The 144,179-nt window shown below is 42.4% G+C and overlaps 2 protein-coding genes and 1 pseudogene across 3 annotated transcripts; 1 reads left to right on the top strand and 2 right to left on the bottom strand.

Annotated features, from left to right (window-relative positions):
- Window positions 1-65,420: 65,420 nt before the first annotated feature.
- On the bottom strand, window positions 65,421-65,495 carry LOC142435278 (U7 small nuclear RNA; annotated as a pseudogene).
- An 11,781-nt stretch (window positions 65,496-77,276) lies between these two features.
- Window positions 77,277-79,173, bottom strand: LOC142433387 (sperm acrosome-associated protein 5-like). Its single transcript, XM_075538368.1, has 4 exons — window positions 79,029-79,173; window positions 78,559-78,717; window positions 77,502-77,580; window positions 77,277-77,397 (listed from the first exon to the last, which is right to left on the bottom strand). The coding sequence occupies exons 1-4, from the start codon at window positions 79,171-79,173 to the stop codon at window positions 77,277-77,279; spliced, it is 504 nt and encodes a 167-aa protein (XP_075394483.1).
- Window positions 79,174-85,085: 5,912 nt separating this feature from the next.
- On the top strand, window positions 85,086-127,509 carry ZNF182 (zinc finger protein 182). Of its 2 annotated transcripts, XM_075538766.1 has the most exons (7): window positions 85,086-85,222; window positions 85,447-85,616; window positions 86,452-86,509; window positions 108,935-109,061; window positions 109,310-109,402; window positions 120,919-120,998; window positions 123,624-127,509. In XM_075538766.1, the coding sequence occupies exons 4-7, from the start codon at window positions 108,982-108,984 to the stop codon at window positions 125,252-125,254; spliced, it is 1,884 nt and encodes a 627-aa protein (XP_075394881.1). In that variant the 5' UTR covers window positions 85,086-85,222; window positions 85,447-85,616; window positions 86,452-86,509; window positions 108,935-108,981; the 3' UTR covers window positions 125,255-127,509. The 2 variants fall into 2 exon arrangements, with proteins under 2 accessions (XP_075394881.1, XP_075394882.1); XM_075538767.1 differs by lacking the exon at window positions 120,919-120,998.
- Window positions 127,510-144,179: the final 16,670 nt, after the last annotated feature.

Raw genomic sequence — 144,179 nt, 5'->3', positions numbered from 1 at the left:
GGTCGCTAGGAGTCGGAACCAATCTCTCCCAGGGAGACTTTTTTGAGGTATATCTATGGAAGAAAGGAAACAAATTTATCATTGTTTTCAGAGTCTGTAACTGTCCATTAGAAAAATCCAACAGAATTAAATGGAAAAACTATCAGAAATGATATGACAGTTGTCACATGTAAAATGTTTATATGTTGGATGCTAACAAAATCACTGCCCAATCCTTGGCCATTCTCGCAGTTGGTTTTATTTTTGAGTCCATTGTTACAGTCACTGTGTCAATCCATCTCATTGAGAGTCTGCTTATTTTTATTGGACCCTCTTATTTAGCAAGCATGATGTCCAAAGTACTTGAGACACAGTCTAACCATCTTTGTTTCTAAGGAGCCTTCTGGCTACAATTGGTCCAGGACAGATTTGTTTGTTCTTTACAATGAAAAAACATTTTTAAGTCATGTTGGCATATAATTCATATATTGTATAATTTAATAGTTCAACCATCACGAGTGTGCAATCATCACCGTAATAAATTTTAGAACAATTACTTCTGTCTTGTGATCATTGTTGTTAGCTCTCTATTTTCCCCAACCGCTCCTGCCATGCCCCTAGGTAATTATTAATCCAGTTACTGTCTCTATAGACTTACCTATCCTAGGATTCATGTACAGAAAAACATACAAAACAAAAAACAACAACCCAAGAACGACAAAATAAAACAAAAGTCTCTATCAAAAGGATATCTGAAAATATTAAAAACTGCAACAAATTTAAAATGGTTCAAAAAGGAGATAAGCTGTTAAGGTGTTATATTTTAGCCAAATTGCATCTTCCAGAATTGATTTTACAATGCTCTCTGTCTGACAGAAAGGCTGTTCACATCCCTGGAATATTGTCAGAGGGGATTCACTGGTGGCTTAATCTGCATGGGGACCCTGAAAAATAGACTTTGGGCTTCCACTGACATGAATAGACTTCTATAAACCAGCGTGTTCAGAATTTAAGCTCTGGTACTGTTCCCTCTTTCAGATACGGATTTTATTATTTACAATCCTTGGATCGCATGGGTTGGCATGCCCCTTCCATGTGAACTTAGTCAACACTTAACTTAGATGGCTACTTGTTTGAACACAAACCTTTATAACTTCAGATGCCATTATTTCTGATAGCTCACTACCGTCTGGTTTCTTCACCACACTTTGCTATAGGACTTATCTCTTCAATGATCTCTTCATGAAGGCCATTATAGAGTAAGACTGTCATAAGAACTAATTGTTCTTAATTAAAGCTACAATTAAGTGTGAATTCAACATTCATCCACATATCTCTGATTTACATATATATGGTTAATTTTAAAGACATTTTTATCATTTTATTGGAGAACATTATAAATCATCCCCATAGGGCATACGGTAATTGTATTAATAGTGCCATTAATTTAGCCAATGATATAGAATTTAAAACACTGTTGAAAAAAGGAGTTATATATATATATATATAGGTCAGTTTTTTAGACCACAATATATGAATTGTTGACTTGCACAGATTAAAACGTAGGTAACTGAACACTATTTACACAAATGATGAGGTTTGGAGATAGGGTAAAACTTTCAATAACAGATATTCACACAAAACCCCTGAAACTATTGCACTGAGGTAATTAAAAAAAATCATTTTATTAGGGGCTCATACAACTCTTATCACAACCCATACATACATCAATTATGTAAAGCACATTTGTACATTCATTGCCCCCATCATTCTCAAAACATTTGTTCTCCACTTAAGCCCCTGGCATCAGGTCCTCATTTCCCCCCTCCCTCCCTGCTCCCCTCTCCTTCATGAACCCTTGATAATTCATAAATTATTATTTTGTCATATCTTGCCCTGTGTGATGTCTCCCTTCACCCACGTTTCTGTTGTCCACCCCCCAGGGAGGAGGTCACATGTAGATCCTTGTCATCGGTTCCCTCTTTCCAACCCACTTACCCTCTACCCTCCCAGTATCGCACATCACACCACTGGTCTTGAAGGGATCATCTGCCCTGGATTCCCTGTGTTTCCAGTTCCTATCTGTACCAGTGTACATCCTCTGGTCTAGCCAGACTTGCAAGGTAGAATTCGGATCATGATAGTGGGAGGGGGCGGAGGAGGAAGCATTTAGGAACTAGAGGAAAGTTGTATTTTTCATCGTTGCTACATCGCACCCTGTCTGGCTTGTCTCCTTCCTGAGACCCCTCTGCAAGGGGATCTCCAGTGTCCTACAAATGGGCTTTGGGTCTCCACTCTGCACTCCCCCCCTCATTCACTATAGTAAGAAATTTTGTTCTGATGATGCCTGATATGTGATCCCTTCAACACCTTGTGATCGCACAGGCTGGTGTGATTGTTCCATGTAGGCTTTGTTGCTTCTGAGCTAGATGCCTGCTTGTTTACCTTCAAGTCTTTAAGACCCCAGACACTGTATCTTTTGATCACCTGGCACCATCAGGTTTCTTCACCACATTTGCTTATATGCACCTGCTTTGTCTTCAGCGGTTGTGTCAGGAAGGTGAGCATCATAGAATGCCAACTTAATAGAAGAAAGTATTCTTGCACCGAGGGAGTACTTGAGTGAAGGCCCAATGTCTTTCTGCTACCTTAATACTAAACCTATAAATATATCCACATAGATCTATTTCCCCATCCCCATAAATATATTTGCATATATACATGTCTTTATCTAGACCCTTTGCCTCCCAGCTCTTTCCTCTATTTCCCTTGACTTTCCTCCTGTCCCACTATCATGCTCAGTTACCCTTGATCATACCCAACCAGGTCTCCCACACCCTCCTCACCACCAATTTGCATCATTTGTTGTTCCCTTGTCCCTGGTTTTGTTACACCACTTCCTTTCCTCCCACCTCCCCCTCTCCCATGTCCCCCCTGAATTGTCTGTCCCATTGTTTTCTCCTCCAGATTGTTAATAAGATTGTTGATCTTATTTAGACAGACTTGTGGAGATAATAACATGCACAAAAACAAGACAGAGCAAAACCAAGCAACAATATACAACAAAACAACAACAACTAACCAATGACAACAAAACAAAACAAGAAAGAAAAGCCTGCAGTTAGTTCAAGGATTGTTTGTTGGCCTTTCGGAGTGTTTTCCAGTCCCGTCTCTTGGGGCACCACACCCTGGCACCAAAGTTCACCGTCAGCATTCCCTGGGGACCTCACTGCCCCACTTCCTTGTTGTTCTGTTGCACCCCCTTAGTGTTTTGCCTTGGTGTGGCGAGATCAGATTGGGTGCAATTCCCATACTATATCTCTGGTGCTGTCCTCTGTAGAGCTATGGGTCAGTGAGGGACGTCATGTCTTATAGTAGGGCTGGCCATGTGGTCCTCTCTGTGGACTGGCTGCTCTAATTGGGGTCATTGTCTTCAAGGCCTGGTGGGCCAGGATGTGCTCCACTCTCTCCTCCTCCCCTTTTATCAGCACTAGTGTGCTCTGATCAGATATGTCCCTCTCCTGGAGCTGCAGATTCAATGCCGTTTTTTGAAATAAATTCTTCTGGGGGGAGGGGCAGGTATTCACTTAGTAGTTGGGATTGGGGCCGGCCCCCCAGACCTCTCCACTGGTTCCCTACTCCACGCCGGCATGCTGCATTCACCTCTTGTAGCACTGGGTTGAAGCCTGGTCCCTCTTTCCCTGTGGAGATATAAACAATACCCTCCCCTTTGGTGGGTTAGTGCCCTGTGCCCCTGCTACTCATTTCTCTTTTATTATCTCTTTTTTTGCTTTGCCCACCTCCTTTTTAGTTGTCTACCATGTGTAACCCTGTATTTGATCTGGTCCCTGCCATATTACCTGGTCCTCCACTGAGGTAATTTTTAAATTGAAAAATATCCCCTTGAGGTCTTCTTAGAACAAACAATAGTTTAGCTTAACTAGTAGAGAATGTCTGCTTTGAGTATTGTTCTCCTTTAATATCTAGCGGGGGCAGCGGTTCTCCACCTTCCTAATGTCGTGACCCTATAATACTGTTCCTCACGTTGTGGTGCCCCCAACCATAAAATGTTTTTTGTTGCTACCTCATAACTGTAATTTTTGCTACTGTTATGATTCGGGTGACCCCTGTGAAAGGCTTGTTCGACACCCAAAGGGTCGAGAACCGCTGATCTATGTTATCAAAATAACAATAGCAACTCAAAAGAATAGAAACCTTGGGGAACAGTGAGTTTATGTAAATACAGGGGGGGCAGCTCAGAAACAATGGGTGAGAATGGTTGTACAAATGGAATAATGCAGGCAATGCCATTGAATTGCACATGTAAGAATGGGTCACCTGGTATATGTTCTGCTCTGTATATTATCGACAACACGTTTCTCGGCATAGATCACGGAATGCTTCCAGTGTTGCAATCATTTGGGGAAACAGCTCAGTCGGTACTCTCAATTTATGGGATCTTGTTTTGCACCAGAGTCTTCTGTGCAACTTGGACTGCTTCCTTCAATACCTCTGATTCTTGAGCATATGCTACTTCCTGAGCTAGTTGAAGTTTACCCGACCCTTTTTGCTGCACCGACTGTACATTTTGTCCATCGACGCTTCCGGCGTCATTTTTTGACTCCTAGAATCCTTTAATATTTCAACACAAGACTCGAATTTATGCCTGCAGTTCCTTTATCTTAAGAAATGCTGTGCATGCTCTCTTTTAGCGTTCTTACTCCAAGTTTGTGCACATCTCATTGGAATATTTTACTGTGTCTTCCAGAGCTGCCTTTCGCTAGCTCTGTTCAGTTCTTCTAGTTAATAATTTTTCCATTCCAATAAATGATATTTAGTAAATGATACCTTTGGTAGATATCAACAATAACCTTTTAGAAAATAAAACGGAGAGAACTTACATCCATATAGTAGCATAAATGTAGAAACTATCTAAAAACAGATTGGAGCAAGATGACAGACATTTCATTTCTCTTATCCCACTTAACATCCAATTGAAGTGAGGGAAAAATTTTTTTTGAGGTGAAATTCTTATTAGTATGGGAAAAGATGAAAAGGTGCTGATAGATCACCAGATATATTGAGGCACTCTAAGAAGGTAGAAAGCATATGGAATAATACTGTTGGAGAAATTAAGTTGTTGCTCAAATCACCAAACTCAAGAACTTGAAGCAAACAAGGAAAGCCCCTGAGAAACCCCAAACTCCGAGCCAAAGAATACAAAGAGCAAGGCAATGAATTACCAGGTCAATTTACTTTAGGTGCTCACTGGTAACATCTGAATCTGCCAACATCATAGGCACTTTTGCCACCAAGATTGTTATTTAAAGAACGTAAACAATGTGCATGTGAACATTGACCATATAGTAAGCCTAAAAGCATTTTTTGATAAGTTTGTTTGAAAACATAGGGGAAATTACATTATCTGAACACACGGCAATAAAACTCTTAACAACTTCATTGACTAGGAACATCAAAAAATTACCCTTAAAAGTGACCACATTTGTTTATCTGCACCCTGATGTACTGAAATGACTGGGGGGAAAATCATGAAGTATTGGGCAGGAGGAAAGGGAAGGGAAAGCAGCTCACATGATATTTACCAGGATGAAGGGAAGTACAAGCCAAAATACCAGCAGGATAACCAGGAAGGTCATCTGTCCCGAGAAATGTCAAGCGGAGGGTAAGGGAAGGGAATGAGCAAGAGCCACGCTTAGAATGGCACGGCCAATTAGACCCTCCACACCCTCATCTTCAGGTTGAGCAGATGCTTTAAAGAGAGAGTGTTATCCACTTCCTACAAGAGAAAGGCCTCTAATAGAGGTGTGTGAATGCTGAGAAGGACGCTGAATTGATAACTTGAGAGATAAGAATTCGCAAACAGGTAGTCACTATGAAGCAGAGGTCAAGTATAAACCCTCTTCCCCACATCTTACTTCTGACACCAGCTGCTCCCCCTCCTTGGTGCATACACTCTCTCTGCTGGGTTCAGCAATTCATTGAAAGGTGCACAAAATTCACCACACCCACAAGAATAACTTTAATATAATTTAGAAAGATATTAAAATGATATATATACATACATCTTATTGAGGGGTCTTACAACTCTTTTAACATCAATTGTATCAGGCACTTTTGTAATACTGTTAGATCTCTCTGTAGCTAGAGTTGTACCTCGGTCCTTGGCCCAGCGCAAGGAAGAATTCACGCTGAAGCCTGCTTTGTGATCCAAGTGAGTTTTATGAGAGTCAGAAGAAGTTTCAGGTTTACACGGCACCCATAGGACTCCTCCTGACCATGCAGCTTGGTGGAAGCTGCTCAGCATCACGCAGAAAAGTCTGTCTCTTGGCTCTGGGCTCCTGCCTTTTAAGGATTCCACGGGGAGGTGTGGTGGACGACCTCTGATCAACCCCATTGGCTGAATTGAATTCACCTGTCCTAGGTGGGCCAATCCAGGTGACCTAGGTGGGCCAATCCAGGTGGCCTAGGTGGGCCAATCCAGGTGGCCTAGGTGGACCAATCCAGGTTTAGCGCCCACCCATGCCTACCCGCGGGAAACCTGAACCTCTGAGCATGTGCAGTGCGCCACTCCTTGTTCCCGTGCTTGGCTCTCTGGGCATGCGTTAACAGACATTTTTTAAGCCTGTGCTAGCCTGCCTAACAATACATTGCCATGATTATTTTCTAGACATTTATTTTCTATTGAGCCCTTGGTGTCAGCTCCTCTCCCTCCCTGCCCCCCTCCCTCACCATTGTGGCCCCTTGATAAATTATAAATTATTATTATTTTCATATCTTACACTGACCGCTGTCTCCCTTCACTGATGGGTTCTGTTGTTTGTCCCCCTTGAGGGGGGTGGTGCGGTTATGTTTTGATCATGGCAATCGGTTCCCTCATCCATCCCTCTGTCCCCACCTTCCCCCTGCCCTCCTGGAATCGCTACTCCCATTCCTGTTCCTGGATTCCATGTATCATGAGCTCTTTTGTCTCATATGTACCTGTGCACATGCTTTGGTCTAGCATGCAGTGAAAGGCAGTACTAGGGTCATGCTAGTTGGGGGGTGAGAAAGCCTCAAGGAATCAGCGGAGTATTGTGTGTTTCATCAGTGCTTTACTACACCCTGATTGAGACCCCTATGTGAGGGATGTCTCATTGTCTACAGATGGCTTTGGCTCTCTGCTCTGACCACCCCCCCCCATTCTCAACAATATGATTTCTTTGTTTGTTTGTTTGTTTTAGGTTTTCTGATGCTTGTTACCTGGTCCTGGCAACACCTCATGGTCGCACAGGCTGGTGTGCTTCTTCCATGTGGACTTGTTGCTTCACTGCTAGACAGTAATTTCAAGCCGTTAAGACCCCAGATACTCTATCTTTTGATAGCTGGGTACCATCTGCATTCTTCACCACATTTGCTTATGCACTCATTTTGTCTTCAGCAATTGTGCTGGAGGGTGAACATCACAGAATACCTGGCTGTTAGAACAAAGTGCTCTTGCATTGAGGGATGGTATGAGCAGAGGCCCAAAGTCTGTCCACAACCTCAGTGTATTGCCATATAAATATTTGTACATAGGCAAATACCTCTATTTTTATGAATTGATGAATTAACATATGTATTCACCTATGCTTATACCTCTATCGATATATTTGCTTCCTAGATCGTTCCTCTGTTTCCTTTCACCTACCTCTAGCCCAACCAACATGCTTGCCCTATTTCTGCTTCTTAGTAATTCCTCTCAGCTAGATTGCTGTTGATCCAACACCCCCAGATCTCTGTCCTTGCTGATTTTCATTCCCTAGTTGTTCTCCTGTCAATAGCATTGTTTGTTCACCGCTCCCTTCCCCCACCTCCTTCTCTCTTCAGTCCCTCCAGGACCATCAGTCCAGTTGCTTTCTCCACGAGCTTGCTTCCCATGCCTATCTTATATAAGTAGGCAACCCAATAATAACAGAGACCAAACAAAAAAAGAGAAAAAAGATCAAAAAAAGAAAAAGGAACACAATGATATAAACATAAATGAAGATATGCATAGGGAGAGGTCTGGGAGGGATTCCAGTACTGAATTCCAATGTCTCAAAGCTTATGCACATATCTTCACCCAAACAAACGTTCATTCCCAGCCATCAGGGAACTTTTCAACCCTGAAAATGCTCTGGTCAGAACCTGGATAGCTCTCTGTGGACTGAACGGTCACTCATGTCTTTCCACTTCTTTCCTGTGGGCCCCTTGATTGCTGAGGCTGGGGTACCCCACTGTGCTCCTTTCATGCATTGCTTGCTGTACAGGTGCCTTCTGCTTTGTGGGGATTCACGTTTGGGCAGCCTACAGCACTCCAGGTGGTCTTCTATCTGCAGCTGGTCTTTGAAACCATATCATCTCTGTGGTTCTGGGCTGCACTTGCCACTGTGCCCCGCGGGCAGTGTGCTACCTGTTGCTGCATCTCAGGACCAGTACTACTCCAGTTGTGCTGTGGGCTGGTGGGGGTGCAGGCTTGCTTCTCATTTTGTAGCTTAATGCTTTGTGGGGGTTGAATTTTGTACTAAACTGCCAGCCACGGTTTCTTGGCTATGCCTCTTTCTCGAGCCTGCCTCCTGATCACTGTCATGGCCACTTCCTCCTAGCTGCTGCTGATTGCTCTATCAGCTCTTTTTACTCAGACTCAGGTCTCTCTCACTGTTAAAGTTCTTTATCAGTGTTACATACAGCCCACTTGTTGGGTCTTATAGGGTCCTCAGCCTCTATGTCCCTAATGTTCCTGTACTCCTGGTTCTCCCATCCAAGAGGCTCACCCTCCAAACCTGAGTATTTCTAACCTATATATAATCCAAAGCTGGGCTTTCTGCCAGCCATCGGGCAAGCGTATGGAACTCAAATAATCCTCAGTTTTGCAGTATTAGGGATTGAGTTGTGTATCCTAAAAATATGCATCAACTTGGCTGGTCCATGATTTTCTGTATTATGTAATGATCCTCCATTTAATGATCTGATGCAATTGTCTTACACGTGGCAAATCCTCACCTCTGTGATGCGAGTGAGGAAGTTATGGGTTACTTGGGAGGCTACTGCAAGGGGATTTCTGCTCCCATGAAGATGTACAACAATGGAGACGCACCGTACAAGGTCGCTAGGAGTCAGCATTTACTAGACAACAGTGGGTTTGTTTCTGGTAGGGCACGAACACCTCTCTAGCACAGTAAACTCTAGTCGTATAATTTGCAGAGTCCACAGTCACTTCATTGGTATGGGTATATTGATCAATCCTCGAAAGGTGCGTGCCAATCACAGGGCAGACTTGGGGACATGCTCTCAAGCTGTTGTTCCAGAGGAGCAAGACAAACAAATCACACAAAACTTCTCATTTCAGTACAGAAATTTCAGTCCTCCAGCAGCTTCATAAATGGATTGTTGGTATGCTCGAGCCCATCTCTGCCAGCACTGTAGTGGACATTGTTTGGTTGTGAGCCATAGGATTTTAATAATTTCTGCAAGTGGATAGCCAGGCCTTTCTTCCTAATCTTAATCTGAAAGTAGCTCTGAGACCAATTCATCATGGTTGACCCTGCTGGCATTTGAATGACCAGTGACATAGCTTCCAGTATCACAGTTACATGCAAGCCACCACAGTTCAGCAATCTGAGAGATGGGTGGTGGTTACGTATTTTATGACTGTAATCTTTAAATAAAACTGTAAAGTATGTGAAATATTGTCCAAAGTATCATTGGCCTATCTCACTGGATCAAAAATTGTTCCTACAAGCACATGTGTCTCCCTAAGGAAAGCTAAATGTTAATAGAATCAATAAAATAAAGTGAACTGGGCTGAGTCGAGGCAATGTTTTGGAAACAATGCTGTTTCCTGTCTTTCAGGCTTCCATTTTTGCTTCTTTCTCTCACCCAACACTTTTCTTATTTCTAAAGTCAAGATTTCATCAAATGTGGAAATATTATGATGACCGTGGTTGCCACATGATCATTTATTCTACAGTGTGATTGGTTGCCTTTCAGTGTGTTGCTGTCAGTCCTCAGAAGTATCCCTCAAATCTTCTGTCTTTAACGGTGGGGTAGAAGCATCGCCTCCTTTTCCAACAACTTCAGGAATGAACAGGAGAGGAGCAAGAACTCCATGTTTCTATGAGCCTTGAGTCCCCACTGCCCTCATAGGTCCGAGACGGAGATAGTAACAGCTGAACCCAAAAGTCCGCTGCCATTAACTCTGACTCATGGAGACTCCATGGATTGCAGAGTAAAACTGCAGTCTAAAAGGTTTCCAAGACTGTGAACTTTGGAGAACAGACTGGCAGGCCTTTCTTCCGAGGCATATCTCAGTGGGTTTGAAAAACCAACCTTTCATTTAGTAGTCGAGTACTAAACTGCAGTGACCAGCGATTCCTACATGATCAACAGGCACTGAGAAATAAATCTAAAACATGAAAACTATGTATGCAGCAAATTAAACAATGCACAGGAAGATGTAAATAATACTTTAAAATGAAAAATATTTTTATATAGGAAGATGCCAGAGTAAAGGTGCCATTTCTCCCAAACTTATCTATGAATATAATAGAATTCCAGATAGAACTCTAGTAAGGCACCTTAAAAATACATGGAAATTCAGCAGTAGATTCTAAATTTTACATAGGTATGCAAAGAGCATAATAAAGGATAAAGTGAGAGGACTTGCTTTCAGGACAAACCATCATATTTTGGTGCCACAGTCACTGACATCAGGTGACGCAGGCACAAGGTTGGACAGATTGACTACAAGGCAAGATGCAAAGCTGAGAAACAGACCTCCACGTTGGAGCTGAGGTGGCCCTAACAGTAGTGGGGACAAGAGAACCCAGGCACTGTCAACTTTCTCCCCTGAGATGACGACAGGAACCCAGTTTTCTCTGCAGCCTTCCTCACAGAGCTTTCAACACAGTCAGAACTTACCAGGTGTGCAGAACCACAGGTGGTAAGTTGCCTAACTTGGAAATGGTATCATTCTCCTGCTTGTCTACCTTCACCCAGATAGTGCCTCTGACTGGTGCCTAAAATCTCTACTTACATACCATTCCTTTAGCCAGGGTTTTTCACAAACTTTCCCACTGTTGACGTTTGGGGCAGGCTCATTCCTTGTTTCGGGGGTTATCCTTGCATTCTAGGGTGCCTAGAGGCATCCCTGGCCTGTACCCACTCGATGCCATTAACCCCTTCCTCCTCCCCAGTTCTAACAACCAAAAAAATTTCTCCTGGCATTGCCAAATGTCCCCCTGCTCCCCAAACAAAACCAAACGCACTACCATTGAGTTCATTCTGACTCATGGTGGTCCTATAGGGGCCACCTGTAGTTTTCTGAGACTTTCCATTTGTATAGGAGCACACAGCCTCATCTTTCTCCCATGGAGCAGCTGGTGGATTCAAACTGCTGACATCATGCTTAGCAGTTCAATGGGTAACCCACTATGCTATCCAAGCTCCAAGAAGGATAGGGTAGAACTGCCCTTGTGAGTTCCCAAGACTGTAACTCTTTTAAAAAAGTAAATTAAGGGGCAGGCTGACAAGGCTTGCTCAATGTAACTGCCGAGGCCACTATATCCCACAAAGAGAGGGGGAGCTTTATTTCTTGGTCTCTTCCTCATTGGACAGGATTTCCTCTTTGTTGGCCTGGAGTCACTTCTCATGGTGCTTGCGTGCTTCCTTGGTCTTAGACCTGCGGGCTTAGCCTGGTCAACCAGGAGCTTCTTGCAGGTCTTATCTGTATTCTCAGCTTGGGGATGTGTTTCATGAGAATTCACATGTTCTTAAGAACGCTCCCCTTCACAGGTACAGGCTGTGATACATGTGGCAGTCAATCTTCCTAGATTCCTGGTATCTTCTGAGAAGCTGGCACAGAATCTGCATCCTCCTCACCTTCTAGGGCATTCAGCATTGGCAGTGCCCTGTATCTTACCTATGTCCGTATGTCTGGCTTTCCTAAGTCAAAGGTGTTTTTTCCAGCATCAGCCTGAGAATGGACGGTCACAGGTAGCTAGAATGTTTCTGAACATTATATAAAGGCAGCCACAAGTGGGCATGACCATCTTTGATCAGTTTCTAGATTTGCGGATGGGACTTGGCATTGGTGGCTTCATTAGTCTCATTGAGGTCCAGCCAGACCGTTTTGTTGCCACAGCAGAGGATGCTGGAGGCAAGTCTCTTCTGAAGCCGATTCATGCCCGCAGCCACAGAGTCAAGGGAGACTGTATCTCTTCAGAGGAGTAGAAAACACCATCCTTCTCCCAGGGATGGCTATTGGTTTCTAAGTGCTGGCTTTGAGGTTAGTGGCCCAACATGTAATTGCTCTGCCAGCAGAGCTCCCTTTAGGGAAAAGAAAATCCCCCAAATTCACTGCCATCGAATTGATGCTGACTCATACCAGCCCCACAGGACTGAGTAGAACTGTCCTCTGAGTTTCTGAGACTGTAACTCTTTAGTGGAGTAGAAAGCCCCGTCTTTCTCCTGAGGAATGTGGAGTGATTCTGCTGTCTCCCATTGGTCCCAAATTTTAGCATTTTTTAAAGCAATAAAAACTTAGAATGTTAAAAATGCTAGTCTTAAACACCCACAGGGGCCAGTTTTACCCTGTCTTTTGGATCATTATGAGTCAAATTAACTCGATAACAGTGAGTTTGAAGGGGAGCAGGCAGATCCAGGGAAGCAAACAAGCTTCCCTTAATTCCTGTGGATGTTGTTCCTGGCCTGTAGATGGTCAGGTGATAGTGAGTGACAAGACATTCTTCTTCACAGAGGAGCAGGTAAGGACGCAGGTAAATGAGGATGCCCTTGCTATGCAGCTCCCCAGAGTTGACTGTTGGGTGGGGAGACACATGCGAAGCAAGCTGTGCCACGAGAACATGGCTAGAGGGATCACGTGGCTGCTCGCACCATGCCAACCAGGCTTTCTCCTCCACCGCCCAGGGCTGCAGTCCTGCAGCTGTCACAGAGGATGTGTGTGTGTGTGTGTGTGTGTGTTTGTACATCACCGAGAGAGAGAGAGAGAGAGAGAGAGAGAGAGAGAGAGAGAGAGAGAGAGAGAGAGAGAGAGAGAGAATACAATCAATTCCAGCCTAGCAATCCTCCTGGCCCCAGCCTGGAATCAGTGACCAATCAGATACCAATGAGAGACTTGAATTTCCATACTTCGTCTTCTGGAGCTAACAATTCCCCCTTTCATAGTTCTTTCTACCTTTGGAGGATGCCAAGCATAGGCCTAGAGGTAGGATGAAGACAGTTGCAAGGAAGATTGAGGCCTCAGTAGGAGAATGGGGACCTTCTATGTCTGGCTGGGAGCTGAAGACCTAGGTGATGGTTCTGCCTCCTGGGACCGGGAGTTGCGCTAGTGCAAAGTGGGGCAGTCTTTGTGTCGCCAACGCACATAATGGTTTGTGTTCAAATACCCACATCTTTCCTTCCCAAGAGCTGTCTCATTTCCATGTGAGAAAACTGGTCCATCCCTGACTCTACAGCTCCACTCCAGGCTCCAACTTTTTAAACTTGTGAAATACTCACTGGGCAGTTTTATACTTTTGCCTAATGGATTATTCCATCTGTTGTGCTTTTTCCTTGCCGCTAAGTGGACTCTTCTCCTCCACCTCATGCCCCAGAGCAGACCTCTCCTTCCTAGTTCCCTGATACCCCACAGGTTTCATCCCTCTCTTCTCCCATACACTCTCAAAAGGACCAGCCCAGCATCTGACATTGAATATCTTTCCAAGAGCAAACCCGATTGGGTGTACAGGATTTGTCTAAATAAAATCTGGGAAAATCTTCCATTAGAACAACAACTCAGTGCGGTTGGGGACATCTGTCTGCCTTGTTCCTTGATGCCTCTCCAGCACCTGGGACAGCGCTACATGCTCATTAGGTCTTTGTTGAACGAATGGCCCCTTGGATGCAGGAATTCGACTTCCTGGAATCTAAGACGGTCCCTTCATACATGTACCCAGAGCCATCTGCACGAGAAAGAGAGGAGTGAAACGAGCTCTCAAAAGCACGTCAATGTTTATTGTCAGTAACTGTGACAAAATGAGAGAGGCCTCTCCAGGACACATTGGTACCGAGGAAAGGTTGCTGTGAGATGCTTAGAGGGCTATCTCGCGTGTGTATTTAAGTGCAGAGGAAAACATCTGGAATCAGATGCCCAGACGTCCCTTAGTAATCACATATGTGAAGAAAGAAGTAGTGCTATTCCTGTTTTCTAAGGCAGGCACTTAAAGACATCCAAAAACTATGCTTTATGTTTTGTACATCAATGAAACATTAATATCTAGCAAAGTGCTTGCAACACAGAAAGAAGACTTATGCTTAGCTTTTAAGTGCTATGAACTTTCCTCCCACTACTATACATTCAATGGTCAGGCTACTGGATGACACAGCGAATATAGAGGGGAATATGCTGATATGCTTGAAAGGCCACCAATTTCTGCTCCTCATCATGAGGCCATGTCATATATCTGAGGGTGAGAAAAGGGAAGGAAAATAATTGACAGTGAGTTATTGTTATTCGATCCATAATGAACTCTTCAACCTGACTTGCAAGGTCCTGCATATTTTGATTCTGTCTTAACTCATGACCTACACACACCTCCCTCTCTTCCTCAAAGCAAATCTGCTAATGCCACACTCTCTATCTTATCTGTCATTTGAATCCCTAGGCCTATGCATCAGGATTTGCCCTGGGGTGTGCAGGCCCACAGCATCCTGAGGAGGAAAGATACCAGGATATATAGATCATGAAGTAAAAATAACAGGGAAAATCTCATCATTTAGCCTCAGTTCTGCACCCTTAGGGCCTAGGAAAAAGGGGTGATTTAGGGAACAAGTGACATGATGGGACAGCCGTACCCTGATATTAAAAAATAATAATATGGTGAAAATATATACAAGACTTTCATCAGTGTAACAATTCCCCCTTGCATAATTTGGTGATGTTGATTATATCCTTCGTGTTATGTAACTATTTCCAAATCATATAACCACCATTCAGATAAATTCGATGTCCCTTAAGCCCCAAACTCCCCCATTTGCATTCCCTCCTATTCCTAGAAACCACTAATTGATTTCTAACCTATTTGTTTACTTCACATAAATTAGGTCATATAGTATTTGTCCTCTTGAGAGTGACTTATTTCACTGAGGATAGTGTTTTCTAGGTTCATCCAAGCAGTGACATGTACTGCGCCTATATTTCTCTGTATGGCTGCATAACCTTCCACTGTATGTACAGACCACTTGTGAAAACAATCTCATCATCCGGTGATGGGTTAGAACAGTGCATTTTCCAAGGGTGTGGGGAACAGACTGAAGGGTCACTTACAGAGCTCGTCGTCTTCCTCCTCAGTGTCGCTGGGCTCTTCATAAATCACATGGCCCTTTCTTTCACGAAGCGCGTAGGTCTGGATGTTAGTCGCCTTTTCCTTGAGTACTGTGGTGAGTAAGAATCGGCAGATGGGGGGAAAAGTGTTAATCCCTGTTTTGTCAGAAAAAGATGCCTCCTCCTTTCCAAGTGCTCACAGGCCCTGTATGTTGATAGCTTCCCATGTATTCTATCCCAGAGAGGCTTAGATGCTAGGACAACACTAATTGAAACTAAATGGTAATTAAAAACTTTAGCTTCTGGCTCCTTCCATTTTTAGGTTTAGACCTCCAATCTCTCTACTTACCAGCGCATGCTCCCATATATTCTTCCACTTGGCAGAGATTTCCTTGTTAAGGGCATATTGTGCAACAAGCATTGGGTGTCTACTAGAGAATCTTTCATGTGGCCAGGCATTCTTCATTTAATTTAATGCTTTCAAATAACTAACGAATGATGATTTTTAAAATTTCCCTTTTATGGGTTAGGAATCTGGAGCTGAGAGAATTCAGAAGGCTTTCCCAAAGTTACATAATTTTTATGATTAATCATTCCAAGTCTGTGAATCTGGAAGTCATGTTCTAATGTTTCTGCATGACCTGGAAGAGCTCCTAAGTCCAACTTGGGGCTGAGTCTTTCCAAGGTCCATTCCACACACCCAGACACACATTTGAACATAGCTATGGAAGGCCGAGGGACTTGTTCCCTAAGGTCTTTTTCTTACCTTGTTTATTCTGCTGACGAGAGGCCCTTGTTGGGTAACGTGAGCCAGTTGCTTCCATCAAGACTGTTGTTTGGGACACTGCATTTTCATCCTTTGATGCCTCCTCAACATGAGGGTCACATATAAATAGTGTCAATGGCATTTCTCTAATACTGTAGGGCTTGGAAGTGTCTTTAACTAATGTTCTCAACAACGCTAGCAGACATTAACGAAACCTAACTCATAAGGACACTGACAACTCACAAGGAATAGAATTGCCTAAGTGAACTGTGTTTTCAGGCCTAGAACCCTTACATTCATGATCTGTCTAGATGGATAACACTCTCAAAAAACCAATCGTCTCCATGTAAGCAAGACAGAATGGCATTATAAGAATCCACAAGGCCTGTGAAAGAAAGATCTACGGGTTTCTAGAAGATGTAGGGAGCCATAGACAAGCCGGAAGTCGACATCAGCTGGGAGTAAATGTAAAAATGTACAGGAGAAATGCTTATGAAAAATGCTGTGCCATTCAAACCCATCAGCCACTTGGTGTGAGCAAGATGAGACTGTCTGCTCCTGTAAAGAGCTAGGAGTTGCAACCAACTCTATGGCAAAGGGTGTTATTTTATTTTGGGGGTCAGGGAGGTGATTCCAGTACCAATTCTGTGACTAATGGTCTTAAACTTCCTTTCCATTCAGCTTTCTCTTTTATGAAACGTTGTGCATTAACAGTAAAAAAAAAAAAAGTACTTTGGGAGCTTGTAAACACCAGTTAAATACAGAAAGAATAAAAAGGACTATGTTTGATCCTTCTTTCACTCACTCCTCATACCTGCAATCCAGCTCACTGCTATCTTCTCAGCTCCTTTTGCCCTCATAAAGCGAGCTCAATCTGCAATTGCAGAGCAACTTATTCACTAAACCCTGAAGTGCCCTGGGTCTCCGGGAGCTGAAGTTTCCAAGGGGCATCGGGTACAGACAAGGCTCCCAAAGTGCTTCTAATAAGGAAGGGACCGTCATCCCAGCAATAACTTGCCAGCCACCTGAGAGAGTCTGCAGCCGAGCAGAGGGGAGCTGCTCCTTCCTGCTGTGAGTAGGGATCTAAGAAGCTGCATCAGCAGGGCCTTCTAATCTTTCAATAAAAACAGATAATTAAAGCTGTGTGGGTGGGCAAGGTCAGACCTTGATGACCTTGAAAAGTATAATGAGCTTTGAAATAGTTTGGGCTTTTTGGATCAGGCCACTGGCCTTGACACTGTGATTTTACTTGTTGAACACCTCTGCCCTTACACGGAACAAATGATTTGCACGTGACTAGTAATTGAAAAATTGGTGGTTTGCACCTACCCAGTAGTTCTCACCATAAGGCAAGTTCTTTTTAAAATTGTTTTATTAGGGGCTCATACAACTCTTATCACATCAATTGTGTAAAGCACATTTGTACATTCATTGCCCTCATCATTCTCAAAACATTTGCTCTCCACCTAAGCCCCTGGCATCAGGCCCTCGTTTTTTCCCCTCCCTCCCCACTCCCCCCTCCCTAATGAGCCTTTGATAATTTATAAATAATTTTTTGTCATATCATTCCCTGTCCGATGTCTCCCTTCACCCACTTTTCTGCTGTCCATCCCCCAGGGAGGAGGTTATATGTAGATCCTTGTAATCGGTTCCCCCTTTCTACCCCACATTCCCTCCACCCTCCAGGCATTGCCACTCACCACTAGTCCTAAAGGGGTCATCTGTCCTTGATTCCCTGTGTTTCCAGTTCCTATCTGTACCAGTGTACATCCTCTGGTCTAGCCAGACTTGCAAGGTAGAATTCGGATCATGATAGTGGGGGGGGGGGGAGGAAGCATTTAGGAACTAGAGGAAAGTTGTATTTTTCATTGTTGCTACATCGCACCTTGACTGGCTTGTCTCTTCCCCTAGACCCTTCTGCAAGGGGATCTCCAGTGGCCGACAAATAGGCCACTCTGCACCCCCCCCCCATTCACTATGGTAAGATTTTTTGTTCTGATGATGCCTTATACCTGATCCCTTCGACACCTCATGATTGCACAGGCTGGTGTGCTTCTTCCATGTGGACTTTGTTGCTTCTGAGCTAGATGGCCACTTGTTTACCTTTAAGCCTTTAAGACCTCAGACACCATACCTTTTGCTAGCCGGGCACCATCAGCTTTCTTCGCACATGGTAAGTTCTCACCATAAAGATTACCGCCAAGAAACCTTTATGGGGGCAATTTTATTCTGTAGCACACATGTGACAGCCAGGAGTTGGAATCAATTCAATGACAATGGATTGGGCAGGATAAAAAAAAGTCCTCCTCCTAATTATTTATAACAATAACATCCTCTGACAGCCCTGCAAGTAGCTGCTAAGGCACAGAGAGGTCTGGAGAGCCTACAACAGCTTAAGGCATGTTGTCCCCTCACTGGAGCCTACCGCGACAGAGGACAATACTGGGGACACCTGGCGGGAAGTGAGTCCGATCAGACCACTCCACAGTTGAGCGAACCAAGAAGGGAACAGATCAGCAACTGGAGCAAAGCCAAGCCACAAAACCCCGAGGAGTCCCCAAAATAGACTTCAGGCTAGGAGGGGCAGTTCCCAGAACCCCCCCAGGACCAGTGGGGAGATAGTCATAAAGGTCAACAGACAGACATGTGCTTTTTTTGTCCCCCACCCCAAGCCATCAGCTTTCTTCACCACATTAGCTTATGCACCCATTTTGTCTTCAGCGATTGTGTCTGAAAGGTGAGCATCACAGAATGCCAGGTTATTAGAATAAAGTGTTCTTGCGTTGAGGCAGGACTTGAGTAGAGACACAATGCCCGCTTGCTAGCTTGGTAGTTAACCTATACATATATGTACATAGAACTATACCTATCTTTATATATGAATGTTTACATATGCACATGCCTATGTTTAGACTTCTATAAAAGTATTTTGCCTCCTAATTCTTTCAGACCTGATCAGAAAACATCCATAAGGATCTGCAGGCAGACCTGGAACTATTCATGGGTATTTTTTCTCTTTTTTCCCCTCCCATGTCTATTTATATAAAATAGACAGGATAAACAATCCCAAGGAGAAAACAACAGGACCGATGGGTCTGGAGGTACAGGAGAGAGGAGGAGGTGAGGGAAAAGGATGGGGGAGCCAACAAACCCAGGGACAAGGGAACAAGAAGAAATCTATAATTGATGGCAAGGAGGGCATAGAATGCCTGGTGGATTCGATCAAGTGCAAAGTGGCCGAGAGGAAGGAAAGAGGGCAGAATGAAGCTCAACCATGGTAGTGAGACAGGAGGAACGTCAAAGGAAATAAGAGTATTTTATACATTCCCCCCTCTTACCAATATTCTATCCACGGAGGGAGAAAGGTTCTCTGGCCCTCTAGAACAAGGAGAAAGATACTCACCTTCAGCTTTTTGCTCGGTTGGACATTGAAACCCATCTTAGAATGCGCGTCTAAAAAGGAATGTTGAAACAGAATTGTTCTTGGTCGGTAAATATTTTCAAACTCGAGAGAGATTCATGTACCACCGGGCAACTGTGAAGCAGGGGGTTTTGAGTCCACTCATTGTCATGGAGTTAATTTGAGACTGGCCTCTGCGTTATCTTTAGTAGTGCTTTACGTATTTGGGACATTAATTGATAATTTTATGATGGGTTCTAAAGTCTAAGCACTGCATTATTGCCTCATAGCACTGTACTGTAAGCATTGGGCAGTGCTAACTGAAAGGCTGGCGGTTCAAACTTACCAGTGGCTCTGTGGGAGAAAGACGAGCCTATCTGCTCCTATAAAGATTCACAGCCTCCGAAAGTCTATGAGGGTGGCTATGAATCTGAGTCAACCTGATGGCAGGGGCAGCTTATTCCATTATGTATTTCTTAGTATTTTCTGAAGAATTAAATTGATTGCAAATTTGAACTGTGTCCACTTAAGGATGTGTGACATCTGAAATTAACAGAACATTAAAATGGGTGAATTGTATGGTATGCATATTATATCTCAATAACCCGAACTCGCTGCCTTGAAGTTGATTTCTGACTCATAGCGACCCTGTATCTTAATAAAGCTGTTGAATGCGTGATGACTCATGGATTTTGTAGCTACTCAAACACTGGATCTTCAGACCTCTTACAATAATTTTGGGAGACTATGGACTCTGGCATGTAGAGTCAGGGAATCATGGGTTGTCTGGAGACAGTTTGGGCATTTGGAGCTTAAAAGGGTGTTGCTGGAGCAGCAGAAGTCAGCACATCATGCCTTCTTTATAATTCTTATACATGTAATTAAATATATAAATACTTCTTGTCTACCATCTGTTACCTTTTTCACCCTCTACTGTCTCTGCTCCATGCCAAGTGAGAAAGCGGTTTGTGTGTGAAAACCACTCTCTCAAACTCTTCCCGTTTAACCAGACACTCGGGCTGATCAGGGCGGAGGAGAATAGTCTGGTGTTTTTATTTTCAAATACAGGGAAACAGCTATCACACATAGCACAAATCAATTTCTTTCTTCAAATGTTTATTCAACACCTCTCAGGTGTTAGGCCATTGACTTGAGAAGTTTTGGGTGGATTTACACTTTAATTAAAATTTTAATTGTTCTTTTATTTATTAGCAAAGCCTTGGTGGGTTCCAGTTTGGACTGCAGTTTGAAACCACCAGGGTAAAAAGATGAGGCTTTCTAGTCTCATAAAGATAGACAGAGGTAGTTCAGTTCTCCGTTGTCTTATAGAGTCACTATGAATCAGAATCGACTAGGTAGCAGTGAGTTTTTTTTTTTAGCAAAAACTATACATCCTATAAAAGTAAATAGTTTAAGCACACAGAAAACTATGGGGAAAATATCAGAAACATGTGAGCAACTAATATTGAGTCCAGTAGAATGTCAACCTTAGCCCACAAGGGCTACATATCTCTTTATTAAAAATGTATATATTGAAAAAAATAAACAAGTCACAGATGAATCTGCATGCCCTTCCTCTCTCTCCACTTAAAGTTACTCTCTAGAATGTGATGGGTTTTCATCATTATTTAAGTTTTTAAATATTTATTATCACTCAGTTCTTATAAAATAGATGTTCTTGTTTCGCATGCTTTAGAATTTCATAGAAATGACTTTTTACTGGTCTTAAAAATCTGGGTCTAACTTTTTTGTCACCATGGCACGATGTTGTTGACGGAACGGAGTCCCAAGAATCTTTCTGAAGCAGCCGGACATGAAAGCTCTTAGGTTTCTGGAGATCTTTCCCACGTCCTTCTCCCCACTCACCTTTAGTGTCCACATAGTCATCGTCGTCGTCGTCGTCAGAATTATCCTTTCTCACCTGCCGCATGAAAGGCGGGCGCACAGTCTTGAGACCTAGAAAGAAGCAAAATCTTTGCGAGAGAAGCAATAAAGGGTGAGATGATGGGAAGGCTCATCAGCCAAGTGGAGCCAAAGGAGAGATATGTGTTGGATCAAGGTCGGAGCATCCTTGGCCATCTGTGTCCTCGGAGCTTGAAAGTGTATGAAAGAGCAGAACACCCTTAAATTGCGTTGGGATTTCTCCCAGCACAAAAGGACCAGTATGGAGGCACTTTCTTCAGCCCAAGAAGAAGTCATAGCATGTAAAAGGACCGAAGGATGTTCACGTGTTCTGTACCCGAAGCTTCATGTTACCTAGCTTAGTCATGGTATCATAGTTTCTCTTCATATACACATAGGTGGTTTTCTTGCTGTATGTCATGCCTGCCCATTCTTCCTTGGTGAAGTATTTGGAAATATCATTGAAGGCCTAGAGAAGAAAGAAAAGGTGAACTTGGGTAAACACCTCAGACCTTCAGCCCAAACCTCGTTCTCTCCTGCAGGGCTTTCGCTGGATCTGTGAACTGCAGGGAATAATTCCCCCCCCCCCCCCGCCGCCCCCCAGCTCTCCTGGCTGCTGAGAGAACACAGGGGACATTTCCTGGCATCCACTAAGTGCTTAAAGCACTGACTTGCTCTCCTCCTGTTTCCCAGAATGGAACGAGAGTCGTCAAATGTGCAAATAGTCCCAAGGAACGCAGGAAAGGCTTCTCTATTCCTTCAGGAGAGAACAGAGGGAGGGAAACTCCTAAGATTCACCCCTGCTTCTTATCCTCAATAACTTGGACCTCACCTCAGACATTCAGTCGTTCTGCCAACACAGCAAGGTTGGCAGTTCCTAGTCATCACCCAAAAGATGAGGCTTTCCACTCACATGAAGAGTTAAGTCTCTGAAAGCCCCAGGGGCAATTTGATCCTGTCCTATTGGGTCATGGAGAGTCTGAATGGACTCAATGGCCGTGAGTTTGGGATTTGGGTTTGTCCCTGTCCCCTGTGCCACGCTTCCAGATCACCTCACCTTGCCTTCCTTCTCTCTCTTCTGTCTGCCTTCATTCATGGTGCTAGTACTGTGTCTGGTCTTGAAAACAAATTGCTCCCGCCACGAGGCCAACGTTTCTGTGGAGAAAGAGTGCATCGCGGCAAAGTCAGACTTCGGTGAGCCACTGGCAATTAAGGTCGCACTTTTCTTCATGCAGGCCTCACCTCTCCCAAAGTCAGATAATAATCCTAACACATGATAAATTATTATTAGTACACCCATGAATTACTTATTATTCAAAAAACGAAATTTCTTTTTTGGAATGTTTTAGAATTTTCTCAGGGGGCTGTGGTGTGGAGGAGAGTGGGCATAGAGGTGGGGAGGTGTGGGGGGTGTGGGAGGCACAAGGATGCTCAGTGTGTGTGTGCGCAGGTGTGTAGGTGTGTGTGTGGCACAGGGCGGGGGGCGGGAGGTAGTTGTTAGTAAATTCCCCTGGAATTTAGCTTATCATACAAAAAGCCCAGAATATAAAATCCCTTTGGGGAGAAGCTGCAAGGGAAGTAAAGAGCACTAGCATCGCTGATACCTCAGACGTAGCCACATTTGGAGTCAAAGAATTCAGGGAAGGTTTTCTCGGCACAGCCATGGGGAGTGCCTCACAGTGAAGACAGAGAGGGGTCTTTTTGAAGGCGTTAGGAGCCCTGGTGACATTGTGGAGGTGCGTTGGCGGGACTGATCTGTAAGGGCCACGGTTCCAAACCACCAGCCACTTTGTGGGATAAAAATTGGGCTTTCTGCTCCGAAACAGAATGGCGGTGTCTACAAACTCATTGGGTGGGGTGGGGGGGGGAGATCTATCCAGCCCCACAGGGGGACTAAGAGTGAGTTTGGGGAGAGTTTTTTGAGCGCTAGGATTATTGGAAGAACGATTCTCGGCCAAGAAGACTGTCGCTTCATCCCCAGAGGTAGTAAAGTGGTCTCTTCAGAAGAGATCACAGATTAGGCTGAACAGCCTCTTCCTGAGACCCCTCATACCCTCGGGAAGAGTCATTAGTGGGGTCTGTTGGAGCCAGGATGGAGCCCGTTGGGCTACAATTTTGCTTGAAAGTCAGCCTCAGATCCCACCCCTCCAGCTCCCCAGAAATTCTTCCCTGGCCTATTTAGTTATGGCGAGAATCCACTTGAGGACAACGTGGTTTGGGGCTTTCAACCACACACACACACACACACACACACACACACACACACACACACACACACACACACACACACACACACACACACACACAATGTAGGCGTCTCGCCACTCTAGGGCCTGGAAAACGCCAGGAACATCGAGGAAAACTATGCCTGGCTCTCAGAGCGAACTTACCTCCAATTTACCACAGCGTCAAAGCTGCTGAGAAGAGATGCTCCAGGCCCACGAGGGTTGATGAAGCCAGCCAATCAGGACAGTGGGAGAACGTGAGCTGGCCAATCAGAAGCCAGGAGATGGGGCGGGGGATGGGCTCAGTCAAAAGTGGGGCCTATGAGTCCACGCTTCAGGGAAGTGGAAGCCTAGTTGGGGTGGGGTGGAAATGAGCTTTCTGGCCTTTCAGTTTGGGCTCTCCCTCTACTGGATTGGCTGCTCCACATTCACGAGGCTATTCTGCACGCATGCCCAGTTTCCCCTGCTGTTCAGCCTGTATCTTCTTGTATGTCCATTGTATGTGTTGTTCAATTTTAGTAGATGGTATATGCACGTCTAGCCGCCATCTTAAATTCTTTCCATCCATCTCCAATGTCCCAGACCTCTATCTATAGTAACCTTAACATTTTAAGCTTATGAATTTGGCTTTTAACTTCTCCATGCCTTTTGGTGTGTGTATGTTTTTACTGTAAGAGGGTGTACTCCCCCCAAACCCCGATTTTCTCAGAGCTTTGTACTTAAATTACACAAACAAGCAAACAACCGTAGCACCTTCAAAGTACTCTCCATTACACTGAATACATTTGTCAAATCTGCAATTCCATTCTTTTTATTACTCATTCTTAATAACTTATCATATTTATTTCATCGATTCCATTCTTGGAAACATTGTTCAAACTCATCTGTTTGGATGGTTGACAGCACCTCCCTTAGGTTTTTTTCTTCACCTCTTCTATGTCTTCAAATCACTGCCTTTCATGTCCCTCTTCATTCGAGGAAACAAAAATAAGTGCATGGAGCAAGGTCAGGTGAGTCAGGTGCATGGGGCAAGACTAGAGAGTCGTGCTGGGGTTTTTGCCAAAAACTGGTGTGCTGCAATGGCTGAATGAGCGAGTGCACGGTCATGGTGGCAAACCCAGTTCCCTGTCTGCCACAAATCTGGCCTTTTTTGTTGCACACAATCTTTTCAGAACCTCAAAGTAAAAAGCTTGATTAGCTCCAAATGCACTACAGGTCGACATTTTCGTCTGTTTGGGAAGTTGACGGACATCCAGAACGAGGTTTGTCATCAATCGACATTTCACCTTTTTTGAAATTAGAAAACCACTTGGACATTTGAGTTTTTCCTATAGCGCTGTGCTTGTAGGCTGTGTTCAACATCACAACAGTTTTTGAAGCATTTTTTTCTGAGCAGGAAACAAAATTTCACAGTCACACACTTTTCTCTAAAATTGGCCATCACAAAAAACCAGTTTGAGTGAAACTGCTTTCATGAAAAATTCACTGTGACCAGAGAGAACCTTCCCAGGCGACGCCACTGGTGTGCTAAATCAGAGTGAGTTGCTCCATGCTCACTTAGTGGGGATAATGCATACTATGAAAGCTCCACTCTGCCCAGCACAACTCCAGGGGTTTTTTTTGGGGGGGGGTACCTACCCCCTTGTACATCCGTCTTCTTGTCTTCTTTTTCAGAGTATACTATACTCATTCGTTATACTAATGAGATTACTAGACTAGCTGGTCTAGGATTCATGACTCCCGTGTGACAAGGGTTTCAGTACCCGTAAAGTAAGGTCCTTCATGCTTCCAGAATCACTCGTGGAAAGTAATTCTATACCTTGACAATCCTGGAGGGTTTTTTCCCCTTCTTTAGTCCAAAACTCACTGCCATTAAGTCGATTCTGACTCATAGTGACACGATAGGACAGAGTACAATGGCAACTGTGGGTTTCTGAGATTAACTTTTTTCCCCCTTCTATGGATAAAAAAGAGGTTTATATCAAGAAGTAATCAATATATCAAGAAGGTATCTCAGCCCAGACTAATCCAGTTCATAAATCCAATGCTAGTCCATAAGTCCACCTTCAGCTGGGAAGCAGAAAGATCACTGACCAGTGGGTGCAAGTCCTGTGGATCCAAGGTCAGTGGACATTTTGAAGGACACCGACAGCTCTCAGGTTTGGGTACTCCACATGGGGCCACTGAGACTATTTATGGGAGTAGAAAGCCTTCTCTTTCTCCCTTGTCTTTAGTATGCCCTTCAAATTCAAGAGAAGCTTTGGTGGCTTAATGTGTTATGCTTTGGGCTGCTACCAGCAAGGTCAATAGTTTAAAACCCCAGCTGCTCCATGGGAGAAAGATGGAAACCCACAGTGGCAGTTCTATTCTGGTTATAGGGTCACTATGAGTCAAATGGACTCAATGGCAGTCTTTAGTTTCAGTGTTCACAAATCCTAACTATATTATCAAACTTGTGAGAGGAATGAGGGAACCCAGGAAGTGAAATGTGATGTTATTTCCCTCAAGTTAAACCACTACAATTGAGATCAGAAAAATACATCTACCTGTTTTACGGTTCAATAACGTATTCTTCCTTTCATGGATTTCCAGCATGATCAACCATCACTTGAGAAACAGTCACTACCTCTCACATTGTTTAAAGTTGCTTCGCTGCAGTATAAAGTGGCACATACAAGAAATCGTTGTTCTTGTTAGCTGCCATCGAGTCGGTTCTCACACATCGTGACCCTGTACACAGCAGAATGAGACACTGCCCAGTTCTGCCCCATCCTTGCAACCGTTCTTATGCTTGAGCCCATTGTTGCCGATACTGAGTCCATATCTCTTGTCAAAGGTCTTCCTCTTTTTCACTGCCCCTCTACCAAGTATGATGTCCTTCTTCAAGGACTGGACTCACCTGACATCACACCTGAATATGTGAGATTAAGTCTCGCCATGCTTGCTTCTATGGAGCATTCTGGCTATACTTTTTCTGGATTGAGCATATTAAAATCAAATACAAAACCAATTAATGTAAGTTAATTCTGACTCATAGCAACCCCATGTATTGCAGAACAGAACTGTACTTTATTGTGCTTTTAATTAAGTGTGATCTTTCTGAAGCAGATTGCCAGGCCTTTCTTCCGAGGCACCTCTTGGTAGATTCGAAAGATCAATTGATGATTAGTGGTACAGTTTGGTAAGTTTAACATACTGCGTACACCTGCATACATCTAGAGGAAACCTGGTGATGCCGTGGTTAAGTACATAGCGGGAAACTAAAAGTGGCTGGCTCAAATCTAACTATGCTCTGCATGGCAGGAAAGACCTGGCAAATGACTTGACTAAGGATTGCAATTTAGGAAACCCTAGGAGACACTTCTACATTCACATTGACTTCACAGGAATGGGAACCGACTCGGCGGCTCCACCACTGGACCAGTATTTAAAGAACAATTTTAATTCAGCCTTTGAGTTAGATAACGGATTTCTTGTAACCATTTATTAAAAAAAACTTACTGTCATTGTAGCAATAACTGTAGACATAGTTTATTGTTGTTGTTGGTAGCTGCCATTCTGTCACCCCCAACTCATAGCAGCCCTGTACACAATAGAATGTTGCTTGATCATGTGCTATCTTCACAATTAATGCTAGGCTCATCTTCCAGCATGACACTGGACATGATTCCGATGTGATCCACAGGATTTCACTGGCTAATTGTCAGCAGTAGACTGCCAAGGCATTCTTCCTCATTTGTTTTCATCTGGAAGCTCCACTGAAACCTGTCCACCATGGATGGTCCAGATGGTATTTGAAATACTGGTGGCGTGGCTTCTAGCCTCACTGTCACATGGAAGATACCACAGTATTACAATCTTGACAGATTGGTGGTGGACTCTAGGGGTAATGAGTACATTGGCCACATTGAGGTATAGGACAAAATTTACCATTTTGAAATTTAAACTACACAAATTCAAGAAATCCCTCCTTTTCTGGATCACTACACCAAGTGATATCATAGCCAAGAGCTGAGTAAAATCCCAGACACATGCCAGAGCCAGGGAATCCAGAAATCAGGGACATTTTAGTCAGGATTTCAGAGACATTCACTGAAGAAGGGAACTATAGCACAGAATCATAGGAACCCAGAATCTATGCCTACCCCCACAGGCCAACATTTTCACCCTGAGCCTGTACATGCAATATTAATAAGTGAGATGTATTACCTAATGGCGGGAATGTTGAAAGAAAGAAGGAGTGGGAATTTGGTGGTAAGGATGAATAGGGAGCAGTACTTTTCTGAATATACCTTTTTGTAAAGCTGTAGATGTTATAACCTTAGTAAAAAAACAACAAAAACCAACTGACTGCCATCCAGTCCTTCTGACTAGTAGCGATCCTGTACCAAGGGATACCCTCCAATCCAGATCTGCACTGGGCAGAGTGGAGATTTCATGGTAAACATTTTTCTCACTAGGTGAATATCAAGCAACTCACTCTGAGTTAGTGCACCTAGTGGTATCACCTGGGAAGGTCCTCTCTGGTCACAGTCAATTTTTTCATAAAAGCAGTTTCATTCAAACCTTTTTTTTTTTTTTTGTGATGGCTGATTTAAGAGGACAGAGTGCAGCAGTGAAATTTCGTTTCCTGCTCAGGAAAAATGCCCTAGAAACGGTCGTGATGTTGAACACAGCTGACAAGGACAGTCCTATCGGAAAAACTCAAGTGTACAACTGATTTTCTTTGTTTCAAAAACAGTGAAATGTCGATTGATAACAAACCTCATTCTGAATATCTGTCAACTTCCCAAACGGATGAAAATGTCAACTTGTGCATTTGGAGTGCATTCCACCAGGTCAGACTGGTAACCAAGCTTTTTATTTAGAGGTTCTGAAAAGATATTGTTAAAAGTGTGTGACCAAAAAAGGCCCGATTTGTGGCAGACAGGGAACTTGTTTTTCCACCTTGACAATGCACCTGCTCACGCAGCCATCTCAGTGAGCCAGTTTTTTGAAAACCAAAAACCCAGCATGCCTCTCTTGCCCCATGTACCTCACTCACCCGATCTTGGCCTATGCGGCTTCTTTTTGTTTCCGCAAATGCAGAGGGACATGAAAGGGCTATTTGACAACGTAGAAGAGGCAAAGAAAAAAGTGAGGAGGTGCTGTCAGTCATCCAAACAGATGAGTTTGAAAAATGTTTCCAAGAACGGAATCACAAATTTGACAAATGTATTAAGTGTAATGGAGAATACTTTGATAGTGATTAGGTTGTTTTGTAAAATAAATAAATAAATCCATAGCTTTGAAAAATAAAGATAAATTCCAGGTTTGGGGGGAGGGGTGTTTATACCTCATAAGACAGGGTAGAACTGCCCCTATGAGTTTCTAAGACTGCAACTCTTTATGGAAGTAGAAAGCCTCATCTTTCTCCTGAGGTGCAGCTGGTGGTTTCAAACTACCAAGCTTAAGGTTAGCAGCCCAATGCCTAACCTTTATGCTACCAAGGTTCCTGCAGAACCGTAGTAATACTTCCCATATTCAAAGAAAACCCCTCCCCCAAAAAACCAAAGGAAGTAAAGAAGTGGGCAAAACCTCAATAACTTACAATAAAATAGAATGAGAGGGAACCAAAAAGAAAACACAAACAGTAAGAGGCAGCCTGATGGTGTTACAAATGAATAGCATGACCACATGAAAGGATATGGGAAAGCAAAAACCCAACCAAGGTAGCTTTTGAAAACAATAGTATTTAGCCAGATACTTCAGCATAAAAACTGAGACAAACAGTACAAAAATATTTAAACAGAAGTTCTGAAATTAAGTGTAAGTCTGAGTATTCAGCAAATACTCAGATAAGTAAGTAAGTAGATCTATGGTAGATAGTGAGAGGCAATGTTTCTCACTGCCATAAGAAAGCATTTTAAATAGGGAATGGAGTAAAATGAGGTCTCAGGTTGGAATCGGCGGTATTGAAAAACACAATTCCTGAGTGATAAACCTATGCATGAACTTTCAGGGTCAACTAGAGTCAATTACAAAGTCTTTACCTGGCTCATCTCAGGAAAGCTGCCCTCCTCAACCAGAGGAGGTGTGTAAGTAGTGCCATACAGTTTCTGAGGGAAGTCAGCTAAAGACTGAGCCACACACCCACCGTGCTCAAGCTTTTTTACATGTGTGTGTTCCTAGTTCATACAGAGGCCTCTTTTGTGGGCCTTTAGCAGTGGCCTCCTAGACGTGACAGTTACCTAATCTCCTGTCAACTTGCAAAGTGGTGCAGTCTAGTCTGTCAATCAGCCAATGAGGCCTCTGTGTGGGCAAGGCGTTCTCCTGAGGAGTCTGGGAATTCCTGTCTTCCTCCTTGAAGGTGGGAGGCACTCTGCTTCATCTTTCTGCTGACAAGCCACATGGAGCTACGCTGATGGAACCAGAGCCTTGGATCTGGAGGAGCCACGTGGAGACCCCTGCCAGCACTGAGATGCTTCCACTGCCACTGGATCCACAAGACTTTCCACCCACTGGCCTGTGGTCTTCCTGCATTCAGCATCATTGCATGTGTTGGGTGAGTCTGCAGAATTTATAGACTGGTATTGGACATATAGGCTAATATTGGACTATGGACTTGATTGTACAGGGCTTAGATGTTTTCTCAATATACAGTTGCTCTTTTATATAAAGCTCTTTCTTATACACATATGAGTGTCTATCAAGATCAGGAAATTAACATTGAAACAGCACTGTTATCGAATATATTCACTGTTTACAAAATGCACTGGGTATCCAAAAAATGTCTTTAATAGCAAAATGAAATATTTTTCTCTTCCAAGAGCCAGTCCAGGATTGTGTTGCCTTTATTTGTCATATTTCTTCAGTCTCCTTTATCTGGCTTTTCTTTGTCTTTTGTAACATTGAAATTTATGCCAAGCATAGGCCTTCCCCCCCCCCCCCTTTGCCTTTTTGTAGAATGACTCAGTATGTTCAAACTAATATTGTCAGGGAACTGGGCTAAGAAAATAAAGATGAACTGCCAGGTGACCCAGTACCCAATTAAGACAGCTAACCCAAATCAAAATAACAGTCAACCCTTTTATCACTTGCTGAATAATATTGGGAAACCTGGTAGTGGAGGGGTTACCCGTTGCACTGCTACCTGCAGGCTCAACAGTTTGAAAGAGCTTCACAGTCTCCAAAGCTCTCATGAGCATGTCCTACAGGGTTGCTATGAGTTGTCATCAATTTAATTGGCAGTGAGTTTGGTTTTTAATTTGCCATAGTATAAGCAAGAGATATCTGGAGGAGGGGCTTCAAATCCCACTTGCTCCATGTTTTCCTAGGAACAGCGCCTAGATAAAACGGAACATAGCTTGAGTGGGATCCATGCAGACTTGGGGTTCATCTCACTGCTGAAGCAGCCCTGAACAAAAGGCTCTTGAAGTCACTTTATTTCCCCCCAACAGTTTTATTGGCATATAATCCACATACCATGCAATACAGATAGTTCAGTCACATCAAGAAGAGGTGTACAATCATCAGTACAATTAGTTTTACAACATTTTCTTCATTTTTGTACTAATCATTATTAGCTTCCCATTTCCCCCTGACATATAAGCATTGTATTTGAAGATCTTTCCTTCTGCATAATATTCCTTCCAAATTTTAGCTAACCTTTGTTTTGCATCGGGCAGTAATTTCTTACTTATTTTTATATATAATAATTTTATTGACATATTTTACTCATTCCAACATACCCCTTCCCTTCCCATGCATCTCTGTTGCTCAATCTCATCAGGTGGGGTTATACTTCTCACTTCTCTTACTCTCAGGGAGCCATTACTCCTGTCACTGTCTCTGAGGGGTCATCTATCTTGTCTACCATGTACCGAGAGATCTTAAATGTACAAATGAACGTATGCAAATCTAACATGATTAATGACGTATATCACCTTGATAGTAAGGGAAGGAAATCTTAAATAACTACAGGATAGTTATGTGGTTCATCATTGCCACATTGCACCCTGGATTTACCCTCTGTTCCAGGCGTCCTCAAATTATGGCCCATGGGCCACATGTGGCCCAATGAGGACATTTATCCGGCCCGCCGGGTGTTTTTGCCTGTTTTGTTTTTTTACTTCACAATAAGATATGTGCAGTGTGCATAGGAATTTGTTCATAGTTTTTTTTTTTCAAAACTATAGTCCGGCCCTCCAACGGGTCTGAGGGACAGCGAACTGGCCCCCTGTTTAAAAAGTTTGAGGAGCCCTGCTCTGTTCTATATAGCTTTATTGTCTTGCTGGTGGAGTTTGGGTTTCCACTATATCCACTCCCCGACATATACATTTGATTGTGTGTTTTTTGAACTTCTGCTATCGATTCCCTCATGATTTCACAGGCTGGTGTGCTTTTTCCAGGTGGGCTTTGTTGCTTCCCTGCTAGATGGCTGCTTGTTGAACTACAAACCTTTAAGCCCCCAAGCGCTATATAGCTGGGCACCATCAGCTTTCTTCACATTTGCTTATGCACCCATTTTGTCTTCAGCAATCACGGCAGGAAGGTGGATATCATACAGTGCCACAGGATTAGAACAAACTGTTCTTGTGCTGAGGTAAGATTTCAGTAAAGGCCCAATGTCCATCTGCTTCCTTGTTGCATATATATATATATATATATATATATATACATATATATACACAAATAGTCACATATGTTTGTGTATCTGTATATATATGGATTTTAAAAATTAGTTTTCCTCCTACCCAATTATTATGTTTGCCTATCATCCTCCTATCAGTAATTCCTCTCAGATACAATTTGATTGATCAAACATGAACAGAAAAGCTGCACACACCTTGTGGTCCTTTTTAGAACACTTACTATTTCCCTGTACCCGTCATTATTGTCTCCCTGCTCACCTTCTTCCCCTCCCCCCCCATGAATCCCCCAGGAACCATTAGTCCTGTCACTATCTCCATAGGATTGCCTATCCTGCCTATCTTGTATAGATAAATATCAATAATAATAATAAATGATTTTTAAAAATCCTACAGATAGTCACAGATTATCCTACAGATAATCTAACAGGGATCATTACACAGAGAAGCATTCTTGACTAAGCAGTCAGGGATGGAACAGCGATGTAGTGCCCCCCCACCCCTGCCACTGCTCCAGTTACACCTTAGACTTTCAATGTGGCCCCCTTGTGAGTAACTACCAACCAGTTCAGATGGGGTGCCAAGTGCTTCCCCCCAAATAAGAAGTCTACGATTGGGATTCCTTAGGGACTTCATGGCTTCACGTCCATTACTGTATCCCTTTCCCCTCAGTTTCTGTTGTTTGTCCCCCTGGGCAGGGTGTGGTTATGTGTCGATCACTGTGATTGGTTCCCCCTTCCTTCTCTCCTCTCCTCACTTTCCCCCTACTGTGGTAGTCCTCTAATCTGGTGTCAATTTGAGGATTAAGAGTGTAGGGGTGGAATCTAGCCTGTCAATCTGGTGACAGTCAATGCGACTTCTGTGTGGGCATGGCCTTCTCCTGAGAATTCTGGGAAATCTGGTACTTCCTCCTTGGAGGTAGAAGACACTGTCTCTCTCTGCCACTCCTTGGGAGACATTGCAGCTGACAGGACACATGGAACTACTCTAGTGCCCTGAGCCAGACAAGTCACATGATGCAACCAGGCCTCTGAAGCCGGAGAAGCCACAGAGAAGGCCTGCCAGCACTGAGATGCTTACAACGCCACTGGACCCAAAGACTTTCTACCCACTGGCTTGTGATAGTCCTGCATTTGGCTTCACTGCATGTGTTTCATGAGTTTGAAGAAGACTTTATAGATTGGTATCAGACATATGGGCTAATATCAGATTTATGGCCTTGGACTAGACTGGGTTGGAATGTTTTCTTAATGCACAATTGCTCTTGTATATAAACCTCTTTCTTATACACATATGTATGTCCATGAATTTATTTCTCTAGCCTCCCCAGACTAACACACCCTGTTCTCCTGGTTTCGCTACTCCCATTCCTTTCCTGGATTCTGTTTGTTGTGAGCTTTTATCTCTATCTGTATCTGTGTACATGCTCCAGTCTAGCCCCCAATGAAAGGCAGCACTGGCGTTATGCTGGTGGGGGTGAGGAAGCCTCAAGGAACCAGAGGAATATTGTGTGTTTCATCGGTGCTATACTGCTCCCTGGTTGATGCAGTCCTTCTCTGTGACCCCCCCCCCCTTTCTCATTAAAAAAGTATTCTAAAAAATAGTACATTTACAGTATAAAAGTCACCGAGGGACTTTTGACTACATGTGACAATTTGTTTAGCTTTTCATTTGGAGGATTTTCTATCAGTGACTGAAATGATAAACTCCAGTATGCTTCTGAATCTAGCCCTGCCTGATTGCCGTGCCTGAGGTACGCTCAGTGTCCACGGCCAACATCTCTGAATGTAAACCAAGCCCTCAGGGAAGGACTCGATTATTTATAGTCCCACACACAAAAGAGTGACATTCAAATTTTAATGAGATATCACTTATTTCATTCAAAAATGGAAATGTGCCCTTATAAGACGTCAGTGTGTACATATGCTTTAAAAATCATTTTATTAGGGGCTCATACAACTCTTATCACAATCCATGCATACATCAATTGTGTAAAGCACATTTGTACATTCATTGCACTCATCATTCTCAAAACATTTGCTCTCCACTTAAGCCCCTAACATCAGGTCCTCATTTCTCCCCTCCATCCCCACTCCCAGGTCCCTCACGAATCCTTGATAATTTATAAATTATTATTTTGTCATATCTTTCACTGTCTGACGTTTCCCTTCACCCACTTTTCTGTTGTCCGTCCCCCAGGGAGGAGGTTATATGTAGATCCTTGAAATTGGTTCCTCCTTTCCATCCCACCCTTCCTCCACCCTCCCAGTATCGCCCCTCACACCACTGGTCCTGAAGGGATCATCCGCCCTGGATTCCCTGTGTTTCTATCTGTACCAGTGTACATCCTCTGGTCTAGCCAGATTTGTAAGGTAGAATTGGGATCATGATAGTGGGGTGGGGTGGAAGCATTTAGGAACTAGAGGAAAGTTGTATGTTTCATCGTTGCTACACTGCACCTTGACTGGCTCGTACATATGCTTTTTGATCACCAGCAGGGCCTCTCAAAGTCCTCTGGCTTGAGGGTTCCTCTTGTCATCATCAAAGACTGCACAGATTCAACACCCCTTTGTAGACAAACACGTTCACTACCACCCTTCTCACTCCCCACTGTGGAAAATCATAGATGCGACATGCTGTCAGCCTACTGGTGTCTGTGCATAGCTTTACCACAGCACTCTTGCTAATCTACTTCAATGGTCAGATATTTTCAGTGAAATGAGTCTACATTCTAAAAACATCTTCAATAAATATCAGCGTGGCATTTTAGAGAGCACATTCTAATGGCTCTGACAATTGTTCTCATCCAAGAGTAAACGTGAAGTTCAATAGGAGCCCGAATAAGGTGGGGTTAACCCTTTCATAGCTTGTGTGGTCATGGCACAAGAGAAGACCACATGTCTCATTGGTTTGGGTCTCCTAACGTCTGCTATTGAGCCCGTCGACACATCATGATTGCACAGGCTGGTGCGCTTCTTCTATGTGGGCTTTTTACTTCTCTGTTAGATGGCCACTTGTTTAGCTTCAAGCTTTTAAGACCCCAGACACTATATCTTTTGATAGCCAGGCACCATCAGCTTTCTTCACCACATTTGCTTATGCACCTGCGTTGTCTTCAGTAATTGTGTCGGGAAGGTGAGCACCACAGAATGCCAGATTGTTAGAACAAAGTGTTCTTGAATTGAGGCAGGGCTTGAGCAGAGGCCCAAAGTCTGTCCACTATCTCAGTGTATTGCCATATAAATATTTGTACATAGGCCAATACCTCTATTTTTATGAATGAATATATTTACATATGTACACACCTATATTTATACCTCTATCCATAGCATTGCTTCCCAGATCTTTCCTCTCTTTCCTTTTACCTCCTGCCTGCCCCACCATCATGCTCACCCTTCTGCCTCTTAATAATTCATCTCAGCTAGATTGCTGTTGCTTCAACACCCCCAGGGTGTCTTCATCCTCTTTATTGTTTTTAATTCCCTAGTTCTTCCCATCTATGGCGTAGTTTGCTCATCGCTCCTTCCCCCGTCTGCTCCCCACTCCAAGTCCCATTGCTTTCTCCTTGAGCTTGTTTCTCATGTCTATCTTATATTGGTAGGCAAAACCAACAATAATGGAGACAAAACAAAAAGAAAACAAAAGATTGAATTAAAAGAGAAAAAAAGAAAGAAAAGATAATAATAACTAGGGGAAAAACCACATAATTCCAGGTCTGCCTGCTGACCTTTATGACTGTCTCCCCACTGAATTTCAGGAACTACATCCTCCTAGCCTAAAGTTTATTTTGGGGGGATCCTCGGGGATTTGTGGCTTTGCTTTGCTCCATGGCTGATATGTTATATTCCCTTCTTGGTTCGCCCTGCTGTAAGGGATTCACACCGGAATAACTCCCTGCCGTGTGTCCCCAATGTTGTTCTCTGTCTCGGTATGCTCCAGTGAGGGGACATCATGTCTCAAACTGTTGTTGGTCCCACAGTCCTCTCTGTGTCTTAGCAGCTCCGTGCAGGGACATCGTCCCCTGGGCTCGGTGTGCTGATATGGAGTTTAGCCCGTCACTCTCTCTTTTTTCCTTCTTGGTTTGCTTCGTGTGGACTTGGCATGCTAGCTCCTCTCCCCAACCTGTAGGTTTAGTGTTGTCCTCTGTAGCACATACTTCTAGGGAGGGGGTCAGGTTGGCTCTGATTGGGACCAACATGAGTTGCTCCACCCTTAAGGTGTGGTGCGCTGTGGTGGGGTCTGCATGCACACTCCCAATTCTCCCTGTGGGTGTGCTAGTGCTCTGCTCCCCCAGTGCCATCGTCTCCTCCCCCCTGCCTCCGCTCTTTTCTCCCTCCACCTCCCCACCTTTACATTATTTGTGTTGGAATAATATTTACATCCTTGGGTTTGGTCTGTCTCCAACCTGAGTACCTGTACCTCAAACCATATAGTGTCAGATAAGTGGCTTTTCTTCTATACCTACTGTGCTGATTATACTTAACTCCGGGGAGGTAAGTTGCTTTGTCTTTTTGTGATTGGCTAACTTCCCTTAGCATAATTTCATCCAACTCTTCCCATGAGACAATGTGCTTCATGTGATCATCAGGGCTTTTTAGGGATGCATAGGACTCCATTGTGTGTCTTTGCCAGAGTTTCTTTTCTTTTTAAAAAATCACTTTATTGGGGGCTCTTACAGCTCTTATCACAATCCATCCATCCATCCATCCATCCATCCATCCATCCATCCATCCATCCATTGTGTCAAGCACATTTGTACACATGTTGCCATCATCATTTCAAAACATTTTCTTTCTACTTGAGCCCTTGGTATCAGCTCATTTTCCCTCCTCCACTCCCCTCCCTCATGAACCCTTGATAATTTATAAAATTTTTTCATGTGTTATACCAAGCCCTGTCTTCCTTCACCCACTTTTCTGTTGTCCAATCCCCTGGGAGGGGGCCATACGTTGATCATTATGATCGACTCCCCCTTCCCCCCCCCACCATCTTCCCCTTCCCCTCCTGGTATCAATACTCTCATTATTGGTCCTGAGGTGCTTATTTGTCCTGGATTCCCTGTGTTTCAATCTCTTATCTGTACCAGTGTACATCCTCTGGTCTAGATGGATTTGCAAGGTAAAATTGGGGTCATGATAGATAGTGGGGGTGGGGGAGGAAGCATTAAAGAGATAGAGGAAAGTTGTATGCTTCCTTGGTGGTGTATTGCACCCTGACTGGTTTGTCTCTTCCTTGTGACCCTTCTGTAAGGGGATGTCCAGTTGTCTATAAGATGGGCTTTGGGTCTCCACTCTGCACTCCCCCTCGTTCACATTGTTCTGGGTCTTTGATGCCTGATAGCTGATCCCATTGCCACCTCATGATCACACAGGCTGGTGTGCTTCTCCATGTGGGCTTTGTTGCTTCTCAGCTAGATGGCCGCTTGTTTACCTGCAAGTCTTTAAGACCCCAGATGCTATATCTTTTGATAGCCGGGCACCATCAGCTTTCTTCACCACATTTGCTTGTACACCATTTTGTCTTCAGTTGTCGGGAAGGTGAGCATCACAGAATGCCGGGTTTTTAGAACAAAGTGTTCTTGCTTTGAGGGAGTACTTGTGACCGAGTTTTCTAATCCACTGTCTATCGATGGGACTTTAGGTTGTTTCCAATTATTTGTGATTGTGAATTGCACTGCAATAAACATTGGGGCACAGATGACTGGTTGTGATCTATTTTTTACCTTTTCTGGGTATATACCCAGTAGAGAGATAACTGGGTATAGGGTAGCTCAATTTCCATTTCTTTTAAATATCACTGGATCACTTTCCACAGAGGCTCTACCTATCTACATCACCACCAGCAGTGGAGGAGAGTTCCTATCTCACTACATCCCCTCTAACATTTGTTGCTCTCTGATTTGCTGATTTGGGCTAGCCTCAAGGGTGTTAGGTGGTATCTCATGGTTGTTGTAATTTGCATTTCTCTGAGGGCCCATGATCGGGAGCATTTTCTCAAATGTTTATGGGCCGCTCAGGTCTCATCCCTAGTGAAATTTCTTTTCAGGTTTTTAGCCCACTTCCTCAGGGAGTTAATTGTTTTCCTATTTTTTGCAGGAAAGGAATGTATTGTAGAGTTTAGTAATAAGTCCTTTGTGTGTTGTGTCATTGCTGAAAATCATCTCCCAGTCTGTGGGTTTTCTTGTTACTCTCTTTCAACACATAGTGGCATTTTATCCTTAGTATATCCCACTTGTTGATTTCAGGTTCACCTGTGTGTGTACCCTTCCCTATTGAATCTAGCCTATGTATTTCCTGAGCCAAGGTTCTAAGGTTTGTCCTGATTCCTTTGTTGATGGTCCTGATAGTTTGGGGTTGTACTTCTAGGTCTGTGATCGACCTTGAGTTTGTCCTTGTGCATGGGGTTAGGTAAGCATCTTCTTTCATTTTTCTACAAGTGCATATCCACTGTTTCCAGCACCACTTGTTAAAGAGGGCATCCACCTCCTATTTGATACTTTTGGGGCTCTTGTCAAGGATCAGTTGTTTATATACTGATGGTTTTATTTCTGTTCTTTTCCATTGATCTGAGGTATTCCAGTACCACCCTGTTTTGACCACTGTGGCTGTGTAGTAGGTATTAAAGTCAGGTAACGCAAGCCCTCTAACTTTGTCCTTCTTCTTAAGGAGTTCTCTGCTAATTCTGTGCTTCTTCCCTCTCCATATGAAATTGGTGCTCAGTTTTTCCAATTCTTTGAAGAAGGTTGTTATTATTTGAATACAGATAGCGTTAAACTTATATAGTGCCTTTGGCAAGATTGACATCTTTACTATATTGAGTCTTCTTATCCACGAGTATGGGATTTTCTTCCATTTGTGAAGGTCACTTTTGGTTTCCTGTAGTAGGGTCCTGTAGTTTCCCTTGCATAAGTCTTTTTTTAAAATTAACTAGCCCTATATATTTCAATTTATCCTTGGATATTGTGAAGGGTACTGCCTTCTTGATCTCCTCTTCCATGGTCTTGTCCGAAATATACATATAAAATACATATATATATATATATTATATATATAGCAAACCAATAGACTTCTGCTTGTTGATCTTGTGTCCTACCACTCTTCCATATTCCTCTATCGCTGTCAGTACTCTTTCTGTGGACTTTTGAGATTTTCAGTATATAGAATCATGTCATCAACAAGTAGCGATAGTTTCACCTCCTCCTCTCCCAGTCAGATACCTTTAATGTCCTTACACTGCCTTATGTTGTTAGCTAGGGCCTCCAGTAGGGTGCTGTGCTAGTCCGGTTAGACTAGAGAAACAAATCCATAGACACTCATAGGTGTATAAGAGAGAGCTTTATATAAAGGGTATATTATATTATATATAATTGTACATTAAGAAAGCATCCCAACATGTTCCAGTCGAAGTCCATATGTCCGATATTAGCCCATATGTCCAATAACAATCAATGAAGTCCTCTTCATACTCAAGGAACGCATGCAATGATACAGGAAGATCACAAGACAGTAGGTGCAAAGTCAGTGGCTGTAGAAGCATCTCAGCACTGGCAAGGACCTCCATGTGGCTCATCCAGTTCCCAGGGCTGCATCATGGAATGTACACGTGGCTTATCCACAGGAATGCCTTGCAGGAAGTGAGCAGAGAGAGCAAAGTGTATTCTACCTCCAAGGAGGAAATACAGGAGTTCCCAGAATTCTAAGGGGAAGGCCATGCTCACACAGCAGTCACATAGGCTATGATCTGATTGACAGATTAGACTCCACCCCTTCACTCTTAATCCTCTCAAGTCCCAAATTGATACCAGATTATGTAACTATCACAGATGTTGACTAGAAGTGTGGAGAAGTCACATCCTTGTCTGCTGACCTTTTCCAGTAGCATTGTTCTCATCTTTTCTCTATTGACTATGATGTTGACTGTTGTTGCCTTTTCATAGATAGCTTGTATTAACTTGAGGAATTTCCCTACCATTCCTATCTTCTTGAGTGTCTTAATTAAGAATGGGTGTTGGCCTTTCTGACATGATCGTTGAAGACATATGTGTGGATAAGCAAATGTGGTGAAGAAAGCTGATGGTGCCTAGCTATCAAAAGAGATAGTGTCTGGGGTCTTAAAGGCTTGAAGGTGAACAAGCGGCCATCTAGCTCAGAAGCAAAAAAGCCCACATGAAGAAGCACACCAGCCTGTGTGACCACGAGGTGTTGAAGGGTTCAGGAATCAGACATCAAAGAACAAAAAATCATATAATTGTAAATGAGGGTGAGTACAGAGTGGAGACCAAAGCCCATCTCTAGGCAACTGAACACCCCCTTACAGAAGGGTCATGGGGAGGTGATGAACCAGTCAGGGTGCATTGTAGCAATGATGAAACATACAACTTTCCTCTAGTTCTTAAATGTTTCCTCCCCACCCTATCATGATCCCAATTCTACTTTACAAATCTGGCCAGATCAGAGGCTATACAGTGATAAAGACAGGAACTGGAAACACAGGGAATCCATGACAGATGATCCTTTCGGGACCAGTGGTGAGAGTGGTGATACCTGGAGGGTTGAAGGAAGGTGGGGTGGAAAGGGAGAACTGATTACGAGGATCTACATATAACCTCCTCCCTGGGGGATGGACCACAGAAAAGTGGGTGAAAGGAGGCATCAGACAGAGTAAGATATGACAAAATAATAATTTATGAATTATCAAGGGTTCATGAGGGAGGGGGAAAATGAGGAGCTGATATCAAGGGCTCAAGTAGAAAGAAAACATTTTGAGAATGCTGATGGCAACAAATGTACAAATGTGCTTGACACAATGGATGGATGTATGGATTGTGATAAGAATTGTACAAGTCCCAAAGGGATCAGTTACCAGGCATCAAAGAACAAAAAATCATATCATTGACTGCACACCTCCATGATAGGATCGCTGAAGACAAATGGGTGCATAAGCAAATGTGGTGAAGAAAGCTGATGGTGCCCGGCTTTCAAAAGAGATAGTGTCTGGGGTCTTAAAGGCTTGAAGGTGAACAAGCGGCCATCTAGCTCAGAAGCAAAAAAGCCCACATGGAAGAAGCACACCGGCCAGTGCGATCACGAGGTGCCAAGGGACCAGGTATAAGGCATCATGCAAAAAAAAAAACAACAACGATATAAGTGTGTATATGTATACATATATATATATATATATATATATATATATATATATATATATATATACCATATTAAATGAAGGGGGAAAGTGCAGAGTGGAGACCCAAGGCCCAAGTGTCGGCCAATGGAGATCCCCTCATAGAGGCGTTTAGGAGAGGAGATGGGTTAATTAGAGTGCGAGGTAGTACCGATGAAGAACACAGCTTTCCCCCAGATCCTGGATGCTTCCTCCCCCCAACTACCATGATCCGAATTCTACCTTGCAGGCCTGGATAGGACAGAGGCTGTACACTGGTACATATGAGGGCTGGAGGTACAGGGCATCCAGGGTGGATGATACCTTCAGGACCAAGGGTGTGAGGGACGATGCTGGGAGAGTGGAGGGTGAGTGGGTTGGAAAGGAGGAACTAATTACAAGGATCCACATGTGACCACTTCCCTGGGAGAGGGACAGCAGAGAAGGGGGGAAGGGAGATTCCGGATAGGGCAAGATAAGACAAAATAACGAGGTATAAATTACCAAGGGCATATGAGGGAGGGGGGAAAGGGGAGGGAGGGGAAAAAAGAGGACCTGATGCAAGGCGCTTAAGTGGAGAGCAAATGCCTTGAGAATGATTGGGGCAGGGAATGTATGGATGTGCTTTATACAATTGATGTATGTATATGTATGGATGGTGATAAGAGTTGTATGAGTCCCTAATAAAATGTAAAAAAAGAAAAGAGGAGAAAAAAATGATTAGGGCAAAGACAGTACAGATGTGCTTTATACAATTGATGTATGTATATGTATGGATTGTGATAAGAGTTGTATGAGCCCCTAATAAAATGTTTAAAAAAGTGATCATACTGAAGAAAATATGATTCTGAATAATATCACTTCTAGCTTTAGTACTGAGTGAGAAATAAAATTTCAGCTTCCTAAAAAAAAAAGAATGGGTGTCGGATATTGTCAAATGCTTTTTCTGCATTTATTAATATTTTCATGTGATTAATATCCTTTTTTCTTATCAATGTGGTGAATAATATTGATGGATTTTCAGATGATAAACCATCCCTTCATCCCTGGAATGCATCCCACTTGATGTTTAACATACTTTTGTATTCTATTGTCCAAAATTTTGTTAAGAATTTTTGCATCTATTTTCATTAGAGCTATCAGTCTGTAGTTCTCTATTTCTGTGGGATCCTTGCCCTGTTTGGGTATCAAAGTTATACTGGCTTCCTAGAATTAGTTTGGGAATTTGCCGTCTCTTTCTATGCTCTGAAATAATTCATGGAGGATCACTGTCACCTTTTCCATGAATGCTTGGTAGAATTCTCCTGTGAAGTCATCTGGTCCGGGAGCTTTTAACATTGGTAGTTTCTTGATAACCGTATATATTTCTTCTTTTGCTATGGGTCTGTTGAGGTTCTTGACCTCTATCTGGGATAATCTAGGGAGGGATTATTTTTCCAATTTGTCCATGTCTTTCACATTGTTGAATTCATTGGATTATAGACTTTCATAGTACTTTGTGATTATCCTTTTAATCTCATTGAGGTCTATAGTGATTTTCCCTGTTTCTTCTCTCATCCTGGCTATTGATGCTTGCTCCCCCCTTTCCGTTTGTAGGCTTTCCAGTGGTCTGTCGATTCTGTTGATCCTTTCAAAGAACCAGCATTTAAAAATATCATTTTATTGGGGGCTCATACAACTCTTATCACAATCCATACATCCATCTATTGTGTCAAGCACATTTGTACATTTGTTTCCCTCATCATTCTCAAAACATTTGCTTTCTACTTGAGCCCTTGTTGTCAGCTTCTCATTTTTCTCTTCTTTCCCTGGCCCCGCCTTCATGAACCCTTGATAATTTATCAATTATTATTATTTTGTCATGGCTTACACTGTCCGACGTCTCCCTTCACCCACTTTACTGTTGTCTGCCCCCCAGGGCGGGGTTTATATGTAGATCCTTGTAATTGGTTCCCCCTTTTGGTATTGCCACTCTCACCCCAGGTCCTGAGGGGATCATCTGTCCTGGATTCCCTGTGTTTTCAGTTACTATCTGTACCAGTGTACATCATCTGGTCTAGCTGGATTTTTAAGGTAGAATTGGGATCATATATTGCAGGGTGCGGGGAACATTAAAGAACTAGAGGAAAGTTGTATGTTTCATTGTTGCTACACTGCACCCTGACTGGCTTGTCTCCTCCCCATGACCCTTCTGTAAGGGGATGTCACGTTGCCTACAGATAGGCTTTGAGACCCCAATATGCATTCCTCCTCATTCACACTGATATGATTTTTTGTTCTTTGATGTCTGATACCTGATCCCTTCAACACCTTGTGATCACCCAGGCTGGTGTGCTTCTTCTATGTGGGCTTTGTTGCTTCTCAGCTAGAAGGCCACTTGTTTGTCGTCAAGCCTTTAAGACCCAAGAACCAGCTTTTTTGCTGCATTGATTTTATTGCATTGTTCTCTTGTCTTCCTGCTCATTTAACTCTGCTCTGATTTTTATTATTTATTTTCATTTGCTATTGGATGGATTGTTCTATTGACTCTGTTTTAGTTACTAGAGGTTTTGTGATAGTCTATCAGTGATAAGTCTCTATTCCTTTTTCAAATATGCATTTATTGCTATCAAGCTTCCTATGATAACAGGGTTTGCTGTATCCCATATGTTTTGGTACATTGTATTCTCATTCTCATTACTATCTGTAAACTTCCAGTGGTAGGTACATAATCTGTTGTCAATTTGAGAATTATGAGTGAAGGGATGGAGTTTAGCCCATCAATCAGGTTGCAGCTTGATGATCTCATTTGGAAGCTCTAAAGCTTGCTGGGCTGGGCCACATGCTCACTCCCTGGGATACATTACTTAGGATGAGCCTGATGGAACTACACTGATGTAGCCAGAGGCCTGGGAGTTGAAGGAGCCACGTGGAGACCCCTGCCAGCACTGAGATGCTTCCATCACCAGTGGATTCACAAGACTTTTCCCCCCTCCCACTGATTTGTGATCTCCTGCATTTGGCATCATTGCATGTGTTGCCTGAGTCTGAAGAGGATTTTATAGATTGGTATCAGACATATGGGCTAATATCAGACTTGTGGACTTGTTCTGGACTGGGCTGGGATTTTTCTCATTATTCAATTGCTCTTGTACGTAAAGCTCTGTTATTCTGGTCATCCTTTTACTGGTCCCCAGCTTTATGGCGTGGTAATCTGAGAGAGACGTCTGAGTAATTTGTATGTGTTTGAATTTACTCAGGCTCAACTTGTGTCTTAGTATGTGCACTCTCTCCCCCTCTTCATGATATTTGCTTGTAGGTCTGAGACTATTCTTACCTGAGCACCATTGTATGTGACCGCCTTTTTTTTTTTTGCTTTCGCTGCTCTTACAACTTTCTCTTTTTCCTAGAAGTTGGATAACTTAACTATTAAGTGCTTTGGTGAGTTCTTCCTGGGGTTTAGTCTAATTGGTGTCCTTTCTGCTTCCTGTATGTGCCTGATTGTCATTCATTAAGGTGGGGAGTTTTGCGTCCACAAATTCCCTCACTAATTTAGCTGTTGACTTCTTCATTGTGTCTTGTTCTGGTAGACCAAATATTTGGATATTGTTTCTCTTCATAGCATCTGTCATTTATCTCAGGTTGTTTTCTGTTTCTTTGATTACATTGTTTGACTGTCTGTCCCGTTTGTTGAAGTCTGCCTGGCTGTCCTCAAGATCACTGGTTCGATTATCCACCTTTTATAATATGTTGGTGAGGTCCATGATCCCATGTTTTGCATCTATTCCATTATCTATTAGTTCTTGTATTTTCCCTTGGTGCATGGACTTCATCCCCTCTATTGTGGACTGCATCCCTTCTATTGCAAACTTCATCTCCTCTATCACTGAGTTCTTATTCTGCATTGTTTCCTTCATATCCTGTATTACTCCAAGAAGCATTATGAAGATTTTTTTGAGTGTGGCAGATCGACATTTGATTTTTCTATGAGCATCATTAAGTTTATAACTTTCGCTGTTGTGTTTTGCTTTTATTGTTGAGGGTGTTGAGGTATGTTGCTGTTTATGTGTCATTTTTAAGAAATGGGTTTCATGTTTCTGGGAGACCAAAGGTACCTGAGCTCTTTCTCTGTGTGATTAGTATGAGTATTTTTGAGGACCAACTGTGGCCTACTAACATTGTGGGTTGCACTGCTATATATAGGTTGCTGTGGCAACTCAGTGGCCAGAGGCAGTGGGGGGGCCTCAGAGTCTGGGCTGAAGCAGGTAACTGTAGGTATGTCACTGGTTGGTTGGGGCAGGGTTGCAGTGTGGGCATGGGCCTGGTCTGGACTGTAAGGCCACAATTTAGAGCCTTTTAAAGACACTCTGTGGAGCCCAAACGTGATAGAGCCAGTTTTTGCCTTGTGCTGTGGTTATCAGCATCTGTTGGCTTTTCCGTGTTTTTTTTTTTTTAATGTTAAAATCCTAGGCTGTGCTCTGGAAAGTATTGTCTGGCTACCTTGTTATGTTAATATTATGGTCATGGACAGAGTTCTGCGTGCTTACATTCAAAGTTACACAAAGGACCATAGCCTGGAATTGAAAGCTTTTTTAAAAGGTGCTTTTTTTTTCCTTTTTATAATGGGCTTGTGGGGTACTCTGGTATTGGGAAAGGGGACCAGCTTAGTGGCGTGGGTTTGGGAATGATTGGATCTGAATTTTCCCCTGGCTGCACTCCTGTGTCAATCTGGTTCTATCTGGTTGTGCATTGGGGAACTGTGTTTTGTCACAGGTAAATATCCCAGCAGTTCTCCAATTGTTACAAATTATTGTCTAATATCTATTGTTATCCACACTGGCAGGCATGGAGATGGAGAGAGGTGGAAAGGGGATGGCCGTTGTAGTCCCTCTGTTCCTGGCTAGGGAAGGGAGTTGCAAAGCCCTAGACTGCAGGTTCAGGGCAGATGGCAGCAGGGGAACTCCAGTGTAAGGTCTTGTGGCTAGCTCTTGGAGACTCTCATTGAGTCTGGGATTATGACCACTTTTAGACAGCAGCCTGGGGAAATTAATGCTCACTGCGGGTGGAGGGCATAGGAAGGGGTGGCAGACGCCATCCTTCTGGACCTGGCAAAGGGGTTAGTGGAGCCCACAGGCAGATGCATGGCATGAGCTTAGAGCATTTCAGTGTATTATAAAATCGCTTTGTGGGTGAGGCTAGGGGGAAGACTTACCCAGACCATAGTACACTAAATCTATTTTTAGCATCCAGCTTTCCAGTATTGGCCTCTTTACCTCTTAATTATCTAATTTAAATGCAGGTGCACCAGTTGGGTGATTCTACCTGGACCAATATCCTGTTTTATAGGAAAAATACATTAGTATTTAGAGTTACTAATTTTTAGGGGTATTTATTTTCAAATGGCTCAGAAAAATAAATATGTATATATACATATATAGAGATAAAGAAATGGTGTAAAGTATTTACATTTTTGAAATCTAGATGAAGGGAATATGAAGGTTTGTACTGTATACATCATTGTAACTTTTCTCTAAGTTTAAGATAATTTCCAATAAAAACTAACTAGAAAAGATCGGACCTCATCCTTGATCAGACAGAAACTCTGGATATGAAATCCAGAGATATACAGGCAGAGCATTACTCACTGTGTCAGAAAGTTCTAGAAGAGGATTTTGGTCTTAAATTAAGGAAAATTCTTCATTTCAGGGAATCATTTTATTCTTACTTTCCCACCCATTTCAAGGAAATATTAAAGGATACCCAGTAGTATAGTTGTTACAAATTGGGCTGCAATATGCATGGTTGGCAATTTGAAACCACCAGCAATTCTGTGGGAGAAAGACTGGGCTTTATATTCCTGTAAACAGTTACAGTTTTAGAAACCCACAATGGGGTCACTATGACTCAGCACTGACTTGGGGTAGTGAGATTGGTTTTTTGGTTTATTAAAGATGAACAGAGTTACAATACTAACAAAGCCTAGACAGAACCAGACGGAAAATTATGTCCTCTGTTCTCCACATTGAATCTAGACCTTGGGTCTTTTTCCCACCATCTATGACCCTGAGATCTGACCTTGATCCTGGTCTTCTGTTAACTCTTATGTTGTCATTGGCACGTAGGCCTGAGACCTGAGACTTGGCTCCCTATTCAGTTTTTTCTCAACCCAGGCTTCTATGAATGCTTTCACCATTAATGCCCCACTTATTGGGGTATCTCATTTAGGTCTTGGTTAACTATTCCATCTTTAGTTCACTGACATGAAAACAAAACTTGTAACTTAAAAATAAAACATTTTGTTGTGTGTTTAGTGAAGGCTTACAGAGCAGATCAATTTTCCATTCATTCAACAATACACATTTTGTTTCATCTAATTGACTATAATCTCCACAATGTAATATCACCCTTTCTACTTCTTCCTTGTTTTCTTTTTCTACTCTTCTTTCTTCCTAGCCCTTTTGAACTTTTACTATGGGTAAATACTTCCCCTTTAACCTGTTAAGCATTTCATTGTCAGTGCCCCCAAACTCAGAATGCTCCTTTGGAGGTTAGTATGGCAAGACTTTATCTAACAGGTTTGGACACATTATCAGGAGAGACCAAACCCCGGAGAAGGAGGAGGAGCAACAACCAAAAGGATGGCCCTTGACAAGATGAATTGATGCAGTGGCTGCGACAATGGGCTCAAACCTAAGAACAATTGTGAGAATGACATGGGACTGGACGATGCTTCTTCTCTTATACATGGGGATGCTATGAATAAGAACTGACTTGGATACACCAACCAACCACCACCACCACCACCACCACCACATGTTTTAGATCTTAAACATAGACATCTGTTAACATTTATACCATCAACACTCACATAACCTTGATCCAGGATCCAGGGTATCCGTTGTGATTTCTAGCATCAATTTTGCTCATTAGGATACTTAACACAGGCCTTTGAAACAATTCTGACATCACAGTCTAGGGAACTCATCAATTCCTGTTTGATATGAATTCGACCTTATCTTTTATATTAATGTCTCTGAACCTCAATGAAATCTTCATAAACCCTGTGGTCTGACCTGAAAAATGGTCATTATGGCAGACAGAAAATTGGGCAATATGGCAGACAGCATTCATGTCCTACTCTCTGAAATCTATGAATATATTAAGCATACATGTTATAAGGGTCATTGTAGATGTGACTAAATGTCTTCATTTAGAAAAAATCTATTTTTTGTGCGTCCCAATGAAATCAATAAATATATTATCAGAGAGAGGCAGGAGGATCAGTCAGAGTAAAGATGGAATGATTGAAGCAGAGTCAAATTCAGAGAGAGACTGGAAGATGCTATACTGCTGGGTTGGAATATAGAAGGAAAGATCATGATCCAAGGAATGAAGGCCGCCTCTGGAAGGTAGAAAAGACAAAGGAACTCTAAGAGTTATTGGAGAGACATCTTTCATCCCAGAGAAACACATTTTATATTTTTCACACACCTCCACCCCAACTCTAAGATAATACCTTGATGTCATTTTAAACCAGTATATTGTGTAATAGGGACCTAATTCAGGCATCTTTGAAATAGTCCACCATAGATGCCCATCTGGCTGATATTCAAACCATATCCTTGTTAACTCTTCCACCGATGTCCCTCTGATATCACCTTGTACTCAGGAATCAGTTTCAGTTAATGGATTCTGATCTAAATCTAGAATACAGGGTTTTGAAGACAGAAGATTAACAATTCCTTTGGATCTTTGTATTAAATTTGAGATTCTGTTCAGTTTCCTCCTTCTTAGGATAATTAATTAGTGTGTGAATTTTTCCTTACCTCTGTGAATTCTTTCTCCATTATTGTCCTTCTGGTCTGTACAACTGACTCAGTTAAATTTCCCTCTATGCTCCTTTTGTATGTTTGGAAAATAGAACATTTGGGAACACTTCCAACTTTAGTGTTCCTTCGACATGAATCTACTCTAACCCTCACTTAACCCTTCTGCCATGAGTGCTCATTTGGGCTGACCCTAATGTCAGGCCTTAGTTAATTCTTCTATCATCACTGCTTCTTTGGTATAGGTAGTGAGCCTTTATTTGCTATTTCATCATTAATGATTGTCTGGTGGCACAGTGGGTTATGTGTTGAGCTGCTAATCATAAGTTCAGTGGTTTGAAGCCACCATTCACTCCCCATGAGAAATATGTCTACTCCCTAAAGATTTAGTCTCAGAAACTCAAAGGGTCATTTTATACTGTCTTGTAGAGGCACTATGAATTGGAATTGATTTGATGACAGTAGGTTGGGAGCCCTGGTGGCATAGTGGTAAGTGGTTGGGCTGCTACCTGCAAGGTCAGCAATTGGAAACCACTAGTTCCTCTGTGGAAAAAAGAGGAGGCTGTCTACTCCCCTAAAAAGTTATAGTGTCAGAAACTCACATGGATAATTGTGGCAGTTACAAAATCTGTTGTCAATTTGAGACTTAAAAGTGGAGGGGTGGAGTCTAGCCTGTCAATCAGGTTGCAGCTTAATGACCTCATTTGGAGGCACTAAGAATATAAATAGCACACTGGAGGTGGGACACGTGTCCACTCCTTGTGAGACATTCCTGCTGACAAGACACATAGAGCTGTGCTAGAGCTCTGGAGCTGGAGGAGCCATGTGGAGAACTCTGCCAGTACTGAGATGCTTACATTGCCACTGGATCCACAAAGCCTTCCACCCACTGGCCTGTGATCTTCCTGCATTTGGCATCACTGCATGTTTTTCATGAGTCTGAAGAGGAATTTATAGATTGGTATTGGACATATGGACTAATATTGGACTTATGGACTTGATCTGGACTGGGCTGGGATGTTTTCTCAATATTCAACTGCTCTTGTATATAAAGCCCTTTCTTATACACATATTTGAGTTCATCTGCATTTGTTTCCCTTACCTGGACTAACGCAACAATTCTACCCTCTCTTATAGGATAGCTATGAGTTAGAATTGCCTCCATAGCAGTGAGGGTTTGTGTGTGTGTGTGTTTAGGTATATATTTCAAAATTGGTTTTAACATCTCCACCTTCAAAACCCTGTGGAATGACTTAGAAACTGGACTACTGTTCTGTTACCAGTGCACCTCTGATTTAACCTTGAAACAGGGTGTTTGTTAAGTCTTACCTAGGTATACACCCTGGTGGGCAGCAAGACTGGACTTTCTACTCCCATAAAGATTTATAGTCTCAGCTGCTACGTGTCGAAATCATGAATTTGTTATGTATGATGCGTATATATATATATTATGATATACATATTATGATATATATCATAGTAGAGACCTTGACTCCTAGGGCTTTCTGAACTATTGCACTTTCAAAACTCCTTTCTTTGTAGCTATAGGTCCCATTTGGGCTGACCTTCAGCCCAGCCTTTTGTTAAGTCTTCTAAAGTCAATGCCCCTTTGGTTTTACCTGGAACCTCTAACTCTATGAGGGGGGTTTAAAAAGTTCATGGAAAGATGGAACTAAAAGGTAATGGAATTTTCCCACAAACTTTTTTGAAGCCTTCTCACATTAAGTCTGAGTTACATAGTCTCACTGTGAGTCAGGGCATGTATGTACGTGTGTTTATCTGTTTGTGTGCACCCACTACAAAGATCACATGTGCCCAGGGTAAGTAAAGTGAGCCTCAGCCCAGGCTGAGTAACAGGTCTGCATTGGCCCTTGAGTCATAGAAGGAACCAATGGAAGGCTGCACAGGCTGTGAAGTCAGGGCTGTGAGAATCAGTTGAGGATGGGCCTTGCCTCTTGGAAGGGAGGGTGATGAGTGACAGACTAGGTAAAGTGTATGTGCATACCTCCAAGGATTCTTTACTTTCCCCAGATGTTTCTGTCCAAGGATTCTTTACTTTCCCCAGATGTTTTAGAACTGATTTTTCCAAAGAGAAAGCTTCCAGGTGGGGATGATATTATCTGACCTCACTACTTTATCTCCCACTCTATGGATAAGCATTCCCTCTCCATCCCCCTGTGTCATTACCCAGCCTTGCTCACTCCCATTCACCCCTGCTAAATGTCAAAGTGTTCCCTGTCTCACCCTGGGTTCTAGGAACCAGTTATGAATAACTGTGCCTCTGAAATACTAAGGGCACTTCTGGGGCCCCCAAATACATATCTCCTCTGTCTGGAATAAAACACCCAGGCGGAAGCTTTGTGAAACCATGGCTGTCAGAGCAGGTGGCAGAGTTTTTGAAGAGTAGGAAATGAGACCATTTTTATAATTGAAGGAGCTTGGCTCTCCCATTGCTTCTGAGAGTGTGAAAGATAACCTAATGCACCATTGGTCCCAGCACGGAGGATTGGGAGAGGAAGGAAATTTCAGGGATGGTGATGCCATTTGTCCAAATAGGAAGACAAATCCTGCCTAAGAAGGCACTTTTGGGTCCTGAGAGCAGAGCCAGCTTGAAGGATGTGGCGGAGTAATGTGAAGGACAGTGATAGAGAAGTCTATTAGTTCAGGAATAATGGAATGTGGGTTTTGAGAGCTTGTGGGTGTCTCTAATGAATAACAGAGGGTCTGTGAAATGATTGATGGAGGGTCTCTGGTGAACAGTAGGGTTTATGGGATGAATGGGAGTGTATGAGATGAGTAATGAGGTCTGTGGGTGACTGATAAAAATTTTAATGCTATTTTCTTAGCAAAAGTAAAACAAATATTAAATTAATTTCTTAAAATTATTTTAGTGAAATAAATATTAAACTAATTTCCTAAAATTATAAATGGTTCTTGGTTATCAGAAAGAATAGCATCTGGGGTCTTAAGGTTTGTCTTCAAATAAGCAGCCATCTAAGTGAAGCATCACTAAGTCCACATGGAGGAAGCACACCAATCTGTGTGATCCAAGGATTGCAAATAATACAATCCAAATCTGAAGGAGGGGATGATATCAGAGATTAAATTCTGAGCAACTGGTGTGCAGAACATTATGAATGACAGTGGAAATAAAAAATCTATTTGCAGGGTTCCCACAGGGATAACACCTCTGGTGAATCCCCTCTGGCCATAGCTTGCTATCAGAGACTTTAAAAAAATTGTTTTATTGGGAGCTCTTACAGATATCATAACATTCCATAGTTCCATCACATTAAGTAGTGTTGTACAATTGCTAACAATCAGTTTCAAAACATTTTTTTTCTTGAACTCCTTGATACCAGCATCCCTTTCTCCCCTATCATACCCCCCAGGAACTCTTATTCCTTTCCCCCCAATATATATCCTACACAATCCAATATATCCATTCACATACAATCCTGTTTGTACCCACCGAGTGGGGTTAAACAGTCATCAGTGCCATTAGCTACCCTTCCCCCATTCACCCCTCCTCTCTTTCTGTACCCTCTGGGACTCATTACTCCTATTACTATTTCTGATAGGTTATCTATCTTGACTGACATGTACCGAGCAATCTTAATATATATATAATTAAACACTTTTTTTGGGGGGGGGCTCTTACATCTCTTATGACAATTCATATTCATCCAGTGTGTCAAGCATATTTGCACATATGTTGCCATCATCCTTTTCAAAGCATTCTCTTCCCACTTGAACCCCTCATATTTGAACTTCTGATATTTCTTCCTGTCAACACCTCAAGATCACACAGGCTGGTGTGTTTCTTCCATGTGGGCTTTATTGCTTCCTTGCTAGATGGCCACTTGTTTAACTACAACCCTTTAAGACCCTAAACATTATATCTTTTAATAGCCAGGCACCATCGGCTTTCTTCACCACATTTGCTTATGCACCCATTTTGTCTTCAGTGATCATGGCAGGAAGATGGATATCATACAATGCCACATTATTAGAACAAACCATTATTGTACTGAGGTAAGATTTAAGTAGAGTCTCAAAGTCCATCTGCTTCCTTGTTGTATTTGCATATGTATACATATATAAACAAATACACATATATTTATATATTTTTTCTTCTTTTCTCTTTTTTTCCTTCCTACCCCACTATTATGCTTACCCATCATTCACCTCTCAGTAATTCCTCTCAGATACACTTCAATTGATCAAACATGACAAGAAAAGCCACCTTGCCATCAATTTTAGAACACTTACTTTTCACGTACCTTTCATTATTGGCTCCCCATTGACACTCCCAACCCATACCTCACAAGAACAATCAGACCAGTGTCCATAAGATTGCCTATCCTAGCTATGTTGTATAGATAAACACTAAACCAAACACACACACACACACACACACCATACAGATAGTCACAAGTCTAACAGGGATCCTGACTTAGACCAGATGAATATCTCTCAGTTAAATAGAGAGAAGGACTTGTTATAAACCATCAGCCCTGTCCCCATTTCTTTAAGGGTTATATCCCGGGTCCTGTTTACCTATCAACACATACACCCTTTTACTGTTCAGCATTCATGTCCGAAAGGCCAGCATCCGTGGAGAGGTCTGGGATGCTGGCCCCAGCACCAAAAATTAAGTGGATCACTGCCCCTCCCCCAAAAAGAATTTGTTTCAAAGGACGACATTGATTCTGCAGCTCCGGGAGATGGACATATCTGATCAAAACACACGGGAGCAGATGAAGGGCAGGAGGAGAGAGTGGAACACAGCCTGGCCCACCAGGCCGTGAGGATGATGTTCCTGAGTAGAGCAGCCAGTCCGCAGAGAGAACAACATGGCTGGCTCCACTATGAGACATGATGCCCCTCAGTGACTAAGGGCGATACAGGGGACAGCACCGGAGACACAGTGTGAGAATTGCACCTGATCTGATCCCACCACACCGAGGCAAAGCACTGGGGGAGTGCAGCGGAACAGCAAGGGAATGGAGTGGCAAGGTCCCCAGGGAATGCTGAAAGTGGACTTTGGGGCCAGGGCGTGGTGCCCCAACAGACTGGACTGGAAAAGGCTCATAAGGGCCAGCAAATGATCCTTGAACAAACTACAAGCTTTTCTTTTGTGAAGTGTTTTGTTTTGTTCTTTGTTAGTGGTTTGTTTTTGTTGTTTTGTTGTCTGGTTGTATACTATTGCTTTGTTTTCCTCTGTCTTGTTTTCGTGCATGTTAGTGTCTCCACAGGTCTGTCTGAATAGGACAGGCTGGATGAACTATCTGGAGGAAAAACAATGGGACTGACAGTTCCGGGGGGACTTGGGGTGGGGTAGGGGTAGGGGGGTAAGGAAGTGGTGTTAACAAACACAGGGACAAGGGAACAACATGGGACCCAAAATGGTAGAGAGTGGGGAGTGGCAGGCCTGGTGGGGAATGATCAAGGGTAAGGTTGCGTAGAGAAGAGGTATAGCTGTAGCCCAGGTGGGGACGGAGCATGGCAGTGGGGCAGGAGGAAAGTCAAGGGAGATGGAGGAAAGAGCTAGGAGTCAAAGGGCATTTATGGAGGTCTAGACAAAGACATGTACATACAAATATATATAGGAGGATGGGGAAATAGATCTATGTGTCTATATTTATAGGATAAGTACTAAGGTGGCGGAAGGACCTTGGGCCTCTACTCAAGCACTCCCTCAATGCATGAATACTTTCTTTTATTAAATTTGCACTGTACGATGCTCACTCTCCCAACACAACTGCTGAAGCCAAAGCAGGTGAACAAGTAAATGTGGTGAAGGAAGCTGATGGTGCCCGGCTATCAAAAGAGATAGTGTCTGGGGTCTTAAAGGCTTGAAGGTGAACAAGAGGCCATCTAGCTCAGAAGCAATAAAGCCCACATGGAAGAAGCACACCAGCCGGTGCAATCACGAGGTGCCAAATGGACCAGGTATAAAGCATCATGCAAAAAAAAGAATATATATATATATGTGTATGTGTATGTATGTATATATATGTGTGGGCATATGTATGTGTGTGTGTGGTATATATATACCATCGTGAATGAAGGGTGAAGTGCAGAGTGGAAACTCAGGGCCCAAGTGTCGGCCACTGGAGATCCCCTCATAGAGGGGTTTAGGAGAGGAGATGGGTCAGTCAGTGTGCGATGTAGTACCAATGAAGAACACAGCTTTCCCCCAGATCCTGGATGCTTCCTCCCCCCAACTACCATGATCCGAATTCTACCTTGCAGGGTTGGATAGGGCAGAGGTTGTACACTGGTGCATTTGGGGGCTGGAGGCACAGGGAATCCAGGGTGGACGATACCTTCAGGACCAGGGGTGTGAGGAGCGAGGCTGGGAGAGTGGAGGGTGAGTGGGTTGGAAAGGGGGAACTGAGTACAAGGATCTACATATGACCTCCTCCCTGGGAGATGGACGGCGGAGAAGCGGGGGGGAAGGGAGACTCCGGATAGGGCAAGGTATGACAAAATAACAATCTGTGGATTATCAAGGGCTCATGAGGGAGCGGGGAGCGGGGAGGGAGGGGAGGGAAAAAGAGGACCTGGTGCAGAGGGCTTAAGTGGAGAGCAAATGCTTTGAGAGTGATTAGGGCAAAGAATGTACAGTTGTGCTTTATACAATTGATGTATGTATATGAATGGATTGTGGTAAGAGTTGTATGAGCCCCTAATAAAATGTTAAAAAAAAAAAAAGAAAGGCCAGCATCCTAAAGTTTCCATTACTATTCCTGCAGTCAGGGATGGAGTGGTCTAGTGCCCCCCCAACCTCCCTTCCATTAAGCCTTTAGACTTTCAGTGTTGCCCCCTTGTGAGTAATCCCCAACCAGTTCAGATGGGCTTCTAAGTGTTGCTCTGCGACCCCACCCACCCACCTTCGCTCTCACCACTGGTCTGTTGCTCTCCCCTTTTGATTTGCCTCCATGTGGGTGGGTCAGAATGTCCCCTCTCCCTGAGCTATATTTTCAGGGCTGTCCTCTGCAATGCTGTCATCTAGAGCTGAGGCCAGCCCTGCAGTCATCTCTGGGAACAAGCTTCTCTGAGCAAGAATATTGACCTCAAGAATTGGCACACCAGAATGAGGTCTACTCTCTCTCAGAAAGAGACAATTGTGAAGTTGATTATGGCAAATGTAGGTAAGTTGAGATGTAACACTTTATCATTTAATATCCCTCTTGAGTAATTTTAAAGTTATTCCAGTTTGCAATATTTTATGCTTTTTTATTGAGGTTTTTCCATGTTTTGTAATTGTTGTTGGGTGCTTTTTGGTTTGTCTGTGTTTCATATGATTTTCTGTATATGAAATCCAGGATTAGTAAATCTAGAGAAACAGGAACTGGATTAATAACTACCTAGGAGCAAGGCAGGGAAGGTTCCGGGGGAAATGAAGAGTTAACAACAATGAGTAGGAAAAGATAATGTTCTGAAATTGATTGTATTGATGATTGCACAATTCTTCTTCATATGACTGAACGATTAAATTGTATATTGTGTGGCTTATATGCCAATAAGACTATTTTTAAAAGTAAGAAAACAAAAAATTATATCATGGGATCTCCAGTTTTGTTTTCATTTCCAAGGTCAAATTTTCCAACTCCTGAGCCCTCCTCTTTGTTCCCAGCTTTCCCATATCAATAACCACTAATTATCAATACTTATTGATTGTATGTTTGATCAATTTCAGACTAAAGAAGTTGGTAGAATTCTACAATTTCTTCATCACTGACCTTAGTTATAAATATATAAATTTGCATAATAGTTGTATTAACTGCACTTTGTTGTAGGTATATGAATATTATCCTGTCAGAGACAGCATTGCACTTCGAGGCAGATCTTAAAATTTTCTTTTGATAATGAATGGGATGTCATTCCTCTTTGTCATTCCAGCCATAATAAACCATATGATTGCCAGAATGAAAGTGAGTAATACCAAGTCATTGAATCTCTTTACACATTGCATTTAATTTTGACTACGTCCAATTTTCCTAGGTTAAGCCTTCATATGTTCCACATTCTGATTATTAACATATGTGTTTAAATTCTTCTTCTCATTTTAAGTCATGCAAGGCCCTAAAATCTTTGCTCCATCCATGTTACTAAAGTAGATGCTACCTTGAGAATGTAGCTATCCTTCAGTTTTATTTTGAGTGCCTTCTTACCTGAGAGTCTCATCTTCTGACACCATATCAGGCAATGTTCTTCTGCTATTTATAAGGTTTTCAGTGGCTATTCTCTCAGAAGTGAACTACCTCCTTCTCTTTTCTAGTCTGGAAACTCTGCTGGAACGTTTCCACCATGAAAGAACCCTGCTGGTTCAGGGAGAGGGACATGTCTGATCAGAGCACACAGGAGCAAATGAAGGGAGAGGAAGAGAGAGTGGAACACATCCTGGTCCACCAAGCACTGAGGACAATATTCCCACCCAGAGCAGCGAAATCACAGAGAGGAACATAGGGCCAACCCCACTACATGGCACGACAGCCCTCATTGACAAGGGACAACATTGTAGACACAGTGCAGAAATTGCACCCGATCTGACCCCACCACACTGAGATGATACACTAAGGGTGTGCAACAGAACAGCAAGGGGAACAGAGCAACAAAATCCCCAGGGAATATAAAAAATAGACTTTGGGGTCAGGGCATGTCACCCCATCAGACTTGACCAGAAAACACTCCTAAAGGTTAACAAACACACCTTGAACTATTTGCAGGCTTTTCTTTTTGTTGTTGTTGTTTTGTTCTGCTCTGTCTTGTTTTTGTGCATATTATTATCTCTGCAGGTCTAGCTAGATAAGATAGGATAAACAAGCTGGAGGAGTAAATGGAACCTACTGTTCCCAGGGGAGACATTGAAGTAGTGGGGGGGGGGTGAGTGTTAACAAACCCAGGGACAAGGGAACACGTGATGCAATGTGGGATATAAAGAGGCTTTTCCCCCAGGTTTGTCTCCCCCAAAGATATACCAAACATTACAGGCTATTTGCCAGCACAGGGTAGGACGTCAGATGCTTAGAGATATTCTCCCTGAAAGCATTCAGACTGCTGTGTAGTCCACTGTAGGTGGGGTTCACACCCTACTGATAATGGTTTCCATGGAGAGTCAGAGAACAGGTCAAACCAGCTCAGTGACATCCAAAGTTAGGCTTCCATCCTATATCTAGGCTCCTCCCATCTTGTCATATGTGTGCCCACAATCCCTCCCCTTCCTATTGTGTGTATACCCCTAGATCATCCCCCTCCCATTACTGTATTACCTAAAGTACACCCCTTTCCTGTGACATATGTCTTTACATGTAATTAGGGGGCTTGCACACTCCCCAAAGATATATAAGTCTGTGTTAGCAATAAAGTGTCTCTCCTCTCCCCCGGCCTCTCTTCCAAGCCCTCACTCCCCTGGTCCCCTGTCCTTTCCCTCCTTGCCCTGCTCTCTCCTGCTCTCTCTGTACACAGAACTGGCTATTGAGATCATGGCCGTCCAGGAGGTGAGCATGCTACATGAAATGTGTCTGACTTCACTATTTCAACCTTGCTTCTATCTTTCCTTATTCTCTATGACTTTATTGTAATATATATACATATATGTATATATATTTACCATTATATATATATATATATACCATACAATTGTGCCTATTGAGCCTGCCATTAGTTGTGGGGGGCTGGCCTTTCCCCCACAACCCAAAATCAATGGCGAGGAGGGTGTAGAAGGCCGGGTAGGGCTTGATCGAGGACAACGTAACTGAGAAGAATTACTGAAACCCAAATGAAGGTTGAGCATGAGAGTGGGACAAGAGGAAAGCAAAAGGAAGTAGAGGAAAGAGCTAGGAGGCAAAGGGCATTTATAGAGGTATAAATGCAGACATGTGCATATGTAAATATATTTATATATGATGATGGGGAAATAGGTCTATGTGCATATATTTATAGGTTTAGTATTAAGGTAGAAGATGGACATTGGGCCTCTACTCAAGTACTCCTTCAATGCAAGAACACTTTGTTCTATTAACCTGGCATTCTGTTATGCTCACCTTCCCGACATGATTGCTGAAGATGAAACAGGTACAAAAGCAAATGTGGTGAAGAAAGCTGATGGTGCCTATGGAAAGATGTAGCATCTGGGGTCTTAAAGGCTTGAAAGTGAATAAGTGGCCATCTAGCTCAGAAGCAACAAAGCCCACATGGAAGAAGCACACCAGCCTGTGTGATCACGAGGTATCAATAGGATCAGGTTTCAGGCATCAAAGAACAAAAGTTCATATCATTGGGAATGAGGGGGAGTGCAGAGTGGGGATCCAAAGCTCATCTGTAGGCAACTAGACGTCCTCTTACAGAAGGCTTTCGGGAAGGAGATGAGCCAGTCAGGGTGCAGTGTAGCACCAAAGAAACATGCAACTTTCCTTTACTTCTTTAATGCCCCCCTCCCCCCACTATGATGATCCCAATTCTACCTTACAAATGCTCCGGCTAGACCAGAGCATATACACTGGTACAGATAAGAGCTGGAAACACAGGGAATCCAGGACAGATAAACCCCTCAGGACCAATAATGAGAGTAGTGATAACAGAAGGGGACAGACAACAGAAAAGTGGGTGAAGGGAGATATTGGACAGTGTAAGACATGACAAAACAATAATAATTTATAAATTAACAAGGGTTCATGAGGGAGGGAAGGTGTGGGAGCGCAGGGGGGGGGGACATGAGGAGCTAATACCAAGGGCTCAAGTAGAAAGAAAATGTTTTGAGAATATTGAGGGCAACAAATGTACAAATGTGCTTGACACAATGGATGGATGGATGGATGGATTGTGATAAGAGTTGTAAGAACTCCCAATAAAACGATTTAAAGGAAAAGAATGGGCCCTGCTGGTATTTGAATGTTTATGGCATAGCTTTCAGGATCACAGAAACATGCAGGTCATCATAATGTGACAAAATGACATATGAGTGGTGGTGTATACTTTTACAGATATATTTATTTGATAGGTTGGCAGCCACAATGTCCATTTACTCTCAAATTTTTCATCATGCAGCTCAGGATATGGACATTTTACTGTATCATCACATTCCTACACTTGGGGAATTAACATGAATATAATACTATTGTGTAATATATAGTCTATATTATAGTACAACAAGCTGACACACAGCCATGGTAGTCAAAGTAGCCTGGTTCTGGTGTGATGACAGACACTTAGCTCAATGGAACAGAATTTAGAGCTCCCAACTATGTCCTTCCACTTGTGGATAGCTGATCTTTGACAAAAGGCCCTAATGCATAATATAAATACATTATTGAACATAACTAAAAATCCACAGTGGCACACAATAAAGTAGATGACTAGGACCTCTCCCCAATTAAACATTTATGCCCATCAAAAGATTTTTTTAAACAAGTAAAGAGAAAACTCACAAACTAGGAGCGAACATTGGCAACAATATATCAGTTAAGGGACTAATCTCTAAGTTTAGAGAACACTTGAAAACTTCAACAAGAACACAATCAATTAAAAATGGGAAGAAAGTATGGATATACATTTCACAAAGAAGACATTCAGGCAGCCAACAAACACATGAAGAAAGGTGGTCATCTATAAGAGAGACGCAAATCAAAACAAGATATTACTTCACTCCAGCACTAATAGCAAAGTTGAAAAAGAAAACCAGAAAGCAACAAATGATGATGATTACACGAGAAGTTGGAACCCTCATACATTGCTGGTGGGATCCTAGAATGGCACAAACACTGCACTGGGGAAAACAGTATGGCATAAAAAGTTAGAGACAGAAATCTTATAAGTACATTTGTACCATATGTATTTATATATGATCCAGCTTTCCCACTGGTAAGTATATTAGGAGGCTTCAAAAAGTTCCTGGAAAAATGGAATTGCAATTTAAAAAATTATAATCTTTTTGTAGCTCGCTTGTATATCTTGGAGAAATAAGAGCTGTGATACAAATAGATATATACATACCCATGTTTATATCAGTACTATTCATCGTAGCCAAAAGATGAAAATGACTTCAATGTCCATCAATAACTAAATGGATAAAAAAACTGTGGTACATATGAAATGTTAAAGAATAACTCTAAATCTGAAAAACACTTTAATACATGGCTGAACCTGGAAGATTCTATGATGAGGGAAATTGGTCACAAAATATATTGCATGAGATCACTGCTTTAACATTTCAAGAAAAGCTTTAAACACAAAAATAAATATTCTTGATGGTTACAAAGTATGGCCAGAGTGTTCCTTAGAGGCATTGATGGTGAGCCTTCATCTTACATACTTTGGACATGGCATCAGGAGAGACCAGTCCCTGGAGAAGGACATCATGTTTGGTAGAGGGACAGGGAAAATGAGGCAGGCCCTCAAGGAGATGGATTACCACTGTGGCTACAGCAATGGGACCATTGTAAGAAGGGCACAGGACCAGGAGTGTTTTGCTTTGTTGTGCACAGGGTTGCTATGGGTTATAACTGACTGAACAGCACCTAAGAACAAGCTTCTCTCTAAGGAATATTCCATCTTTCTTTTAAAAGAACATTGAAAAGAATTTGTTCCAAAGGATGACATTGACACTGCAGTTCTGGGAGATGGACATATTTGATCAGAGCACACGGGAGCAGATGAAGGGACAGGAGGAGAGAGTGGAACACAGCCTGGCCCACCAGGCCGTAAGGATGATGTTCCTGAGTAGAGCAGCCAGTCCACAGAGAGAACAACATGGATGGCCCCACTATGAGACATGATGCCCCTCAGTGACTAAGGGCGATACAGGGGACAGCACCGGAGACACAGTGTGGGAATTGCACCTGACCTGATCCCACCACACCGAGGCAAAGCACTGGGGGAGTGCAGCGGAACAGCAAGGGAATGGAGTGGCAAGGTCCCCAGGGAATGCTGAAAGTGGTGCCCCAACAGACTGGACTGGAAAAGGCTCATAAGGGCCAAGAAACGATCCTTGAACAAACTACAAGCTTTTCTTTTGTGAAGTGTTTTGTTTTGTTCTTTGTCAGTGATTTGTTTTTGTTGTTTTGTTGTCTGGTTGTATAATGTTGCTTTGTTTTCCTCTGTCTTGTTTTCGTGCATGTTAGTGTCTCCACAAGTCTGTCTGAATAGGACAGGCTGGATGAACTATCTGGAGGAAAAACAATGGGACCGACAGTTCCGGGGGGGACTTGGGGTGGGGGGTAGGGGGGGGTAAGGAAGTGGTATTAACAAACACAGGGACAAGGGAACAACATGGGATCCAAAATGGTAGAGAGTGGGGAGTGGCAGGCCTGGTGGGGAATGATCAAGGGTAAGGTTGCGTAGAGAAGAGGTATAGCTGTAGCCCAGGTGGGGACGGAACATGGCAGTGGGGCAGGAGGAAAGTCAAGGGAGATGGAGGAAAGAGCTAGGAGTCAAAGGGCATTTATGGAGGTCTAGACAAAGACATGTATATGCAAATATGTATATGAGGATGGGGAAATAGATCTATGTGTCTATATTTATAGGTTAAGTATTAAGGTGGCGGAAGGACCTTGGGCCTCTACTCAAACACTCCCTCAATGCATGAATACTTTCTTTTATTAAATTGGAACTCTATGATGCTCACTCTCCCGACACAACTGCTGAAGCCAAAGTAGGTGAACAAGTAAATGTGGTGAAGAAAGCTGATGGTGCCTGGCTTTCAAAAGAGATAGTGACTGGGGTCTTAAAGGCTTGAAGATAAACAAGCGGCCATCTAGCTCAGAAACAACAAAGTCCACATGGAAGAAGCACACCAGCCAGTGCGATCACGAGGTGCCAAAAGGACCAGGTATAAGGCATCATGCAAAAAAAAAATATATGTATATATGTGTGTGGATATATATATATCTATATATATATATATAGATATATAACCATATTGAATGAAGGGGAAAGTGCAGAGTGGAGACCCAAGGCCCAAGTGTCGGCCACTGGAGATCCCTTCATAGAGGGGTTTAGGAGAGGAGATGGGTCAGTCAGGGTGCGATGTAGTACCAATGAAGAACACAGCTTTCCCCCAGATCCTGGATGCTTCCTCCCCCCAACTACCATGATCCGAATTCTACCTTGCAGGGCTGGATAGGGCAGAGGTAGTACACTGGTGCATTTGGGGGCTGGAGGCACAGGGAATCCAGGGTGGATGATACCTTCAGGACCAAGGGTGTGAGGGGCGATGCTGGGAGAGTGGAGGATGAGTGGGTTGCAAAGGGGGAACTGATTACAGGGATCCACATGTGACCACCTCCCTGGGAAATGGATGGCAGAGAAGGGGGGGAAGGGAGACTCCGGATAGGGCAAGATATGACAAAATAACAATGTATAAATTACCAAGGGCACATGAGGGAGGGGGGAGCAGGGAGGGAGGGGAAAAAAAGAGGACCCGATGCAAAGGGCTTAAGTGGAGAGCAAATGCTTTGAGAGTGATTAGGTCAAAGAATGTACGGATGTGCTTTATACAATTGATGTATGTATATGTATGGATTGTGATAAGAGTTGTATGAGCCCCTAATAAAATGTTTTAAAAAAATATCACCTTCAACGTATTGGTTCACTAGTGATGTGTGCACCAAACACGTTTAAGAGTACTTATAGTGTTGTAATATAAATAATCAAAAATACAAAATAAAATATCAAAAGCATAAAAACATAAAAGATCATTGATTGAATTTCTATCAAACTAATTGCTTAGAGAAGTATGAAATTTCAGGGATCAGTGTCATTGGAGGATGTGGCTGTGGGCTTGACCTAGGATGAATGGAATAAGATAAAACCCACTCAGAGGACCGTGTACAGAGACGTAATGCCAGAGAACCATAGCCCTCGAGTCTCTGTGGGGGAGGATGGCTTCCAAGAATAATCCACCATGTATTTAACAGAAGAACTTTCTCTTTCTAAAGTGCTTCAATACTTTGACTTCAAATTCCAGAGATTGAAAATTCTTAGTCCTTCCTCAACTGAAAAAGGCATTTATATTTCCATTGTCCATGTGAAATTTTACATTAAAATAATTATTTTGAGATTCTGAAGCCCACACAGATGTGCCCAAGTGTTGTATTATTTCCCATTACAGGGAATTCTTTTACCAAACCAGATGTGATTATGGTTTTAGAGGAAGAAAAGCTTTAGAAAATGTAAAAAGCAAGCCCCGAGTTTTGAGTTTTTTTGGTAGAAGGATAGGGTGATAACAAATGGGAGAAGAGTAAGACTCCGTGAGTCTGTGAGAAATGGAAAGCTTTCACACTCAGACATCTCTTCCCAGACATATGGAACATTAGCGCCAACTCTTTGTGAGTTAATTTTTCACAGTGACATTGCGAGAATCACTGCGAGGAAATAGACAGCAATCTAAAGTCACCCTTCTGCTTCTTTCACTAGCCACTCTAATTGGCGTTGCAGTGTAGGTCAGTTGTGCTGTGCTGCGATCCGCAAGGTCAGCAGTTGGAAGGTCCATGGGAGAAAGGCGGCACTCTTCACTTCCCTGAACAGCTAGTCTCAGAAACCCACGGCAAGCAGTTAGTTCTACCCTGTCCTATAGAGTCGCTAGGAGTCAGCATCCACTCAATGGCAGTGAGTTGAGTTTTTGTTGTTTTCGGAACTGTAGTGGTGTCATGGACTATATATTGGGCTGCTACCATAAGTTCAAGGGTTCAATCCACGAGTCTCTCTGCAGGAGAGAGAGGAGAGGCTTTCTGCTTCTGCAAAGATTTGCTGCTTCGGAAACGCACAGAGGCAGTTCTACCCTCTCCTGTAGCATTGATATGAGTCAGAGTAGCCTCAATGACAGTGAGTTGGGTTTTGTTTTTTAGCTGTTTTCTGTCTTCCTGAAAAGCCCTTTCTATTCTATTCGAATTGTTTTCCCCCAGCCCTGGATCTGCTACACTTCCAATATCTTTTTCCCCCGTGGTGGGCACCCTGAATCTATTTTCATCTTGTCTCTCCTCTATTATTTTTCTTAAACAATCAAAGGCTTTTATGTTTATTGGTACTTTCCTGTTTCATTTCTATTCATTATATATTTGCCTATACCTTGGAATGTAGGAAAGATGCATGTTTTTTTCTGACTGCTATTTAGGTCTAAAAGGAAAAAAAAAAGCCACTTTCACCAGACATTTGCTTTTGACAAAGGGGTATTCTACAGGACCTGAATTCTTCTTCTTTTTTTAAAAAGGGGTTTTCCAAAAAGAAAAAAAACAACAACCCATAAAACCTGCTAGACAAATTCTAAAAGAGCTGTAACACTGAGTTATTATTCTTTCTAAACATTTGGCAAATTGATGATCACCTGGACAGGTACCCGAGAAAACAAAATAAAATACTCGAGGCACACCCTATCCATTGAGTCAACTGTGACTAAAGGGAGAGGTCATGAATGTAATGGATTTATAAATGCACTTCCTGAGAGCACAGGAATGGTTTCTTCAGTACAAATACCCTATCTATATGACTCATATGAAAACATTTTTCAAGTTAATTTAGTCTTATTAAATCATAATGTAAACTTTGAGGTTCATGACAGTTAAAATTGTAATGGATGTGAAAGTTCATTAATTCAAACAGTCATGAAAAAATAATAGCATGAAACTGCATGGGCCTAATCATAAGCCATCCGCCGCATGATGCAACTCAAACTGGAGAGGAGCCTTAAGAATTGTCTGAGTGTAGAGAAAACCATCAGCTCATCAAATAATTCACACAGGATAAAAAGCTTAGGAATGTGCAGAAAAAGTGGGAAAGTATCCTCAGTCTGCATCAGAAAGTGCACACAAGGGACTGTAATGAATGCGGCAAATCCTTCAGAGACAAATCAACACTGCATCCACATCAGTGAATTCATAGAGGAGCTTTCTTCTGCTTTTAGACTATGTGAGATCTCCACCCTCAAGTTGAATCTTAGTGTTCATCGGAGAATTCATGTAGGAGAAAAATTATACTTTAAGTAGAAAAATCTTTTTCTAGAAGTAATGTTACATATTATGTCAGGGAAGACTGGAGGAACCTCATGAATGCAATGAATATGATACTGCTTTCTTCTAGAAATCAACTCATTAGTCATCAAGACATTACACAGGAGAGAAGCCCTATAAATGTAGGAAGCATATCAGAGCCTTCAGAGAGAAGTCAAAACTCATTGTATATCAGATAATTACATAGGAGAGAAATCCTGTCATTTCCATGAATATAAGGAAAACACCTGAAAATTAAGAAGTATCATAGACTGAAGAATTTATAAAAGAATACTTTCTTTTTATTAGTTGGGATTTAATACATATAAAGTATCATTCCCTATTTCATGTCAAGTAGAATTGTACAATTAAGGGAAGAGTTTTGATTTGGGGGGGTATCCATTTTGTCGATGCTCCTTCACATTTATTTGCTTGCTTATTTTTGAACTTCTGACACCTATTCCCAGCAACACCTCTTGATCACACAGGTTGGTGTGCTTCTTCCATGTGGGCTTTGTTGCTTCCCTGATAGTTGGCCACTTGTTTAACTTCACGCCTTTAAGACCCCAAACATCTTTTATTTATCCCCCCCCTCTTCTCCCTCCCTCTGACACTGTATCTTTTAATAGCCAGACACCATCAGCTTTCTTCACCACACTTGCTTATGTACACATTTTGTCTTCAGCGATTGTGTCGGAAAGGTGAATAACATACATTGCCACATTAATAGAACAAATCATTCTTGTGCTGAGGTAAGATTTAAGTAGAGCGCCAAAGTCCATCTGCTTCCTTGTTGTATTTACACACACACACACACCTTTATGTGCTTATGCATTTACATATATCCATATCCATATATATATATAATTTTTACTTTCTTGCTCTTTCATCTATTTCTTTCTTCCTGCCCCACTATCATATTTACCCATAATTCGCCTCTCAGTGATTCCTCTTGATTATTTGACAGTCCCTCACAGAAGGGCCACACGGAAGGGATGATATATCCAGGGTGCAGTATAGTCCTAATGAAACACATAGAGATCCTCTGGTTCTTTAATATTTCTTCCCCCTACTATTATGGTGTTAATTTTACCTCATTAATCCTGTTAGATCTGCATATGTTCATGTGTATAATTAAGCTCCTTCAATGCATGAAATTCAAGATAGATAACCCCTTCAGGAATTGTAACAGGAATAATGATTCCCTTAGGGTGCAGAAAGAGATGAGGGTGGGTGGGAACTGACAGCAATGACTATATAACCCCCTCGAGGGGAATTAACAACAGAATGGCAGGTGAACGGATACTTTGGATGGTGTAAGATACAGGGGTGGGGGATAACAATAATAACAATATTTAATATAATACAAAAGGTTCTTGGGGGGTAGGGTGGAGGAGGGCGGGGATAAAGGGGAGTTAATACCAAAGAGTGGAAGAAGAAAATGTTTTTAAAATGATAGTGGCAACTTCCAGCAAGATGGCGACAGAGTAACACATACCAGAGGGACTCCATAGAATCCAGCCCAGGAGAGTTGCTCAGAGGGAAATTCAACACTGCTGGAATGCAGAGGAGCATCATAAAGATAAGCAGGCACAGACCCATGGGGTTTTGAGGGGCTGGGAGCTTTAGGCTTACCTCAGTGGAGGCCAGCTGGGACTTGACCTTGGCCCCGCCACTGTCTCTGCCGAGCCAGGACCATTGGGAGCCTGTAGGGCGGCTTGGTCTCAACGCAGTCGCAGTTTGCCACCAACTGCCTCTGACCAGGGACTGGACCCTTGCGTCTCCTCTCTGTCCCACCCTCCGTCTTGGAGGGCTACGTAGGGACCTTTTCTCAGCACAGCCACAGCTTGTCGCTGCCGCCTCAGAGCAGGGACTAAACTCTTGCAGCTCCACTGGCAGGGATCTCGACTCAGCTACATTGTTGCTTTGTTTCCACCTCTTCACTATATCTCCCTGCCCCCGCCCCCAAAGGCTCAGCAGGCTTGCTTTTTAACCTTTTTTTCTCCTCTTTGCCTCTTTCTTGGTCTCTCACACTTTACTGCTAACCTCCAGATCACTTCCCTTAGCCTAGGGCATTTACACCTGCGCCTACACCCAGCTAGGTAAGCTCGACCCTGGATAGCTAGCCTGCGACTGGGGAAAAGCCCTGCTGAACCCCACCAGGGGATATTCTTCTCAACATCTTACAAGGGAATTCCTGCCTGTGTGCTTGGGGGCATGAGGCAGCTTGGCCAACACTCCTCAATGCTCCAAGCTGCTGCAGGAACCTTTGCCCAACCTCCGCAACACCAAAGCAGGCAACCCTTCTGGGTCATCCCCCTGAGAGGAAAGCCACAGGAGGATAAAGTGGTAGGTTAATTCCATAGTGAAATAAGCTATAGGCCGTTTGAAGAAGCACTCCTACAAGTCTCCCAGAGAGAGCCAGTGCTCTTCGACTCCCTGGAAAATGGCACCTGGCTCCTCTAAAACAACGCAACGCAAACAGCCATCAGCCCCAATGACCTCAATGAAAAAATGGGAGAAACAAAAGGCAATGGCAGTAGATGTCCTGAACATAATGACATGCATAGAAGAAGCAGACATTGAGCTGCCACAGAAAGAAATTTTCAGAATGTTACTTGGAGTCATAGAGGATATGAGGGAAACAATACAGGAAAAGGATGAAATGACAGAAGAGGTAAAAGCGATAAATCAAAAAGAAATATAGGAGCTTAGGGAGGAGATAACAAAAACCAGTAGCACACTAATGGAGCTCGAGAAGCGACTGGAGGAATCAGAGAACCGCATCAGTGACTTGGAGGACAGCCAAGCAGACTTTAACAAACACGAACAAAAATCTAATAAGATCATCAGAGAAGCTGAAGAAAACTTAAGAGCTATGTCTGATGCCATGAAGCGGAAAAACATTAGAATTATTGGCTTACCGGAGGAAGATACAAGCAAGAAGTCATCTGCAACAATAGTGAGAGAATTCTTGGAGGAAACTTCCCCAGTTTAATGAATGTAAACCAGGCAACCATTCAGAAGGCTGAAAGAACACCAGCTAGATGGATCCCAATAAGTCACCAAGGCACATAATAGTTAAATTATCCAACTTTGAGGAAAAGGAGAAAATCATGAGAGCAGCTAGGGGAAAACAAGCAATCATATATAAAGGTTCCCACATAAGGATATGCTCAGACCTATCAGCAGAAACTATGAAGAAGAGTAGAGAGTGGTGTAACATATTCCAAAAATTGAAGGAAAACAATGCAAACCCAAGAATACCCAGCCAAATTATTGATCAAGATTGATGGAGGAGTAAGAGTCTTCCCAGACAAGGAAAAACTCAAAGAATACTTTAGAAGAAAACCCGCCCTACAAAAGATCCTTGCCGACCCATTATGGGCAGAAGGACAACACTCACCAAGCATAAATAAGAGACTACCACATAGTACAACCTCACCCAGAGGGCAAAAAAGAGAAAACAGACCTCAAGATAGCATTGACTTAAAGATAGAAAGTCTTGAAAGGCTGCTGAGGTAAGCTTTAAAAAAAAAAAAAGGCAAATGGGGCATAGGGAAAAAGCTATGGTATACAAATATTCCTGGGGTGAGGACCAGGTAATATGGTAGGGACCAGACCAAATATAGGGATACACATGGTAGACAACTAAAAAGGAGGTGGGGAAAGGGGAAAAATAATAATAAAGAAAAGGGTAGCAGGGGCACAGGGCACTAACCCACCAAAGGGGAGAGTATTGTTTATATCTCCACAGGGAAAGAGGGACCAGACTTCATCCCGATGCTCCAAGATGTGAATGCAACATGCTGGCATGGAGTAGGGAACCAGTGGAGAGGTCTGGGGGGCTGGCCCCAACACCAACTACTAAGGGGACATCTGCACCTCCCCTCAGAAGAGTTTATATCAAAGGACAGCACTGAATCTACAGCTCTGGAAGAGGGACATATCTGATCGGAGCACCCAGGTGCAGATAAAGGGGGAGGAGGAGAGTGAAGCACATCATGGCCCACCAGGCTGTGAGGTCGATGTTCCCAATTAGAACAGCCAGTCGACAGAGAGGACCACATTGCCGGCCCCACCATGAGACATGACATCCCTCACTGACCCATAGCCCCACAGGGGACAACACAGGAGACACAGTGAGGGAATTGCACCCGATTGGATCCCGCCATACCGAGGCAAAACATTAAGGGGTGCAACAGAACAGCAAGGGAATGGAGCGGCAAGGTCTACAGGGAATGCTGAAGGTGTACTTTGGGGCCATGGCGTGGTGCGCCAACATACTGGACTGGAAAACACTCCTAAAGGCCAACAAACAATCCTTGAACTAACTACAAGCTTTTCTTTCTTGTTGTTTTGCTTTGATTTGTTTTGTTTTTGTCTTTGATTTATTGTTGTTTTGTTGTATATTGTTGCTTGGTTGTGCTCTGTCTTGTTTTGTGCATGTTATTATCTCCACAGGTCTGTCTAAATAAGAGTCTGGATGAACATTTGGAGCAGAAAACAACGGAACTGATAGTTCCGTGGGGATATGGGAGACGGGAGGTGGGGGTAAAGGTAGTGGTGTTAATAAACCGAGGGACAAGGGAACAACAAGCGATCCAAATTGGTGGTGAGGAGGGTGTGGGAGGCTTGGTTGGGCATGATCAAGGGTAATGTAACTAAGAGGAATTGCTGAAACCCTGGTGGGGACTGAGCATGGTAGTGGGACAGGAGGAAAGTCAAAAGAAATAGAGGAAAGAGCTGGGAGGCAGAGGGCATTTATAGAGGTCTAGATAAAGATGTGTACATATGCAAATATATTTATACATGAGGATGGGAAGATGGATCTATGTGCATATATTTATAGGGTTAGTATTAAGGTAGCAGAGGGACATTGGACCTCTACTCAAGTACTCCCTCAATGCAAGAATACTTTCTTCTATAAAATTGGCATTCTATGATGCTCACCTTCCCAACACAACCGCTGAAGACAAAGTGGGTGAACAACTAAATGTGGTGAAGAAAGCTGATGGTGCCCGGCTATCGAAAGATATAGCATCTGGGATCTTAAAGGCTTGAAGGTAAACAAGCAGCCATCTAGCTCAGAAGCAACAAAGCCCATATGGAAGAAGCACACCAGCCATAGTGAATGAGGGAGGGAGTGCAGAGTGGAGACCCAAAGCCCATTTGTAGGCCACTGGACATACCCTTACAGAAGGGTTTCAGGGAGGAGATGAGCCAGTCAGGGTGCGATGTAGCAACGATGAAAAATACAACTTTCCTCTAGTTCTTAAATGCTCCACCCCCTGCCCCCCCACTATCATGATCCCAATTCTACCTTGTAAGTCTGGCTAGACCAGAGGATGTTCACTGGTACAGATAGCAACTGGAAACACAAGGAATCCAGGGCAGATAATCCCCTCAGGACCAGTTGTGTGAGTGGCGAGACTGGGAGGGAATAGGGAGGGTGGGTTGGAAAGGGGGAACCCATTGCAAGGATCTACATGTGACCTCCTCCCTGGGGGACATACAACAGAAAAGTGGGGGAGGGAGACTTTTGACAGAGATATGACAAAATAACAATTTATAAATTATCAAGGGTTCATGAGGGAGGGGGGAGCGGGGAGGGAGGGGAAAGAATGAGGAGCTGGTGTCAGGGGCTTAAGTGGAGAGCAAATGTTTTGAAAATGATGAGGGCAATGAATGTACAGATGTGCTTTACACAATAGGTGTATGTATGGATTGTGATAGGAGTTGTATGAGCCCCTAATACAATGATTTGTTTAAAAAGAAAATGATGGTGGCAACAATTGTACAATCATGCTTGATCTAATTGAACTATGGGTTGTTCTGAGCTACCAATAAAATGGGAAAAAAGACTTGAAAGAGCTGAATTATGTAAAATATATTAGAAAACTCAGAGTCCTTAAGAATTTAATTACTTCATTAATTGAGTAATTCAGAAATTGAGTAATTCCTAGGATTCACTGAGACTTGAGAAAAAGAAGTAACAGCCATTCTGAGGGAAAGAGTACAAAAAGTAGAGTAATAGCAAAAACCAAGGTCCAGAAACCAACCAACATACAAAAGGTCATTTCTATACTTTATCATGGGCTTACAATGACAATTTTACATTGGAGAGGTCTTTTAAGAATGAAATCTTTTGAAGCCTTAAATATATGAGAAGCTTCACTTAGAAGCCAAACCTCACTAAATCTGGGCACATGTATCATGGGAAACCCGACTTAACACATTCTAATAAGTATAGTGTCATAGAAATAATGTAAGGGAGATATGTTTCCAGATTTAGCACCAAATAAAGGAGAATAAATATCTGTAAGAAATGTGAATTTTCTAAAAGTTACAAAGTTACAAATTTAACGATAGCTATGAAAGGAACAATTAAAAACTCTGTCCATGTTAACAAATGGTTAGAATGGAAACTCAATCAGAGCAACGAATAAAGAAAAGAAAACACCACCAGGGCCTCACACCCAGTTCTCAGAAGCAGTTGCTTAGTGCTGCCAAGTTGGGTCTGCCTCATAGCAGAACAAAACACCTGTGTAAAACAGAACAAAACACCACCCGCTCCGGCACCAGCCTCACAGTTGTTCTCATGTTTGAGCCCATTGATGCAGCCACTGTGTCCATCCATCTTGTTGAAGATCTTCCTCTTTGTCCTTCTGCAGGGACCGGTCTCTCTGACAACATGTGCAAAGTATGCAAGAGGAAGTCTCAGCATCCTTGCCTCTAAGGAATATTCTAGCTGTATTTCTTCCTGGACAGATTTTATTCTTTTGGCAGTTTATGTTCAATATTCTTTTTCAGCACCACGATTCAAATGTATTAATTCTGTTTTGGTCTTCCTGATTCAATATCCAACTTTCACACGCACACGAGACCACTGCAAATACCACAGCTTGGGTCAAGCACACCTTTGTCCTCAAAGTAACCTCCTTGTCCTTCAACACTTTAAAGAGGTCTTTTGCAGTACATTTACCCAATGCAATGCATTATTCGATCTCTTGACTGGTGCTCCCATGAGCATTGATTATGGATCCAAGCAAGATGAAATCTTTGACAACTTCAATCTTTCCCCCATTTATCATGATGCTACCTACTGGTCTGGTTGTTCCAGAAGTAGTAACAGCTAACACTGCCAGAATTTTTACTCCAGTCCATTCTGTGGGAGTGAGTTTGGCTACTTTTCTTGGTGTGAATTCTGCTCCCATTCTGAGCTTGATCCTGCTCCCATTCTGAGCTTGGTCATGCAGCCTTGCTTAGAAATACTATCAGCTATCTGATAGGTTCTAAAAGATGCTTTTTCTCCCCAACAGATTTATTGAGATCTATATCACTTATTATACGCGTCCACAATTCAGTTGTATTTACAAAGAGTCGTGTGTAGAGCATCACAGTCATTTCTAGACACCCTCCCCATTCTTGTCTTCCTTACTTGCGCCTCATTCCTTCCAACCTCTACCCCACCAGCACATATCGCAAGCATGCGCCAATCAGTGCCTCTAGACATCCACCATCCTATGCTTTATATACTGGAAAAGTAACCACCAAATCAAAAACCAAACAAACAACAACAAAAAGGAAAACAGCAAGTATATTTTTAAAAGAAAGACCAACAACAATATTGAAATAAACCAGAGGAAAAATAACTACTATCAAGAAAAAAACAGTAAATATTGAAAACTAGAATGAATCCAAAATGAGTCAAGAGGGAGATCAAATGACCAGGTACCACATGATAGACTAATTCCATCTACCATAATCAAGTTTGCCACAGTCTCTGTCAGATAAAGAGGGTATCATGTCCCTCGACTACGGTCAGAGGGGATCCACCAGAAGCTTAATCCATGTGTGGACCCTGTAGATGGATTTTGGGCACTGACTGTCACACACAGCCTTCTGCAAACTGAGTGCTCACAATTTAAACTCTGATACCTTTCCTTCCTTCAGATTTGGATTTTGTTATTTATTATCCTTGGATCACACAGGCTGGTGTGCTTCCTCCATGTGAACTTAGTTGATGTGTCACTTAGATGGCTGTTTGAGGACAAGCCTTTGAGACCCCAGACACTATTCTTTTTTTTTAATGATGCCTTTTTATTAACGGATATTGAACATGTCATGATCTGTGAGTAGAACAAAACAATGTACATTAGAAGTACAGCAAGAATGTTCCTTGGAAGCAAGGATAGCGAGACTTCATCTCATGTGCTTTGGACATATGAGCAGGGACCAGTGCTTGGAAAAGGACATAATTCTTTGTTAAGTAGAATGTCAGTTTAAAAGAAGACCCTCAATGAGATTGATGGTCACAGTGCATACATCAATGGGCTTAAACACAAAAATGATTGTGAGCATTGTCCAGAACTGGGCAGTGTTTCATTATATATATATATATATATATATAGTTGCTCTGAGCCCAAACCACGTTGATGACACCTATCATCTACAGCAATTCTTTCAATATTAATCTAATTTTTTATTCTAATGAAAGTATGTAGTGATATAGAATGCCTAGTCACCATTAAATCTCATCACATACAAATACAAAAACAAACTTAATATTAGTTAATTCATTTACCTTTTTTCCAAACCCATTTCATTGGGAGCTAATACAGATATCCTAACATTCTATAGTTCAATCACATTAAGCAGTATTGTATAATTGCTACCACAATCAGTTTCAAAACACTCTTTTCCTTCTTGAACTCCTTGACATAAGCTCTCCTTTGTCCCACTCCCCCACTCTGCCCCCAAGAAACCCCTATTCTATTTACTGGCTCTATAGATTCATCAATCCTCGGTTTCATATACTGAAAAAAAGAAAACCATATAACAAAAACTCAAGAGGGTTACTCCCAATGACCAAAGCAATCAAACAAACAAACAAACAGTCTGAAATAACCCCCCGCAAGAAAACAAAAAACAAAACCAGAAAATGTTGAAAACCAGATCAGGCCCAACATGCATCAGAGTCTGGTTTACTTTAGAGGCTGCTTTAACATTTTATGACAAAGTATATTATCATTCATCCCCTTGGGGCATAAAGTAGTTCTACTGATACTGTCATTATCTAACAGCATAGAATTTAGCATCTTGTTGAGGCAAAGATGTTATGCAAGTGTAGACCAGCTTTGAACTACAATTCATGAGTTGTTGATTTTTATAAATTGAAATCTTAAATGATTTAACTCTGTTTACATTGACCATGGGGGTTGGGAAAATTTTCCAGTAACATTCATTCACAAGGACAGAATCTTGCCTATCAGATTAATAGGTAATTGCTCATAGTAAAGCAAAGAGGGCATTGAAATAACAAATACATAGTGATCCTGGGCCACTTTTCATTGGACACCTACAAAGCAAGGGATCTTAACCAAGGTTCAGCGACTGCCAATTTCACAACCTTGGGGTGGCAGTTATAGAAGATGCATTTTTAATTTAAGTTCACCAGAGTTAGTTTCTGCTGCTGTATATGATTAACTCTATCACATTCAGGGACCACCCTCTATGGGTCTTTAGAGAGATGTGAGATTTGATTATACAGCCTGGTTGGGGCTAAAGGGGGGAATCCAGGCAGCATTAAGGAAGTTCAGGCATTCCTTGGCATGCAGTCGCAAGTCACTGTTTTAACTATTATTTTATCTTGCTTATCTTAGCTGAAGTGAACACTTAAAAGCTTTGGGTGATTATCTGCTTCCAAACAGAAAGTATGAATGACAGGAGGGACTCTAGGATAATGGCGGTGGCTTCTAGTGGCCAGCATAGGGAGAAAGGGTGGCAAATTCAAGTTCTTAAATTCTCGGCGCAAGATACAGATTGAAAGCCAGACACTCTATAAAACAGGAACACTACCTTGTGCATACATTGAATTTCTGACCTAATTTCCTGTAATTTTAAATTTAGGAACTTGATCATGAAAGAGGTTGGAGAGCACTCAAAATTACAATGGTAACATATAGGAGGATATGGGAGAGTGAGAGTACTTTAAATTGCTAATTCCCACTTATAAATGAGCTTCAGGTGTAAGCTGAAACCAATTCTATTTTCCCCTGAAGACACTCTATCTGCCCTATGGGGACCCGAGATAAATGATTTTTTTTAAAAAGAATTCGGGTTTTTTTTCCTTACCACCCTTGCTCCTCTGTCTTCAGACCAATAACTGTCATGTGTACCAAGTGCTTTCTTTCTTTTTTAGCAGTTTCAATTAGCACTTCATCCACATGTCATATAATTCAATCATATAAAAAAAGAGTTGTACAATTATCACCACATTATCGTACATTTTCTTCTTCATTGTACTCATTGTTATTCATGCAATTATTTTTTTTGAATTATAGCAAAAATGTATGCCAACAAAACATTCTCCAATTCTACAACTTCTGCAAGCATAATTCAGTGCCATTTATTATACTCTTCGTGTTGTACAACCATTATTGATATCCTTCTCCAAATTATTCCACCATCAATGACAAACTCAATGTTCCCTAAACAACTCTTTCTCCTTCACCCATGGGAGCCATTGGTTTCTTTCTTTTTAAAAATTTACTTATTTTTTAATCATTTTCTTGGGGGCTCATACAACTCTTAGCACAATCCATCCATACATCCATTGTGTCAAGAACATTTGTTGCCCTCATCATTCTCAAAATATTTGCTTTCTTTTTTATTATTTTCTTTTCTTAAAACATGTGCTTTCTACTTGAGCCCTTCTTTCTTTCTCTTTTTAAGTAGTTTCTGTACCAAGTACTTTCTATACTTTACAAACATTAATTGATTTCCTGCAATGATCTCCTGAGATCGTTACTATCAATATTATCATCCTCATGTGAAGATGCGTAAACTGAGGCAGAGAAAAAGCAAGAGCCTACTTCAAGGTCACATAGATAATAAGTGATAAGGCTGGGATTTTAACCCAGGGGAACCCTAACCTGTACCCCTGAGTGTGGTGGTATCCTCTGGTTAAGGATGATCTCTAAGCATTGGAAAGATGAAGGAAGTCAGGCACCAGAGGGTTTCTTGCATGGTTTACAGATACCATTCTTTATTAAATCCACAAAAGTAAGACAATCTCTATATCTGGGGTTCTGAGTTATGAATTTGTCTTATCTTTGAGTCAATTCTCACACTCATTTTACACCCCTTGAGCCATTGAGATAAATCGTGGCCATCACAGTGCTCGGTCCAAGAATCCCTGGGAAATGAGAGGAGGTGGGGGGGGGTGAAATAGATACGTTAATGGAACGATGGTGCTACTATCTCAGCTGCCCAAGGTCCAGGTCATCCCCATGAACTCACCAGGAAGTCATGCCCCTTTTGGAGGACACGACTTTCTTAGCACACAAGATGTCATCCAGAAGATGGCGGTTGAGTAGGTCTGGGAAGAAGAGAGGGACATGGTGATCCTATGTGCTGGGGACACAAGGACAATGTATGGAGGAGAATCAGAGGTTCTGGGTTCTTTGAGGCCTGAATAACCTCAAGCACCACATTGGATCATTCTGTACAACCTTGACTCACTTGTCTGCTGATTATGAATTACCACAAATGTCATGTTGGCTGGTTTTGTACAATCCTAGCCAATATTGAGTGCTCGTAGATGACCTTGACTATTATCTTGACTCATTATAAATAAGCTAATCTACTGTATTAGTTGGTCCTAGATAACCTTAGATTCTCTGTTGGCCAATTCCGAATGACTTTGTCATTTTTCTGTTTATGCATGAACTTAACTGTAATGCTGGCTGACATGACACTACCTCAACTATTGTGTTGACAGCAATGTTGGTCAGTTCTAGTGACTTTAAATACCACGATCTCAGGTCATGGATAACCTTAATTCCCATTTTGACTGGTTTTAATTAATCTCAATTTCCATGTTGGCTAATCCGAACAACCTCAACCATCATGGTGCTTGGTCCTGGATTATTTCAACTGGCTTGGTGGGTGGACCAAGGTTACCTTAGCGCTTAGCTGACATTTTGACTAGTAATAAATAGTCCCAACTACCATTTTAACCAGTGTTGGAAAATCTCAGTTGCCAGGTTGTCAGTCATGAATGACATTAACTGCCATTTTGACTGGTTATAAATAGTTTCAGCCTTCATGGTGACTGATCCAGGACCTCAACCTCCGTTACCTTACTTGTTAGCCTGTCCTAGACTGCCTCAACTTCTACAGTGGCTGGTCCTGGAAAACTCAACCTTCATTACTGACCCATCCTAGGTATCCTCTTCTGCCATTAGCAGGATTTGAGCTGGTCCCAAATAGCCCAGGTATCCATTTGGGTTTATCTTCCCCTCTGTGTGGGAGTGGGGCCAGACAGGGTTTCAGGGTATCCCAAGTGGTCCCTCACCATGGCAATCCATGTGGCAGAGGTTCCAGGTGGGTGTAACGGCATTGTTGCACCACCAAGCAGAGTTCAGCTGGAAAATGCCATATTCGCTGCTACCGTCAGGATTGTGGTCCACGAAGGAGGTGTCAAAGCCACTCTCATAGTGTGCCAGGCATAACCCTGGGGCCAGGGGAGGAGGGAGGTAGCAGGTAGGCATGGGCACTTTGAATAGGGGAGGGAGCCTAGGATGAGGAGGTAGGAGTGATTATCTTGGCCTGGTGATAGTGTTGATATTAGTGATTCTGGTGAGATATCGGTGATGATGGTATGATGGCATAATGGTGGTAATGGTGATGATAAAATTGTGTTGATGGAGGTGGGGATGAAGGTCATGCTCTAGCCTGGGTAAGTGATACATTACAAAGGGAGAATGGGTTTGAGTGTGTGGCTGGCCTGGGTGTGGACAGGACCCGGGGCATCTGGAGTCTCACAGTCTCCAATGGTGTAGCCCTTGTAGCCGTTGAGGCCCGCCTTGTCCAGCTTCCTTGCCAGCTCACAGCGTCTATAGATCTTGCTGTCCAAAGTGGCAACCATCAGTGTGGCCAAGATTGCCACCACAGCACCCCAGACCTTCATTACGAAACTCACAGGTCCCTCTAACGGATTCCTGGCTCCAAACTCACCGTGCAGTGCTTAGAATTGGGGGCATTCTGGAACACGAGGCTCTATGAACAAAGAGCTAAGTAATGGATTTTAGAACACAAAAGTTGGGAGGCTGGGAACCTCATGACCTTCCCCAGTGATCGTTCTGTCAGAAATAAGAAATGGATACACGAGAAGATGCAGAAGAAGAAGACAAAGACAGGGATAATTTCGGAGATCTCATAATGAGATGCAGGGAGACAGGGGCTGGAGATATGCAAAGGGCATACTTGGTCTCTATTACTCTCCGTTTGTGAACTCTGCCCCACTCTATCCCCCATATTTCCGTATGCTTTGCTCATCATTGCCTGGACACCCCACCCCCACCCCCACCTGCTGAGTAGTCGGCTCTCTTCACTTACACTGAACCTCCTCCAATTCCTTATGTTTTGAAATATATCACCACTAACTTCTTGTCCTTTACTGTGGGGTACTAGTCTCCACAATTGAATGGATCCAAGGGGTGATTGTGTAATTTCATAGTAAAATTAAAGAAACATAAGACAAGATAAAGCATACAAGTGCTCACCTGCGGGACCATCATGACCTCAGAAACCAGATCGACACAATTTATTTCCAACCAAGGCTTATATATACTTTAGGGGCATACCAGTCCCGCTAATTACAGGTAACCACATGCGCATCAGGAAGGGGTTGTACAATTCCTATATGTGTAACAGGAGGGGGATGAGCCAGGGGACTACACACAATAGGAAGGGGGAGGCGCTAGAGGCATACATGTGACAGGAAGGCATACACGTAACAAGGTAGGTGGGCTCTTAGAGATGAGATGACAGCCTAACCTTGGTTGTCCCTGAGTTGGCTTGACCTTAGGTGTCTTTGGGCTCTCCTTCAGGGGAACCATCCACTATCTATCAGAAGGGAGTGGGCTCTATTTAGGGCGGGACAGACTATAGGGTCTGATTGCTCTAGATGGCTGAGAACCTTCAGGCAGATAACCTTGAAGCAGTTGACCTCCCAGTGGATAGTCAGCTCCATAGGTTTGGTGTATATGCTGGGGGATCACTTTCCCACTCATTGCCACCATTTACTCATGGTCAGCATTTGTGCCCTCGTCCACTCCCATCCCTTTCATTTTCCTTCTCAATTCACGTTTTCTTCATCTGGTCCCTCACAACCACTCTAATCCTTAATATTCAAAATAATCTCAAGCCCCTATATCAAACTACTTTCTCAACTCTAAATACTTGCAATTTGCTCCCATTTTCACTTGTTTTGCTTAGACTATGCCTCATTTCCCCACTTACTGGTCTCTCTCATAATGGCAAATTAATTCAATATTGAGTGTATTCCCCACTCTGCTTGCCCAAATTCACTCCATTCTCTCTGTTTAGTCACCTCCAAACCATTCATCTTTGTCTCTCCTCATGTCCATTTATTAGGTTTCTCGGTGGGTGGGTGATACCTTGGTTCTTGGCTTCTCACCAGAAAGAATTCACTGCGAAGCCTGGAGTGTGATCCAAGTGAGTTTTATAAAGGAGAGAAGATGTTGCAGGTTTACACAGGCCTCCTCAGGGCACTTCACACCAGGCAAGCCGCTTGAGAAAAACAAGTGTCAGCTGGCTTTGGATTCTGGCGTCTCAGGTCCTCTGCTGGGAGGCGTGGTTGCCGACACTGGTTACCCTATTGGCTGAATCAAATTCATCTGGCCTAGATGGGGCCAATCCAGGTGTATCACCCACCTAGGTATACCACTCCTTCTTGGCTGGGAGCTCGAATTTCTGAGCATGCATAGTGGACACACTAGTCCCTGTTCTAACTCAGCCTTCACTTCCAATTTGACCTCCATTCACCATTATTATCTCTGTACAGTCTTCATATGACTCTTGCTTGCTGATACTCACATAGGTCCAGACGGAGAAGCTTAATGCATTGTTCAAACCAATCATTCCTCTCATGGCGCTTTATTCTACTGGGTTCAATAATTCATTGAAATGGCCACACAGATAAAATGGCCACAGATAAAATTCACAATCTTGGGGGCCAATTGGAGAAAGTAACTGGTTCCCAAAAGCCAGAATCAGTGAACAGTAAGGATGTAGTCATTGGTCCATAGCAGTGCCTCCTCTCAGCCAGCAGGCAGCTGCTCTCTCGGTCACATGGTTCATTGATCTCCGATTTCCATGGGCCAGGAAGCCCACTTGCGCTCTGCCTCACAGTTTCGTTCAGTGCTGCCCCTACGTTCTGTCTCAAGGTCTCCCTGCCTGGGCCTCTGGTCTCGGTGTGGCATCACCCTGACTGTCTCTCAAGCAGCAAGGGGTTTTGGACATATTGTACTAGTGGCTCTTCTTCCTCGGTGGCCCCAGAAATTCTCTCTGTTCCTGCTTCTGAGATAGCTCTCTTATAGCCAGGGGGTATGGTGGCAACTAACCTGACCAATCTCCTCTATTGGCGTTACATAAGCCCCAGGCCCACCTAATCATCTGGTGGGAGTTGGACAGACATGGCTAGCGGAGTCAAATTAAGAAACTTCACTCCACCAGTGTGGCAGCTCTAAGGTCACCTCACCTGCCAACTCACCAGTTGCTTCAGGGTCCAAAATGACTGCTTAAAATTGGAACCATTTCTATTGCTTTGAGAAAGTGTGTTTTTACAGAAATTGTAATCATAATTCACTAATCAGGTGGGGGACCTTCCTCATTGTGTCTGGGTAGGCATACCACAGTGTACAGACTCTGCGGTAGAAGCGTTCAGCTTTGTACACCCCTTAGCTAGCCACTCGATGCTTAGGTCACTGTATGAGGAAATTGTCCCTGTAGGAACTGACAGTAGACGATGCCCAGGAGAGAAAATAGGGGGCTCTGACACAGCAGCAGGAAAACTGCCCTCATACAACTTGTGGATGTGCATATTCAGACCTGGGGTGCTTTCTGAGGGGTGGAATCAGTGGCTTGGAAACATTTCTAGACTGGCAATCACTGTGTCCCAATGTGCTCCAATCCTAAAGGGGTTTTCCCTCCACATAGTGGTGGTTTTTTTGGTGTGTGTGTGTGTGTATGTGTGCACGTGTGTGTACACGGTTTGTGGCGGGGGGGATGTTTGGGTGCTGGAATGGTCCAATTGGGATGGGCTATAAAGTATAAAGGTACAGTTACCCCTATTTCCCACCTCTTAATTCTGACAGACTTTGTACTCAGGAGATGCTAGTCCTTTGTGGAATGAAAGATCTAAGTTATTCCCACTCTTTTTTTGCTTTGTCTGCTAGGAAGCTCCATCCATATTTCTGGTATAAGCATTCCTTGATCAGTTTGAATGGTTCTGGAATACTACTGGTTTTATTTCCTATTTGTAAAAGTTCCACATACAGGCACACTTCACTTTAGTGCGCTTCACTTTATTGTGCTTAACAGATATGCGGTTTTGATACATAGATGATTTGTGGTAGCCCTGTATCAAGTAAGTTTCCCAGTGCCATTTTACAATAGCATGTACTTGCTTCCTCTTTGTCACATTTTGGGAATTATTACAATATTTCAAACTTTTCATAATGCTATTATTCACTTAATAGACTACAAAACCATTGCCAGCAAGTCGATTCTAACTCATAGTGGCCTTTTTCCTGTGGAGTGGTTTGTGGGTTTGAACACCTGACCCTGAAGTTAGCAGCCAATGCCTAACCCACAGTGGCATCAGGGCTCCGTAAAGTGTAAATATAATTTATTTTTATATTTCTAAATATATATAGCACTTTTATTTTTAAGTAAAGAAGAAACTTTAAAACCCTCTCCTTAATCTAACCATAAACCCAACACTATCCAAACCCTAAGCTAATCCTAACCCTAAAAGTATGGTTAGTCATAAACCAAATCCTATCCCTAAGCCTACTCATAACTCTAAGCCTAAATCTCACCTTATCCCTAACTCTAACACTCTGACCAAGAGGAAGCCGAGCCCTAAACTTAATCCTATCCCTTACCTTAAACCTAACTCAACCTTAACCCTAACCCTAACCTTTTTTCTAACTGTCTCCCTAACTTAACCCGAACCCTTGCCCTAACCTCAACCTTAGCCCCGACCCTTTGTATTACAAAGGGGAAACTCCGAGATATATTGTACGAATGAGAAAGCAGTGTAAAATTATACCCCATCGAAGTGAAAGAAGATGAAATGCTGTGTCACAAGGAAAGGAAAGTTCCCAGTACATTCTGACAATGAGAAAATGATGTATGGATTCTTACTTCAAGAACTTGTACTTAAGTGCATTATACAAGTATAAACATAACTTCTATGTACACTGAGTAACCTACAAATTTGTATGACTGGCTTTATTGCAATGTTCACTTTATTTTTGGTCTAGAACCAAACAGCAATATCTCTGAAGTATGTTTGCACACGCATATAATTTTATTTCAGCAATAATAACCACATGGGACTTGCTAGGTGTCAGGCATGAAACCCTTTACAGTGGTCAGTCATTGACTTGTCTGTACAGCCCCATGTGGGAGGCATCAGCTTTCTAATCCCGTAAAAGGTTAGTCTCAGAAACCCGCAGGGACCATTGATTCTACCTTGTCCCATATAGGGCCGCTGTGAGTTGGACGCTACTCGATGGCAGCGAGGGGCTTTTTCCTCAGAAATGTGCAAATGTAGCACAGACAAGTGCCATGTCCTAGATCACACAGTTGGTTAGCAGCAGAGTTAAGGCTTGAACCATTGCTGTCTCTGTTGTGCTTTTATTCTGGTTTTTGTTTCTTCCCGGCTATATTTTGTGGAGCTCATATTTCTAGTGAGAGCTTGTGGGGGAGACTGGCAATAAACAAAACAATCACATATATAGTATGCATATTTTTAATGTGTACAATACTAAATTGCTTTTGCCCGGTCTTTCAAAATCCGATCCTTTTCTTAGGACTTCCCTTTACGTCCAGAATGAAATAAGAGTGTCATCTGCCTCTGGCTCCTGCTCACCTTTCCTTTCCCAGCACCTCTTAAGTCCCCAAGACCCAGTCATTGTTCCTACTCTTCCAAGGTGTATTAGGATCGGTTCTTTAAGGAGCCCTGGTGGGGTAGTTTGTGTTTCGGGCTGCGATCTGAAAGGTCAGCAGTTGGAAGGTCCAAGGGACTCACAGTTGCAATTCGACCCTGTCCTATAATCTGTCCTAGGCTCACTATGAATAAGCATCGACTCAGTAGCAGAGAGTTAGTTTTCTCATAGGGCCTGCAACAACTGTGCCCTAGCTCTTTGTTGGTTCTTTTAGGTCAGTGTACCTGTCACTTATGAACAAAAATAACGGCGCTCCTGACCATTTGGAAGAAAGTAATCTATTAGCTACTAAATACACCCCCTCCTCCTGTCCCTTTGTGCGTGCGTGCTCCAGATTGATTATTTATTCTTCCGCCCCTTGTTTCTCTGCACATCATCTTGAAAACGCAAGAAAGTAAATTCCCCGCGCCAGCCATTAGATGGAGCCAGTGATCCTGCCCTGCCCGCTAATTTTTGCTAGCACAGCGCGCTACGGCCACGCAAGCCGTCTTCCGGTTCCATGTCGCCTTCTCTACACCAAATTCGCGCCGCCTAGCGTCCGTTCCTTAATTCGACACTTCCCTTCCCCGCCGTAAGCCACCTGGACCCGGGAAGTCTTACGAATGACGGCCTCCGTACAGCCTCCTCACCATGGCCGCTCTTACGGAAAGACGCACCGTGGGCGCGGCCATCTTGCCTCAGACAGACCCTCACGGGCGCGTCCATCTTCCCTCCACGCCTACCCCGCTCGCTGCCCTCTACCTCCGCGTCTGGCCCAGTGGCGCGACGTACGCGCGCCCGCGCGCGTGCGTGTGGACGCCCGTGGTGACTATTGGCAAATGCGCTGCCAGAGCTACTACGGAGCGTGCGCGGGCCCCGACGCTGCCACCCTTTCGGTCCGAAATCAGAAGTGCTTCTGGGGGCCAGTTCTTGTAACGGCGGCCTCTGCGGCGAACCAAAAACCTGTTGGCGAGAGAGGCAGAGACAGAGAGAGCAGAGGTTGAGGGGGCGAGATCTAGGGGTGTGGGCGGAGCGATGGGGGAGGGCTGGGGCATGGAGTGAAGGGAGCGCTGTGAGGGTCGTGCTGGGAGAGGTTTGTCGGGTGAGTGAGTGATGGAGAGGTCAGTGATTGGAGAGGGTCTGAGGGCTCAATGGTGCACAAAGTTAGGGGGAGAGCCGGGAGCGAATGCACCTATTCAACTTTGAATTTTACACATTTCCAGCACGTGTAAGGGTTCAGCCGAATTCTCCAGGGCGCAGGCCCCTCCCCTTCCTCTCTCCCCTTTTCATGCTGCCCAAGCCCGAAGTAGGGGCCTGTTGTAAATGCTCCAGCTGAAGTGGCGCTGCACCTGAAGTGCTCCTTCAGGCTCCCGGCCCAGACTGCCTCTGTGAGGTGAGGAGCGAGGGAAGCAGCAGCACCTACGAGAACTCACCTGGTAGGGACTAGGAGGGCTGAGCGGGATCGGTGCCCCTGGGTCGTTGGATGGAGATCCGGGTTAAAACATCATTAGGATAATCACGATGGCTTTATAGTTAGCATGTTGGAGTTTAACAAGTAGCGGTCAAATTCTAGATTACTTGAAACCTAAGGAAATAGAGGACCAGAAAATCAAAAAGGGTCCAGTCTCACCCCCTACACACATTTAGATGTCTGTTCTGAGACATGTCTTAATGTGTGCAGCCTTTATGGGTTCCTGCCATTTTTAAACCTACCTTTTCCCCCCTCATGCAGAAGCTAGGCTTAAACACTCTTCATAGTCTTTTCCAGCTTCTAATTGAGAGGTCTGGACAGAAAAATAGAAAGATAAGAAGTAGGCAGTGCCGTACAATGTTCCCTTCAGTACCATTTAAGTAACAGTGCGTCATTTGTGTTTCTGTGTCAGTCTCCTATTTGGGGTTACATAGGATCTTTTAAATTTGGCATTGAAATCAATATTGGGATGACAACCCTTTAAGAAAAATGATGTCTGATAGATGCTAATAAATTATTTCATTAAGGAAAATACCTAGAAAGACAATTCTTTGGTCAAACAAAACCCATCCTTCATGTTCAATGTTGATATGAAGAAAAGAGTCCAGAATACACAGGTTGTTATTATTAAAACCAATGTCTGCCAAAGAGCAACCTCATACCCAGCATTGTGATGGGATTTCTAGGACAGATCATTCTGGCCACTGAAAGCCTGATGGAGTCTCTCATATGCTATCTTCTTCTCTACTTGTTCCAGCTCAAATTCACAAGTCTTTGCCCTTTCCTAAGACAAGCAAGAAATGGCCAAATCCCAGGTATGTATCTTATTTGTCCGTTCCTTCCTTTGTTTTACTTTGGATGTGGTAAAGATCTGTAGGAAACTTGGGTATAAAATAGGGAATTATTTTAAAGTAAACATTAACAACAGGGAAAGAGAGCAGATCAGGGCCAAGTTATAATGTGGATATGCACAGGCCTTAGGGTCTAGCAGGTACTAAATGTTGCACTTCAAGTTTGTCTGAGCCGTCTGGCAGGCATAGCAAAAAGGGAACTGCAACACAGCTTACCTTACCCATTGGGAGAGAGAACACCAATCTTCTGGGGAAGTAAAGATTTTCTGGAACTGAGTTTCAAAGCATTTCTGTGTTGGTGGGGTTTTTTTTTGATCATTTTATTGGGGGCTCCTACAACTCTTAACACAATTCATACATACATTGTGTCAAGCACATTTGTTGCCATCGTTCTCAAAACATTTTCTTTCTACTTGAGCCCTTGGTATCAGCTCCTCATTTTATCTCTACTCCCCCCTCCTTCACGATCCCTTGATAATGTATAAATTACTATTATTTTTTTCATGTCTTACACTGACTGATGTCTCCCTTCACCCACTTTTCTGTTGTCCATCTCCCTGGAAGGGGGTTAGAGTTAGATCATTGCGATCAGTTCCCCCTTTCTCCCCACACCTTCCCCGTACCCTCCTGGTATGGCGACTCTCTTTATTGGCCCTGAGGGGTTTATCTGTCCTGGATTCCCTGTGTTTTCAGCTCTTATCTATACCTGTGTACATGTTCTCATCTAGCCAGATTTGTAAGGTAGAATTGGGGTCATGACAGTGGGAGGGGGGAAGCATTAAAGAATTCAAGGGAAGTTTTATGTTTCATCGGTGCTATACTGCACACTGACTGGCTCGTCGCCTCCCTGTGACCCTTCTGTGAGGGGATGTTCAATTGCCTACAGATGGGATTTGGGTCTCCACTCCACACTCCCCCTCATTTACAATGATAGGATTTTTTGTTCTGGGTCTTTGATGCCTGATACCTGATCCCTTTGATACCTCGTGTGCTTCTTTCTTGTGGGCTTGGCTGCTTCTCAGCTAAATGGCCACTTGATTGTCTTCAAGCCTTTAAGATCCCAGACGCTATATATTTTGATAGCTGGGCACCATCAGCTTTCTTCACCACATTTGCTTATGCATCCGCTTTGTCTTCAGCGTTTATGTAGGGAAGGTGAGCATCAAGGAACACCAGGTTAATACAACAAAGGGTTCTTGCATTAAGGGAGTGCTTGAGTGGAGGCCCAATGTCCATCAGCTCCCTTAATACCAAACCTATAAATGTATGTACATAGGTCTATTTCCCCATCGTCATATATAAATATATTTGCATAGGTACATGGCTGTATTTAGACCTTTATAAATGCCCTTTGTCTCCTAGTTCTTTCCTCTATTTCCTTATACTTTTCTCTTGTCCCACTATCATGTTCAGCCTTCACTTGGGTTTCAGCAATTCTTCTCGGTTACATTGCTCTTAATCAAGCCCTACCAGACCTCCTACACCCTCCTCACCATTGATTTTGGATCACTTGTTGTTCTCTTGTCCCTGGGTTTGTTAAGTTAACATCTTTCTCCTGCCTCCCCCTCTCCCATGTCCACCCCCCTGAACCATCCGTCCCATTGTTTTCTCCTCCGGATTGTTTATCTCAACTATCTTATCTAGATAGTTATGCAGAGATAATAATATGCACAAGAGCAAGACAGAGCAAAACAGAGCCCAAACAACAACAGAAGCCAAAACAACAACAACACCCACACAAAAATAAAAATAAAAACCTATAAATACGTCAAGGTCTGTTTGTTGACCTTTAGGAGTGGTTGAGTCTGATGGGGTGCCACACCCTGGCTCCAAATTCTATTTTTGGTATTCCCTGGGAACTTCATTGCTCTGCTCCCCTTGCCACTCTGTGACACACCCTTAGTGTTTCACCTTAGTGTGGTGGGGTCAGATTGGGCACTCTTCCCACACTGTCTCCAGTGTTGTCCTCCACTATAGTGCTATGGGTCAGCGAGGAATGTTGTGTCTCATGGTGGGGCCAGCTCTATGGTCCCCTCTGTCCTTTGGCTGCTCTGAGCAGGAATATCATCCTTAGAGCTTGGTGGGCCAGGATGTGCTGTACTCTCTCCTCCTCCTCTTTGTTTGCTCCTGATCAGACGTGCCCCTCTCCCTAAGCTGTAGCTTCAGTACAATCCTCTAAAGTGAATTCCTGGGAAGGGGCAGCTGTCCACATAGTTGGGATTGGGGCCAGCCCCTCAGACCTCGCTATTGGTTTGCTGCTTCCTGCCAGTATGTTGCATTCATGTCTTGGAGCACTGGGTTCTGTGTTGGGTTTTATGTGGCTCATGGTTTTCAACCATTTTAGTGATCAGTGCAGTCCCTGGCTTCCTGCAGATCTACCCTGTTTGCAACTCCTCTGTGAACTGGAGGGATGATGGCAAAATGTAATTTGGCAATGAAATATTTAGAGAACTTGCCTTCCAGATGATTTTTTGAACCGTTTTCACAGAGTCCCGTAGACACCCACAGGCTGTTTTATATAGGTTTAAATGCACGTTCATTAAAACTGATTTTGTTGCCGCTGTACATTCTGAGAAATATAAACACAGGCATAGATTGATGCAACTCATCTACCACCTCACTGCTGGAGAGTCAGTTCTGACTCACAGTGGTCATGTAGGACAGAGTAGAATTGCCCAAGGGTTTCTGAAACTAACTTTTGATGGTGATAGAAAGCCTCATCTTTTAGCACATAGCAGCTAGTGGTTTTGTAATACTGATACTGATCTTGCAGGTAGCAGCCCAGCCCATAACCTACTGAGCCATCAGAGCGTCTATTTCATCGCCCCCTCCCCAAACTCTTCCATGCTAACCTTTTGTGGTCATGTCCTCCCCACCTGTACGCCATGGTAACCACAGTCTTGTTCTGTGTTATTATAGTTTACCGTTGTAGGAATGCCATATAAATGGACTCCCATGGTATATAACTTAAAAAAAAATAAAGTCTTTAGTTTTAGATAATTGCAGATTTGTCTGCCATTGTAATACTAGAGATCTTGTGTACCTGTACAGAGTCCTGGTGGCATAGTAATTATGTATTGGGCTGCAATCCACAATGTCAGCAGTTTGAAACCACTGGCTGCTCCAAGGGAGAAAGGTAGGGCATTGTATTCCCATAGAGAGTTATAGTCACAGGGGCAGTTCTTCCCATCCTACAGGGTTGCCATGAGTCGTCACTAAGTCTAGAGCAGTGAGCTTGGAGAGGTGTTTTGTTGTTGTTTGGTATGTGTGCGCCCAGTATGCATTTTCCTTCAATGGTAGTAAACTTACTGTCATTGAGTTAATGCTGACTCATGGCAACCTTATAGGGCAGGGTAGAACTGCCCCTGTGGATTTCTGAGACTGCAACGCTTTATGGAAATAGAAGCCCTCATCTTTCTCTCTAGGAGCGGCTTTTGATTTCAAACTGCTCACCTTGCTGCTAGCAGCCCAACACGTAACCACTGCACCACCAAGACTCCTATGTTATCAAATTACAGTATCATATCACAATGAAGATACTGGCACCTATGTGGTCAAGATGCAGAACCATTCCATTATTGCAGGGGCCCTTCATGTTGTCCTTTCTTTTCCATGGCCACCACCATTCTCCCTGTTCCTCGACTCCTGGCAGCCACTAATCTGTTGTCCAATTCTTACTGCCATTTCAGGAGTTTTCTATCAACGCAGTCAGATGTGTAAATCCTTTTGGATGGTGTTTGTTCACTCAGTGTGGTTCTCTGGAGAGTCATCCATGCCCCTCTTGATTGCAGAGCAGCATTACATGGTGTGGATACAGCACCAGCCCCTCCCCTCCCGGGCCTCCAAAGGGAACCAAGTCCTAACCCATTGCTGTCAAGGAGATTCCGACTGAGAGCAATCTCACGGGTAGCAGAGTAGAGCTGTTCCGTAGGACTTGCTTGGTTATAATTTTTTGGAAGCTGAGCACCAGGTCTTTCTCCTGTGGACCCACTAGTGGGTTTGAACTGTCGACCTTTAGGTTAGCAGCTGATCACAAGCTGCTTATACCACCTAAGGACCTTAGACGTATTACCCAGCTTGTCCATTTATTCATCCACTGAAAGACATCTTGATTATTTCCAATTTTTGGAAATTGTAAGTAAAACAACAATAAATTTTAATTCCTTATTGGTGAGTTTTGATAATTACTTATAAGGAAACCCTGGCGGTGCTGTCTCTCAGGTAACCACAAGGTTGGTGGTTTGAAACCACTAGCCACTCCATGGGCGAAAGATGACACTATCTGCTCCCATAATGATTTACAGCCCTGGAATCCCTAAAAAGGATCACTGTGAGTCAGAAATCAACTCGATGGAAGTAGGTTTATATATTCTGGGTACAAGCCCTGTGTCTGATATGGGGTTTGGAAATCTCTCTCTATCTATGTTTTGTCTGTTCATTCTCTCTAAACAGTGCCACTGATTGAGCAAGAATTTTAATTTTGATAAAGTCTTCATAGCTAGGAACTGATTGCCTAATTCGAGGTGTGTTAGAATGAGTTCTTCATACGTTTTTTTGCTTTGCTACTTTGGAAAAACAGCCTGAGAGATTCTTTCCCCCTTTAAGCCTTGGTTCTTTTTCCCTTTCCCCAAGTTGCCTGTCTCCAAGGATTCGTTAGGTTTGTGCAGGTTGTTTAACATTTCTTGTGCAAGCTTTCCACTCCCAGAAAGATGTGCAGTCTTGGAAACCCACAGGGTTAGTTCTACCCTGTCCTATAGGGTCTCTGTGAATTGCAACAGACTTGAGTGAGTAAGAATTAGCGTACTTATGTCATTTTGTTGTTTGCTTTTTGAGAAAGTTGTATCATCTTTGACCACTACCAACTCCTTTTTAAAAAAACTCTTAGGCCTATTATCAAGGAGCCCTGGTGGCGTAGTGGTTATGTGTTGGTCTGCAATTTACAAGGTGGGCCGTTTGAAACTGCCAGCTGCCCTGTGGGAGCAAGACAGGGCTTTCTACTCCTGTAAGCAGTTACAGTGTCAGAAAGCCACAGCGCAGCTCTATGCTGTCCTCTAGGGTCATGTATGTGTCCACATCCACTCAGGGCCAGTGAGTTTTTTGAGGCTATTATCATCTGTATCTTGTTGCTTTTAAGCAGTGAGCCAATTTGGTTCACTTTCCTGGTTATGTGTTTATTTTTAAGATACGTTATTTGTGATGTTCCAACCATATGAAGGGGCTTCAAAAAGTTTGTGAGAAAAAATGGAATTAAAATATAATGGGATTTTCCCATGAAATTTATATATATGACAAATAGATGTATATATATATATATAATTTGCTTCCACCTGTCAAACGTATTTTAAATATTTCAAAAGGGGAGGCTTAGGCTATCATATTTACCTAGGTATTTATCACTTCTGATGCTTTCCTTTATTGCTCACAATCCAAGTTACATTCTGGTATCAATGGACTATCTAAGAATTTCCTTTAGCAGTGATTTTATAGCAGATTGAACAGCGATGCATGTTTGCTTCCTTCCTTCAGAATGTATCTTACCTTCATTCCGGCTGGGTTTTGTGGCATTTAGACTGTTGTGTAGACATTTTCTTTGAACTCAGTAACTCTGTTATTCTACTTGCCTTTCCATGGTTTTTGAGTGCGAGATCTACAGGAGTTTGAATAGTTGTTCCCCTGAAAGCTATTGTAAAAGCACCCTCTGGATGCTGTCAAAGTTTGTCTTTAGTTTTCAGCAGTTTGAAGATGATATGTCTGGGTTTGGATTTCTTTGGCTGTACCCTATTTAGGCTTGCCAAGCTTCCTGTGCCTGTAGATTTGTCCTTAGCCCAATTTGGAAAATGTTCAGCCATCATATCTCCAACTATTTTTCTGAACTACCCTCTTTCGTCTCTCCTTTAGAGACTATGGTAACATGAATATAACAATGATATGTTTGTCTTCCTGCTAGAAAACTGGGACTTTACTTACCCTGTTCTGCTGCATACTTCTTATGCTTGTGTCATGTGAGAGGACAAATGACACATGGGGGGGGCAGTAACCAAAGCTCCTCTAGAGAGAAATATTCCCTGCCCTCTTGGGGCGAGGTGCTCTAGTGCTGCTGTTCCTGTTGCTGTTAGCACCGCTGCTGGGGGATGTGCTAGTGTCTGGGGTGTGAGGGAAAGATAGGCTTCCCTCTGTCCCCGAGCATTAGATGGGCAGCCATGGTGGCACAGTGATTAAAGCACCCGAGGGCTCACTAAAAGGTCAGTGGCTCGGACCCACCGGTCACTCTGCAGGAGGAGTTGGGGCAGTCGCTCCTGTGAAGATTTTCAGCCTTAGGAACTAACTCCATGGGACAGGTCTATTCATCCTGCAAGGTCTCTGGGAGTCACAGTCGACTTGGTGGCAACCAGACCTATAGGGCTGCTGCTGTTATTTTTTTTTCTAATTATTTTATTGTGAATTTGGCGAAGTAGACTTCCACAGACTTCTTTCTAGTCTATCGTAGTCTGGAAGTTCTATTGCAGCGGTTCTGAACTGTGGGTTGCAACCCCTTTGGGCATCGAACGACCCTTTCACAGGGGTCACCAATTCATACCAGTAGCAAAATTGCAGTTATGAAGTAGCAACGAAAATAATTTTATGGTTGGGGGGGTCCCACAGCATGAGGAACTGTATTTTTTAAAATCATTTTATTGGGGGCTCGTACAACTCTTATCACAATGCATACATCAATTGAATCAGGCATGTTTGTATGTACATTGCCCTCATTCTTTTCGAGACAGTTACTTTCTGTTGAGCTCTTAGTATCAGCTCTTTCCTCCACTTCCTTCCCCCCAACCCTCATAATCCCCTGATAGTTTATGCATTATTATTTTCATCTCAGACTGACCGCTATCTTCCTTCCCCCATGTTTTCTGTTGTTCTTCCCCCTGTAGAGGGGTGCATGGTTATGTGTGCTTCCCCCTTTTCCCCCCTACCCTTCTGATATCACTATTCCCACACAGAACTATATTAAAGGGTCGCAGGGTGGTGGCATTAGGAAGGTTGAGAACCACTGCTCTGTAGAAACCTATCTACAATGGGTGTTCCTGCTGGTATTTGAAATACCAGTGGCATAACTTCCAGCATCACAGCAACACACAAGCCACCACAGTGTGACACAATGACAGATGAAATAAAACAAAAAACCCACTGCCATGGAGTTGATGCTGACTCCTAGTGACCCTATAGGACAGGGTAGAACTTCCCCTATGGCTTTCCAAAACTGCAACTGTTAACCAGTGTAAAACACCAAGTATTTCTCCTGCTGAGTACCTAGTGTTTATAACCACTGACCTTGAAGCTCAATACGTAATCACTACACTACCAGGGCTCCTCAGTGACAGAGGAATAGTGGTATATACATATGCACATGCATTTATTTTGGGGGTTACTGTGAGTTAATGACAGACATAGTGATATTTTTCTCCTAAGTACTTCATCATACATTCACCCCTCAGAGTAAAGTCATTCTCTTAGACCAGTGATTCTCAACCTTCCTAACACCGTGACCCTTTAATACAGTTCTTCATGTTGGGTGACCCTCAACCATAACATTATTTTCGTTACTACTTCATCACTGTAATTTTGCTACTGCTATGAATTGGGCGACCCCTGTGAAAGAGTCATTCGACCCTCAAAGGGGTCATGACCCACAGGTTGAGAACTGTTGTCTTAGACCATCATGTTTTACTGACCAGATTTGGGAAACTAACATTGATAGAATATTATTATGTAACCTTTCTTCTCTCATTTTCATCAAGTCAGTGCTGACTCATAGTACTCCCTTGTGGGTTTCCAAGATCATAACTGTTTACAGGTGTAGAAAGCCCAGTTTTTCTCCTGCAGAGCTGCTGGTGGTTTCAAACTGCTGACTATGTGGATCACAGCCCAACACCTAACCACAATGTCACCAGGGTTCCTTACAGTCTAAATAATACCTTTGACAGGACATTGCCTGACCTAGGATTTGTACAAAAGTCTTGTATTTACTTATCAAGTTTCAAAGATCTTACTTTGCATTTACTAATCAAGACTCCTTTAATATAAAGTTGTTCCCAGACATTTTTATTTTGTATGGTGTACACAGTATTCGAAAATAGACATTATTAGAGACAACTGGTAGTTGTTTTGCAGTGTCCCACAGTTTACATTTATGTGATTGTTTCCTTATAGTTAAATTCAATGTCAAGATTCTCATGGATTTTTCTGCATTTTTTATTTGCATTGTTTTGTTTGGTTTTTGTTTGCTCATATTAGGGTGCATTGCAGAGGTATCATGACATTGGAGGTTACCCTCTTGAAGTTGTGTTACATGTTTTCCGGTTTTCTAGTATATGAAACCCAGGATGGGTGAGCCTACAGAGGCAGCAAGTAAAATAAGAGTTTCGGTAGGGGGTGGGGGTGGGAGGTGGAGGCGTGCAATGGTGGAGGGAGGGTGAAGGGGAGACGATGTCAAGGAGACAATGTAGAAAAAGAATGTTTGGAAACTGATGGTGGTAGGAATTATACGATTCTCCTTGATGTGATTGAACTATGGAATGATATATTTATTAAGTAATTCTTAAAATATTCTGATGGGATCACTACATAAATAGTGCTATATCCCCAGTGCACTGTGTTAGGAGACATGGTTTCCGTTTGTTCCATTACTTGTGATGTCAATCTTGATCAGTTGTCTGAGGTGGTGTCTGTCAGATCTCTCCATTGTAAAATTATCTTTTCTCTTTTGGATGTAACGTATAATGTAATATTTTCAGACTGCATAAATATCCTTTTTAAAAAGTGTTTTTGGGAGGGTGGGGGGAGAGGTCCAAAAATTTTTAAAAAATGTTTTTATACTTATAGTAGTTTTTATCTCTCTAACCAGGATTTTAGCTTATCTTTAGGCCCTGGTCCCCATTTCTGTTCTCCTTACTGTTTGTTTGTTTGTTTGTTTTTTAACCTTCCTCACATCCTAGAAAGGTTTATGCTAGGAGTTTAAAGTACAAATTACCTACAATGTGGTATTTGTTTTTTACTTACAGGTAATTTGAAATTCATAGTATTCTCTATTTTCTACAATAAGTTATACTGAAGGTATTGGTTATGGGTGAGATTAATATTTATACAGAGCCAACATACAACCTTGAGTCTATCCCACCTGACTTTTGAGATCACAAGAACAGATTTGCTGTATTGAACACTAATCAGAAGACCTGATGAGCTTGGGAGGATGTCAATAATATCATTCATGAAGAAAGCAAATGGTCATTAAAAAGACAAAAAAGAAAATATCAGTGTATATATCAGAAGAGACTCTGATACTTGCTCGCTGTCATTGAGTATCTAAGGCAAATAGAAGAAATGATGAAGTCAAAGAGCTAAACAAGACCTTTAAGCTTATGACAGCATTGATGACTGTATAACCCCAGTCGAGGGGAGTGAACAACAGAATTGCATGTGAATGGATATACTGGAAGGTGCATGATACAGCAAAAAAGTAAAAATAAAAAAATAAGCATTCCTGGGGAGGGGGTAGGGTGGGGATACAGGGGTCTGATATCAAGGAGTTCAAGAAGAAAGAAAATGTTTTGAACCCGATCGTGGTAGCAATTGTACAACACTGCTTGCTGTGATTGAACTATGGAATGTTATGATATCTGTAAGAGCTCCCAATAAAATTATTTTTAAAAAGAAAAAATGCAGAAAATATTAAAAATGGAAACAACTTTAAAATGGATCGAATAAATGAATAAAATGGATCAAAAGGGAGATGAAATGATAAGGCATTACATTTTGACCTAACTACGTCTGCCATAATAGATGTTACATTGTTGTCTGTGATGGCAAGGCTGTTTACGTCCCTGGTTTATGATCAGAGGGGATTCAACGGAGTCTTAACCCATGCAGGGACCCTGAAAATGGATTTGGGGTTTCCACTACCATTCATAGTCTTCAGTAAACAGCATATTCAAAATTTAAGCTCTGATAATGTTCCCTCCTCCAAAATTTGGGTTTTATTTTTACACTGTATCATAGAATTATACATCATCATCACTACTATCCATTTGAGACCATTTTCTAATCCTTCAAAGAAATCTTATATCCCTTAGCATCCACCCATAAGCTTCCCAACCTCAACCTCAACTTGAGCCCGAATTAACTACTAATCTACTTCCTATTTTTGCCTTTTACTGTAATAATAGCCTATTCCGAACAAAAATTTCCTATAAATGGGAATCACATAATATCTTAGAATTTGTAATTGGTCTCTTTCATGTAACATTATTCCCAAGGTTTATTAATAATGTAGCATGTATCAGTACTTCATTTCTTTTCATTGTCAAACAACATTCCATCGTATGGTCATATCAGATTTTATTTATCCATTCAAAAATTGATGCGCCCTGGTGGCATAGTGGGTTCTTTTTTGAACTATTAATTACAAGGTTTGAACCCACCAAACATTTCATAGGTGAAAGATGAGTGTGTCTGCTTCCATAAAGATTTAAAACCTTAGAAATCCAACCCCTGTCCTATAGGGTTAATATGAGTCAGAATTGACTTGGTGGCATGTGGTGTTAAGTTGATGGGTATTTGTTCCCACTGGTTGGCTATTATTAAAGCTACAATGAACATTCATGTACAAAAATATTTCCATTTAAGACAAAGTACAGTACTGCAATGAAACGTTTAAAGATGTAGTGTTAGAAAATCAAAATGGAAGAACACGTTCAGCATATCTTAAGCTGAAAGAACTGAAGGAATATCATTGTGAATGAGGGGAGCAGGTGATGGGGACCCAATGCCCATCTGTAGACAACTGGACATCCCTTGCAGAGGGGTAGTGGAGAGGAGATGAGTCACTCAGGTTCAGTATAGCAATAATGAAACTCACAACCTTCCTCTAGTTCTTAAACGCTTCCTCCCCCCAACTATCATGATCCCAATTCTACCTTGCAAACCTGGTTAGACCAGAGGATGCCCATGGGATCTGGAAACACAGGAAATAGAGGACAGATGAACTCCTCAGGACCAGTCATGAGAGTAGTGATACTGGGAGGGAAAGGGGGTGGGTGTAGAAAGGGGGAACCAATCACGGGGATCTACATAAAACCTTCTCTCTGGGGGATGGGCAACAGAAAAGTGGGTGAAGGTAGATGCTGGGCAGTGTAAGATAAGATAAAATAATAATTTATAAATTATTAAGGGTTAATGTGGGAGGAAGCCAGAGGGAGAGGGGGGAAAAGGAAAATGAGCTGATTCCAGGAACCCAAGCGGAAGGCGAATTTTGAAAATGATGAGGGTAATGAATGTATAAGTGTGCTTTACACAGTTGATGTATATATGGCTTGTGATAAGAGTTGTATGAGCCTCAATAAAATAATTTAAAAAAAGAACTGAAAGAAAAATCCAAGCCTTGAGTTGCAATATTGAAAGATCCTATGGGCAAAATATTAACGTGGGAAGCATCAAAAGAAGATGGGAAGAATACAGAGTCATTGCACCAAAAAGAACTGGTCTATATTCAGTTATTTTAATAAGTAACATATGAGCAAGAACCAATGGTATTGACGGAAGAAGTTCAATTAGCCAAAAAACAAGGCCCTAGAAATTGATGGCATACCAATGGAAATGTTTCAACAAACTGCTGAAGCACTAGAAGCACTCACTCCTCTATGCCAAGAAATCTGGAAGACAACTACTTGGTCAACTGACAGGATGAGATCTATATTTGTACCCATTCCAAAGAAAAGTGACCCAACAGAATGCTCACAGTATTTAACAATGTCAGTGATAGCATATGCAAGTAAAACTTTGATGCAGATCACCCAACAACAGTTACAGCAGTACATGGACAAAGAGCTGCCAGAGGTTCAAGCCTGACTCAGAACAGGATATGGGACAAGTGATATCATTGCTGATGCTAGATGGATCTTGGTTAAAAGCAGAGAATATCAGAAAGACGTGACTTGTGTTTTATTGACTCTGCATAGTCATATGACTGTGTGGACCCCAACAAACTATGGATAGCCCTGAGAAGAATGGGAATTCCAGAACACTTAGCTGTGCTTCCATCGAACTGGTACATGGATCAAGAAGCAGTTATGTGGATAGAAAAGGGAATATTACATGGTTTAAAATCAAGAAAGCAATGCATCAGAGTTGTATCTTCTCACCATCCTTATTCAATATGTTTGCTGAGCAAATAATCATAAAAGTTGGACCCTATAAAGAAGGAAGGCTTAATAACAACCTTCAGTGTGCAGATGATACAACCTTGCTTGCTGAAAGTATGGAGAGCTTGAAGCACTAGCTCCTGAAGATCAAAGATTGCAGCCTTCAATATGAATTATAATGTAAGGTAAATAAAATAAAAATCCTCACAACTGGACTAATAAGATTATGATAAACAGAGCAAAGATTGAAGTTGTCAAAGATTTCATCCTATTCAATTCCACATTCTTTTTAATGATCTTTTGCTTTCTTCATATATGGTATTTTTATGTCATCCCACAACTCGAATGATTGTACCATGATTTATCCACTTTACTGTTTGATGGGCATTTAATTTTTCCCTTGATTTAGCTCATAGGTTTCCAAACTTATTTGACCAAGTAGAAACTTATTTGACCAAGGAGGGGAAAAATGAGGATCTGATACCAAGGGCTCAGGTAGAAAGCAAATGTTTTGAGAATGATGAGGGCAACAATGTACAAATGTGCTTGCCACAATGGATGTATGTATGGATTGTGATAAGAGTTGTACGAGTGAGCCCCCAATAAAATGATTGAAAAAAATATTTTTAAAAAATGAGGATCTGATACCAAGGGCTCAATTAAAAAGCAAATGTTTTGAGTATGATGATGGCAACAAATGTACAAATGTGCTTGACACGATGTATGTATGGAGTTGTACAAGCCCCGAATAAAATGATTTTTAAAAATTACTCATTGTCCCCGGAAGTTAAAAACTTTTGTAAGCCATTGATATTTTCAATCACCTCAATTGTATGTGAAATTTGGACATTGAATAAGGAAAACTGAAGAAAAATATTGAAAGTACCATGAACTTCTAAAAGAGCAAACAGATCTGTCTTGAAGGAAGTACAGTCAGAATGTTCCTTAAACGTAAGGATGGCATGACTTCATCGCATGTATTTTAGACATGTTATCAGAAAAGAGTAGCCCTTGGAAAAGGACATCATACTTGGCAAAGTAGAGGGGCAGCGAAAAAGAGGGAAACCCTTGACCAGGTGGACTGACAAAGTGGCTGTAAAGTTGGGCTAAAGCATAACAGACAACAGACAGTAACTGTGAGGATGGCACAGGACTGCGCATTGTTTGCTTCTCTTGTACATAGTTGGTCCATTTCTATATGAATTGGACCATTTCAAGGGCACCTAACAACAACATAGCCCATATTCCAGGATAGTGTAACTCAACTCTCTGCTGTCACATCAACACTGTCATGTCAACACTCAGTGATTCTATAGGATGGGGTAGAGCTGCCCCTATGACTATCCCAGACTGTAACTCTTTATGGGAGTAGAAAGACCCATCTTTTTCCCAAGGAGTGGCTAGTAGTTTTGAACTGCTGACTTTGCAGTTGGCAGCTCCACACATAACCACTATGCCTCCAGGGCTCCTGGAATCTGCTTTTACAGCACCCCTGCTGGATTGTTCCAGTAACCCCCAAGGCATGAAATAACTAACGCTGCTGTGAACCCCTTTGTATGTGTTTTCTAGTGCATATGTGCACAATTTTCTCTTCCGGTATATATCTGGCACTCTGGTTGGCATAGTGGTCAGCAGTTTGAAACTACTAGCTACTCTGAGGGAGAAATATGGAGCTTTCTACTCCAATAAAGACAGTAGTGGGGTTCAAATAATTTAACAACTGGTTCACTACCCTAATGCCTGTTTTAAGTATATAAAAAATATATGTCAAAATGTATTTTATTTCATACAGTTAAGACTTAAATAAGAACAATAAAGGAGGTACACAAAAACTAGATTATGTTATATGAGTGTTAAAATATTAATGAAAGTATTAAACAATACCTGACAAAAACAATGAAACTATTAAAGATATTGCTTCTTGATTGGCACCTGTCACTTGCAATGTTCTTTGCTTTTATCATCCCCTGTGTGATTTATTTTTAACCATCTTTCACTGTAGGAGTAGGACCCCATTTAGAGATAGGCAAGCTAGACAAAAGTCATGTTTGGTATAGTAGAAACAGATGACTTCTTTTTTCTGAACATATTATATTCATCTTTGAAGAATCCCTTTCTGCTTCAGCTGAACTTAATTGTTCTGACAATATTTTTAGCTCTTTGAACACTTAAAGGAATTGCATAATTTACTCATAATGTCTAGTGCAAAGAATTAATTTTACTAAATAATGTCAATTTAGTAAGATACCAGTTTACACTTCTCTGAATAGTGTGTGAATTCCTATTTCTCCAGAATCTTACACTATTTAAGTTTGCTTTTCTTATGCGTATATAGTGGTGTCTATATACCACTTTCTGATGAGTATATAATGGTATCTCAAAGTTGCTTAACTTTCCATTTATAGCATTGCTAATGGGGTTGAGGGAGCCCTCTTGTAGCTAACTGCAAGGTCAGCAGTTGAAACCACCAGCTGCTTTTCAGGAGAAAGAGGAGCAAAGATTGCTACTCCTGGAAAGAGTTTGTCTCAGAAATAGACAAGGGTAGTTCTACCCTGTCATATAGGGTTGCTGTGAGTCAGATTTGACTCATTGGCAATGAATTTGCTTTTGTTTTAATGAGGTTGAGTGTGCTTTGTCTTTTTTGAAAAATAGTTAAATGAGATATAATTCACATATCATATCCTTCCATAGTTAGTCATTAAAAAGAATTGTGTAATCACCACAATCAATTCTAGAACATTTTCTTCCTTCTTGTTTTCATTAACAGCTCATTTCCATCCAACCTCCCTTTCTATATTCTCCAGTAAGACATTAATTCAGTTACTGTCACTGTAGACTTATCTATCCTAGATTTCATACCAAAAATAAAGCAAAACACAAAACCAAAAAAGAAAATGCAACATAAACCAGAGGGAAAAACTTCAATCAAGAGAAAAAGCAGGAAATATTAAAAACCTGAAACATTAAAAATGGATCAAAAGGGAAATCAAGTGATCAGATATTACATTTTAACCTAATTATATCTGCTGTAATTGAGTTTACAATACTCTGTCCAAGAGCAAGATTATTCACATCCCTCTACTATGATCAGCGGGGATTCACCAGAGGCTTAATCCTTATAGGGTCCCTGCAAATGGATTTTGGGCTCCTACTGTTATCCATAGCCTTCTGCAAATTGGGTGCTCACAATTTCAGCTCTGATATTGTTTCCTCCTTCTGATTTAGATTTTATTATTTATCATCCTTGGATGATACAGGCTGTTTTACATGTGGACTTAGTTGATGCCTCACTTAGATTACTTCTTGTTTGAAGACAAACCTTTAAGACCCCAGAGGTATTCTTTTTGATAGCCAGGCACCATCTGCTGTCTTCATCACCCTTTACTATAGCAGCCGTATTTTCAGTGGTCTCCTCATGAGGGCAAGCATCAAGCAGCACCATGTCACAAGAACTAATTATTCTTAGATTGAGGCTAGAATTAGTTGAGAGACAAAATACATTCACATGTCTATGGTTTATATATGTTTCTGGTTTGCTTTAGAGGCCTCATGATCATTTTATGACAGAGAACATTATCAGTTATCCCCCTGGGGAATAACAATGTTATTGATAATAGTCAATTTATCCAATGTTATTAGTATAGTTTCTTATGGTCATAAGTCATTTAGTTTTCATAAAGAGGTGAAGTATATATTCACATGCCTTTTTATTTTATTCATTTGCATGTTTATTATTCATTTGTAAGAATTATACTTATTATATAAGATCCATGTTATGTTTTGCATACATACATGCAAAAGATCCTTTTATCCAAAAGATCCAAAACAAGCAACTATATCAATGCAAACGAGGGCAGATTGGAGTGGAGACCCAAAGCCCATCTATAGATGATTGGATATCCCCCCACAGAAGTGGTATAAGGAAGGGATGATTCAACCAAGGTGTAGTATAGCACCAAGGAATCACACATCATTCCTCTAGTTCAGCGTTTCTCAATCGGTGGGTCACCACCCCTTTGAGGGTTACACAACCCTTTCACAGGGGTCACCTAACACCATCAGAAAACACATATTTCCGATGGTCTTAGGAACCGAGACACGGCTCCTCTATCCATCTCCAGGCAGGTCCGCCCACATGCAGATATGCCCACATATGAGTACCCAGTGTGATTACATCATTGACCCAACGCTATCACATACACCCTGTACAAATACAGGGTGTATGTTACAGGGTTCATGCCATAATGTACTTATGTGGACTAGTCACACATGTAGAGAGCAGCTACTGTGCAGCTGCTGTGTTGAACATAGCTACTCTGTTAAAATCAGCTACTGTTGTTGTTTTGTTTTCTTTTGTTGCTTGGTTTTTCTCTGTTTTGTTTTTGGGCATGTTATTATCTCTGCAGGTCTAAATAAGATAGGCTGGATGAACAATCTGGAGGTGAAAGCAATGGGATCAACAGTTTTGGGGGACATGGGAGAGGGGGTTGGGAGAAAGGAAGTGGGGTTAACAAACCCAGGGATAAGGGAACAACAAGTGATCCAAATCGGTGGTGAGAAGGATGTAGGAGGCCTGGTAGGGCATGACCAAGGATAATGTAACCAAGAGGAATTACTGTAACCCAAATGAAGGCTGAGCATGATAGTGGGACAAGAGGAAAGTCAACGGAAATAGAGGAAAGAGCTAGGAGGAAAAGGACATTTATAAAGGTCTAAATATAGGCATGTACATATGTAAATATATTTATATATGAGGATGGGGAAATAGATTTATGTGTGTATATTTATAAGCTTAGTATTAAGGTAGCAGATGGACATTGGGCCTCCACACAAGTACTCCCTCAATGCAAGAATACTTTGTTCTATTAAACTGGCATTCCATGACGATCACTTTCCTGACATGATCGCTGAAGACAAAGTGGGTGCATAAGCAAATATGAAGAAAGCTGATGGTGCCTGGCTATCAAAAGATATAGCATCTGGGGTCTTAAAGGCTTAAAGGTAAACAAGTGGCCATCTAGTTCAGAAGCTAAAAAGCGCAGACAGGGTGCAGTATAGCAACGATGAAACATACAACTTTCCTCTAGTTCCTAAATGCTTCCTCCCCACCCATTATCATGATCCCAATTCTACTTTACAAATTTGGCTAGACCAGAGGATGTACACTGGTACAGATAGAAACTGGAAACACAGGGAATCCAGGGCGGACGATCCCTTCAGGACCAGTGGTACGAGTGGTGATACCGGGAGGGCGGAGGGAGGTTGGTTTGGAAAGGGGGAACCAATTACAAGGATCTACATAAAGCCTCCTCCCTGGGGACAGACAACAGAAAAGTGGGTGAAGGGAGACATTGGACAGTGTAAGAGATAACAAAATAATAATTTATAAATTATCAAGGGTTCATGAGGGATGGGGGAGTGGGGAGGGAGGGGAAAAATGAGTTGATGCCAGGGGCTTAAGTGGAGAGCAAATGTTTTGAGAATGATGAGGGCAATGAATGTACAAATGTGCTTTATACAATTGATATATATATGGATTATGATAAGAGTTCTATGAAACCCTAATAAAATGATTAATAAAAGAAAGAAAGCTAGCTAGCTAGCTGATAGTGCCTGGCTATCAAGTGATATAATGTCTGGGGTCTTAAAGGCTTGAAGGTAAACAAGCAGCCATCTAGCTCAGAAGCAACAAAGCCCAGTCAGGGTGCAGTGTAGCAATGATGAAACATACAACTTTCCTCTAGTTCCTAAATGCTTCCTCCTCACCCACTATCATGATCCCAATTCTGCCTTACAAATCTGGCTAGAACAGAGGATGTACACTGGTACAGATAGGTATTGGAAACACAGGGAATCCAGGGCGGATGATCCCTTCAGGACCAGTGGTGATAGTGGCTATACTGGGAGGGTAAAGGGAGTGTCGGGTGGAAAGGGAGAACCGTTGACAAGGATCTACGTATAACCTCCTCCCTGGCGGGATGTACAACTGAAAAGTAGGTGAAGGGAGATGTTGGACGGTGTAAGATATGACAAAAGAATAATTTATAAATCAAAGGTTCATGAGGGAGGGGGAGGGAGGGGGAAAATGAGCTGATGCCAGGGGCTTACATGGAGAGCAAATATTTTGAGAATAATGAGGGTAATGAATATACAAATGTGTTTTACACAATTGATGTACATATGGATTGTGATAAGAGTTGTATGAGCCCGCAATAAAATGATTTTTTTTTAAAGCAGCTACTGTGTTTAAAGCAGCAGTATTGGAGGTAAAATGACACTTCATGAATTATAATTACTGGGTAAATGTAAAATCATGTACTGTAAATTCACCAACTACTGCAAAAAACAAAATATCTGTACCATGGGAGCTTAATCTGGATGCTGATGAATCTTTTTATATTCAGCTGTGGTTGATGTGAATGCTGACCCCTTGTGATATAGTAAGAGATATGTAAAAATAGTAAATCATAGGAAACTTTACTGAACTATATTGACTGAACTATGCCATGTATCATCTTTTGTATTATCAAAGTTATTGTTACATATTATTTTCATTAGCAAACCATCCCATGACAATGGATCGTGTAAAGAAGAACATTAAGAAAAGAAACTATAGTGAGAATTTTTTTACAGTATGGTTTTACCTCAATAATTACAGCATGAATTGAGAAACTGCAATGTGTTATTTGTTGTGAAGTTCAATCAGCCGAATTTATGAAGCTGAACAAACTGAAATATCATTTTGATAGCAAGCATCCGAGCTTTGCCGGCAAGGATACCAACTATTTTAGAAGCAAAGCTGATGGACTCAAGAAAGCCAGACTTGTCACTGGTGGCAAGTACCACAAACAAAATGTAGCAGCTGTTGAAGCTTCGTATTAGGTGGCACTCAGAATCGCCAGAGCTATGAAACCTCACACCATTGCTGAGGATTTACTGTTGCCAGCGGCCAACGACATCATTCGAGTTATGATCGGAGACGAATTTGTTATGAAATTTCTTTATCTAACGATACTGCTTACAGAAAAATAGATGACATGTCTGCTGATATTCTTGATCAAGTAATCTAGGAAATTAAATTTGCTCCACTTCCAATATTCAGCATCCATCTTGATGAATCTATAGATGCTGCAAACTGTTCACAGGTACTGGTTTACGTGAGGTATATTAATGATGGCGACTTTAAAGATGAGTTTCTTGTTTGTTAACCTCTTGAAATAACAACTACTGCACATGATGTATTTGACACAGTTGGTTCATTTCTGAAAGAGCATAAGCTCTCTTGGGAAAAGGTTTGTGGTGTTTGCACAGATGGTTCTCCAACTATGCTAGGATGTCGATCTGGATTTCAACGTTTGGTACTGAGTGTCACTAAAGGTATCGGAACTCACTGTTTGATTCATAGGCAAATATTAGCAATGAAGACGCTACCACAAGAGTTTCAAGAAGTAATTAAAAGCATCAGAAGTTCTGTCAATTTTGTAAAGAGCAGTTTAAACCATCAACTTTTTCCACAACTGTGCAATGAGTTGGATGCTCTGAATAATGTTCTGCTATTTCACACCGAAGTGAGCTGGTTGTCGAGAGGAAAAGTGTTTTAAAATGTGTGTTTGAGCTTTGTGATGAACTCAAAACATTTTTTAATCAGAAAGCAAGACCGCAGTTCAAAGCAATTTTGAGCAATAAAAGTGAACTGCAGAAAATAGCTTACTTGGTTGACATCTTTGCCATCTTGAATGAATTGAATTTATCACTGCAAGGACCAAATGCAACATGCCTCGATTTGTCTGAAAAGATCCAATCATTCCAAATGAAACAAGCTTTGACAAAAAAAATTGGATGAAAATAAAATTTACATGTTGTCTACCTTATATGCTTTCTTTGAGGAACATGACATTGAACCAGATAAAAGGATTACAATGATAATTTCTGTGAAAGAAAACTTGCACATGCTTGCAGACAAAATTTCATCTTACTTTCCAAATCTACCTGACACCCCATTTGAACTTGCCAGAATCCCATTCTCAAAGTTGAAGATGTACTTGAGACAGCAAAAGAGAAGTTCATTGAACTTATTAACAGTGAAACAGCAAGAACTGACTTCTCAACTATCTCAATATGACTGCCAGCACTTGATCCAGAATATTTTAATGCCAGTTAAAAAATTCTGGATCAAGTGTTGGCAGTCATATTGAGATAGTTAAGGTTTATGTCCCACCTGGCCGATAGACACATGTGGGGTTAATTGAAGGGTGGATTGCTAAAGGGCTCTGTGAGCCTCGTCTTTGTCGTTCTTGGGTCTCTTGCTTTCTGATGGTCGGACCAGGGTGCAGCTGCTTTAGCTAGTTCCCTGCTTTAGCTGGCAGGGCTCACTTCCTGCAAGACATCCCAGAGGAGAAGCCACCTGAACCTATCCTGATGCAGCCCTGGGTGCTGGAGCAGGCGTGTGGAGACCCCTGCCAGCGCTGAGATGCTTACACGCTCACTGATTTGGCTTTCTTCCTGTGGTTGTCGTCATTGCGTGTCTTTCATAAGATTGAAGAGGACTTTGTGGATTGGTTTCAGACATATGAACTAATGTTGGACTTATGGGCTTGGACATTACTGAGTTGGGATGCTTTCTTAAGGTACACTTAGCCTTTATATAAAACTCTCTCTTACACATATGAGTTTCTGTGGATTTGTTTCTCTAATATACCCAGACTAACATACATATCCCATTCTGTCTGAGACTGTGTGCCTTCTTCTTCCATTTCCAACAACATATCTGTGTTAAGCATGGTTTTCCAGTTTGTTGTTTATTAAGTCTAAATACAGAAGTAGATTTGTTGTGGAAGATGATCTTTGTTGTGCTCTTGCAAAGACTGCCCTGAGAATTTATGATCTGATAAGAAAGAAGCTATCTCAACCTTCACACTGATATTGGTTTTTTACGCATACTGTCGCAAAATGTAGTTTACATGGTTCAAGACAAAATTTCATTTGTTTGTAATTAGAAATAAATATTTCACAATATATAATTATGTATTATTTTTGTGATTAATCACTATGCTTTAATTATGTTCAATTTGTAACAATGAAAACACATCCTACATATCAGATATTTACATTACAATTTATAAGAGTAGCAAAATTACAGTGATGAAGTAGCAATGAAAATAATTTTATGATTGGGGGTCACCACAACATGAGGAACTGTATTAAAGGGTCACAGCATTTGGAAGGTTGAGAACCACTGCTCTAGATCCTGAATACTCCCCATCCCCCACTACTATGACCCAGTTCTAACTTACAAATCTGGCTAGACCAGAGAACACACATTGGTACAGATAAGAGCTCTCGACACATAGAATTCAGGACAGATAAACATCTCAGGAACAGTAATGGGAATAGCAAGATTATGAGGGTAGGGGGGATGGCCAGAGACGGGGAAGGGGGAGAAGAGGGGAACCTATTCCAAGGTTGGATATATAGCCCCTCCCTGAAGGGGAGGAGCAACAGAAATGTGGGTGAAGGGAGACAATGGACAGTGTAAGATATGATATGAAATAACAATGGAAACACAAGGGTGGGAAAGTAGGGGAGGGAGGGGAAAAAAGAGCTTATACCAAGGGCTCAAGTAGAAAATGTTTTGGAAATGATGATGGCAACATATGTACAAATATGTTTGCTACAATTGATATATGGAATCTTATAAGAGCTGTAAGAACCGCCAATAAAATGATTTTTTAAAAAGACCTTTTATCATTTATGAATGTTGCAGATAATCTTTCCACCTGTGATTTTCCTTTTCTCTGCAATGATTTTATTCAAGTAATCTTTATAAATATTTTCCTGTTCTGTGTCTTGTTTTAGAATTTGTTCCCTATCCCAAACTTGCCGAAATGCATTTTTCTGTTTTATTTTCTAGATACTTTATTATGTTATTCTTTGTTAGCTTTATAGCTGAAATGATGATACTTAGGGCTTAAATTTAATTTTTCCCATGTAGATCTCTTTATAACCCATACACATTTATTGAAAAGATAATCCTTTCTCTACTGTTCTCTGGTGTCAGTATATCATAAATCATGTGTCCACACATGTTTGGAGTTTCTGTTTTGTTTTACTGGATTATTTGTTCTCATGGAAGTACCATATTCTCTTATTATTGATTTTCATTTTTCCTTGTGGTGAGTACTTTAGTATTAAAAATGTACAATTACAGGGACAAGTGATATTTGAAGATGTGGCTGTGGATTTCACCCAGGAGGAATGGCAATACCTGGACCCTCCACAGAGGATCCTATACAGAGATGTGATGCTGGAGACATACAGCAACCTAGTCTCTGTGGGTAAGAATGGCTTCCTTGATTAATTTTGCATTTGTGATTATTGTGTCTAATGCAGGGCCTTCCTTTTAAGTGTTTAGCATGGGTGAAATATCCTTTTCCACAGTTGTTTCCTGGACATGGTATTTGTGAACTCCAACTCAGGGTGAATAGTTTGACTTTGTCATTTTGTGCTGCACCCGAACTACAATTTCTTCTTTCTCTGAGGATCTGAAGACCAAGGAGGTTTCTTTATCATTTCTCCTTAACAGAGCATCAGGTTACCAAACCAGAGCTCATCCTCCAATTAGAATTAGAAGAGCCGTCCCCAGCAGAAGAACCAATCGCAATTTGGAGCTTTCCAGGTAAGTAGGATTGACCCAGGCGTGGAATACATGAGGTCTCAGCCTGATAATCATAGGTGAGGACCTCTGACAGGTCTCCCTATTTCTTGAGAAAGATTGTGGTGCTTTGTTGCTGGTTGAGTTCAACGATGTGAGCACCTTAAATTTAAGACTAACATCCCCTCCCCTTGTGATACTCTCCTTAAGTTGGTGCTCATTTACAAATTACTGCACATCACTTTTATCCCATAGTAGATGTCTTTTTAATGCCTCCTGCCCATTATTCTCATCATTCTTATTTCTGTCTGACATATCTGAAACCAGTCCCGCAGTAGGCACAGCTTAGACTCGGATGTTTTAATGACAGATTAGATTATCATATACCATTCTTGTTCATCTTAAATATTCATGTAAGATTTTTTCCTCCTAAAACATCTTGTTTATCTCTTCTTTAGATTTTGAAAATAGAGTTTGTATACCATAAGCTTTGTCTTTTTAAAGCATATAACTCAATTCAGTGGTTTTTTAAAAAGCATATTCCGAATTGTGCAATCATCAGCACTATGTAATTTAAAATAATTTGATTACTTCAAGCAGAAACCCCTATTCCTTATACCTCTCTTTCCCATTCCATGGAAACTTTAATCCACTTTCTGTTCCATTTCTGATCATTTCAAATAAGTGCAATTTTCCTCTATAGACTGGCTGATTTAACTTTGTTTAGTGTTTTTAATGTTTCTCCATGTTGTACCATGTATCACTACTTTCTTCCTTCTTATGACAGAATTATATTCGCTTTGTTTGTCCATATCTGTTGATGGACACTTGGGCTGATTCCACCTTTTGGCTATTATTAATAATGCTTCATATACAGGGCTTTATATGAATATATGTTTTCAGTTCTCTAGCAAAAGAATTGTTTAGTTAGTCTTATAGTAGTTCTGTTCAACCTTTTGAGGAACTGCCAAACTGTTTTTCACAGAACCACATAAGAAGTTTATGAGTGTGTTAGTCCAAGTAGACTAGAGAAACAAATCCATAGAAACTCATATGTGTATAAGAGAGAGCTTTATATAATGGGTAATTGTACATTTTTTAATTTAATCATTTTATTGGTGGCTCATAAAACTCTTATCACAATCCATACATCCATCTGCTGTGTCAAGCACATCTGTACATTTGTTGCCATCATCATTATAAAAACACTTGCTTTCTACTTGAGCTCTTGGTATCAGCTCCTCATTTTAGGACTTGGTTTCCGAAGTGTACCATACCAGAACACCACAAAATAAGTAGCTTTAAAGGACGTGACTTTAGCGTGTTTTTTTTCTTTTCAACAGTTTTTTTCATCATTTTATTAGGGGCTCATACAACTCTTATCACAATCCATACATACATCAATTGTGTAAAGCACATTTGTATATTCAATGCCTTCATCATTCTCAAAACATTTGCTCTCAGTGTAAGCCCCTGGCATCAGCTCCTCATTTTTCCCCTCCCTCATGAACCCTTAATAAATTATTATTTTGTCATATCTTGCCCTGTCCAGCATCTCCCTTCACCCACTTTCCTGTTGTCTGTCTCCCAGGGAGGAGGTCACATGTAGATCCTTGTAATTGGTTCCCCCTTGCCAACCCACCCTCCCTCTGCCCTCCCAGTATCGCCACACACATCACTGGTCCTGAAGGGATCATCTACCCTGGATTCCCTGTGTTTCCAGTTGCTATCTGTACCAGTGTCCATCCTCTGGTCTAGCCAGACTTTTAAGGTAGAATTGGGATCATGATAGAGGGGGACTGGGGGTGGAAGCATCTAGGAACTAGAAGAACATTGTATGTTTCACTGTTGCTATATCGCATCCCTGATGGGCTCATCTCCTCCCTGAGACCCTTCTGTAAGGGGATGTCCAGTGGCCTACAAATGAGCTTTGTGTCTCTACTCCGCACTAACCCCCCCTTCATTCACTATGATAAGATTTTTTTGTTCTGATGATGCCTGATACCTGATCCCTTCGACACCTCATGATCACACAGGCTGGTGTGCTTCCTCCATGTGGGCTTTTTTGCTTCTCAGCTAGATGGCCACTTGTTTACCTTCAAGCCTTTAAGACCCCAGATGCTGTATCTTTTGATAGCTGGACACCATCAGCTTTCTTCGCCACATTTGCTTGTGCAACCATTTGTCTTCAGTGATCATATCATGGAGATGAGTGAACACACAATGATATGATTTTTTCTTTGATACCTGATAACTGATCCCTCCGACACCTCATGATCACACAGGCTGGTGTTCTTCTTCCATGTGGGCTTTGTTGCTTCTGAGCTAGATGGCCGCTTGTTTACCTTCAAGCCTTTAAGAACCCAGATGCTATATCTTTTGATAGCTGGGCACCATCAGCTTTCTTCACCACATTTTTTTTAACCCACTTATTTGCCCGCTTGTCTTCAGTGGTTGTGTCGGGAAGGTGAGCATCATAGAATGCCAATTTAATAAAATAAAGTATTCTTACATTGAGGAAGTACTTGAGTGGAGACCCAATGTCCTTCTGCTACCTTAATACTAAACCTATAAATATATGCAATTATATCTATTTCCCCATCCTCATGTATAAATATATTTGTATTTGTACATGCCTTTATCTAGACCTCTATAAATGCTCTTTACCTCCCAACTCTTTCCTCTATTTCCTTTGACTTCCCTCCTATCCCACTATCATGCTCAGTCCCCACCTGGGTTTCAGCAATCCCTCTTGGTTACATTACCCTTGATCATGCCCTACCAGTCTTCCCACACCCTCCTCACCACTGATTTGGATCACTTGTTATTCCCTTGTCCCTGGGTTTGTTAACACCACTACCCTTTCCCCCAACCTCTCCCTCTCCCATTTCCCCCTAGAACTGTCAGTCCCATTGTTTTCTCCTCCAGATTGTTCATCCAGCCTACCTTATTGGGTAATTGCACATTAGAAAAGCATCTCAACCCAGTCCAGTCCAAGCCCATAAGTCTGATATCATCCCATATGTCTGATACCAATCTATAAAGTCCTCTTCAGACTCACTCCGAATGCAGGACAATCACAGGTCAGTGGGTAGAAATCTTTGGATCCAGTGGTGTAAGCATCTCCGCGCTGGCAGGGGTCTCTGTGTGGCTTCTCTGGCTTCAGAGTTCTGCTTGCATCAGGGGAGGTCCATTTGGCTTCTCCAGCTCAGGGCACTAGGGTAATTCCATGTGTCTTGTCAGCTGCAATGTCTCCCAGGGAGTGAATAGAGAGAATGTGTCTGCCCCTCCTCCAAAGAGGAAAATTCAGAGTTTTCTCAGACTCCTCAGGGGAAGGCCATGCCCACAGAGGCCTCATTGGCTGTGACCCAATTGACAAACTAGACACCACCCCTTCACCCTTATCCTCTCAAGTCCCAAATTGATACCAGATTATGTATCTACCACAACGAGGGTTCTAATTTTTCTACATCCTTGTCAATACTTGTTATTTTCCTTTATCTTCCCCCCCCCCCCATTTTTCCATGAGTTCTTTCAAGCCCCATCATATTCTGGATAAAAGTCCCCCGTCAGATGTGTGATTTGGAAATATTTTCTCTTGTTTTATGGGTTATTGTATTACTCTCTTGATGGTGGCCTTTAAAGCAAAGGTTTTGAGATGATTAAATTTATCCTTGTTTTGTTGTTGCTGCTTGAGCTTTGGGGGTATGTCTTAAGAAACTGTTGCCTAATTCAAAGTCATGATTTGCTCCTATGTTTTCTTCTAAGAGTGTTACAGTTTAGTTCACACATCTAGGTCTATGATCTGCTTTTAGTATTTTTTGTATAATATATGAAGTAGAGATCTAAATTTTATTCTTTTGCATGTGGATGTCGATTTTTACCTGGCCCGTTTGTTTAAAAAGCTATTTATTTCATTCTTCATTGAGTTGTGTTGATAACTGTTTTGAAAATTAGTTTTCCATATATGTGAGAGGTTATTTGTTTGCTCTCAATTATATTCCATTAATCTACATGCCTATCTTTAGGCCAGTACCACACTTTCTTGAACACCATATTAAGTTTTGACATTGGAAAGGATGACTCCAGATTTGTTATTTTTCAAAATTGTTTTGGCTATTCAGGATCCCTTGCATTTCCATCTGAATTGTAGAATCAGTTGATCGATTTTTTTCATAGATGTCACCTGGAATTTTGATAGAAATTATATTGAATCTTTAGATCAATTTGGAGAGTATTGTCATTATAACTATATTAAATCTTCTGAACTATGAACATGAGATGTCTTTCAATTTATTAAGATCATTTTGAATTTCTTTCAGCAGTGGGTTATGGTTTTTGGTATACAAGATTTCCACTTCTATTAAGTTTATTTCCAAGAATTTTACTCTTTTGATGCTATTTAAGAATAATTATTTTATTAATTGGATTTCTGTTCATTATTAATGATACACAGATACACAGCTAAATCTAGATGGGGCAGAGAATTGTATTTATTTATTTTAAAAATAATTTTATTGGGGGCTCATACAACTCTTATCACAATCCATACATACATCAATTGTATAAATCACATTTGTACATTTGTTACCCTCATCATTCTCAAAACATTTGCTCTCCACATAAGCCCCTGGCATCAGCTCTTCATTTTTACCCCTCCCTCCCCATTCCCCCATCCCTCATGAACCCTTGATAATTTATAAATTATTATTTTGTCATATATTTTTTAAAATTTACTGGTATATATATTATTTTATTTTAATCATTTTATTGGGGCTTGTACAATTCTTATCACAGTCCATACATACATCCATTGTGTCAAGCACATTTGTACATAAGTTGCTATCATCATTCTCAAACCATTTGCTTTCTATTTGAGCCCTTGATATCAGCTCCTCATTTTCCCCCTCCCTTCCCGTTCCTCCCTCCCTCATGCACCCTTGATAATTGATAAATTATTATTATTTTGTCATATCTTAAACTGTCTGACGTCTCCCTTCACCCACTTTTCTGTTGTCCATTCCCCAGGGAGGAGGTTATATGTAGATCCTTGCCATCGGTTCCCCCTTTCTACCCTACCTTCCCTCCACCCTCCAGGAATTGCCACTCTCACCACTGGCCCTGAAGGGGTCATCCGTCCTGGGTTCCCTGTGTTTCCAGTTCCTATCTGTACCAGTGTACATCCTCTGGTCTAGCCGGATTTGTAAGGTAGAATTGGGATCATGATAGGTGGGGGAGAAGGAAGCATTTAATAACTAGAGGAAAGTTTTATGTTTCATCGTTGCTACCCTGCACCCTGAATGGCTCGTCTCCTCCCCGCAACTCTTCAGTACTTAATAGGGCGACAGCACCACAAGATAAGGCGCTCTTAGCAGTGTTATTATCTTGTAAAGCGATATCCATGCATGAGAGATTATTTACCGAGATGAATGCTTTGTTTCTTTTTGCTGGGAATGCCTTTCCCCTCACCTTATATATGCCAGAGAAATCCCTTCTCTTCCTTAAATATACAGCATCCTAACTTTACAGACATAGTCTATTTGAAATTATAGGCACAAACCTATCGCAGCACTTATTAGAGTGCCTTGTGATTATTTATAAATGTATCAAGACTCTGCCTCTCTCAGAATATTAACATTTTAATAAGCGAGGCCTGCAGGGAAGATGTGCTTGGCTGAGCTGTAGCTGGGAGTGGGAGAGCAGGTCTCAGCCTATGCCAACAGAAGGGAAGTTAATGAGTTGATTGGAGAGTTGGCTCTTGAGTGGGCCAACATCAAGCCCCAAAGTAATCCTAACACCTGTTTTCTGACAAACCGGTCAGGGGCTAATTAAGAAATGCAGCAAAGTAAGACTAGTCATCAAATCCAATGGACAAAGGAGTGATCAAATAGAAAAGCAGGATTCATAGCCAAATCTAGAGCAGTTGTCAGGACTGCAGACCAAGAAGTAAATAACTTAAGCCAACTGATGGTGTGATAGAATAGGGGAAAAAATGGAGGGGGTGGGAAATCTAGAAAAATTATCTATGGAATAAATCTCCTCCCTGGCAAAGATAAAGCAGATAGTGACTTGGCATTTACAGATTGAGAGAAAATTGTTTAAGGGGTAGGTATCCCAGTAGTCTTTTTAAAAAATGTAGGTAAATGGGGGAATCGTGAACGAAAACCAGTGTTTCAGTCCAAGATTTTCAGAGTCAGCAGGGTATGGGTTGATATTTGAGAGATTCAAACCAGGTTTTACTTCCTCTTTTTTGTCTCACAGACAACAAATTATAATATTTTCTGCTACAGAATAGAATCTGCTCTTGCACAGGTCACTTGTCACCTCCTGATTACCATTCAATGTGCATTCTCTATCCTCAAGCTGTTCCACCTTCCTGCAACTCCTGACATTGCGACCTCCTTCATGAAGCCATCTTCCTCCTGATGTCCTCTCTCTCCTCCCTACTGTCTGCTCTTTTTAGTGTTTCCCGTGGGCTCCTCTTCTGTCATGTATTCCATAGATACATACATGCCTAAGAATTTTTCCCCCTTGACCATTCCCTTTTTTTTTAGCTTTAGAGATTTCACTTTAAAAATCATTTTACTGGGACTCATACAACTCTTATCACAATCCATATACATACGTCAATTGTGTAAAACACACTTATACATTTGTTGCCCTCATCATTCTCAAAACACTCGTTTTCCTCTTGGGCTTCTGAAATCAGCTCCTCATTTTTCTTTTTCCCCCCTCCCCCTCCCGCTCCCCCCTTGCTCATGAACCCTTGGTAATTTATAAATTATTATTTTATCATATCTTACACTGACCGACCTCTCCCTTCACCCATTTTTCTGTTATCCCTCCTCCAGGGAGGAGGTTATATGTAGATCTCTGTAATCGGTTCCCCCTTTCTACCCCCCTTCCCTCCTCCCTCCTGGTATCACCACTCTCACCACTGATCCTGAGGGGTTTATCGGTCCTCAATTCCCCGTGTTTCCAGTTTCTATCTGCACCACTGTACATCCTCTGGTCTAACCAGGTTTGTAAGGTAGAATTGGGATCATGATAGTGGGGTGGGGGGGGGAAGCATTTAAGAACTAGAGGAAAGTTGTGTGTTTCATCGATGCTACACTGCACCCTGAGTGACTCATCTCCTTCCCACTACCCCTCTGCAAGGGATGTCCAGTTGTCTACTGGGTCCCCATTCCGCACTCCCCCTCATTCACGGTGATATGATTTTTTGTTTTTTGGTGCTTGATACCTGGACCCTTCGAACCTTGTGATCACACAGGCTGGTGTGCTTCTTCCCTGTGGGCTTTGTTGTTTTTGAGCTAGATGGCCGCTGGCTTCCCTTCAAACCTTTAAGACCCCAGACACTATATCTTTTGATAGCTGGGCACCATCAGCATTCTTCACCACAGTTGCTTATGCACCCATTTGTCTTCTGCAATCGTGTAGAGGAGGTGAGCATCATGGAATGCCAGTTTAATAGAACAAAGTGTTCTTGTATTGAGGGAGTACGTGAGTGGAGGCCCAATGTCATTCTGCTACCCTACTACTATACCTATAAATGTATGTACACAGATCTATTTCCCCCATAATCATAAATAGATTTACATATGTACATGCCTGTATTTAGGCCTCTATTTATGTCCTTTGCCTCCTGCTTCTTTCCTCTATTTCCTTTTGCTTTCCTCTTGTCCCACTACCATGCACAGCCTTCATTGGGTAATTCCTCTTGGTTACATTGCCCTTGATCACTCCCTACCAGCCCTCCCACCCCCTCCTTGCCACTGGTTTTGAATCACTCGTTGATCCCTTGTCCCTGGGTTGGTTAAAACCTCTTCCCTTTCCCCAACTCCCACTCTCCCATGTCCCCCAGGGACCGTTGGACCCTTGTGTTCTTCTCCACATTGTTTATGCAGCCTATCTTATCTAGCTAGACCTGCAGAGATAATAATATGTGCATAGAATGGTGGATGGCCTCCACAGCACTGAACAAAGTGGCACAAAAACAAGGCGACGACGACGGCAGCAACACCAACAAACTAACAAACAAAAAAGCCACTGACATACAAAATCTTAAAGAAGAAGAAAAAGAGAAAGAAAAGACTGTTAGTAGTTCAAGGTCTGTTTGTTGACCTTTAGGAGTGTTTTCTGGATGAGTCTGATGGGGTGCCATGCCCTGACCCCAAAGTCTCTTTTTGATACACCCTTGGGACTTACTTGCTCTGCTCCCTCTGCCATTCTATTGCTTGCCTTTAGTGTTTTGCCTCAGTGTGATGGGGTCAGCTTGGTCACACATCTCACACTGTGTCTCCAGTACATTCCCATGTAGGGTCATGGGTCAGTGCAGGATGTTGCATCTCACAGTGGGACCAGCCATATGGTCTTCTCTGGGCATTTGCTGTTCTGAGCAGGGCTATTGTCCTCTGAGCTTGGTGGGTCCTTGTGTGCTCCACTCCCTTCCTCCCTCTTCATTTGCTTCAGCTTCCTTCTGGGTGTGGTAGATTGGTTCCTTTCCTTCACCCGACAATCTAGTTTCATTTTCTGTGGTACTCCCTTCCATGGTGGGGGTCAGGCTGATTCTGGTTGGGGCCGGGTATATAGTCTAGTCTTATGGATTCCTCCATGCATAACATTGCCCTCCTGGTTTGGCGTGTCACGGTGGTGTCTATATGCACATTCCAATTCTGTGAGGACACAACCAATACTCTCCCCCTGGGTGGATTAGTACCCTGTTCCCCCATGTCATCATTTCAGTTTCTCCCCACCCTGATTCTCCCTCCTCCTTCCCTCTCTCCCCTTCTTTATGTTGGACTCTCATGTACTTCTCTGGGTGTGCTCTGCCCTCCCCCCAACTACCTATGCTTCCCCCCATTTATTACGAGATAAGTGTCTATTATTCCTGCCGTGCTGATTGTACTTAACCTCAGGGGACTCATATTATACCTGTACTTTTGAAATTGGCTTACCTCGCTTAACATGATTCCTTCCAACTCTTCCCATGAAATGATGTGTTTCATGTGATGTCTATGCTTTTCAGTGCTACATAGTACTCTATTGTATGTATGTACCAGAGTTTACTGATCCACTCATTTATTGATGGTAACTTAGGCTGTTTCTAATTCGATGTGATTGTGAATTGTGCTGCAATAAACATTGGAGTGCATATGACTGGTCGTGTTTGATTTGTTACCTCCACTGGATATATGCCCAGTAGAGGGATGACTGGCTCATAAGGTAGTTCAATTTCCATTTTCTTTACGTATCTCCAGATTACTTCCCACAGTGGCTGTACAAATCTACAAGACCCCCAGCAGTGGAGGAGGGTTCCTACTTCACCACAGCCCCTCCAACACTTGTTGCTCTCTAATTTGCTGATTTGGGCTAGCCTCAGGGATATTAGGTGGTATCTCATGGTTGTTTTAATTTGTATTTCTCTCATGGCTAATGACCGGGAACACTTTCTCATATGCTTGTTGGCCATATGTGTCTCCTCTCTAGTGAAAGTTCTTTTCAATTATTTTGCCCACTTCCATAGGGGATTAACCGTTTTCCTCTTTTTGCAGGACACGAGGGTATTGTAGATTTTAGTAATGAGCCCTTTGTCCCATGTGTCATTACTAAAAATCCTCTCCCAGTCTGTGGGTTGTCTTGTCACCCTCTTGGTGAAGTCTTTCGAGGTGCACAGGTGCTTTATTCTTATTAAATCCCATTTGTTGATTTCCAGTTCGCCTGTGTGTGTGTACCCTTTCTTATTGCAGTGAGCCTATGAATTCCTTGGGCTAGTGCTTGTAGGCTTCTCCTGATTCCCTCCTTGATGGTCCTGATGGTTTGGGGTTTAACTTCTAGGTCTGTGATCCTCCTTGAGTTTATACTTTTGCATGTGTTGAGGTAAACATCTTGTTTCATCTTTCTACATGTGGATATCCATTGTTTGCAGCATCACTTGTTAAAAAAGGTATCTGCTTCCCACTTGATGGTTTTGGGACCCTTGTCGAAGATCAGTTGTCTATATTGCTGATGGCTTTATTCCTGGGCTTTCTATTCTTTTTCCACTGTTCTGAGTGTCTGTCATTGTGCCAGTACCATGCTGCTTTGACCACTGTAGTTGTGTCATAGGCATTAATATCAAGTAAGGCGAATCCTCCAACTCTGTCCTTCTTCTTGAGGAGCGCTCTGCTAATTCTGCATTTCTTCCCTCTTCATATGAAATTGGTGATCAGTTTTTCCAATTCTTTGAAGAAGGTGGTTGGGATTTGAATCGGAATAGCATTGAACTTGTAAGATTGTTATTTTGTCGTATCTTAAACTGCCCAATGTCTCCCTTCACCCACTTTTCTGTTGTCTGTCCCCCAGGGAGGAGGTTATATGTAGATCCTTGTAACAGGTTCCCCCTCTCTACCCTATCCTCCCTACACCCTCCCGGTATCACCACTCTTACCACTGGCCTAAAGGGATCATCTCTTCTGGATTCTCTGTGTTTCTAGTTCCTATCTGTACTAGTGTACATCCAATGATCTAGCCAGATTTGTAAGGTAGAATTGGGTTCATGATGGTGGGGAAGAACCATTTAAGAACTAGAGGAAAGTTGTATGTTTCATCGTTGCTACACTGCACCCTGACTAACTTATCTTCTCCCTGCTACTCTTCTATAAGAGGATGTCCAGTTGCCTACAGATGGACTTTGGGTCCCTGCTAGGCACTTCCCCTCATTTGCTATGATATGATTTTTTGTTCTTTGATGCCTGATTCCTCATCCCTTCGACACCTTGTGATCACACAGGCTCATGTGCTTCTTCCATGTGGGTTTTGTTGCTTCGGAGCTATATGGCCACTTGTTTACCTTCAAGGCTTTAAGACCCCAGATGCTATATCTTTTGCTAGCTGGGCATCATCAGCTTTCTTCACTACATTTCCTTATACACCCATTTGTCTACAGTGATCGTATCTGTGAGGTGAGCACACAATGATATAATTTTTAAAACATTTTATTAGGGGTTCATACAACTCATCAAAATCAATACATACATCAATTGTGTAAAGCACATCTGTACATTGATTGCCCTCATCATTTTCAAAACATTTGCTCTCCACTTAAACCCTTGGCATCAGGTCCTCCTTTTTTCCCCTCCCTCCCCACTTCCCCTCCCTTATGAGCCCTTGATCATTTATAAATTATTATTTTGTCATATCTTGCCCTGTCTGACGTCTCCCTTCACCTACTTTTCTGTTGTCCATCCCCCAGGGAGGAGGTTATATGTAGATCCTTGTAATCGCTTCCCTCTTTACAACCCACTCTCCCTCTACCATCCCAGTATCGCCACTCACACCCCTGGTCCTAAAGGGATCATCCGCCCTGGATTCCCTCTGTTTCCAGTTCCTATCTGTACCAGTGTATATCCTCTGGTCTAGCCAGACTTGCAAGGTAGAATTCAGATCATGATAATGGGGCACGGGGGCGTGGGGGAAGAGGAAGCATTTAGGAACTAGAGGAAAGTTGTATTTTTCATCGGTGCTATATCGCACCTTGACTGGCTCATCTCCTTCCCTAGACCCATCTGCAAGGGGATCTCCAGTGGCCAACAAATGGGCTTTGGGTCTCCACTCTGCACGTCCCCCTTCATTCACTATGGTAAGATTTTTTTGTTCTGATGATCCTTTCGACACCTCGTGATCGCACAGGCTGGTGTGCTTCTTCCGTGTGGGCTTTGTTGCTTCTGAGCTAGATGGCCGCTTGTTTACCTTCAAGTCTTTAAGACCCTCCTAGATGCTTTATCTTTTCATAGCCATGCCCCATCAGCTTTCTTCACCACATTTGCTTATGCACTCGCTTTGTCTTCAGCGATCGTGTCGGGAAGGTGAGCATCATGGAATGCTAGTTTAATAGAACAAAGTATTCTTGCATTGAGGGAGTACTTGAGTGGAGGCCTAATGTCCATCTGCTACCTTAATACTAAACCTATAAATATACGCACATAAATCTATTTCCCCATTGTCATATATAAATATATTTACATATGTATATGCCTTTATTTAGACCTCTATAAATGCCCTTTGCCTCCTAGCTCTTTCTTCTATTTCCTTTTACTTTCCTCTTGTCCCACTATTATGCTCAGTCTTCATTTGGGTTACAGTAATTTCTCTCAGTTTCTTTACCCTTGATCATTCCCTACCAGGCCTCCTACACCCTCCTCACTACTGATTTGGATCACTTGTTGTTCCCTTGTCCCTGGGTTTGTTAACACTACTTCCTTTACCCACCACCTCCCCCTCTCCCATGTCCCCCCAGAACTGTCGGTCCCATTGTTTGCTCCTCTAGCTTGTTCATCCAGTCTATCTTAGACATGTGGAGATAATAACATGCACAAAAACAAGACAGAGCAAAACCAAGCAACAAAAGAAAACAAAACAACAACAAGTCAATGACAAACAAAACAAAAACAAATATACAACAACAACCAAAAATGAAAGCTTGTAGTTAGTTCAAGGACTGTTTGTTGGCCTTTAGGAGTGTTTTCTGGTTGAGTATGATGGGGTGCCAAGCCCTGGCCCCAAATTCTATTTGTGGTATTCCCTGCCAACTTTGTTGCTCTTTCCCCCTTGCTGTTCTGTTGCACCCATTAGTGTTTTGCCTTGGTGTGGTGGGATCAGATCAGACGCAATTCCCACACTGTATCTCCAGTGCTATCCCCTGTAGGGCTATGGGTCAGTGAGGGATGTCATATCTCATAGTGGGGCCAGCCATATGGTCTTCTCTGTGGATTGGCTGCTCTGAGCGGGAATATCGTTCTCAAGGCTTGGTGGGCAAGGATGTGATCCACTCTCTCTTTCTACCCCTTAATTTGCTCCCTCGTGCTCTGATCAGACATAGCCCTCTCCCTGAGTTGCAGCTTCAGTGCTGTCCTCTGAAATAAATTCTTCTGGGGGGAGGGACAGGTGTCCACAGAGTTGGGATTGAGGCTGGCCCCTCAGACCTCTCCACTGGTTCTCTACTCCTGGGGCAGAGAATTTTACTTTTAAGATTTTTTACCTTAAGGCTAATTATTATGGAATTTTCTTTTGTTCATGGGAACAGGGACTCAAATTTGTTTTAAGATTTGAGCCATGGAAGGAGGGAGGGGGGGAATGAGGAGCTGATGCCAGGGGATTAAGTGGAGAGCAAATGTTTTGAGAATGATGAGGGTAACCAATGTACAAATGTGTTTTATACAATTGATGTATGTATGGATTGTGATAAGAGTTGTATGAGCCCCCAATAAAATGATTTTTTTAAAAGAAAATGAGAAAAGTCAAATAAACAAAAAAATATTTGAGCCATGCACAGAAGGGTCACTAGGCAGGTACAAGCCAGCCAGGGTGGAGTATAACACTGATGAAACATACAACAATCCTCTAGTTCTTTAATGCTTCCGCCCCTCCACTATCATGACCCCAGTTATAGCTTACAAATCGGAGGCTACACAAGAGCATGTATAGTGGTACAGATAAGAGATCTCGAGACATGAAATACAGGGCAGATAAACCCCTCAGGACCAACATTGAGAGTAGTGATACCATGAGGGGAATGGGAAGGTAGGAGGAGGAAGAGGGAACCAATCAAGATACAACCCATGTCCCCCAAGGGGACAAACAACCAAAATGTGGGTGAAGGGAGACAGCAGATGGTGTAAAATATGAAAATTAAAATAATTTATAAATTATCAAGGGTTCACGAGGGTGGGAGTGTTGGGGAGGGAGGGGTAAAAAGAGGAGTTGATAACCAAGGGCTCAAGTAGAAAGAAAATGTGTTTGATGCAATTGTGTTATAAGAGTTGTAAGAGCCCCCAGTAAAATGATTTATTAATTAAAAATGAAAAAGATTTGAGCCATGAATTACAGTAGTGCACTTATATATAAATGTAAAAAATGTAACTCATGGGTGGTTCATAGTTCTGTGATGAATGAAAGTAAATAATCACCAAAAACTTTAAGACTAAGCCCCTGGAGTTGATGGAAATCATATGTAAAAGTAGAGGTAAGAAAGTTTGTGGTGACAGAGTAAGGTTTTTATTGGTAACAAAAATACTAGAAGTTTGGAGATTAGTAAAATAACAATGTTTGATGAGTAAGATTCTTCCTTCAGGAATCCTGATACAAAATAAGATGATAGCATGAATTTTCTTATAGCACAATGTTTCTAAACCAAGCAAAAGATTTCTTAAAAAGGTTTATTCTATAATGTCAAAGTGTAAACATGGTTTATTGTATTTCTTTTTAGAAAAAGTCTGCCAAATTGATGAACAGCTTGAATGCCAGCACCAGTATAATCAAGACAAGTATTTGTCGATACAAGATGGAGTTCCTGATCAGAAAAGATTTATCACCAAGAGTGACCAAGAATGTAATGAATTTAGAAGCACACTTCATCTAAGTACAAATCTTGTTGCTTCATTACAAAGGCCCCATAAACATGACTCATTTGGATATAATTTGGCAGATAATTTAGACGTATTTAATCATTCTTCAGGAATAAGATATGATAATGGATGTGCAGAATTATTCTTCCATACTGAATATGAAAAAACAAATCCTGGTATGAAACCCTGTGGATATAAAGAATGCGGGAAAGCCCTCAAGCGCAAAAAAGGTCTTAGTCTCCATCAGAGAATTAAAAATGGAGAGAAACCCTTTGAATGTACTGCATGTAGAAAGACCTTCAGCAAGAAGTCACACCTCATTGTACATTGGAGAACCCATACAGGAGAAAAACCCTTTGGATGTACTGAATGTGGGAAAGCCTTTAGCCAAAAATCTCAGCTCATTATACACCTGAGAACACATACAGGAGAGAGACCCTTTGAATGCCCTGAATGTGGGAAAGCCTTCAGAGAGAAGTCAACTGTTATCATACATTATAGGACTCATACAGGAGAGAAACCTTATGAATGTAATGAATGTGGAAAAGCCTTCACTCAGAAGTCAAATCTCATTGTCCACCAGAAAACACATACAGGAGAGAAAACCTATGAATGTACTAAATGTGGGGAATCTTTCATTCAGAAGCTTGATCTAATTATACATCATAGTACTCATACAGGAAAGAAACCCCATGAATGTAATGAGTGTAAAAAAACTTTCAGTGATAAGTCAACCCTCATTATACATCAGAGAACGCATACAGGAGAGAAACCTCATAAATGTGTTGAATGTGGGAAGTCCTTCAATGAGAAGTCAACCCTCATTGTGCATCAGAGAACTCATACAGGAGAGAAACCCTATGAATGTGATGTGTGTGGAAAAACCTTCACCCAAAAATCAAACCTTGGCGTACACCAGAGAACTCACTCAGGAGAGAAACCCTTTGAATGTAATGAATGTGAGAAAGCATTCTCTCAGAAGTCCTATCTCATGCTACATCAGAGAGGTCATACAGGAGAGAAGCCGTATGAGTGCAATGAATGTGAAAAAGCGTTCTCCCAAAAATCATATCTCATTATACATCAAAGAACACATACAGAAGAAAAACCCTACAAGTGTAATGAATGTGGTAAAGCCTTCAGAGAAAAGTCAAAGCTCATTATACATCAAAGAATTCATACAGGAGAGAAGCCCTATGAATGTCCTGTGTGCTGGAAAGCTTTCAGTCAGAAATCACAACTCATAATACATCAGAGAACACATACAGGAGAAAAACCCTATGCATGCACTGAGTGCGGCAAAGCCTTCAGAGAGAAATCAACATTCACTGTGCACCAGAGAACTCATACTGGAGAGAAACCCTATAAGTGTACAGAATGTGGAAAGGCCTTTACCCAAAAATCAAACCTTATTGTACATCAGAGAACCCATGCAGAAAAGAAAGCCCATGGGAAAGGCCACAACTGGAAATTAAAGCCTATCACACATTAGAGAATAAATCAACAGTGTCTATTATGTACACTGATGGCAAGCTTGTCAGTTAACATTTTAAAAGTATGTTTTGAGTTGTAATATAAATATGAAGTAATAAAGTCAGTCTTTCATATGTCTTTACCCAAACACTATGGAGGTAGGGTGAGGGGAGAAGCAAAAGTACTAACTAAATCTGACAACCTTAATAGATAGATGATAATAAAAGAGCTGACAGAGGCCAAGGAAGTACTAGTGCAGGAGATTTCAGAGAAAGAATGCCCCAGGCCGCATATTAAGACAGACTGCAGTGATAAGGACTCCAATCTGAGCTTCAGGATATGTCCTGTGGTCTAAAACCATATTTTGTTTTCAACAACAGTAACAGAATTCATGAACAGGCAGGAAGTAGGATGTTTCCTGAACCCATTTGGTGTCTGAGAAGAAATAGGCAGGGGTTTTGACAAGAAATCACTCAAAGCCATATTTGTGGAAAGTAGTTTGTACTGGCAACAGAATCAGTTGACTGAGTGGAGACTGACAGATAAGCAAGTACTTTTCCTTGTGAGGAAACTTAGAATTATTAGCTTAGAACAAGTAAAGTCTGAAAGTACTCACAAATGCAAAAAGCAAACAAAATTTCTGGTTGTAAGAACACTTGGATCTGCCTAAAATGTGGCCCCAGTTTCATCTCCAACGTGAACCTCTAGCAAATAACAATTTCAGGAAAAATTATTTAATTTAAAGATGAAACACTAAAAAGTAATAAAAATGGAAATACATATGGCTTTTGAGCTAGCATTTCATCTTCTAGGAATGTATATATTCACATATATACAAATTTATGAACACACACAGGTAGGTATTCATTGATGCACTGTTTGTAAAAATAAGAAAGAAAAAGATTGGAACCTGTCCAAACATCTGTTTACTGAAATCATAATATATTCACAGACTGAAGTCCTACATATTCATACACAACAAATCAAAGAGAACTTGAATACCCTTTACATATTGGTATGGGTTGATCCCAAGATATATTACCAGGTCAGAAAATCAAGATTCAGGATAACAAGTATACTGTGCTACCATTTGTATATGAAAAGAAGGAAAAATAATAAATACTCGATTGTATATGCATACACTATCTTTTAAAATGTAACCAACAATCTGGTAACCTTGATGACATTTGAAAAGAAGGGGAAGTGGGTGGCAGAGGGAATAAGATTGGGAGGAAGACAACTGTATATCCTTTGATAACTTGAAAATTGTGCTATGTGAATGTACTATCTTTTCAAAATTAAATAAAAGTTTCAAAAGCATATACTATTAATGTTATAATGAAATTAGATTCTAGACATAGGGTTTTAAAACATACTTAATATTTGGATTTTTTAAAAAAGAATAAGTAGAATGATCATGCAGACAGAACAACAGATATCCAATGAAATCCCGAGACACATAGGTATTACTTTCCTGAGGGTGCTAAATAAAGTTGGGACCACATGTAAACTAAAGTAGTTTAGACTGGAACACACTTCTAATTTTGTATGAATACTGTCAAATATGAAAATATCTGCTGATATGATTGCTGAAGACAGGAGGGTGCATAAGCAAATGTGGCGAAGAAAGCTGATAGTGCCCGGCTATCAAAAGATATAGCATCTGGGGTCTTAAAGGTTTGAAGGTAAACAAGCAGCCATCTAGCTCAGAAGCAACAAAGCCCACATGGAAGAAGCACACCAGCCTGTGCGATCACGAGGTGTCGAAGGGATCAGGTATCAGGCATCATCAGAACAAAAATCTTATCATAGTGAATGAGGGAGGCAGTGTGGAGTGGAGACCCGAAGCCCATTTGTAGGCCACTGGAAGTCCCTCTACAGAAGGGTCTCAGGGAGGAGACGAGCCAGTCATTGCGATGTAGCAACGATGAAAAATACAACTTTCCTCTAGTTCCTAAATGCTTCCTCTCCCCCCCCCCGCGCGCCCCCCCCATCATGATACGAATTCTACCTTGCAAGTCTGGCTAGACCAGAGGATGTACACTGGTACAGATAGGAACTGGATACACAGGGAATCCAGGGCAGACGATTCCTTCAGAACCAGTGGTGTGAGTGATGATACTGCAAAGGTAGAGGGAGGGTGTGTTGTAAAGGGGAAACTGATTACAAGGATCTACATGTGACCTCCTCCCTGGGGGACGGACAACAGAGAAGTGAGTGACAGGAGATGTCAGGGCAAGATATGACAAAATAATTTATAAGTTATCAAGTGTTCATGAGGGAGGGGGTTGCGGGGAGGAAGGGGAAAATGTGAGGAGCTGATGCCAGGGGCTTAAGTGGAGAGCAAATGTTTTGCAAATGATGAGGGCAATGATTGTACAAATGTGCTTTATACAATTGATGTATGTATGGACTGTGATAAGAGTTGTATGAGCCCCTAATAAAATGATTTTTAAAAGTTAAAAAAATCCCTGCTAAAGTTCACAATGTTTTCTGATACTTTGTACAAGAAATGTAAAGCAGGAAACTACATAAAGTCACACGACTGATGTGGCACAACATGTTTCAAGATGAGAGACAGATTGAGAACATTAGTATGAGTGGACACTGCTGAAAGACCAAGTTGAGTCAGCATATATATTCCAGAATGAGAGTCCTGCTGTGTGAATACCATACCGTGGCTTCATGTGTCTATGCTTTTTCACTGAAGCTACATGTGGTGAAACTTGGCAGCTCAACCTGTACAAAACCTTGTGATGATGATCACTGTTTTTGGGGGGTACCATCAAGTCATTTCCAAATCATAGTGACTGTATGTACAATAGATTGAAACATTGCCCAGTCTTGCCCTATCACAATTGTTTTTATGTTTGAGCCCATTGTTGCATCCACTGAGAGTCTGAAACTGCATTAGTCAGTGTTTAGATAGAACGAAGTGGGTGAGGTAGACCTGAGGTCCTGTCTGTGCCTTCCAGGATCTTTTTTCTCCTGAATTATCCTGCAAGAAAACTAATCATTGCCTTTTTCCATAGGCTATATCATGCAGACATGTTATGTTCAGCCCCTTTCCAGAGAGAAGGATGCTTGGAGAAGAAATGGGAGTGACTGACTTAGTCCTTTTGCATTTTGCTAGAATATCAAAAAGCATGGAAAAGTAAGCCATTGTACCTTCCTATTGAGAGGAAATCTAATTGGGATTTCAGATCCATCAAAGGTCATCTTATAATGGGGTGGGGTGGGAGGTTAGGTCTTTCTATTTCAGATGGATCTTGAACTCCTACTTCCTGGGAGACAGACGATACCCTGATGGAACAGCATGTAGGTGAAAAAAGGTGAGTGAGGCATAGATGTAGAGAAGGGTTGGAAATGAATAGCAAGATGTGAACAAATGCACTGGAATTAGAGGGGAGGAGTGATGAAAGGCCAAATATGAGTGAATGGAGTAATGAGGGACAGAGTAGGAATGAACAGGGGAAGAGTTGAGGTAAAGGGAATATCAGATGGAATGTATTACTGGAGAAGAAACTGCATAAGTTTAAGTAATGAGAATAGAATTGAGTAAGGATATTGAACAGAGTGAATGTTGGAGATGGGGACAGAGTAAATTGGAGGCACCGATAGTGAATGGGGGCAGAGCATATAGGTAAATTAGTAAAGCGAGAATCGTGATTAATGCAGACTGACTGCTATACTTGGGAAATGATGGGAGGTCAATTATTCTGACTTATAGGGTTGTTTGAATTGGAATAAAATAGACCACAGTGGTTTTTAATATACTATCAAGTGTTTATATTTTACCCACTTCCTACTCACAGAACATACACATGAGAGTGGTGTAGGTGTGTGGTTCATTTTTTTTTCATGGCTCTATCCCAAGTACCTAGAATACTGTGGTATAAGTAGTCAAAATAACTTTTGAATGAAGAAAAAATGAGAGAATCCAGTTAACTTGGATATTACCCCATGTTCATGCCACCAAATATGTTGGAGGCACATGAAAAAATGCTCATGATCACCAACTATCTGAAGACTGCAAATAAAAACTATGATAAGATAGCACCTTAAAAATTTTTTTAAAAAAAGATAGCACCTTATATCCACAAAGATAGCCCAAGAATAAGACAATCCAGTTCCTGCCATATAATAATATTATACATTCACTCAAATTTAACAGACATTCCAACAAAAGTGATTAGTGAGCCTTAGGGGAGACTGAATACAAGAGGTGATGAGGTGGAGGGCATGTGTCTGTCCTGGAGAAGGTGACTACACTTCAGTCAGTGGGTAAACCAAGAGGACAGCATGCCATTAAGGAAAATACTCACCATTAAGTAGGACTATAAGCGTGGTATCATGTCCCTAATTAGGCACTTTTAGCCTGGTTTGTATTTAGCCCTTGGTGACACAGACCATGTTCTATAGACAACCAGGACGTTAGACTTTGTCCTTTCACACAATGTCCTTCATAGAACAAAGCTGAAGCATATAATTTAGTATTTCCACAAAGTGAACTGGACTTTACCTTAAACATAATGGTAGTGGATTAAAGGAATTGAAGTATTCCCATGGGCCTATGGCTGAAATGCCCTCCTGTGAGGAGATGCAGAGGATTACCATCACAAGGCTATGGGTGTGGAAGCCATGGGGCTTCAGTTCAAAATTCTTGCCTTGAGGGGACACAATAAATGGCAACTCAAGACTACCACATATGTGCTATTTTCATACACTCTTTGCCTTTTTATGACGTGTATAACCCAGTTCTTCTTTTTAGAATGGACATTATTGAATGCTTTGCCCTATTTCCAACCCTCCTTGTTAGTGTAAATCATGTCCAGTCACCTAAATTGTTAATCTTTACAAATCAACAATCGATGTATTTTGGTCTGAAAAACAGTCCTACACATGTATACTTTCTTTTTCCTTGATAGTGCTTTAAATTCTATACCATTGGATAGATTAATGATAATTATCACTAGAACTATATACCCCAAGTGTATAATTTATAATGTCCTGTACCAAAATGATAATGATGTCTTTAAAGTGAGCCAGGAATATATGTAAATCATAGATATATGAATGGATTTTGAGCTTCCACTTAATTATAGCTATAATCTAAAGACAATTAATTCTTATGATATGGCCCAGCTTAATACCTACCCCCATGAAGTTATCACTGAAGATATGGGTGCTATAGCAAAGTATGAAGAAAGCAGATGGTGCCCAGCTTTCAGAAAGAAGAGCACCTGGGGACTTAAAGGTTTGTCACAAAGCAGGTCCTGGTAAACATCTCAGTGAGGTAAATCCACATAGATGAGACACATCAGCCTATGATCCAAGAATTATAAATAATAAATTCCAAGCTTAGAGGGAGAAATTATATTAGATCTTAAATTCTGAACACCTGATTTGTAGGAGGCTGTGGTAGATGACAGTGAAAACTCAAAACCCATTTGCAGGGACCTCCAAACAGATTAAGCCTAGGGTGAATCCCCCTAACTGTAGACCAAAGATAAGAAAGGCTTTGTTATCAGGCAGGGTATATTGTAGGGTAGATTACTGAAGTTGTAATTAGATAAAAATTTCATTGATCTCTCTCTTGATCCAATGTAGAATTGCTCCATTTTAAAATATTTTCTGCTTTAATTTCTATTCAAGTTTTTCTATTTCATTCTGTTGCCATTGCCGAGCCATTTGTATTTTGCCTCGATTTTGTATGTTTTTTCTGAATATGAAATCCAAATTAGGTAAACCTGGAAAAACAACAACTGGATTAATAGAGTCAAAGAAACATGACAGGGGAGGCTAGCTAGCAAGAAATGGGGAGCTAACAATGAGTACCAGGAATTGATTGTGATGATGGCTACAGAAGGCTTATGAATGTTATGGAAATATTAATGTATGATATGTGGATTGTGTGTGAAACTGTTAAAAATAAAGTATCTAATTTCTGTTGGAGGTCAGCTGAGAAGTTGCACTTCCCACAAGCAAACAGAATTCCAAGGGTGTCCACTCCAACCTCTGCTGGGGGTTTCAGTGAAACGCTATTGTTACCAGAGGAAAGTAGATGGTACTGGGACACTGAACTCATCTGTTAAATAAACCTAGATAAGATGTAAGTTAGTGAGTGAACGGGTGTGTGCAGAGGGTGATGTGGAAAATATACACCAACTGATGCACTGGCTATCTCCTGAAAGGCAAAAGGGAGAGAAAAATGATTGCTTTTATTTTCTCTGAGCACTAAGATGTGGGTCTGCCTTTGTTGTCTGTGTTCATAACATCTCTGCCGATGATTTGAATTAATTACTTCAGTGAAATATCTATGAGAATTTGAAACACAGTATAAGTTTCCCTTCTTATACCTGTCCATCTTGCTATCACTCTCGGGCCCCAAACCTAACCACTGAACTGCACCATGAATTCCTCTGAGGGCACCTGCCTATCTTGGTTTGCCCCTAACAGTAGCAATGCTGCTCCCTTGACTTCCTCTCCTCTCACATTTCACAGCTGGGCACCAGGCTGTCCTTTGGGCTGTATCACATCCATAGACCCCCACCCCGAGAGGGCAGCCTATCTGCTGAGCTGCCCTGGAACAACCATGTGTCTTCACCAAGCCCCAGAAAGATGTTCCGCTGACAGGAGAACAGAGCATGGTCGCCATCTGAGAGGAGATCCCTTGGTGTTGTGGAAGTTCGGGTGAACTTTTCCTAAGCCTGCTCCTTCTTTGGGGATCATGCTTTATGCACACAATTCTGCACTTCCGGCTCTTTCACACGCATAAAATAATAAGACAGACACCATCATGACAGCAAACATCATTCAGTACAGGTTTGGAGAGAGAGCCATATTTCACTCTCACGTGTGCCAGTAAATTCATGGCCTTGCTATTATAAAGTCACCTCTCTAGGAAGACTCTGGAGCAAGAGGGGACTTTCTATTCCCATAACGAGCTACAGTCTCAGAAACTCACAGTAGTACACCTACCTGTACTACAGAGTCACTGGGAGTTGGCATGGACTTGTTGGTTTGGAAGTCTCATGTAGCTAAATCATTGCTTTTATTCATGGCAGGATCCAGAACATGCAATCCCTGAAGTAGAAAGTCTGGGAGACAGACCTTGTGCAATGTTGAAGGGTTATGTAATTGAATGTTGGTTTCCTTTACATTTCTTTGCTGAGCTTCTGTCATGCTTACAATGGCTCTATCACTGCTGAGTCTGAAAGTGTTCCTACAGTGAAGGCTAGCCCACTCAAGGGCAGCACTGAGTGGGAATTAGCAAGGTCTATGGCCAGACAGAAGGAACCAAGGCAGGCAGAGAGGCTGGGTTACAGGACAGGAATGGGGCTTCAGGATTGGACAAGGCTTATCAACAACCTTTCGAGATGCGGATGACACAACCTTGCTTGCTGCAAGTGAGGAGGACTGGGAGCACTGGCTGAGCAACATCACGGCTTTAGCCTTCAGTGTGGATTACAGTGAACAAACACAACATGTGAAATAGTGTCAAACTACCCGAGGGTGACACGCTGGCATGCCTTTCTGGGCTGAGTTATGCTCCAAATTCCCCCGGGATAGGGGTGCATTATGCCACTCCTGGGAGTGTTCAAAGAGCTGGGAGCATTGTCACTACCATTGCTGTAAGTTCAACAGCAGCAGAAAGGGGTCCTTCAAGGGTGAGCAGAATATGTTCTGGCCAGAGGAGTCTGTTCCTAATATATCCCACACGACGACTATTGTTCAGTTGGTCTATCTCTGAAGGGATGGACTCCTTCTCTGATAAATGGTTATGGAGGAACCACACAGCCCAGGGTGCTCTGGGAAAAGCATACAATATGGTCCATGAGGACTTCCAATAAGCTGCAGCATGGAATATTGTAAATAAGAGTTTGATTCATCTTTGGCAGGTATTGAGTTTCAGTGTGAGGAGATGTGACCTGGGAGCCCGCGGGGTTCAGGAAGGTTTGCCGCCAGCAGTTTCCAGGAGGAAGGTCAGGAGCTTCTTGGCGCCATAGATCTAGTATCTGTGGAGGGGCCGTGACCAGGGAAGATGGGCGCAGTGGAGGGGCGGCCGTCCATTAGGTGAAGATGGCACTGAACTGAGGATATGTTTGGGGGTGTCTGAGCGCTGGAGTCAGCTGGAACTGCAGACAGAGCACAGTCTTGAAAGCCTGGGGGAGCTCAGTGGGAGAGGGCGGGGCGAGGGGGTGGGGCACGTCCCAGCACTTGGCATGAGGGCCACTGTGCTTGTCCACGTGTGTGCCCTCTGTGCTGACCACGGGTTGTTTCATTGTGATGCTGTGCTCGCCTCAGACGGGGGGCCTACAAACCCTTGGCCCTCTGGGTTGCAGATTCAGCGGGTCTCTGGGCACCTCAGGCTCAGAGCCCCTAAGAGAGGACTTGTGAGCTGCAGAGAGTGGAGGGTCCACGAGATTTGTACCTTCCAAGGAGGCAAGTCTTCCCACGTGGTCCGTGTTCGTGTCCCAGGCAGGAACACCTCCAGGGCCCCTGGGGAATGGCGGCCCCCAGGGAGGCACGCCGGTGGGGCTGTGGAGGAGAAGGGTGCATTGGAAGGTGGGGGCCGATCTTGGGAGCTCTAGGGGAAGTTTCTGAGACCCAAGGCACCTGGTTCCGCCCACAGAGCCCCAGTTCCAGAGTCTTGGGGGGGGGGCGGCCTGGGCAGGGGAGCAGGCTGGTTCTCAGCACAATCTCTTCATCATGGAGCCCCCAATTTTGAAACCAGGTTCCCTTAGGAAAGACTCTGGTCTCTGGTGAAGTAGGTGAGGGTCAGTCTCAGACTAAATCGGCTGTGAAAGAAATAAAGGGATGTGCAAACAGCCTTTTTGCATGGGATTGGACAACACAGTGATTCCTTAGGATTCCTTTTCGAAATAGTCGCAGATACAAAAAGGGTAGAATCACTCATTGTCCCTAGAAAGCGTTTCAGAGCACTTACTGTTTCTTCTCTTGGTGTGCCATTTTCTACTTTTAGCTAGAAGTATGCCTGACAAGAGAGGCCAAGGCCGAGGCCGAGGCAGACCCGGGAAGGGTCAGAGAGGCGCTCACCCTGAAGCTGGGCGTGTGAGTGACTCTATCATCATATCTCCATTGGTAAACGTTTGTATGGGGGGAGGGGGCAGGGCTAGGAACCCAAATCTGATCTGCCATTCATGTCTGTTGTGTAAAGAGCCTTCATGCCAAACATGAATGCAGTCAAAGCTTAGGAAGGACGCTGTACTTTAAGGAGACTGGTGTTCAGATGTGGCCTGGCCATGGATGTCATGTCCTTGGAAATAGCCCTTGTGACATCACCATCATGATTCTTTGTGAATTAGGAAGAGCATTTACAGAGAAGAATATCGGAGAAATATTTCTTTGTGATCTTCAACCAGTATCTATAGATGTGCCTTCCGTTCACGTCATGACTAATGGCTACACTCCTTCTTTGTACTCCCAAGACCCAGCAACCCAGCGTAGACCCGCGCCCATATGAAGAGGCTTATCCTGTGCCAGAGCAATGGATTTCCAGCCCATGTTCAGGTGAAGGTGAAGGGGGGTGGCAGGAGCAAGGAACATTTGATATGTCAACTATTAGGTTCTAAGGAGTAGCAGGGAGTAAATGATAGCATTTTCTGAAAATTCACTGAAATTCACTCGGTAAGGCAAGAGGGTAGCATTGGTGTCTGAGTACATACAGTTGGACAGTATGAGGCGTTTTTCCATGTTTAACATTTGACCAATCTTATCGTGTACGGCTTCTTTGGAAAATACTGCCCTTGCCTCGGGTCTTCAGTAACCAAAGAAACTACATGAAATTCATGCGTGAACTCAGACACTCTTTCCCTCGTGGAAACTGGTCTTTGGAAACCACATCAAGGTTGAGCATATCGAGAAAGTTATACCAAAGTCTTAGATGATCAGAGAACTTTTGGTGCCCAAAAAATAACTTTAATATACATCTTTTCTTGGTATAAAGCCTTCAATACATATATATAACATAAAAACAAAAATTGAACTTGTTTAGTCTTTATATATATATATATAAAGACTAAACAAGTTCATTTTTTGTCTTTATGTTTTACTTTGAAAGGAATTTTAAATTATAATGAAGTGAAAGCTGCCGAGAGTACTTGACCTATGCAGATAAATGTTACCTTGATTTACAAATTCAGTTTTACCACACTTGCTTTAATTTTCTCCTCTCACCAAATACTATTAACAGAAATACTTGTGTGGAAAATCATGTGAGAGTTTCACACACATCATAATGTACTTCGGTATATATTTGCTAAACACAAGAATATTGTCTTATGTAAACCCAGTACAATGTCCACCTGCAGGAAATCCACTATTGAGAAACTATTTTGTTCCCTACAGTGTTTCCCAGTTTCATCACTTGTCTCAATATTACTTTTTATGGCACATTTTATTTGTTATTGAGGATCAAATCAGATAGCGCTTACGTTTTTTTAAATCCATTTGATCAGTTAATCTGGGAGTTTTCCTTTGTGATTCATGACAATGACATAGCGTATTTGGAGAACAAAAAGAAGATGTTTTGCACAATATTCTTCAATTTGCGTCTGCATCATATAATCTACAGAGACCTTGGCACACTTGTGGTGTATAGCGATTCCTAGGGACGTAACAGAAATGTGAACGATAGCTGCCTTGATCTCTATTCACAGAAATTCATGTAAAGACATAACTGATTTGGTGATATAAATGCAATAACAACAGTATATCTAGGTTATAAAGTGACAACTGAGTTGTCTTTTAAAAAAAAAAAGTTGTCCTGAATAGTCTTAGGAAAAGAAAAACTTCATAGAGGATGTAATATTGGAGAAGCTAACTCCCCTGTGTATTCCTACGTGGACCTCCAAGAAGCCCTGGTGACGTTGTGGTTGCACTTTGGGTTCCTATCCGCCAGTGTCACAGTTCAAAACCGCCAACCTGTCCTGATAAAGACGAGGCTTTCTACTGCCCTAAAGACTAATAGTCTTGGCAAACCGTAGGGGCAGTTCTGTCCTGTCCTGTCGGGGCGCTGTGAGTAGGGTTGACTCAATAGCTTTCAGTGAGTGAGCCTACACAGCTTCATTGAACACAACCAATTTATGCCTGATTGCTTACGGTACTAACTGTTTATTTATAGCCTGGGCTACACGGGATTACGGCCGGCTGGCAGTGATTAGGGAGGAGCCCGAAGGTGCTGAAGCACAAGGTCCTCCCGGGAAGGACCAGAATGCCACTGCTCGGTAACCGCGAAGCAAGTATGTTATCATTCTCTGTCATTCCCGAGGCAGGCGGGTCCTCCATTAAGAATGCAAGTTTCTGTGCTGCTGTTTTCTACAATACTGCATTTCAGCATCACATTTCACAGACGGGTATTATTTTAAAGGTACTTCAGGTGCCAACTATTTGAATCAAAGGCAATGACAAGGATAAAAGTAAATTAGGCCCAGAGCCGTGTTGTTGAATTCTAAAACATGAACTCCCGTATTACTTTGGGACCTAGGTGTTTTTAAGTCAAAGGCAATACATAGGTATCATTTAACAGCACATGAGTATTTGGTTTCTTTTGCCCGAACCGTTTGTGAAAACTCATGTTCTCTTATAGACGCCACAAAATAAAGCTTTTCCAAGCTGCTTTTTAATGTTGAGGCAGTCTGTGAGAAATGCTAGCATTTTTCTTATCATTGTCATTCCATCCATGAGCAGGAGGTAAGAGAATGACGTCGTGCCAATGACTTGAATCTAAATAGCAACTTACAGCTGTGCCCTTGATCCCTCCCAACAGTACTGCTGCAGAAAGGCCTGGCAGTCTGCTTTCATAAAGATTGCAGCCCAGACAAACATAGGGAGCATTGGTACTTCTGATAGATGGGATCACCACGAAGGGAATATTGGCTACATGTCAAGGGATTATTATGGTCACAAAGGCTTCAAACTAGTGGGACACATGATATTTTTATTGTTCTAACTGAAACTTTCTTGAGCATGAAACATATTAATAGAAAGCCTTACATACACCAGGACAAAAGATATAAATGGAAGTCATACTAACCCGATTTAACTTAGGCTCCATGAAGCTTAAAATATGTCAAAGAAATATTTTTGCACGATTGCACAAAGAAGACACACCATATGGAAATTTGTTAGCTCCTTTTCTATTTACTTAAACATTTCTAATTGTGACCTTAATATGTTAGTTAAGACCTAGTTAGAAGACTCTTTCATGTCAATCTGTGTTCATTTCAATTAGTTTGTTCCTTTTTTTATTCAGCGAAAATCATGGCCTATTTTTACACTCTTCCACAAATTTTCTTTAAATCATCTCAAAGAATTTAACTTCTGTGCTTAAGTCACCTTATTTCTTCATAATAGAAGTAAAGTGTCTTTAAATATATGGCCATAGGCCTAAAAATGAACCTTAGATTAGCAGTCTGTGCAAGGGTTAGGAATTCTTATTGAGCTGTGTGGTACAGAACCAAATTCGTAGGGCACTTTCTGTAACTTTCTAATTGCTTCAGTAAATTTTTGACAAGTAAGTTTTGTCGCCAACTCTTCTGCTTATCTTACAGAGGGAGGAGGAGAAACATAACATAAGAACACAGGCTGAAGCCAGACAAATGTGACTCCTATGTTCAATAAAGCGTTACCTGTTCGAAGGACACACGTACCTCCTTTGTTATGTCTATTCCTAGGAATTCAATGTGAAGGTAAATGGTGTCGACTTTTAAGACGATGACAGTCTATTTAGAGTTGGCACATCGCAGTGATAACTGTTTGACACATGGATTTTGTGTGTGGCAACCTTGTGAGACATGACCATTGTCTTTGAGGATCCCAGCCCAATGTAGAACCACCATGCCACCAGGCCTCCTTAAGACATGATGATTGGAATTGTCTCGACAACCCGTTGGATTGTCTACATACATAATCCAATAATACACAAATATGGCTTCATTTTCTCATTTTGGATCTTTATGTATTTGGTTTCTCGCCCTTACCCAATGACGCTGGCCAGATAACCCCAGATCGTAGCAATTTGATGGGGTTCTCTAGAGAAACAAAAGCAGGACCCTTATGATTTTACATATGTAAATATGCCGTATACAGTCGTGTATATGCCGAGTTTTCCAGCACATTTTTAATGTAGTTTAGGTGGTGAAATTAGGTGCCTGATATTCGGGTCGGCTTACACTCGAGTATATACGGAAGAAGAAATATACCACAGAAGATATAAGCAGCTCATTAGTCCGAAGAGCACACGAGTAGCTCAGATACACTCCCTCCTGTGAGACAGTTCATACACTGGCAGTCCTTCAACTCACAGGGGCTGCTGGATGCAAGGGAAGGAAGCAGACAGCTGAGTCTTCTGTGGAGCAATACAGGGAGTGCGGCCATGCACAGCAAACAGCAGAGCAGGTCACCAGCAGTCAGCCACATGACAGGATCCCAATGTCCCCAGCTGAGTGATGTATACACCAGCAGTGTGGCGAAGCGGTGCTTGAAGGGACCTCCAACCATAGTGACACAGTCCACGGGTTGTGTGTCCCAAAGGTAGTGTAGCTCGCAAGTTGAGGCAAGGAACTGGTTAGGGTCTGATCATCAGCAAGCAAGAGACACCCAAGCAAGGCTCACAGAGCCATTGATCTGTTTGCCCTTCAATTAAATTGCAACCTTATTAATCCCACATGTGCTCATTGGCCAGGTGCACACAATAAACATACCCATCACACATGGTAAATGGAAGTGATAATATATTCCTGATGAATATCACTCTGACATATACTCCAGTTTAAAAATATATGTATTTGGACCACAGTCCTCTCCCTGTGCAGGCCAGGAGAACTCTGTTGTCATAAACGGGCAGCACAGAACTATGAGCTGGGCAGAGCGTGCTACACCAAGAAAAGCTGGCACCAGGACTCTCGGGGCCGCACTGGGTCTAGAACAGACTCCCTGGTCCTCAAACATTGATGGTTTCCTCTGAACTCTGTGTACATGCCCGTCCGGGGCTGTCAACCCAAGCACCAGCACCCACAACGCCTCCTAACCATGCCCAGCCACATCCAAGACCTGAGCTGCTTATTCTGGATTCTTGTTTCATGGGCTCCATGGTGCGACTGGCCAGTGCCCCCTATCTCTCACAAGCGGATTTCTATGAAATGCCTCAGACCCACCCCTGCTACACCCTGGCAGCTCCACAGACCAAAGCTGCTGGCCTTTCATTCACACCTGCTGCCCAACCCTCGAATTCTGCTAGGGCTTCACGGTCGTGGGATCCTATGCTTGAGCTTGGGTTGATGACTCATCCTAGGGGAGGGCCAGCCTAAGGATGGTTTCGCTGGGCCTTGTCCCACCCGCTTGTATTGGAAATAAGAGTTGGCTTCTATGCACACTCCCCATGTTGCTCAGCAACATCTGCAGGGTCAGAAGACTGCCTGACAAAGCCTCAACCCACCCTCAGCGTTGGCATTGGGGACCATGGGCAGACACAGACTCTGCAGAACATTCGTAAGCTTGGCAAAGGGATTCCCCTTTGCAGGCCTAGCAGCCCTGGCATCCCTGGCCCTCAAGGACTGGAGTCTCAGCCTGCCCCGGTCAGAGCTGGGGCTCCATCCTCTAAGTGATGGGCAGAGTTTGAATGGGAAATCACACTGGGACAGGGCTGGGGACGGTCTCCAGGGCAGTAATCATAGTCCCTCTGCTCTCCTGAGTATGTTTCTAAGAACCGAGCCTCTGAGTTGACGCTTCACCACCTCGCAAATGCCCTGGAGTTGGGAACCTCAGGGTCCCCACCCCGCAGTGCTGAGGAAAGGCAGCATGGATGAAGGGAAGGATGACAAATGAGGCCTATCATCATGGGTGGACTGCCTTCTACTCCAGGAATTCGACGTGTGGGCTCTTCAAGGGGACCTCTTCCCTTGCAGACATCGGAGGAGTAACTCCCAAGTGCACTGGCTGTGAGTGCAAAGAGCTCCGGGTGCCTCTGGGCTCTATTTCAAACTGCACTCCCTTTCCCATGGAAATGATCCTCTTTGAGACCCTGCCTTTTGTCCCTTTATATTTCAGGGAATTCCTGCCTTGCAGGGCTTCCATAGAAATTACAAACAATATATGACCAATCAAATAAAGGGTTGATGTTTGCATCAAGTAGCCCCGGTGATGATGGTGGTGCCTGTGATGGTGGTGCTTGTGGTGTTATCAATTGTTGCCCCAAGGTCAGCAGTTTCAAACCACCAGCAGCTCCCCCATAATGCTCTCAGGTTAGGGGTGAAGGAAGAATGGCAAGGACTGAATTATTTGTTGGGCGGAGGTTAGCAGTGTCAGAAAACAAACAAAAGGAAAGTCATACTCAAACCAGCACAATGATGTAAACTAGGACATGTCGTACTGAAAGTCACTGGGCAGACTTTGCTTGTTGTGCACTAATGCAGGAGGTGGCCCAGGAAGGTTATTGACACTGGACCAATCAGGGTTCCTTTTCCCATTGAGACTGGAAACCCTAGTATGGCAGAGACCAGACCAAAACCAGGGCTGCACATGGTAGACAATGGTGGAGGAGGGGGGCGGAGGAAAACAAAAGGATGAATATAAGGAAGAAAAGGGGAGTGTGGGCATGGGGCATTAATCCACCCAAGGGGAGGGTATTGTTTATATCTCCACAGGGAAAGTGGGACCAGACTTCAACCCAGTGCCGTAAGGTGTGAATGCAATATCCCGGCGTGGAGTAGGGAACCAGTCGAGAGGTCTGGGAGGCTGGCCCCAGCACCATAAATGAAGTGGATTCCAGCCCCTCCCCCAAAAAGAATTTGTTCCAAAGGACAACATTGACTCTGCAGCTCCGGGAGATGAACATATCTGATCAGAGCACATGGGAGCAGATGAAGGGGCAGGAGGAGAGAGTGGAACACAGCCTGGCCCACCAGGCCGTGAGGATGATGTTCCTGATTAGAGCAGCCAGTTCACAGAGAGAACAACATGGATGGCCCCACTATGAGAAATGATGCCACTCAGTGACTAAGGGCGATACAGGGGACAGCACCGGAGACACAGTGTGGGAATTGCACCTGACCCGATCCCACCTCACCGAGGCAAAGCACTGGGGGAGTGCAGCGGAACAGCAAGGGAATGGAGTGGCGAGGTCCCCAGGGAATGCTGAAAGTGGACTTTGGGGCCAGGGCTGGTGCCCCAACAGACTGGACTGGAAAACGCTCCTAAGGGCCAGCAAACAATCCCTGAACTAACTACAAGCTTTTCTTTTGTGAAGTGTTTTGTTTAGTTCTTTGTCAGTGGTTTGTTTTTGTTGTCTGGTTTATACTGTTGCTTTGTTTTCCTCTGTCTTGTTTTTGTGCATGTTAGTGTCTCCACAGGTCTGTCTGAATAGGACAGGCTGGATGAACTATCTGGAGGAAAAACAACGGGACCGACAGTTCCGGGGGGACTTGGGGTGGGGGGTAGGGGGGTAAGGAAGTGGTGTTAACAAACACAGGGACAAGGGAACAACATGGGACCCAAAATGATAGAGAGGGCGTAGTGACAGGCCTGGTGGGGAATGATCAAGGGTAAGGTTGTGTAGAGAAGAGGTATACTCTAGCCCAGGTGGTGACGAAGCATGGTAGTAGGGCAGGAAGAAAGTCAAGGGAGATGGAGGAAAGAACTAGGAGTCAAAGGGCATTTATGGAGGTCTAGACAAAGACATGTACATGCAAATATATATAGGAGGATGGGGAAATAGATCAATGTGTCTATATTTATAGGTTAAGTATTAAGGTGGTGGAAGGACCTTGGGCCTCTACTCAAACACTCCCTCAATGCATGAATACTTTCTTTTATTAAATTGGAACTCTATGATGCTCACTCTCCCGAAACAACTGCTGAAGCCAAAGTGGGTGAACAAGTAAATGTGGTGAAGAAAGCTGATGGTGCCTGGCTATCAAAAGAGATAGTGACTGGGGTCTTAAAGGCTTGAAGAGAAACAAGCGGCCATCTAGCTCAGAAGCAACAAAGCCCACATGGAAGAACACACCAGCCTGTGTGATCGAGAGGTCCCGAAGGGATCAGTTATCAGGCATCAAAGAAAAAAAATCATATCATTGGCTGCACACCTCCATGATAGGATCGCTGAAAACAAATGGGTGCATAAGCAAATTTGGTGAAGAAAGCTGATTGTGCCCGGCTATCAAAAGAGCTAGTATCTGGGGTCTTAAAGGCTTGAAGGTGAACAAGCGGCCATCTAGCTCAGAAGCAAAGAAGCCCACATGGAAGAAGCCCACCAGCCAGTGCGATCACGAGGTGCCAAAGGGACCAGGTATAGGGCATCATGCAAAAAAAAGATATATGTGTGTATATGTATATATATATGTGTGTGTATGTATATATATGTGTGTGTGTGTGTGTGTGTGTATATACCATATTGAATGAAGGGGGAAGTGCAGAGTAGAGACCCAAGGCCCAAGTGTCGGCCAATGGAGATCCCCTCATAGAGGGGTTTAAGAGAGGAGATGGGTCAATCAGGGTGCGAGGTAGTACCGATGAAGAACACAGCTTTCCCCCAGATCCTGGACGCTTCCTCCCCCCAACTACCATGATCCGAATTCTACCTTGCAGGGCTGGATAGGGCAGAAATTGTACACTGGTGCATTTGGGGGCTGGAGGCACAGGGAATCCAGGGTGGATGATACCTTCAGGACCAAGGGTGTGAGGGGCGATGCTGGGAGAGTGGAGGGTGAGTGGGTTGGAAAGGGGGAACTGATTACAAGGATCCACATGTGACCTCCTCCCTGGGAGAGGGACGGCAGAGAAGGGGGGGGGAGGGAGACTCCAGATAGGGCAAGATATGACAAAATAATGATGTATAAATTAACAAGGGCACATGAGGGAGGGGGAGCGGGGAGGGAGGGGGAAAAAAAGAGGACCTGATGCAAAGGGCTTAAGTGCAGAGCAAATGCTTTGAGAATGATTGGGGCAGGGAATGTGCGGATGTGTTTTATACAATTGATGTATGCATATGTGTGGATTGTGATAAGAGTTGTATGAGTCCCTAATATAATGTAAAAAAAAAAAGAGGAAAAAAATGATTAGGGTAAAGAATGTACAGATGTGCTTTATACAATTGATGTATGTATATGTATAAGAGTTGTATAAACCCCTAATAAAATGTTTTAAAAGAGAGAGAGACTGGAAACCCTCCTAGAGAAATGACCTCACCCTCCCTCTATCTTCTCCACTGTATCCTGGAAAGACTTGATCCTGCTGCCACTACCAAGGTCTGGGAAACAGCAGGCAGCCATTCCAAGAGATAAGAGTTGTGGGAGCAGCAAAGTTCTCATAAGATATTAGACGTGGCTGACCCTCATTGGGGAAACCAATGAAGAATTACACTGTCTTTATGTTGGAGTCGTTCTCAACTACAAATAAGAAGAAATGACAGCTGGCACTTTGGTTAAAAGGACTGGGAGTGTTTTGTGTGTGTGTGATCGCACATGCTTGCATGGGTGTGCACGCGTGCGTGTGCTTGTGTGTGCGGTGGATGATCAGGGCAAGCTATGTTGTAGCCTGAGGGCACCTGCCTATCTTTGTGTGCCCCAAACAGAAGCAATGGCTGCTCCCTTGACCTCCTCTCCTCTCACATTTCACAGCTGGGCACCAGGCTGTCCTTTGGACTGCATCACATCCATAGACCCCCACCCTGAGAGGGCAGCTTATCTGCTGCGCTGCCCTGGAACAACCATGTGTCTTCACTAAGCCCCAGAAAGATGCTCCGCTGGCAGGAGAACAGAGCATGGTCGCCATCTGAGAGGAGATCCCTTGGTGTTGTGGAAGTTCGGGTGAACTTTTCCTAAGCCTGCCCCTTCTTTAGGGATCATGCTCTACGCACACAATGCTGCACTTCCGGCTCTTTCACACGCATAAAATAATAAGACAGACACCATCATGACAGC

Source organism: Tenrec ecaudatus, chromosome X, assembly GCF_050624435.1.
Source record: "Tenrec ecaudatus isolate mTenEca1 chromosome X, mTenEca1.hap1, whole genome shotgun sequence".
NCBI lineage: Eukaryota > Metazoa > Chordata > Mammalia > Afrosoricida > Tenrecidae > Tenrec > Tenrec ecaudatus.
This window is presented reverse-complemented; position numbering and strand designations above follow the sequence as displayed.

Bases quoted from the DNA above. Each gene is read 5' to 3' on its own strand.
- ZNF182 (XM_075538766.1), top strand. From the start codon at position 108,982: ATGGCAATACCTGGACCCTCCACAGAGGATCCTATACAGAGATGTGAT. The intron at 109,062-109,309 runs GTAAGAATGGCT...TCTCCTTAACAG, and splicing joins CAGCAACCTAGTCTCTGTGG to AGCATCAGGTTACCAAACCA. The intron at 109,403-120,918 runs GTAAGTAGGATT...CTCCTTCCCTAG, and splicing joins CGCAATTTGGAGCTTTCCAG to ACCCATCTGCAAGGGGATCT.
- LOC142433387 (XM_075538368.1), bottom strand. From the start codon at position 79,173: ATGAAGGTCTGGGGTGCTGTGGTGGCAATCTTGGCCACACTGATGGTT. The intron at 78,718-79,028 runs GTGAGACTCCAG...CCCTGGCCCCAG, and splicing joins GGGCTACACCATTGGAGACT to GGTTATGCCTGGCACACTAT. The intron at 77,581-78,558 runs GTGAGGGACCAC...TCTTCTTCCCAG, and splicing joins CTGCCACATGGATTGCCATG to ACCTACTCAACCGCCATCTT.